Below are 144,179 nucleotides of genomic sequence, written 5' to 3'. Positions count from 1 at the left end.
TTGCAAAGATTGTATACTTGAAAAAATGACATCTATCTCGTTTCCAAATAGAACCTTTGTTTCCACAAAACCCTTTGAATTAGTGCACTTGGATGTATGGGGTCCTTCTCCAGTCATATCTAAAGATGGTTACTCATATTATGTTACTTTTTTTATGACTTTACTAGATATGTGTAGATTTATTTTCTTAACTTTAAATCAAAAGTTCTCTTTCTTTAAAGAATTTTACATCAAAGTTAAAAATCAATGTCAAAGCAATATATCTACTCTTAGATCCGATTCGGGTGGTGAATATCTATCCAATGAATTTCAAAACTATTTAAAACAAAATGAGATTTGCCATCAAAGATCTTGTCCTAAGACACCTCAGCAAAATGGACTAGCGGAAAGGAAATATAGACACATAAAAGAAACCACTAGAACTCTACTTATTTCAAAAAATATTTTCAAATTTTTTTGGGCCGAAGCCGTTTTAACCTTCACTTATTTAATAAATAGAATGTCTTCTTCCATTTTAAAAAATGTTTCTCCTTATGAGAAATTACTCAAGATAACACTTGATTTCAATCGTTTACGTATTTTTGGTTGCAAACATTTTGTGCTTTTACACAAAAGAGACGAGTTATCCCTAAAGCTATTGAATGTGTTTTCATCCGGTATGGTGAAAATAAAAAAAGACATAGATGCTTTGATTTCAAAAATAATAAAATTTACATTTCTAAAGATGTGACATTCTTCGAAGATGAAAATGGTTTTGAAGAGAATAATAAGAAAGAGAAAATAGACTATATGTTTTTATATGATCTCTCTCCAAAAAAAGATATGCATGACAATGATGATTCTTGGAGTCATCATGAAAATATAGATGATAACGTTTTTTAAGATCCCAATATTGGGACATCACCAGGTAGTGATGACATCATTAGTAGTTCTAATAAAAATATTCATGTTTATACCCATCGTGAGAAAAACAATCGTGCTAGTGTCTTAGAAAAAATTTCTCGTTATAGTAAACCTATAGAAGAAACTTCCCTCAAAAGGTCTAGTAGAGTGCCTATTCCACCAAATAGGTTTGTCTCTTATGATTCGTTATCTCCTAATTATAGGACTTGCCTAATAGCATTACGCACTTACCATGAGCCCTCACATTATAATGAAGTTAAAAATGTTCCTCATTCGATTGAAGCTACGAACATAGAACTAGATGCTCTTAGGAAAGCAAAAACTTGGAAAATAGTTTTGTTACCTTTGAACAAAAAAACCATTAGATATAGATGGGTCTTTAAGGTCAAAACCAAGAATGATGAAACTCTAAAAAGATATAAAGCTAGGTTAGTAACTAAGAGATACTCCTAAGAATACAGAAACTTTTTCACCCGTAGCTAGAATGATTAGTGTTACGACTCTAATAGTTGTTGCCTTAACTAAAAAATAGTCTATATATCAATTAGATGTTAAAAATGTCTTTCTTAATGGAGAATTAAATGAAGAAGTTTATATGGATCCTCCGTCGGGATTTGTTATTGAAAAAGGAAAATCACTTAAACTTTTAAAAGCCTTTTATGGTCTTAAATAGGCTCCTAAGGCCTGGTATGATAGATTCAGTAATGTTATGATTAATTTGGGTTTTCATTCTTGTTATACTGACACTGCTTTTTTTGTCAAAAGTACAGGTACCGGCATTGTTATAAAGATGAGACATTTCTCGAAGATCCCCCACTTTATAGACAGTTAATTGGGTCTCTCACTTATTTGTCTATCACCAGACCAAATATAACACATGTAGTTCACTCTGCTAGTCAATTTCAACATGCTGCAACTATTGTGCACATGAGTGTTGTTCTAAGGATCATCAGATATGTCAAGAACACCATAACTAAAGGGCGTTTTGTATCCTCGTCCTATCTTCTAATGAAGCTGAATAGAGAGCTATGACAACTATGGAACTTGTATGGCTAAGAAATCTTCTCAAAGATATGGGTATCGACAGCTCTAAACCATCAAAAATGTGTTGTGACAACAAAAGTATAATTTATATCACCAGCAACCACACTTTTTGAGTGCACCAAGCACATCTAAATGGACTGTCATTATGTTCGTGATAAATTATTGAGATGAACTATTGAATTGCCTTTCGTCACCTCTGAAAGTGCCCCCAACGTGTCGAGAAGTTAAACCTGCTCCCAAGGTTTTATAGTCCATGCTACATCCTACATGTGTCTAGTAGGCAATGTTTTAACCCCTAAGGGTCACCTAGGAATTTATGACCAAATCTCAAGGTACACACCTCCAACAATGCCCTAAACTATGCCCCACCTAGTAGAGTTTCTTATCATGCTATGTGTTGTTATCCTATGCACATTATTCTTTCAACTTTCATTTCTTAAAGTTAATGCCTGATACAATCATCAATGTATGTCCACTAACTACTTTTAACGCGTATTCACATGTCATATACTTAAGGATAACGACCCACTACAAAGTCCACTTATTAAATCACGACACTTGCAATGCCCCTCCCAAGGCATAAGCGTAACATTCTCGGAATAACTTATATCCTGAAACTCGGAAACTCTAAACTCATATCTAAAAATCATACATCAATCTTTTACATGTGGTAATGTCATGATTATCTCCACACAGGATACATTCATAATTTAAATCATCATAAATCAAGAAATATTATCTTGTAAAGTCTTTTTAAGTATATACCCTTAATAAAGAACCATGCCTCATTTGTCTTTCTGAATTTGGCAATGTTGGCACATATCTTAATGTTTACATCATTCATAAACCATGCTAAGATTTTAGCATGATTGTTTTTCCAATCCTCCACTTCATTTGATGATCATAAATTGCTTTGGTTCGATCTTCTCCTTCAAGAGCCTTTTCTACGCCCCCTTCAAATTTGGTGAGCTTTAATAGAGGTTCGGGAGTGGTGCCCATCACGTACCCCCAAAGTTTCTTCCCTTTGAAATGATTGTCCATTGCGGAGGACCACATCATATAGTTAGTTATGTTGAGCTTAAAGGAGAGTTCAACCTTTGATTCATGCTCCATGACGAAAAAGAGGAGAACGAAAGAGAGAATGGTAGAGAAAGAGAAAAAATGATCACAAACACTCCAACCACGAGGAACATGTTCCGAGTTCCAAGAACCCAAGAAGCTCTGACACCATGTAATGAAACAAGCAAAAATACAAAATATAATGTGCTTAAGTGTAAAAATGTCTTCAAAGAGACAATTGTGCACAAAGGCACTAAGACTTCAATATGTAATGTGTGCACAAAGGCATAAAATGAGAACTGGAAACAAGTGTGCACAAAGGCACAACACATAAATGAGAACACAAATGCTCAAAGGCATACAAAATAAAAAGAATCTTTATTGAAATGAATAGGAGCTTTTGCTAAAAAGCTTGAACAATACAAAGGGGTTCACCCCTATATATAATACACAAGGAGCAAAGGAGGGGCTCCAAAATAGTCATTGGAGGGGTCCCAACGTTTATTTGTAGGGTCCCTTAAAAATGAAAAAGAAAGAAATAAAAAATAAATAAATAAATAAATAAATTACAAACATATTAAAAAAGATGAATATGTGCAAAAGAAAGTGAAAAGACAAAATTACCCTTATCGGGTATTATAAAAGCAATACACTTCTTTAATATATACATATATATATATAGATACATATTTTAATACTCCTCCTCAAGCTTACGGTGCAATGATCGAAAGTTTGCCAAGGAGAAAATGAAAGCGCGGTGAACACAACGCCTTACTGAAAAAATCAGCTAGTTGATATTCTGATGTCACGTAAGGCAAATCAATGACACAGTCCATCTCGATATGCTTTGTGCGCTCATGAAAAGTGTGATTCTTTACAATATATATAGCACTCTTGTTGTCGCAGTATAGCTTTGTAGGCCCTTGAACACTAGCCCCCATATCTTTCAGTAACTGCCGAATCCAAACAATTTCCATGGTGGTGGTTGTCATGGCTCGATACTCAGCCTCCGTGGAAGATAACAACACTTTTTGTTGTTTTTTGCATCTCCACGAAACCAAAGATTCTCCTAAAAAGACACAAAAACCAGTGGTGGAGTGACGGTTATTTGGGTCACCTCCTCAATCAGAGTCAGTGTAAGCAATTAAATTTAACTCATAAGATGAGGATAGAAATACTCCCTTATTTATGGATCCCTTCACATATTTGATTATTCGAAGCACAACACCCATATAAACTGTTGTAGGTGCATGTTGGAATTGACTTGCGACATGCACTACATGGGAGATATCTGGCCTGGTAATACTAAGAGACATTAATGAACCAACAAGTTGCCTGTAAGGAGTAGGATTTTCTAGAGGAATCTCATCATCAATCGTCATTTTTGTTCCTACTACTTCAGGAGTATCACAAGTTTTGTCATCTGAAACGCCTGACCTGTCAATGATCTCACAAGCAAGTTTAGTTTGTGACAAAAAATACCTCCTGTGAAAATAGGCAACTTCAATGCCCAAAAAATATTTCAGAAATCCTAAGTCTGACATTTCAATTTTTTTGGTTAGAGTAGATTTGATACTTTTAATCACTATTCCATCATCCCCCGTGATTAACATATCATCAATATATAATAACAAAATTACAATACTTGCATCAGAGTTCTTGACAAATAGAGCAGTATGAGTGTAACATGAAACAAAACCATTTTCTACCATTACACTGGTAAATCGATCATATCAAGCCTTAGGGGCTTGCTTCATTCCATAGAGAGCTTTTTGAAGACGAAGAACTTTACCTTTAGGCACATTCATACCCGGATGAGCATTCATATAAACTTCTTCATGCAAATCTTTATTTAAAAAGATATTTTTAATGTCTATTTGATATATCTTCCATTTTTTAATAGATGCAATTGTGATTAGGCACCTAACAGTAACCATTCGTGCAACCGGGGCAAAGGTTTCATCGTAATCAATACCATATTCTTTACTATACCCCTTGGCAACAAGACGAGATTTATATCTCTCAAGAGACCCGTCACTTTTGGTTTTAACTTTGAAAACCCACCTACATCCTATGGTTTTCTTTCCTTTGGACAAATCTTGGAATTCTCAAGTTTTGGCTTTCCTAAGGGCTCTAAGTTCATTATCCATTGCCTCCCTCCACTCTATCATTTTATTGGTTTCTTCAAAAAAATTAGGTTCTATATAAGAATGAATACTAAGGCATGCTCGATATTTAGGTGAGAAGGATTCATAAGAAATAAATCTAGAAGGATTTTTTCTAATTCTCTTGATTCTACGAGAGTTATTTAAAGAGGAAGATTCACTGTATTTTTCAATTGCACTTTTAAAGTTATTTTTATCTCTATATATATAAGTAATAGGCTCACTAGATGTTCTTTTCTCTATGGGAGGATCAGCAGGTTGATAAGAAGGATGGTTGTCTTCATCTATATTTTCTTTTTCACTGAACTTATTGAATTCATCATCTCTAGATAGTAACTCAAACAAGAAAGAGTAATTCATATTCTCTTTATGAGATTCATCTTTCTCAAAACCACTAACGTTTTCTAAGAAAGTTGCAATCCTAGAAACATATAGTTTGTCGTTCTTAACATCATAGCATCTAAATCCTTTTTGAGTTTTGGAATATCCAAGAAAAGCTTAATTGGTAAGAGTTTATCATTTTTATCGGTAAGAACAAAACATTTACATCCAAAAATTCTTAACCTATTATAGTCGGGTTCCTTTTGGTATAAAATTTCAAAAGGTGAAGTTTTGTTTAGATTTTTTGAAGGCGATTTATAAAATAAACGGATGTAAGAGCTGCCACGACCCAAATACGTTTTAGAATGTTTTGAGAAATGAGTAAAGTTCTAGCTATTTCAATAATATGCCTATGTTTTCTTTCGACTAAAACCGTTTTGTTGTTGTGTTTTTGGACAAGATCTTTAATGAACTATTCCATGATTTTCAAGATAGTTTTTAAAATCATTTGAAAGATACACTCCTCCGGAATCGGTTCTAAAGGTTTTTAAATTACCATTAAATTGATTTTTTATCATCATATGATATGTCTTAAACGATGCAAAGACTTCATGCTTATATTTAAGGAAGTATATCCAACAAAATCTTGAATAATCATCAACAAAAATAACATAGTAAGCAAATCCTCCCTTAGATACCACAGGTGCCGGTCCCCGTACATCCAAGTGCACAAGTTCAAAAGGTTTGTTTGTAAATATAGATCTTTGTTCAAAAAACAAGCTTCTTTAATAATGCAATCATTACAATTGAAATTACTTTTACAGAGATCCTTAACAAAATGCAAATAAGAAAGCTTGATGACATTGGGATGTCCAAGTCTTTTATGCCAAACATTTATATCTTTATATTGGGCAATATTACAAAAAAAATGTTTTGAAATTTATAGAAACTCCATATAGTAGAGATCTCCTTTTCTAGAGCCTTCCCCAATCAACTTCCCGGACCGACGATCCTATACCCAACATTTATTTGATGAGAACTTAACATCACATCCATGGTCCGAGAGTTGAGAAACCGAAAGCAAGTTTAAATTCAATTGTGGTATAAATCTAACTTTTGGAATAAAGAAATCTTGTTTTTCAAAATTTTTAACTCCTTTGATTTCAAGAAAAGCAACATTCGCGGTTAAAACAAATGATGGAAAAATATTTTTTGAATATTTGTAAAATGCATAAAAATTTGGAGTCATGTGGAAAGAGGCACCTGAATCTAAGAGCCAAAAGATCTTACCGGGAGGAGAAGACATAGCGGCACCGGAGATGGATCCTTTGAGGAAGGGTTGAAGAGCCTCTACGATTTGACTTAAGGACAATACCCCATTATTGGAATGGATTCTCTTCTCTTTGTGGTTGAAATGTAGTAGACATAGCTACCTTCTTCTTCCACTTAGAACAAACCAGATTAATGTGTCCCGGTTCTTTACAAAAGTAACAAATGATTTTTCCATACTCCTTTCCTTGATTCCATCTTTTACTTTGTCCTCCTCTTTGATTTTGATCTTTGTTGAAATGAGGAGGCTTATATGACTTTAAATTGCTTCCGGGTCTAGAAACGGCATAAGCACCTTCATTTTCATCTTTGTTTGAAGGTATGGCAAGAACACTTGGGTTTAATTTACTCATTCTCAATTGAGTCTCCTCTCCACTTATGGTAAAAACATCTTCGAGAGGAGGAGAAGTAAAAAAGGATAGGAGAGAAGACCTTATTTGTTCAAATTCGAGCCTAAGCCCATTCAAAAAATTAAAGAATTGGTCTTCTTCTAATTGTTTATGGCAAAGCTCAATGGCTTCTCCACTCAGCTTAGATTCGAGCATAGCAAGCTGATCCCAAATGGAAGACAATTTGGCGAAATACCCTCTAATGGTCATTTCGCCTTATTGGAGAGTCAAGACTCTCTTTTGAAGATAATACTTGTGAGATAAATCTAATGAGGTATACATCCTCTCAAGATACTCCCCACACTTAGAGACGCTTTTTTGAATTTTAAAATATTTGCATTGATCCTTGTCTCAACCGAAGAAAAAATTCATGATAGAATTTTGTAGTTTTTCATCTCCCACTATTCATGTTTTTTGCTATATTCCTCAAGTGCTTTTGTTCTTTCTTCTCCATCAAGAATTTTTATTTCTCATTTTTCAACCATCGTAATCTTTGGCTCCGGTTCCGGTGTCGAACCTTGAATATGACCCCAAAGTCCCTTACCTTCGATGTGTGCTTTCATATTTTCGGCTCAAACATGATAGTTTGACCCATTGAGCTTAAAGCCAAGATAAAAGTGAGAATCTTTTTCCGCCATGGAGGAGTTTATGAGAGAGCAAAAAACTTCAAAAAAAATAGGCGCTTACAACAAAGGGTCTTTTAAGCTCACTTTAAGAGATGTATTGCACTTAAAAGTGAATTGCAAGAGCTCTCCACCCCAAGAAGGAAAAATTGAGAAAGTGCACACTTTTCAAAGCAACCACCAGAGTATGGCAAAACACGAGCCATTCTTTTATCGACCTTGCTCTGATACCATGTAAAAAATGTCTTCAAAGAGACAATTGTGCACAAAGGCACTAAGACTTCTATATGTAATGTGTGCACAAAGGCACAAAATGAGAACTTGAAACAAGTGCACACAAAGGCACAACACATAAATGAGAACACAAATACTCAAAGGCATACAAAAAAAAAATCTTTATTGAAATGAATAGGAGCTTTTGCCAAAAAGCGTAAACAATACAAAGGGGGCTCACCCCTATATATATAATACAAAAGGAGTAGAGGGGGCTCCAAAATAATCGTTGGAGCCCCTCCAAAGGAGTCCCAACGTCTATTTGTGGGGCCCCTCAAAAATGAAAAAGAAATAAATAAAAAAAGAAAAGAAAAGAAAAAAATTAAATTACAAACATATTCAAAAAGATGAATATGCTCAAAAAAGTGAAAAGACAAAATTACCCTTATCGAGTATTACAAAAGGAATAAACTTCTTATTTATATATATATATATATGCATATATATAGATACATATGCATATATAAAGGAATATATATGCATATGTATCTTATATACATATATATATATATATAGAGAGAGAGAGAGAGAGACATATTTTAACACTTAAGCATAAATACAAGTCCACTAACGGACAATACAAAAGGCAAAGCCAATACACAAGCACCAAAGTGCGTATAAAGGCTACAAAATGCCAAACAAGAGAGTAATATAAAAAAATAAATATGTTATTCACTTAACAAATGCTTAGAAAGCATAAACATTTACAAAGGGGAAAACCCTTATTTATAACCACAAAAGAGATAGAAAGGGTGCAGCCCAAATAGTCGCTAGGCTAGCCTCTAACGGTCATAAATATGACCATTGAGAGCAGCCCAACGACTAGTTGTGCTGCCCCAACTGTAACGCCCCAAAATTTTGAACTTGCGAACCTTTCAGAAAACAAGCAAGAGACTAGAAGAAAATCTCTTTCCTTCAGAGTTTATTTATAAAATCAGCGGAAGACTATTCTTTTGTTAAAATAAAAAAGGCAAGCTGACAACTTTGAGCACGTTAGCTAAAAGAACAAAAACTCACAATCCATGTTACTTGCAAAATACTTGGAAAAACCACTTTCATTAAAAGAAGTTCCCAAATAGTACAAAATTCGAATATCCTAAGGAATATCCATTACAAAACCCAAAAACGTCCAGGACGCGAGCTAAGAGCAAGAAGAAGAAGTCTTAAAGCCATCTTGCAATCGCGCCATCGCCCGTGGTGTACCTAATCATCACCTTTACCCATAGAATAGGTTAATTTCGCGAAAAACTAGTAGGTGCACAAGAAAAACTACAGGAAACTGAATTAAGTACATTTAAGTCAGTATACTAACAGTTTAAAGCTTATATGCAGTTAAACAGGTAAGCAGTTCAAAGCAAGTAAGCAGCGCAACTGTCAAACGCAGCATGACGATTCATTTGATCATAAGCTGTGAACTACCACGCAACAAGCTTGTTCTCGTTCCTTGAACAGGGTCTCTGCATCATTATCAGGGCGTCGTTTGTCGCTCTCATAATTTCTAATAAACTCTTTGTCCTGAACAACCTTAATTTATTCTCATCTCTCAAGGCCTTACGCGGCCAACTGTCACCCGTTATGACTCACTTAAGGCGTCATACTTTCTCAGAAAAACCCACTCTTCCATAGAAGGTCCAAAACATGATCTAAAATCAATAAAGATCTGATTCTCACATCTGAATCCTGCATGTAATCATGCTAAAACAGAAAGCCAAAACTATAGATTCATGAATGGCTATCCCAAACAATCTCAGAAGATCGTCACAGCTTACCATAACTTTTTATGGTAATAAAAAACACAAGTTCCACGTCGGATCGCTTGGTCCGGAAAATATACAAACCTCACAAGGAATTACCGCCCTATATGGTATACCTGGTCATGAACCATACACTTCCTCACAGGAGTTCACCGTCTTTGCGGCTACCCGCTCGTGGACAATGTACATCCTCACAAAGAATCTACCACGCTAGTCGGGTCACCTGGTCTTGAAAATGTATAACCTCACAAGGAATTACCACCCTAGATGGTATACCTGGTCTTCAACAAATGTCATATCCAATAAAAGTTATTGCGATACACGCATCAACACAAATGACTGCTCTCAGGGTCGATAGCCACTATTATAATTAATAAGATCCACGCCGGATCACCTGGTCTGGGAAATGTACAACCTCATAAGGAATTACTGCCTTAGATGGTATACCTGGTCTTGGACCATACACTTCTTTATTGGAGTTCACTGTATTTGCGGCTACCCATTCGTGGACAGTGTACATCCTCACAGAGAATCTACCACTCTAGTCGGTTACCTGGTCTTGATCATACACGCCCTCGCAGATAATCCTTTGGAGATCAGGTTCTCAACAGATGTCATACTCAGTGATACATGCATCAATACAATCGACTGCTCCGAACAATTGACCGCTCTTGGGGTCAGTAGCCACCAATCTGGGCACAAGCATGTATACCAGCAATATGCATCGAATCACTTCACATGGTAAAATAAAATCACAAGATCACACATTCCTCCAATAAGGTTCCATGAACCATGAACATTTATCGCATACTTTCAACATTTCTTATCATGTGGCATTTCAATCACATCATACAGAAGCATATAATACTACGCATCGTATCATTGCCACCAGGAATATTACATTCCTCAAATAAGACCTCGAAGCATGCATAAACAAAGCATGAGTTTTATACACATGAGAACACGCAGATTACATAATATGAATTGACTAAACATCAACATATGTAACTTCTACGTAGTTCGCTAAATTCACAGGATTCAAGTTATATGTGCAAATATTCAAATCATTGCATCATCATATGCATTCACAATTCTTATCTCAAAGCACATCGCATTCGACCTTTCTAGCGCGTAATTCACACACATATCTTCAAGACATTTTAATCAAATTCAAGATACTTATCAATCATGTTATACGAGTATGCTATATTCACTTAGGCAATCATGTTATACGGATATGCTATATTCACTTAGGCAATCATAACGCAATTCTCTGCAATAAAACTATGTAGGCGTAATGTATTATTCACCTAAATAGTCTAAACTAATCAGAGACACCGAAGTCATACGTAATTTCATTTATAAGCTTTTACTTGACGAAAATACGTATCCAAAACACACAAAAGTCTTATGACCCATCAACCAGTGTTAACAGACTTATGTTTCGATATTACTGGACTGCAGACAAAATGTAGAAACAACTGAGACTAGTTCGGGCATCTTTTATTGTCAATTTTGTGTGTTTTATATTATTAATTCTATCATTCTGACAGAGAAAGGTAAAATGGTCATTTCAATCATTGTTATAAATAAAATGTCATTAAAATATTCAATTTAATCGTTTTAATGAGTTGCAAGCCTAATTAAGCATTTTTGGAGGTGTTGCGAACGTAACGGGACATGTTTTAATGATTCTTGGAATGATTTAGTAAAAATGGCATTTTAGTCATAAAATTTATTTCGGAAATGTTTTAATGGAATAAAGTAATCATTAAAATAAAAAAAAAATGTCTAAAATAGGATTATTAGCCACCAAATAATTTCATCCTAGTGATTAGTTAGTTTTATTTTAACCATTGCATTATAAAAAAAATAGTTTTAACTTACAAACATTTTTTTTCTTTTTTTCGCATTTTTCTTTTAGTTACTCGGATCGGACCCGATAACACCTCCCGTAAAACCCTAAAACCCTGCTTAACCCTTTTCTCCCCCTTTCACTTTTTGCAACCGCCCTCCCCAAGTCTTCTTCTCCTCCTTCCTTCCCCGTTTGCAGACCGGTCGGAGCCGCGTCGTCGCCCACCCCCCAGTCGACCACTCTGTGTCGCCGCCGTGACCACCACCGCCTCCTCTGTCCCCTCTTCTCCTCCTTTCCTCCATCCTCGTTCGGAAGCCATACAGAGCTGAGTGTTGTCACCGTGAACCCCATCTCCTCCGCCTGATCAACCTCGTGGCTGAGAGATCCTCGCTCATCTGCAGACCGTCGGAGCAGTGTCGTCGCCGACTGACGCCCTCTTTCTCACCTTCCTTTTCTTCTTCCCTTTCTTTTCCTCTTTTTCCCCTGTTTGTGCAGGACCAGTGGCGAGTGACCTTTCACCACGCTAGGCCGCCATCGCCGGAGGAAAGTCCCTCACCGAAAACCATCTACGAGCTATTGTCACCCATGGACCTAGCTGAGCTCCAGATTTCGCCCGTTAACGAGCTACTCCCTGCGCCTCCACCGCCTACGCTGGATTTTTTAGGTGAGACGCTATGCCTTATTCAAAGATCTCTTTTCTTTTCCTCCTCCATCCAGCAATGCACATCGTGGATGATCGATTTTTGATGTTGGGGTTCGGTTTTCCCCTTTTGCGCAGAACCCGGGCCACCGTAGGTGGCGGGACCTTTGTCTTTGTCGGAAAAACGACCCCCAACCGTGAGGGGGTTCACCAATAGGGATTCGCATGTGGTTCCTTCTGTTATTACTGTTTTTCCTTTTTGCATGACTCGATCGAGGTTTCGCATAGCGCAAATGCCAAACCAACCGATCGGGATTGGCTTTCTTATCGCCCTTTTCACTGTTTTATGCCTAAATTCGTGAATGCATGATCCGTTTGCTGAGTTTTCTTTTTTTTTATGATAAGCTGATTATCTTCATGCTTCGCTGAGTAGCCTACGCACCCAATTCCCGGCATAGGGAATCATGCAGGGCTGCCATGGCACTGCAACATGTATATTTGTATTTTAGCAACAATATTGTGTTGGTTTTTCTGTTGCGGATTGTATTTCCAAAGGAATACAAAAACCCCTTCGAAACCGAGTGTCTCAGTTTTTGTGCCATCACAAGGGGCGATGCTTTGAACTGCGTGCAGTCGTGGGATTTACTCCACAACTGACCAGTTTTGTATGGGCTTGTGAACGCACTACTTTTTTATTTTTCGGAATCGGGTTACCAATTCGCGTTTTGTTTTTCATCGCTTATGTGCGAGAGCGAGGTTCAATAAGGTGTTAAGTGTGCAGCTGTAGCACTCTCTCTTTGTGAGAGGGACAAGTAGATAGTGTCGTGTAGCACTTGCACTGGACTTTCAGGACCCCGAGTTTCGTTTTACCTTTCGTCGCATCGAAAAGATAGGATTCCTAAATTAAAGTTTTAGAATATTATTCATATTGTATGATAGAAATCTAAGAGTTAGTTTGCACGTACACTAAATTCATAGCAGAGTCACATTGCTAGCAAATGTTAGAAATGTATGGTATTGTCTGTATATTTGTGCATAGCTGAGCAAAATGCGCGATACTTAATGCTAAGTATCGTGTGCGGCTAAAAATGCCATGCAAAAAGAAATAAGAAAAAAAATACAAATACAAACGCATGCAAATCGGGTAACTACCCATGGTAAATAGTGGTGCAAACGCACCACAGGTTAATTACCACCTTGAATGCAATACTCTCCTTCTCACATACTCACTTAGTTGTGGATATCTAGGATTGTTGACAATTATAGTTCGGAGACCATGCTAGACATGATTGTAGTTAGCGGGATATTGGAGTGTGTTTGCTGCAAGTACATGTTGGACAATGTATGCAAGTATGATGTGATGTATTTTGCGTATGAAAAAGTAAAATTATCTATGCATGCATAATAGCTCATGTGAGTGTATCTTTTGTTAAGCATGTTGAGATTAAATCATGTTGGAATCGAATCATACATGTAAGCATGTATAATTGAATCATGACATGATGGGGTCATGCATGAAAGTGAATACAAATCTGTTATATTATGAATATGCATTAGAGCATGTAAATTTGAATTATGCAAATGGCATAGATTTTGATATCATGCATGAGAGCATGTAAGTTTAAGTTATGCACGTGGCATAGACTTTTGAATTCATGCATGAGGGCATGAGAGGATTATCTTGTGAAAATATAATGTTTGGCTCTAACCTATGACTTAATAATAAAGATAACCTCGGACCATGGGTCCATTTGAGGCGCCAGCAAGGCTGGTCTCTCTGAAATGGCTGGATCCGTTTCGATCTCGTGTCCTCTCGGGAGAGAGAAGGGCAGTACAAGCCTCGTGGGACATGTATTTCAAGGGCTGAAGGCGCCTCTTGTTCCCGTTTCACGGAGGTTAGGGGATCGATCTACCAATGAGTCCTAGATGGTAGTACCACAGCTCTGCAGAGTTAGGGATGCATGCTCGATTTTTTCGTTGACGATTTTGGTTTGGCGTAGGCCAAGACCTGAGACCATGGGTCCGTTCTCCCAACCGCTGCACTGCAAGGTTGAATCGCTTGGGAAAGACCCAGTTAAGCCATAGGAGGGCAATAAAAAATATATAAAATAATGAATATTCCTATGGTTGTTTCTGGATGTCTATACCCTCTTTTGTACCAGATGGGTTTGAATAACAAGATAAACAATTAATTAGATTTTTAGGATAACTGCTTTCATATGCATAATCATATATTGTGAACATGTAGAGAGACTTTTAAGTTTGCATAATTATGGCATATGAATTTTGTTGCATGTGAATGAAAAAGACATGTTTATGCTTGGTCATATGATTTGACCTTTTGTTACAAGTCAAGGGCTTGGTTGATGCACATGAGGTGCTTGTGTGTGAGGTACACAAAAAGGGCCAAGATAGGACCAGTTATATTATTATATTTGAATTGCAAAGTGCATAAATATTCTGATAAATGACATGTGAATATTAATTTGAAATAATGCAGGACTTAGTCATAAGTTGGATATGAGTATGTTTCTTTTGAGCATAAAGAAAGTGAATGACGACATTACATGATATATTGCACTTTTACTTCACTTTGGAATATGCTATAAATTATTACTTTCATTCATTTATGCAAATGATTATCATGTATATGAATGAATATGAAATTGAATGTCATGCAATGAATGATGGTTTATGTGATTGAATATCATGTTCTTATTATGACGTGGATTCCCTTGACTCTCATTTCTAAAATTATGGGAAGTATATTTGATTGCATCTTTTCAACTTGAATTGCATTCTTCAAGCTTAGTTTTTGTTTTCTACGAGCATGTGGTTAATACCCTACAATATTTACAGATAACCTCGTGGAGGATTGAAGCGAAGCGCAGGTTGTTGTGTGGCTGAAGGCTCCACTCTTAACTAGTACGATTCCTGAAGGAATCAGGCAAAAGTTTGAGTTGGTTAAAAACTTGTGTAAATTTTACTTTTTGTCTGAATCCTTACATTTAAAAAAGTGTAATATTTTGGAATGAAAACATTTTTAAATTTTGTCATTTCATTCATATTATGTTCTTATATATGGTTTAGAACTTTAAATTTTTACGTAACTCCTCAATTATATTAAATCTGGATACATTTTGTCTTCCACATTTATTTTTTTCACATGTGAGAAGCCCTTAGAGCTATGTCATATGGGTGCGGGTGCGGGTGCGGGTGCGGGTATGGGTGCGGGTGTGGGTATGGGTATGGGTATGGGTATGGGTATGGGTATGGGTATGGGTATGGGTATGGGTATGGGTACAGGTGCGAGTGTAGAGCAATTTCAAAAATTTTGGACACAGGGACATGGCTATATATATGTATATATATATGTATATATATATTTTTTTAAATATATATATAACAATAATAAGACTCGGTCAAAGTTGTGCCCATTAGGAGACACGGCTATATGTATAACAATAATAAGACTCGACTATATATATATATTAAATATATAAAAAGATCTTATTTGTTGTTTGCATAATTAGAATTAACATAGTTAAGATGTTAGACATAATAGTTTTTTTTAGGCCATTGAGTAGCATAACTCTTCTTAATTTTTAGTGTCGTCTTTAATGTTATTAGGTTAGACTAAATTAGGTCAGACTTAGGTCCATATATTTTTTTAGTAAGTCGCATATTAGGTTAGAGTATAGACTCTTTCTGCAATTCATTGATAGTGTGTTGACTTTTGATTAGGGTTAAGTTCTCAAAAACTGTGTAGCTTTTTTTTTTACCCCGGTGCGTTGACCGAGTCCGACATTTGGTTGACCGTGTTCGCCCCGTGTTCGAAGCCGCACCCATGTCAGGGCGTGTCCATGCGGGTGCGTCGACCTTATAGCCGAGTCCGCGTGACTCAGCCTTAGAGTAATAGTCTCAATCAAGTTGTGTCTATGAATGATTTCGTATTGGATCTGATACTGGGAGGCTAATATACACTCGCGCTTGCGCTCATGCGGGTCGTCTAGTATTTGGAATGGTTGAAATATGACCATAGATGAACTTGTTGGCATATTACTTTTGAGAGCCACGTGAATTGCTTATATAACTAAAAGTTTTAAATTTTTCTCAAAAATTGGGGTTTAGGAAAGCTTAAAAAATTTGGATTTTTTAGGAATGTTACTCATATCAAAGCATGGGTAAGAGTCACCTCAAGTCCCGAGCAAGACCGCCTTCGCAGATGGCTTGAGCAGGGCGATTTAACGACCTCATGGACACTCTGACCACTGTGGTTGGGGTGGTACAAAGGCAGTCGACAGCCATGTATTTAAGAAGGCTCAGAAAGAAACTTCTTTGTAAATGTTCAGCATAGAAGATGGTCACGTTGCCCTCGTCAAGTTGTACCATCATCTCTCTAACAATGGTAAATCCTGATTCTAGAATAACCTTCTTGATTATATCAGTATAGTTGTGAAATAGACCATCAGGCTTTATTATTGCCAATGACCTTTCCATTTCTGAACTTGAAGCACATAAACATCTGGAGCACACAATATTTGAAAGGAGATGATAATCATTCTCTAAATCATAAAATCATTATAGCAAGGCAGCTAAATAAATAAATAAACTTCAAGAGTAAAACTAGAGATCACTGGGTGTTCAGGTAACAGAAATAACCTTCTTCAGTATTTTTCTCAGGAAAGAAGAAACAAATATGAAAAATATGTGCACTCCCAAACTTTTAACTCAGTTACATCATTGCCTCAATTCATGCTTCCGAGAATCAGTGACTATTAGAAATTTCCAATTTTGTGTAGAACATTTGCAATTTGTTGCACCTACTGATTTCTCATTTCTTGAAAATATGGCGATGCATGACTATTTTCAGCCTGATCTCTGAAGGTTTTGTTGTTTCTTGGCTACAGGCGATTGAAAGTTCGGATCAGTTTATTTGCAATCTGCTCCAAATGTTTATTAGCTAAGGATTTATCATCTCACTGATTTTCCAGCAATGATCTGGGCATAAGTGTTCATTTCAGCTGAAGTTTGTTGCAGTTTGTCCCATCTCAGTGTTCTTGGCTAACTAAAAAAAATTATGTTCAATCTACTTAATATTTCTGGAAACGAGAGCATTTTATTCCTTGACTCAATACTTAGCAGTCTAGCGACTCTCAAATCTGTAACTTGCTTTAGTCTTTTTATGAGGTTGACAGTTGACTTCACCTATGTCCCTCCAATTAAAGTGCTATCCTGCTGATCTAGACCACCTTATGTTTTTGTGTGTTTCTGAAACATTCTAAGAAATAACAATTTATCCTTTTCATTTGATTATTCCTCCAGAATCGTCATCTGATTCTTGTCCTTTTTCTGTGGGTCTCCCTCCATCTTACAGTGCACCACGGTTATAGATACTCTAAATATAAATAGCAGCAAGACTTATCCCTCGGGGACGTAAGCTGGATATTGTAGGCAACAATGAAATGAGCACAAGATAATTCTTCTACTACTATTTTTCATGCTTTCAATCGAGAGGTGCTCGAATGCCACCACCAAGCCTTTTGCGGCTGTTGAAGAATATATGAGATGCACCGAACCCTACGTAGAGAGAGAGAGAGAGAGAGAGAGACGGCTGTTTAGAAAAGGAGAACTCGTATCTTAGATTAGGGCTAATCTCTATATTAAATAGAGAGAGTCCAAAGAAAGAAATTACACTCAAGTCCCTCATTAACATTAAAATTCAAATAACCTCTAGTTTAGAAAAACTTTTAACTAAAAACCTCTCAAAACTCCCCCTCAAGCTGGAGCATAGATATCAATCATGCTCAGCTTGTCACAACATTTTGAGAAATTTGGTCTAGCAAGAGGCTTTGTAAACATATATGCAACTTGGTCTTCCGACTTTAGATATTTGGTAGTGATATGACCAGCTTGAACCATATCTCTAAAATAGTGGCAATCAACCTCAATATGCTTTGTTCTCTCATGAAAGATAGGATTGTTAGCTATATACGTGGCAGCCTTGTTATCACACATCATGGTCATAGAAGAGGAAACCTTCACCTGAAGATCATGAAGAACAGTACGAACCCACATCAATTCAGCAGTTGTTTGGGCCATAGCCCGATATTCTGATTCTGCACTCAACCTAGAAACCACATTTTGTTTCTTACTTCTCCAAGAAATCAAGTTGTCTCTCAGAAACACACAGAATCCTATGGTAGATTTTCTATCCACTACAGATCCTGCATAGTCAGCATCAGAATAGGCCACTATCTCCAGAGTTCCACCTTTCTTAAACAATAACCCCTTTCCAGGAGAAGATTTTAGATATCTGAGAATCATTATAGCTGCATTCCAGTGTACCTCAGTTGGTTTGTCCATAAACTGGCTAACTTTGCTTACTGCTAAAGCAATATCCGGCCTGGTCACAGTTACATACAGTAGCTTCCCTACTAGGGAGCGATAGCTTTTGCTATCAACCGGTTTTGACCCTTCTTCAAACAACAGAACTTTATGATCCATGGGAATATTTGTTGGTTTAGCTCCCAACATTCCTGTTTCCTTTAATAAGTCAAGAACATACTTCCGTTGAGACAAAACCATCCCTTCACGGCTCCTAGCAACTTCTATACCCAGAAAATATCTAAGTGAACCAAGATCTTTTGTAACAAAGTGTTTTTGAAGATGAGCCTTTGTGGCTTCAATTTCTTTCACATTGTCTCCTGTAAGAATGATGCCATCCACATATACCACCATAACAACTATGCCTGAGTTAGTTTTCTTGATAAATAGTGTATGATCTGCCGCTGACCTGTTGAAGCCAAAGCGTGACATCACTTCAAACAGCTTTTAAAACAATGCACGCGGACTTTGTTTCAAGCCATAAATCACCTTTCTCAATCTACACACCTTCTTCTGACACTCCCCCTTAACCTCGAATCCTGGAGGTTGTTGCATGTAGACTGTCTCAGATAGATCTGTAATGAAATATGCGGAAAAACAAAGAGTGCGATAAGCACTTACAATACCCACTAATGAACAAACAAAAGAAGTAACACCCAAACCCACAAGAGACAACACAACATAAAAATATAAATGTCTCTTATTGAAAAAGAGAGAGAGCTCTCAAGAGTGAAAAATACAAGAGGGGTTCACCCCTATTTATACACTAAAGAAGGAGAGGAGGGATGGCTTTATGGCTTAAAAAGGAGAGCCACCTAGGGGCTCCCCATGGAGTCGTTGGGAGCCCCCAACGGTCACAAATGTGACTGTTGGGGGCCCCATCGACTCCATGGTGCGGCCCCTTTTTAGTGAGCAAAAAATACAAAAAATAAAAAATAAAAAATAAAAAAAAGAAATTACAAAAAATAAATGAAAAGAAACAAGTACCCCTATCGGGTACTTGTGAAATGACTAAAATACCCCTATTAGGTATTTTAGACAATACACACATATATATATATATATAAACATATATATATATATATATATATATATATATATATATATATATATATGAATTACATGTATTTTAACACCCTCCCTCAAGCTTTACGGGGATATAACCGAAAGCTTGTTAAGGAGAAACAAAAAACGAGGAGCAGCAAGGGCCTTAGTGAAGAAGTCCGCCAACTGGTACTCAGATGTGATGTAAGGTAGTGTTATGGTTCCTCTTAGGTATTCATCACGTACGTAATGGCAGTCCATCTCAATATGCTTAGTACGCTCATGGAAGGTGTGATTGCTTGCAATATAAATTGCGCTTTTGTTGTCACAACACATCTTCGAAGGGGTAGAGATGACAATGCCCATATCACTGAGGAGACTTCTTAGCCATACAAGTTCCATGGTTGTAGTGGCCATAGCACGATATTCCGCTTCCGTTGAGGACAAGGATACTTTGTGCTGCTTCTTGTATCTCCAAGAAATCATAGAATCACCTAAGAAAACACAAAATCCCGTAGTTGAGACTCGGTCATTGGGATTTCCTCCCCAATCAGCATCAGTATAAGCAATTAAATCAAGTGATGAGGAGGAGGAAAGAAAAACTCCCTTAGTTATGGTGTTTTTGATATATCTGATGATCCTTAAGACTGCACTCATATGCACGGTTGTAGGTGCATGTTGAAACTGACTGACAGAGTGGACGGCATGAGTTATGTTTGGTCGAGTGATGGATAAGTAGGTTAGAGACCCAACAAGTTGCCGGTAGGGAGTAGGATCCTCGAGAGGTGTTCCATCTTCCAACCTTAATTTTGCATTGATGACTTCAGGGTTTTTTGTCTTCTTATCATCGGAGATACCAGATTTGGAATAAATGTCAGTAGCAAATTTCATCTGAGAGAGAATGTACCCTCGAGGAGAGTACGCCACTTCAATCCCTAAAAATATCTTAAGAAACCAAGGTCAGACATGTCAAAATGTTCTTTTAAAACTTTCTTAATATCATAAATTCCTTGCTCATCACTTCCAGTGATGATCATATCATCAACATAAAGTAGTAAAATAACTACTAAAGACACTGCACTTTTCACAAACAAAGCAGTGTCAGTATAACATGAACGAAAATTCAAACTTATCATTACATTACTAAATCTATCATGCCAAGCCTTTGGGGCTTGTTTCAAACCATATAATGCCTTTTTAAGTTTGAGAATTTTATCTTTACCAATACATACTCCTGGTGGGGGATCCATGTAAACTTCTTCATTTAATTCACCATTTAGGAATGCATTCTTAACATCTAGTTGATAGATAGGCCATTTTTTGACTGACGCCACGGCGATAAGAGTCCTAACGCTGGTCATCCTAGCTACGGGTGCAAAAGTTTCTTCATAATCTATACTGTATTCCTGAGCATATCCTTTTGCTACTAATCGAGCTTTATAGCGTTCTAATGAACCATCACTTTTAGTTTTAATTTTGAAGACCCATCTACATCCAATCGATCTCTTTCCAGTAGGTAATGAAGTTATTTCCCAAGTTTTTGCCTTTTCAAGGGCACTAAGCTCTAAGTTCATGGCTTCAATCCATTGGGGAATGTTTTTTACTTCATTATAATGTGAAGGTTCATGAAATGAGTGTAACGCAATTAGACACGCTCGATATCTTGGAGTTAGAGACTCATAGGAAACAAACCTATTAGGAGGATTGGAGATTCGGTCGGATCTTCTTAAAGAGATTTCTTCTATGTTGAACCCTTGAGAGTATTTTTCTAAGGCGCTCATTTGAGCTTGTTGACCACGCCTAACATAGGTTTGGATAGGTCTATCACTTTCATTTTCAACATTGTTAAGAGGAATATCCTCTAGGTCATTCAACGACTCATTAGAGATTTCCTCTTCTTGAGGAGTCTCATCTTCTTGGGAGAGAAGATCAAATAAGAAAGCATATTCACTTTCATCAATATCTTTAGTTTTCATAAAACCATTTTCATTTTCCAAAAAGGTTACATCTTTGGATACATTTGTTATTTTTCAAGTCAAAACATCTAAAACCCTTTTGATTTTCTCCATATCCTAAGAAAACGCATTCAATAGCTTTAGGAGATAATTTGTCTCTTTTATGTGTAAGGACAAAACATTTACACCCAAAAATTCTTAATTTATTGAAATCGGGTGTTCTTTCAAATAGTTTTTCATATGAAGATGTATTTTGTAAGGATAAAGATATCATTCTATTTATCAAGTACGTTGAGGTTAAGGCGGCTTCGGCCCAAAAACTCTTTGGAATTTCCTTGAAATGAGGAGAGTCCTAGTGGTTTCCATGATGTGTCTATGATTTCTTTCGGCTAAACCATTTTGTTGAGGAGTCCTAGGACACGATATTTGATGACAAATTCCATTTATTTCTAAATACTTTTGAAATTCATTTGATAGATATTCTCCACCCAAATCGGATCTAAGAGTAGAGATATTACTTGAAAATTGATTTTTGACTATCATATGAAATTTCTTGAAAAAGTCAAAGACTTCGGATTTTAAATTGAGAAAGTAGATCCACACATACCTAGTGTAGTCATCAATGAAAGTAACGTAATAGGAGTATCCTCCTTTAGACATGACCGGGGAAGGACCCCAAACGTCCGAATGGACTAACTCAAAAGGTCTTTTGGACACAAAAGTTCGATTTGGAAAAGGAGTGAATTTCATTTTGCCAAAAATACAACTCTTGCAAACAAGGACGAAACTGAGTGTACTCCCCCAATGAGCAAGGTGGACCTCAAGGATTTTATCAAGCAGAGGCCAGCCCATGTGTGATCTGTGATTTGGGAGGGTTTCCCCTGAATTATTAAAAAAACAAAGTTAAATCTTGCCCAAATATGAGCACACTTGTCAAGATATGCACCAATTATTTTGACCTGGCAGTTACTTTGACAAAATAAATAAATTTCGACAACCCACTGCCACCACATGCTTTGCAGTAAAGCTTTCTCCCGAAATTGGCTTCTAATGTTTGTCCATTTAGAAACTGCCCTCGAGTTTTCTGAAATTGGCACCATCAAAGTTGGAGAATTTTATCTTTACCAATACATACTCCTGGTGGGGGATCCATGTAAACTTCTTCATTTAATTCACCATTTAGGAATGCATTCTTAACATCTAGTTGATAGATAGGCCATTTTTTGACTGACGCCACGGCGATAAGAGTCCTAACGCTGGTCATCCTAGCTACGGGTGCAAAAGTTTCTTCATAATCTATACTGTATTCCTGAGCATATCCTTTTGCTACTAATCGAGCTTTATAGCGTTCTAATGAACCATCACTTTTAGTTTTAATTTTGAAGACCCATCTACATCCAATCGATCTCTTTCCAGTAGGTAATGAAGTTATTTCCCAAGTTTTTGCCTTTTCAAGGGCACTAAGCTCTAAGTTCATGGCTTCAATCCATTGGGGAATGTTTTTTACTTCATTATAATGTGAAGGTTCATGAAATGAGTGTAACGCAATTAGACACGCTCGATATCTTGGAGTTAGAGACTCATAGGAAACAAACCTATTAGGAGGATTGGAGATTCGGTCGGATCTTCTTAAAGAGATTTCTTCTATGTTGAACCCTTGAGAGTATTTTTCTAAGGCGCTCATTTGAGCTTGTTGACCACGCCTAACATAGGTTTGGATAGGTCTATCACTTTCATTTTCAACATTGTTAAGAGGAATATCCTCTAGGTCATTCAACGACTCATTAGAGATTTCCTCTTCTTGAGGAGTCTCATCTTCTTGGGAGAGAAGATCAAATAAGAAAGCATATTCACTTTCATCAATATCTTTAGTTTTCATAAAACCATTTTCATTTTCCAAAAAGGTTACATCTTTGGATACATTTGTTATTTTTCAAGTCAAAACATCTAAAACCCTTTTGATTTTCTCCATATCCTAAGAAAACGCATTCAATAGCTTTAGGAGATAATTTGTCTCTTTTATGTGTAAGGACAAAACATTTACACCCAAAAATTCTTAATTTATTGAAATCGGGTGTTCTTTCAAATAGTTTTTCATATGAAGATGTATTTTGTAAGGATAAAGATATCATTCTATTTATCAAGTACGTTGAGGTTAAGGCGGCTTCGGCCCAAAAACTCTTTGGAATTTCCTTGAAATGAGGAGAGTCCTAGTGGTTTCCATGATGTGTCTATGATTTCTTTCGGCTAAACCATTTTGTTGAGGAGTCCTAGGACACGATATTTGATGACAAATTCCATTTATTTCTAAATACTTTTGAAATTCATTTGATAGATATTCTCCACCCAAATCGGATCTAAGAGTAGAGATATTACTTGAAAATTGATTTTTGACTATCATATGAAATTTCTTGAAAAAGTCAAAGACTTCGGATTTTAAATTGAGAAAGTAGATCCACACATACCTAGTGTAGTCATCAATGAAAGTAACGTAATAGGAGTATCCTCCTTTAGACATGACCGGGGAAGGACCCCAAACGTCCGAATGGACTAACTCAAAAGGTCTTTTGGACACAAAAGTTCGATTTGGAAAAGGAGTGAATTTCATTTTGCCAAAAATACAACTCTTGCAAACAAGGACGAAACTGAGTGTACTCCCCCAATGAGCAAGGTGGACCTCAAGGATTTTATCAAGCAGAGGCCAGCCCATGTGTGATCTGTGATTTGGGAGGGTTTCCCCTGAATTATTAAAAAAACAAAGTTAAATCTTGCCCAAATATGAGCACACTTGTCAAGATATGCACCAATTATTTTGACCTGGCAGTTACTTTGACAAAATAAATAAATTTCGACAACCCACTGCCACCACATGCTTTGCAGTAAAGCTTTCTCCCGAAATTGGCTTCTAATGTTTGTCCATTTAGAAACTGCCCTCGAGTTTTCTGAAATTGGCACCATCAAAGTTGGAGAATTTTATCTTTACCAATACATACTCCTGGTGGGGGATCCATGTAAACTTCTTCATTTAATTCACCATTTAGGAATGCATTCTTAACATCTAGTTGATAGATAGGCCATTTTTTGACTGACGCCACGGCGATAAGAGTCCTAACGCTGGTCATCCTAGCTACGGGTGCAAAAGTTTCTTCATAATCTATACTGTATTCCTGAGCATATCCTTTTGCTACTAATCGAGCTTTATAGCGTTCTAATGAACCATCACTTTTAGTTTTAATTTTGAAGACCCATCTACATCCAATCGATCTCTTTCCAGTAGGTAATGAAGTTATTTCCCAAGTTTTTGCCTTTTCAAGGGCACTAAGCTCTAAGTTCATGGCTTCAATCCATTGGGGAATGTTTTTTACTTCATTATAATGTGAAGGTTCATGAAATGAGTGTAACGCAATTAGACACGCTCGATATCTTGGAGTTAGAGACTCATAGGAAACAAACCTATTAGGAGGATTGGAGATTCGGTCGGATCTTCTTAAAGAGATTTCTTCTATGTTGAACCCTTGAGAGTATTTTTCTAAGGCGCTCATTTGAGCTTGTTGACCACGCCTAACATAGGTTTGGATAGGTCTATCACTTTCATTTTCAACATTGTTAAGAGGAATATCCTCTAGGTCATTCAACGACTCATTAGAGATTTCCTCTTCTTGAGGAGTCTCATCTTCTTGGGAGAGAAGATCAAATAAGAAAGCATATTCACTTTCATCAATATCTTTAGTTTTCATAAAACCATTTTCATTTTCCAAAAAGGTTACATCTTTGGATACATTTGTTATTTTTCAAGTCAAAACATCTAAAACCCTTTTGATTTTCTCCATATCCTAAGAAAACGCATTCAATAGCTTTAGGAGATAATTTGTCTCTTTTATGTGTAAGGACAAAACATTTACACCCAAAAATTCTTAATTTATTGAAATCGGGTGTTCTTTCAAATAGTTTTTCATATGAAGATGTATTTTGTAAGGATAAAGATATCATTCTATTTATCAAGTACGTTGAGGTTAAGGCGGCTTCGGCCCAAAAACTCTTTGGAATTTCCTTGAAATGAGGAGAGTCCTAGTGGTTTCCATGATGTGTCTATGATTTCTTTCGGCTAAACCATTTTGTTGAGGAGTCCTAGGACACGATCTTTGATGACAAATTCCATTTATTTCTAAATACTTTTGAAATTCATTTGATAGATATTCTCCACCCAAATCGGATCTAAGAGTAGAGATATTACTTGAAAATTGATTTTTGACTATCATATGAAATTTCTTGAAAAAGTCAAAGACTTCGGATTTTAAATTGAGAAAGTAGATCCACACATACCTAGTGTAGTCATCAATGAAAGTAACGTAATAGGAGTATCCTCCTTTAGACATGACCGGGGAAGGACCCCAAACGTCCGAATGGACTAACTCAAAAGGTCTTTTGGACACAAAAGTTCGATTTGGAAAAGGAGTGAATTTCATTTTGCCAAAAATACAACTCTTGCAAACAAAATGTTTCTTATTACAAAATTTATTTCCAAATGGAAAGAAGTACATTTTTGAGAAACTTGGATGTCCAAGTCTTTGATGCCAAATTTCAATATTTTTATCTTGGACATGGTTACAAAAAGAGTTAGTGGGAAGTTTCAAGTTGCTCATGTAATAGAGATCTCCCCTCCTATGGCCTTGCCCAATCTGCTTCCCGGACCAGAGATCCTGTATAGAGCAATCCTTAGTTGAGAAGGAGATTTTACATCCATGATCACATATTTGAGCAACAGAGAGGAGATTTAAATTAAGTTGAGGTACCACTCTCACGTTTGGCACAAAGAAATTTTTGGAAAAATTTAAAGTTCCAAAACTTTTTACTTCTAAAGATGTACCATCGACAGTTGAAACATAGGAGTTTTTAGAGTTATTACACAAGTCGGAAAGCTCATTTTCAAGAGGGGTCATATGAAAAGAAGCTCCAGAATCAAGGATCCAAGAGGACATACCTGGAGGAGAGGACGAAGCTATGGCGGCACCCGAGGTTGATGGTATCTTGAGTAGAGTTTGTAGTGCTTCCGATAGTTGAGCAAGAGAAAAAGATTCCTTCCCTTTGATAGTTTCCTCCTTTTGAGTAGCTTCTTCAATGGAGGCAACCTTATTTTTAGGTGCTTCATTCAATTTGGGGCAATTAGGTCTTATATGACCCGGTTCTTGGCAATGATGGCAAATGGCTTTTCTATAGTTGCCATTATAATTATTTTGCCTTCCAAAGTGTGGAGGCTTATAGGCTTTCACATGGTTGCCGGGTTTTGATACGGCCAACACGTCATATCCTCCTTTAATCATGTCAAGACGAGTTTCTTCTGGACATATTTCGGCTATGACATCTTCCAAGGGAAGAGGCTTAGATCTATGAAGAAGGGAAGATCTAACTTGTTCATATTCGGGCCTAAGCCCATGTAAAAATTGGAAAAAGTGTTCTTTTTCCATTTGTTCTCTCCTTAGTTCCACATCCACACTAGAGACCCACTTTGGTTCTAGTAAAGATAGCTCATCCCATAAGGGTCCAAGAGTGCTATAGTAATCCCTTACACTCATTTCTCCTTGCTTGATAGTCCGGATTTTTTCTTGAAGAAAGAATTGACGAACAAAGTCTTTTTGAGTAAACATACCTTTCATAAAGAACCATGCTTCATTAGCCATCCGAAACTTAACAATGTTGGCGCAAATCTTGAGCTCCACATTGTTCATGAACCAAGCAAGAATCTTCGCATGCTTACTTTCCCAATCTTCCACTTTAGATTGATGATCTTCAATGGCCTTCATGCGTGCATTTCCTTCGAAAGCTTTCTCTTGATCACCATCCATCTTAGTGAGTTGGAGTTGTGGTTCCGAAATGGTGCCCATAACGTATCCCCAAAGTTTTTTTCCTTTGAGGTTGTTCTCCATGGCGGCGGCCCACATCATGTAGTTGGAGCCATTGAGCTTGAAGGAGAGATCAATCTTTTGTTCTCCTTCCATTTAATTACTCACAATAGAACAAACGAAGAGAGATACAAAAAAAACAATAATATAACTACTCAACTAGCTATATTAAGAAGAAGAGCATACACAAGGGTTTGATACCATGTAATGAAATATGCGGAAAAACAAAGAGTGTGATAAGCACTTACAATACCCACTAATGAACAAACAAAAGAGGTAACACCCAAACCCACAAAAGACAACACAACATAAAAATATAAATGTCTCTTATTGAAAAAGAGAGAGAGCTCTCAAGAGTGAAAAATACAAGAGGGGTTCACCCCTATTTATACACTAAAGAAGGAGAGGAGGGATGGCCTTATGGCCTAAAAAGGAGAGCCACCTAGGGGCTCCCCATGGAGTCGTTGGGAGCCCCCAACGGTCACAAATGTGATCGTTGGGGGCCCCATCGACTCCATGGTGCGGCCCCTTTTTAGTGAGCAAAAAATACAAAAAATAAAAAATAAAAAAAGAATTTACAAAAAATAAATGAAAAGAAACAAGTACCCCTATCGGGTACTTGTGAAATGACTAAAATACCCCTATTGGGTATTTTAGACAATACATATATATATAAACATATATATATATATATATATATGAATTACATGTATTTTAACAAGATCCCCATATAAAAATGCATTTTTCACATCTAATTGACATAAGCTCCAACCATGATGAACAGATACTGAGAGAACAAGACGGATGGTGCCCATCCGTGCAACAGGAGAAAAGGTTTCAAAGAAATGAATACCATATGTCTGAGTATATCCTTTTGCTACTAATCTGGCCTTGTACCTTTCAATAGAACCATCTAATTTGTACTTTATTGTATATACCCATTTGCATCCAACAATGTCAGCATCTACTGGGAAATCAACAAGATCCCATGTATGCTGAGACACTAAAGCATCCATTTCTTCTTGCATAGCCAGCTTCTAGCGGTTATCTAGCTCTGTCTGTTTATAGTTCAGAGGAATCATTTCAGCAGATAAGGCTGAAATAAAAGTCTTCATCTGATTTCCAATTCTGACATCGGAGACAAAATGAGATATGGGATATAAGGTACATTGTCGTGTCCCCTTGCGTAGAGCAATAGGCCTGTTATCATCATCATGAAGATCGCGATTGTCAGTAGTACTTACCTCAGGAGAAGAAGAGGATGGAGGCACTGGCGGAGGTGGAGCTCTACGCACATATACCAATGGAGGATTATTAAATCGTGAAGAGGATGAAGTTTGGTTCGGTAATGAAGGCACTGATTCCAAAGGAAAAGGAGGTATAGGTAATGGAAAGGAGTCAGCTGGATCAACCTGCAGCGGGGAACTGGTACTAGAGAAATATGGAGTGGATTCCAAGAAAGATACATCCGCACTGACATACTCTCGGCGAGAAATAGGATCATAACATCGATATCCCTTTTGATTTTTTGGATAACCTATAAATATGCATTTTGTAGCTTGAGCAGATAATTTATCACGGTCAGGGCCAAGTTTGTGAACAAAACAAACACATCCAAATATTTTTGGTGAGAAAGAGAAGAGTGGGGCATTAGGTTTCAGGATATGTAATGGAATTTGATCACCCACAGAAGATGAAGGCATGCGGTTGATCAGATAACAAGCAGTGGTAATCGCATCACCCCAGTATAACGCAGGAACATTGGATTGAATCATAATGGTCCAGGCAACATCAAGCAGGTGTCGATGTTTTCGCTCAGCCACCCCATTTTGTTGAGATGAATAGGCACAAGAAGTTTGGGGTTGGATGCCATGATCTTGGTAAAATTATAACAGAACTTTTGATTTAAACTCAAGAGCATTATCAGTGCGAACAATCTTGACAATAGAATCAAACTGAGTTTTTATTTCAAGAATTAAGGATTTGATAATACTTGGAACTTCATGTAACGCCCCAAAAATCCAGGACTTGTAACTTTTAGAATAGTTTAGAAAGCTTTGAAATCATACAATAATCAGAGTTTAAATAGTACTTCAGCGGAAAATGATATTTTTAAAAAATCCAAGTCAATGGACCTTGAGCGCATTACAGCGTAAACTTTCCTTTGCCGAATTCCGCACAACTATTGAAATCAAATGATTTTGAAATGCAATTTCAATAATGGAGAATTTGTTTGTTGAAACCGAGAAGAAGTTTACTAAAACAGCTTTAGTAACTCAAGGTTTAATAAAAAGAGAAATTTTGGAATACCCTTTATACCAAATTTACCAATATGTTCTTAGGAGCGAAACGTCAGGGAAAGAGCTCTATCTTGATCTCATCACGCCATCGTGTCATCGCAGACTGTATTACCTATCCAAAACCTGCCCATAAAATGGGTCAGTTTCACTAAAAACTGGTAGGTGCACAGACAGGAGAATATAGAACATAATTAAGCAGAATAATTTAATATGTCAAGTAGACAGGCAATTAAATAGCAATTTGCTTTCAGCAGAGTCATAGAGCAAACTATCATGAGCACAATGCTAAAATTATTACAAACATTTTACTGGCACAAGTAGGCTAACTACTACAAGCAAAGAACTGTATAAGAAATTTAACTAGCAAAATACAATATTTCATCAACCACACACACAATTCCATAAGTATTGAACCGGTGGTACACCATAACTTTCATACGCGTATAACTCAACAAATTGTGTAATCGAATTTAAATTATGTTTCGATATTAACTGGCCAAGTGGGTACGCACAAGACACGACTCTAGAAACAGCCTAGACTGATCTGGGGGTTTATTATGCTATGTATTTTATGATAACCCGGATAGCTGACTGAGTCCGCACCTAAGGGGACGGTCGGTGACCAAGAGAGAAATCCCCAAAGCAGCATAAACAATGGATGCATCCCAAACATAGAGAGCTACCACCTAGGATAATTATGGTAGTCCCATTCCCCTAACTCCGATGACTGGGGAAGCCGAGTCTTTTGCTCGTAACTGCCATTAATGGTCTGTCCATCGAAGTTTTGTACCTTCCTGTCCTCTCTCCTGACAGGAGTCAGTGATTCGAATGAGTACATCAGAGGTAGTTAACTGAAGACTCATTCTACATAATCTAGTCTTTCGACCAACTCGAGTATCTTGCCGGTAAAGGCGAAAACATCACTTATTTAGGTGATCACAACATTTTGTTATTTGCACTCATCGAGGTTGCCACAACCTACTCATCCAATCATCGCAACGTAAGAAGATGTACTTGTCAAAAAGTACGGTCGTACTTGTCAAGAGTACGACTACGATGAAAGGGAAATGGTTCCACAAAAGAAACCCCAACAGATATTATCTGCAAAAAGAATTAATACAACACAACCTGGCAAGATAAGTCTTGAATTCACTTCAACAACATTTTTCATATTTCATGATGCAAGGTCATCTCGGATCTCTCGTCCGATCAACAAAGTACTTAACATGTTGTGCATGTCTAAAAGTACGTTATACTGAACCAGGGAGGTGTGTGGGCTTCTCAAAAGGAACACCCAACACACAACTTCATAACGATCCAAAGAATAAAGGAGTGCTCATTTGACACGATTCATCCTTAAAAGCCATAATGCCACATTAAGTCATTCACGCAAGGCACAATACTATCAATCTTGCATCCAAAATTTATCTTAGTATCGATATGTGACACTAGATTGATAAATAAAGAATGGGTCCTTCAACAGAACCCCACTCATTCATATGCTCATGCCCCTGATCGGGGTTATTCGAATTGGGTCGCAACTCGAATCGAGGTTATAAAATATTTCTCCCAAGTGTGCGGACTTGGGAGGACTCAAATGCAACTTCGAAATCCTGTGAGGATTAAAACTTAACTTTGCAAAAGCTGTGCCATTTGAAGAGCACTGGGTTCGCAGGAGGAAACCCTCTTTTAAAGAACTGCAATGCACAAGTACAACTTCTAGTGTTTTGAAAACAACTGAATCAGGATAGGCACAAGACTTCATTTATGTAAGTACATATTTACCATAAATGTGAGCATATGCAGGTTATAACATGACGACAAGCAACTCTCAACTTGCGATGCCGCACATCAAGCGAAAAACACATAAGTAACACACGAGGTGCCAAACCATACATTGACCACTTAGATAGGCAAACACATAAGGTCATAAGTAATACATGAGACATGAAGTCGTACCTCACTCAAAGGAAATATGCAGGCAGAAATGTATACAAGCAAACAAGGGCATATGTATTTCAAAAAGTGCGAAACCACCTTCAACACATAAGCAAATACGCAAATTAATACTCGAAGAGTAAAATCGTACCTCGACTCATAAACATGTAGACAAGAATAATACGCCACGCAAAAGCAATATAAATCTAAGTACAACTAGCATGGACATCTTAATTATTTCAACTTAATTAGATCTATTGCCCCTTGTGCGACTTTACCCTACCTCAGAATGTTGTGTAGCTGCGTACGCCTACGCGTGAGGATAATACGAGGGTCGGGCCGCAGAGCACGAACGGGACCTGTTGCGTAAGCTGCAAGAGTGTGAAATATTCAATTATGCTAATATAATTAATGGTGCGACGGGGGCAAGGGTAGAATTAAGCGACAGGGATGAGCCACTGCCGAAAAACAACAATGCAGCAGGGGTGTGCCCCTGTTGGCCGAAAACAGAACAGTGACAGGGGGGGGCGAGCCCCTGCCTGCCGACAACAGCGGGGCGGCAGGGGGCCAGCCCCTGCCGACAGCAATGAAGCAGCAGGGGTTGAGCCCCTGCCGATAGCCACGAAGCGGCAGGGGGCTGAGCCCCTGCCGATAGCCATGAGCCGGCAGGGGGCTGAGCCCCTGCCGATAGCACGAGACGGCAAGGGGCCAACCCCTGCCGACAGCAACGAAGCAGCAGGGGCTGAGCCCCTGCCAACCAACATTGAAGCGGCAAGGGGGGGGGGGGGGGGGCAGCCCCTGCCGAAAGCACAAGACGGCAGGGGGCCAGCCCCTGCCGACAACAACGAAGCGGCAGGGGCTGAGCCCCTGCCAACAACATTGAAGCGGCAGGGGCTCAGCCCCTGCCGATAGCCAAGAGCCGACAGGGGCTAGCCCCTGCCAACAGCCAAGAGACGGCAGGGGCTAGCCCCTGCCGACCGCAACAAGGAGGCAGGGGCCAGCCCCTGTCGACAGTCGAGAGGCGGCAGGGGGCCAACCCCTGCCGACTAAGAGAGGGAGAGAGACCGGGACGGGGGTGACAGGGGGCAACCGACCTCCCGTCGATCACCCTATCACCCACAGGAGAGAGGGGGGTGTCGCAGGGGCCATAGGGCCCCTGTCGGCACTCTTGCGAACCCCAGCGGGAGAAGGGAACGACAGGGGCCCCGTAGGCCACCTGTCGGGGCCCCCGATGGGCACAGGGGGCGGTGGGAGACCGCGACAGGGGCTGTGAGCCGCCTGTCGGCCTCCCGGCGATGTGACAGAGAGGGGCGAAGAGGGAGGAGAAGAGGGCGGTGAAAAGGCATACCTTCGAGGTCGCCGGCGGTGGTCGCAGCGGCGGCGACGATCGGACCAGCAGGAGGAGGCGTCGGCAGGCAGACGAGGGAAGAGGGCGCGAGGGGGAGGAGGCGTCGGTCGGGGTTGCCGGCGAGGTTGTCGCCTGTAGGGAACGAGAAGGGGGGCGGGGCATCGATCCTCCCCTCCCGCAATGCTCTTAAAGAGCTCGGGGAGGGGCGACAAATGGGGAAACCCCGATGGGTTTCCCTTATCGGGTCGAAGGCGCGGTGGGGTGTGGCGCACAGGAGAAAGACCTCCTGGGTCGGGTTATGAAACCCTAATGATGACGGGCACGGGTCGGGTCCGGACCCGACCCGGCCCGGGTCTGATTCTTTTTTTTTTTTTTTTAAACGCGGGTTTTACACTTCATATCGTTCTTTTATTAAAAACACCCATGAAAACTTAGAGAAATCATCAACAATAACAAGATAATATCGACACTGAGTCCTAGTAGGAATCTTACTAGGACCCCATACATCTGCATGAAGAAGTTCAAAAACTTTATGACTAGACTGACTCTGACTCGAAGGAAACGAACTTCGATGATGCTTGCCCAACTGACATGCTTCACACTGAAATGATGTAGTGGACGGAATTTGAGGAAAGACAGAACGAAGCTTTGACAATGAAGGACGACCAAAACGATGATGCCACTAAACAGGACTGGATGAGTGTTCCACTGCAGCATGAACATTACCCACTGGATGATGTAGGTAGTAGACTCCATTTTCTTCATAGCCTCCACCAATCTTCTTCCCCGTCAGCAAATCCTGAAAATGACAACCAAGCGGATCAAATATTACTCTACAGTTTTGTTCTTTTGTACGGCAACTAACAGAAAGTAAACTTTGAGGAAAGTGTGGAGCATGAAGAACATTTTTCAACTGTAACGAGAAGGATATGAAAATATTTCCCTGACCAACAACTGGGGAGGAGCTCCCATCAGCTAATGAGACTCCTCGATGAACAGTAATATCCTTTAGATCTGAAAAAACAAGTGAATTTCCACACAAGTGTCTGGATGCACCAGAGTCAATAATCCACTTACTGTCAGTTGGATGAAGATGATTTCCTGTTGAGTAGGCAACACCAGCTACAGGAGGAGTGGAACTCAAAGGGCAAAGAGCTATCAGCTCATCATATTCAGCACGACTGAGGGTAATACTGTCACTTGCAGAGATATTATCATGTACATTTGTTGCCTCGAGAATAGTAACATTTGCTTTAGGAGCATATGACTTTGAAGAAGAAGAGGTTGGCCGACCATGTTTATCCCAGCAACGATCTTCTAAATGTCCAGATATTCCACAGAATGTACATTGAAGCTTTCCTCTGCCTCCCATACCTCGTCAACGACCTCGTCCTCTGATATTATGAATATTTCCACGCCCATAACCAGAGGAGACAACTAGAGAAGATGACTGGGTCACAGGCTGAGATTGTGGAAGAGAGATCGCAAGTCTACTCAGGCGATTGTATGCATTAGCAAGAGTAGGTACATCTGATCCAGTCAACATTTGGACTTTTGCAACACATTTCGAATCACATTTCGCAAATCTCCAATATGTTCAATTTTGGAATCACATTTCGAAGTTTCACCCATACTGAATTTTTTTAATTCTATTTCAACTGAAAAAAAAAATCAGATTTACCCACTTGAACAGCAGGTTTTATAATCCCAGCAGCCACACCAGAGATAAAGTCTTGACAGGCTTCAAGCAACACATAAAATAGCGTGTGTTACAATCACGCATCAGCCAGAAACGACGACCAGCAGCTATACTCAACACAGAATCCCACGACAGTCATAAAAACTTTCACATAAACAGGATATTTTTCAACACAGCAGAGAATCACGCTTGCTGCTTCTACGACAGAATGATAGTCATAAAAAAAAACTTCCACACAAACAGGATAATTTTCAACACAGCAGAAAATCACGCCTGCTGCTTCCACGACATGAACACAACTGATACTAACATGCTTCTTTCACAGCATAAAAAAAAATCACGACACAGCAGGGAATCACGACTGCTGAAATCTTATTAACAGGTGTTGTAAATCACGACAGCAGCTGCTCCCAGACAAATAAAGCACGATAGCCACAAAAGGAATCTCATTTCTTCAGGGGACACGATAAAAAATCACGGCAGCAGCACATCTAGAGCTCGATCACAAATAGCAACACATGAAAAGAGATTTTCGCTGCTCCCACACCCAAAAATCACGGCAGTTGTTTCAAGGAAGAATGGTGGAACTCAAGGGCTCAAGGGTTACGGCTGCCAGACCTGAAGACACACACCCACGATGTCTCTTAGATCTGATGACAGATCTGGGTCATGAGCATAGTCAGACACCAGATCTGTTATCAGATCTTACGAGAAAAAAATAATACACACCTGGTTCCAATATTTTTCTCGTTGGTGTAGATCGATTGCAGATTGATCACGATCGATCACGCTCCCGAGATCAGTGGCTCTGATACCATGTTGAAGAATATATGAGATGCACCGAACCCTAGGTAGAGAGAGAGAGAGAGACGGTTGTTTAGAAAAGAAGAACTCGTATCTTAGATTAGGGCTAATCTCTATATTAAATAGAGAGAGTCCAAAGAAAGAAATTACACTCAAGTCCCTCATTAACATTAAAATTCAAATAACCTCTAGTTTAGAAAAACTTTTAACTAAAAACCTCTCAACAACGGCTACTCATCTACTCTGCAAATAAGTTTACTTCTGACTTGGCAGCAAGGTCAAGCATTTTTAAGTGATAAATTTGTTCATAGTCGATACAGTCGAGTAAACTCATTAATAGTTGATACAATCAAGTAGTCGAACACTAAGATATGCATATGAGAAAGCCTGCCTCTTTAAACCCTACTAAATACAAAACAGGGAAACTACTGGCTGCACTTGATTGTGGACGTACCTGATCCAATAAATATATGTAATGACTAATGAGCTGTGGTTTTATTACCGGAGCTTGATGGTCAGGCTTAGTGCCTCCCATTGGCTTAGAGGGTCAGACCGCCATCCAGTCTAATTTTCAATCAAGCCTGAAGGGCCCCTTGCTGGTCCTATGACATAATCCCGGGATCGTATTTACGAAAGAAAATCTACCAAACTACAGCTATTGCTAAACTTAACTAAAAATATCTAATTTTATCTAGAAAAGCAGGAAAATAACAGAAAATTAGGCTATGGCTTACGTCATCCTAACAATCTCCCATTTGCCTTGCTTCGGCCCAATGAAGATGGGGTAACCCCATCCCCGTGTAGATGAGACCAAGTACAGATGATGATGGCGACGATGGTGGTGGAGTTTTTTTATGACGATGACGACAAAGATGATAAGTTCAAAATAATCACTCTATCTTTATAGACATATTGAGCTCTCCTGGTTAAAGTTTAACTATTTCTTCCACAATGATTTCAACGAATTGGGTCATATCCCTAAACCTTCAAACGGCAAAAAAATAAATAAATAAATAAATAAAACAATTGTTAACATAACTTCATCATTCAGCGAAACAAATTCTTTGAATTTCCTCAATTAAAATCCAATAAACAGGAATTCACGAAAACATGAACACAATAATCTTTGCTGAAACAAGCGAATTGATACCCACGAAAGAAACCCATAAACCCTAGACCTTCTTGCACAAAAGTAAAAAGAGGTGCCCACATAACCTTTCGGATCAGTGGAAGTAATAAAAAAAGATATCATGAATTAGATCGATAAGAAACTTCAGCCTCGCGATACGAAGATGGTGGTAAGTTATTTTGATCCCCACATTTCGCATTTCGGGTTCCACGATCATAGATGAATCTAGGAGGGAGAGAGTACCTCAGAGCGAGGATGGTGAGGGAGAGAGAGAGATGAAGAAAAGGATCACCGAAATTATTGTCATTTCCTTCGCCATTGTTCGTTGCTTCTCGTGTTAGAGAGAGAGAGCGGGCATTCCCCCACCTTATTTCGTTCGAGTTAATTTACGAAAAGCATCCCAAATTATTAGATATTTCGAGAAAGCCACTAAACATTTCAGTTATTATCGTTAGCCGCCTGGTATTAAAAGTTACGTTTCAAAGACAAGTGGGCTCCTAAAATCAGCTACTTGAGCTTTGTTTAATAAAAAGGAAAACAAAAAGAATTGGAAAGCCCTCATTGTTGATTTGTTTTACAAAATATCACAAGATGACATAAGATTATTTATCTAACAAAAAAGGGCAAGAATGTTATTTTCATAGGTCAGGCTAGTATTTGAAATGCATTCAGATAAAATAAGTGATTAATGTAGTAAGTTATTAACTAATTGTTGGGTAGTCGTTTTGTAACACTCCCTTCTGGGACCTTGAGAGTCTGAATTCGGTTGGTATTACTTTTCAAAAGAAAAGCATACAAAGTTCACACAGATAAAATATGGTTAAAATTTTTTTTGAATTCTTTTACCAATAACTCACTTTGTCCATTATTTATAACATGAGAAAATAACAAGTACATAAATGTTCAATGACAAGAAAATAAAAAATATCAAGAACTTTGTTGAAGTAGAAGTAGTCGGTCATGTCCTACCTGTGTTGGTATGCTTAGAACCTATAATTGTAATTATACAGGGGTGAGTTTACAACCTAGTAAAAAATATTATAAGCCAATAAGAACTTTAACTTACAACTATAGTGAGCTATAAGCTCTAATGTAAGTTTAGTTTTCAACACACCACACAAGTTTGTATGCTTTAATTATCTCTTGTTTGACTCTTTTAAACACTCACTCAAACCAAATTAAAATACTAGGTTGGTTATACCAGTTATAGTCAGTTATGGGCGTAGCAACCCGCGTAGAACACTCTAATTGTACATGTTAGCCAGACAATGAACCATAGACTTTCAGTGATGTCCAGACTACCAAGCATTGCAATGAAACAAAAAAGGACCCCATCAGTAACTAGCCGGAAGGTCAGGCTCAATCTCAATCTCGACATATTTTATGCTACATCCTAACTATGATTGTAAAAACAAGTAAAAAAAATATTAAAAGAGATCGGACCCGGGTCGGGTCCAGACCCGACCCGGATCCAACCCGTGTCAGCCCCTCGAAAATCCTTTTCAGAGGGGCTAGCAGCCCGCAGAGGGAGGGGGACCTCCGGCGACACAGGGGGGCGGGCCCTGTGTGCGCCCCCTCCCTATTAAAAGACGAGAGGGGAGGGGGGAAGGCTTACGAGCCTCCCCCGACCTCCCGACTCTCTCTCTCATCTCTCTCCCCTCTGCTCTCTCTTCCCCCGACGTCCCGACTCTCTCTCTCTCATCTCTCGTCTCTCTCCCCTCTGCTTACCTTTTCGGCAAGGGGCCTTCGGCCCCTGCCCCCCCTCCTCCTGTTCACCTTCCGGCAGAAGCCATCGGCCCCTGCCCCTCTTTTTAGTCCCGCAGGGGCCAATGGCCCCTGCCCCCCCTTTTTTCTCTCCACGAACGACAGGGGCCATTGGCCCCTGCCTCCTCTTAGATAACCGCAGGGGGGGCTTTGGCCCCTGCGCTCCCCTCCTCGTTTCATTGGCAGGGGCCTTCGGCCCCTGCCCCTTTTTCTTTTAAACCTCGCATGAGTCGAAGGCTCCTGCCCCTCCATTTTTTTAAAAAAAAAAATCCAGCAAGGGCCTCCTAAGGCCCTTGCCCTTTTCCTTTCTTTTTGAGACCCAGCAGGGGCCGATGGCCCCTGCCCCTCTCTAACCGACACGAGCCTCTGGCCCCTACCCCTTTTCCTGTCAAGCAAAGCTCAGCAGGGACCATTTGGCCCCTGCCTCATCTTTCGAGGGCTGCAGGTGTGCATTTGGCCCCTGCGACCCCGTCTCTCTCTCATTTTGCCTTCCGACAGGCCAACAGAAGGGGGTGGGAATCCCCCCTTCCTTTCGAGGTTGGAGAAGCCGAGTCCCCTCTCTACCTTTGCTCGTTTATGCCTTCTAAAATCACATATTTTTGCAGTTTACGCGACGGAGCCCGTTCGCGCCCCACGAACTAAACTAACAATCACCTACGTTCGTAGACGACTCCATTCTCACAATACCCCAAGGTAGGAGAAGTTGCTCAAGGACTTAAATAATTAAATCAAACTTAAATAATTAATGATCGAAAGGACTTAATGATATATTTATATACTTATACATATATAAGTACACTTTTAAATCAAGGACGCGGTTTCGCGATCCTTGTCCTTTGCTTTCGCATTTCCTTTTTCAGTTTGTCACCGCGCTTTGCGCCTAGGCTTTTACTTTCGTATTTACTGCTTATTGTCTTTTAATTCAAGGACGCGGTTTCGCGATCCTTGTCCTTTGCTTGCGCACTTCCTGTTTCTGTTGCCATCGCGCTTTGCGCCCAGGCTTTTGCTTTCGTATTTACTACTTACTGTCTTTTAATTCAAGGACGCGGTTTCGCGATCCTTGTCCCCTGCTTTCGCAGTTCCTGTTTGCCGTCGCGCTTCGCGCCCAGACACTTCCTTTTCGCATTATTGTCTTTCGTTTTTACCTTGCCATAGACTCAATGTATTCGGGAGGAATACCTATTCCTCTTTCTACCTGATATGTTTTGGGAAAACCATTGATCTGGGGCAAGATCAAGTTGTTGGGTGATGGGTTCATTTGTGAAGCCCATTTACAAAAACCAGTGTCGTGACTTACATAGCACTCAGACACTGCGTCATCGGATGTCAGATTCGAGAAAATCACATGCCATATGTTGGCAAGTTGTGTGTCGTTTCGAAAGATTTGAAATGTTAAAATAGCTTTTAAAAACATTATATCTTTTCGAAACACACTCCCGAGGCTCCTATTAAGGACCTGTATCCCTTTCCTTGTAAGTACACTTCTTGAACATGCGAGGCATGTTAGTACTACGACGATTGGATGAGAGAGTCTTATGACCTCGATTGATGCTTAGTGCACATTGTTGAAAACACATATAAAAAAATGGGATCGCCTTCATAGGCAAGATGCTCGTTTCGGTCTAATGGACCAGAGCATGAAAAATGAGGCAACTGCTAAGAAACCCCGTCGCGCTCAATTCAGCTTGGCTTCGTCAAGAGAGAGGACGAAGGGTACCAACTCCGATGGACAGACTATTTATGGCTTTTTAAAAGGGCAAAAGACCCATTTTTCCCAGTCATCGGAGGTTAGGGGGAGGGCTAGGGGCTACATAAGTTAGCCTAACACTTCTGCAGAAGTTGGATGCATCCCTATCAGGCCTTGGGGACTTACTCTCTCGACCATCGATCGTCTCCATAGGAATAGGATTCAGTCAGACAACCGAGGTATATTAAAATACTTAACATAATGAACACTCGGCTTGGACTCGACTGTTTCGACTCACATGCCATGTATGTACCCGCATGGCCGGTTATCAAGTAATAACTAAATTGAGCATGCACACCCTTTTTTTCAGTTTGTTGTACTTAGCTTAATCCTCCAGTCTATTTGCTTAGTTTGCTCGTTACTACCTGCTGCATAAATTATCTATGCCTAATTTAGTTCTTTCTGTCTTTGTACTCTCCTGCTAGTTTTTCACAAAACTAACCCATTTCATGGGTACAGGTGATGATTAGGTGCATCAGGCGATGACGCGACTGCGAGATGATTTAAGGATCCACTGTTTCTGCTCGTAGTTCTTCTCCTGGACATTTTGGTTTTTGATACGGTTTTCCCTTGAGGAAACCCAAATTTTGTACAAACTTGATACTTTCTTTAAATAGAAGAAATGGTTTCCTAAGTATTATTGCAGATTGTCCATGGTAAATCTTTGTTTTCTCGCTAACGTGCCCAAGGTTGTCAAACCTGTCCTTTTTCTTTTAAAAGAAATCGTTTCCGCTGAATTTAGAAATAAACTCTGTAAAGAAAAGGAATTTTCCAACTATTTCAAGGAATTTATAAGGTTCAAAATTTTGGGGCGTTACAATGATGGTTTTCAATCATCCATGGTCGTCTAGAGTCTTAAACACTGTGTGAATATAACCCTAAGTCATATCTTAAATTCATCACATTGAATCATATTTTCAAGCTCAAGTTTCACTCGTTCTCTCATGAGTGATATCGTGAAATAATCATGACAGATCTCACTCTTAATCTCATAATGACAATAAGGTTCATACTAAGTACGCAATAATATAGAGTATCTACATCATTAAATCACCGGCGACCCACTATCCATGGTGGTTGCACACTAGCAGCGAATCAGGTAGCCTTTTCCACAGTTCATCACTTTCGGGATTTAAGGAGTTATGTATTTAATTTCAATAAAAAGATTCACATGACATTAATAGAATAAAGGGACTCAAGTCTAATCACAATCTCTTCATGATGCATGTTATTTGTAATTTATAACACAGATATGCTAGCACAAAATAGTCTTTTTCTAATATACATGATATATCACGACTAACATATATATGTAATTATCTCATAATTTTATGCATGATCATTTTATGCATATCATGTTCACAATCAATAGCTATCTCTTTAATTATGTTAATTCATAACATTATAATAACATGCACCGCAATATGGTTTATTCACAACTAAAATTACTTATAATATCTCTTACATCGAATACGAATGATGTACTCTAGTAGAAATCGAGTCTTAAAATGCTCTAATAGTAGGATCTGATCATCACACAAGCATGTTCATATTAATATACAACTTTTTAAATTTTAACAAAATTACCAAAATAACCCTCATGAGCTGACTCGTCAGACCTCAATTTTTATGGCTCAATTTGACCAAAACCATAAGGTATAGAGATTTTTCTCTATGATACGAGTCCAATGCACCAAACCTCACTTAATTCTGAGTTCAGAGTGCAAAGTTATGCCCATTTTACTTAAACGGATTGTGGGTACACAAGGGTACTTTGGTCATTTCAATAATTATTCTCAAAATTCAAAAAATAATCACAAACTGGATCCAGATCTATTTTTGATCTAGATCCAAAACTGTCAAACTGAATCCAGACCTATTTCTAATCTGGATTCATAACTAGTCCATCCAGTTATGAGTTGGATCTGGATCTGGATCTAGAACTGTCAAACTCAATCCAAACCTAGTTCTTATCTGAATCCAATACTGATCCAAACCAGATCCAATTTCATTTAGATCAGTCCAAACTGACTGGATCAGATTAGATCCAGATTCAGTCTCATCCAGATCATACCGGATCCAAACTGAGAATCGAGACCCAGTCAGAGTCGACTCGGTAAAGTTCACACCCAGACTGGTTCGGTCTGAATCTGTTTGGTCCAAACCGGTTTAGTTTGACTACGGTCTGGAATAGTTTGGTTCAGTTTGAACCGGTTTGGTCCAGACCGGTTCAGTCAGAGTTGACTCGATCTGAACCGGTTTGACCCAAAACCCTTTTTTTTAACTTACTTGGTTCAGTTTGGGTCACACCTAAACTGACCCGGTCTTAACATATATATATATATATATATATATATATATATATATAAAATGAAAGGTGGGGTCAGCATCCACATTTGGCCCTCGTCCTTGCTCTCTATTGCAGAGGGGCTTGCCATTGGAGCCGACCCTCTCTCTCTCTCTCTCTCTCTCTCTCTCCTTTGACAACCTTGTTTTTTCCTTCTTCTTTTTTATATAACTCTCCAGCAGCCATGGTTGTTTCTCCTCTACTCGATCGTAAAAAGAAAGAAGGAGAAGAAGAATAAGTACTTTACCTGCATCACCTACCGAAGTTCGGTAAGTCTCCCATTCTCTATAACTTTCTTATTTTTTTTTTTTTTTGCACTCAAGCTTGACCAATGGTGGGGAAGGCATACTGCGAAGGTTTTTATAGCCCTCACAGTGGGTGGGGATAAACCTCACCCCCAACAAAATCGTCATGATGGTTTTACAATTCTACCCCCCTTAAAAGAAGATTCGTCATGAATCTTACCTGAAAAGAATTATAAAAAATTTAAACGGATGTTTGATTTGCGCTCTCATGTGACCTCATTTTTGTTATGATGACCTCATCTAACTAATACTAGCGGTATCTCTTTGTTTCATAATTTATGCATTTTCGCATCCAAGATTTATATGGGTTTTTCACTCATGCTCAAATTATTCTAGATTTTCAATATTGACTCGACTACATCCAATATGTGAAAGAGATCAAACACATACTTTCGCAATATAGAGACATGAAATACGTTGTGAATTCTAGACAAGGAAGATAACAAAGCCAATCAGTACGCTATCTGATCAACTCTCGCGAGTATCTCAAAGGTTTCAATATATCTTAGACTCAATTTTTCTCTTCGACTAAAGCGCATCACTCTCTTAAAGAGAGATATTTTTAAAATACATGATCACCTTGATTAAATTATAATTCGCGGCGTCTTTGGTTCACATAACTTTTCTGTTGACTTTGCGCTACCAGAAACCACTCTCAAATAAATCTCACTTGATCTGTCATACACCGCACCAAATCAGAACCTAACAATCTTCTTTCTTCGACCTCATCCCAACATAAGGGTGTTCGACACCGTCGACCGTACAGTGCCTCAAATGGAGCTATACCTTTGCTTGCCTGAAAGCTATTATTGTAGGCAAATTACATTAGAGGTAGGATGACATTTCACGAGTCACTATACTCTAAGGTACATGCTCACAACATGTCTTTTAGGGTCTGAATGATTCACTTTGATTGTCTGTCTGAAGGTAAAATATTGTGTTCATTTTAAATTGTATTCCCATTGTCTTTTGAAAACTCTGTCAGAATCACGATGTAAACTTGGAGTCTCTATATGAAATAATCGAACCAGGTACTCCATGAAGTCTGACTATCTCTCTAATGAAAAGTTGGGCCCACTGGTCAATAAGTATGAGTTGTCTTATAGGCCAAGAAGTGAGCTAACTTAGTTAGCCTATCTACAATCATCCATACTGAATCTATCATATTCTTGGTCTTTGAAAGTCCTGAGACGAAGTCTATAGTAACCTCTGCCCATTTTCATTCAGGTATGAAAAGTGGTTATAGTAGTCCTCCTGATCTCACTTGTTGGCACATCAAACACTTGCTTACAAACTCAACAATATCTCTCCTCATTCAGCTACATCAAAATGTATCCTTAAGATCTCGATACATTTTGATACTACCAAGGTGTATGGCATATCTAGAGTGGTGTGCCTCATCCAACAGCTGATTCCTGAGTTGATCGTCCTTAGAAATGCACACTCTATGAAGAAATCTGAGAAGTCCCTGATCATCAACCTTAAAGTCTGACTACTCACTTTCCATTTTTTTTAAATTTGGGTAAACTCCGAATCCAATAGTTGTTTTTTCTTAATTTGCTCCCACAATTTTGACCTTAACATGGTTTGTACAAACAATAACTGACTTGGTAAGCTTCGAGTTCTGCTTTCTGATGCGCGATTAAAGAAAATAAATCCTAATCTGCGAGTCTAGCCAATGCTCTTAACTTTCTGCTAAAAGCGTCAACGACTATATTCGCCTTTATCAGGTGATATTTCAGTTCGAAGTCATAATCTTTTAAAAATTCAAGTCATCTCCCCTGCCTTAAGTTAAAGTCTCTCTGCGAAAATAAGTATTTAAGGCTTTGATGGTCAGTAAAAACTTTAAACTATTCACCGTATAGGTAGTCCCTCCATATCTTAAGGGCGAATACCACCGCTGCTAGCTCCAAGTCATGCGTCAAATAGTTGACTTCATGTGTTTTAAGTTGACAAGATGCACAAGCTATCACCTTACCATGCTGCATCAAAACGCAATCCAATCCCTTATGAGAAGCATCACTGTAAATAGTGAAGCATCCAAATCTAGATGGTAAGACCAAAACAGGAGCAGTGGTAAAACATTTATTTATCTCCTGAAAACTTTGTTCATACTTGTCATTTCACTTGAGCTTTATATTTTTTTTAGGGAGTTTTGTCATTGGAGCCGTCATCATGGAGAATCCTTTCACAAATCATTGGTAGTACCCAACCAATCTCAAGAAACTATGAATCTCTATAGGATTCTTGGGTTTAGCCCAATTGGAGACTACTTCAATCTTCGCAGGGTCTATCATAATTCGCTATTTGGATACAATATAACTATGGAAAGACACTTGTTCCAACCAAAACACACACTTAAAGAATTTTGCGTAGAGCTGATGTTCTCTTAGTGTATGCACAACAATCTTCAAGTGTTCCTCATGTTGCTCCTTCATGGTGAACATTTTTAAAAGTAAGCCCTTTCACATTATCCTGCTTATTATGCTTATTCCAATAACTTTACTTCTTCACATAGACAAGGATAAGGGTACGAGACACTAGGTAGACATGTTTGGTATGGCATGCAAGTTTTGTAAAATTAGGACACAGGAGTAGGATTGATTGTATACATACTAGTGTGTCTATATAATTATGTGCATTAAAAATTCATAATCTAAAGCAACAAAGCATGAATATAGTGCAAATTCTTGAACAACAATTTTAAATCATTATTGATTAGAGACATTAAAGAATAATGTCCAAGTTGAAAGTGAAATTCAGTGTAATCAATAACAAACTTAAAAGAACAAATATAAGTAAATACAAAATAAAAAATCAAGATCCTGAAAAGAAATAGATAGAGCTAAGGCATGGGTAGACTGTGTCCAACACAAGTTTAACCGTGTCCATTTCAAACATATCTTGATAAATGCAGCATGAAGTTTAACAGTCGAATTAGCTTTTCACAGATGGCTATAGCTGCTGTTGCACACATTTTTGTTTTCTCTGCCGAACTGTATCGGTTCTTGCCAGTCCCTCAGCATGGGAAGTTAGACCGAGGCTTTGCTCGTGATGGATGAAGATGACACAAAAGAACCAGCAGTTATTGAGCAAACAGAGACTTAGGTTGAGGCTGCTGGAACAAGCGTGACTGAGAGTGCTCAGGATGTTGTTATTGTGGGTGGTGCGCATGTGAGCTCTCTCTGTATATACACACAATAATGAGCAGTTCCTGAACAGTTTATGTCCTAAACACTTCTAAAAAACATAGTTTCATGTGTTGAATTTTGTCTAATCCTAACCTGTAGATGTGTTCATCATTGCTTATTCAATAAAAACTATGATTTGGATCGAATCCATTTACCCAGTTTATTCATCAAGTTTTAATGCAATATCTGTTGATTTTTCAATTGCTCAAAAAACAAAACTAAACATAAAAAATGCCTAATCTAATGCATATTTTCTAATAAGCTAGCTAGAGAGCTAGAATACATCTCTAAGTTTGAATTAAGCAAAAACTTGAAACTTTGTCCTTTGAAGCCATTTAAAACAGTATATGGGAGATAAAAACTGTTTAGGAACTATTCATCTCTCTCTCTCTTTGTGCATGCATGAAGAACTGGTTGATGCAACGTAATTATAATGCATAACGCGAATGCATATTAACACCCATCTTCATGGTTGCCATGCATAGGAATTTGTCTGTGATGAGATGTCATTGTTTATTACAGGTTGTGAAGGATGTGGTGCTGACCATCAGTCAAGCAATGGAGCCTGTGGAGAAGGGTGTTACCAAGATACAGGAAACCTTCCGGCACATCTCTTTAGGTTCCGACAAAGATGAGGAACCAAAGCTGGAGGTTGATGAAGGTGTGGCCGAAAACATCACAGAAGATGGGAACTACATTGTGAGATCTGAAGAACGTTCAAGAACTAAATCTGCTGCTGATGACCAGGAGGCTTTGAAAATGTTCTGGAAGAATACAAAAATCTGCTGATGATGAAGAGGTATTCGTGGTTAAGAGTTGATTATACGACCAACTTCAAGCTCATTATGCATTATTAATGTAGAAATGCTTCAGAGGTACGGTCTAAGGTTATATCCTTTATTTGGTTATCGGAAATTAGCAAAGGCATCCTAGTTGAAGTAAGATGTTATTGTGTGCTTCTGAATCTCAAGTCCGTGGCCTTCTAGATGATGAAGCACGTCAACAGAAATTCCATGCTCTATTATCACTGCACCTGTAATAAGTCTCTCTTCTCTTAAGTGATCTTATCATCAAACCTACATTAAGCTTTTTGAGGGCACGGTACTTGACATCCAGTCCAGTTAGTACGCTGGTCCAGGGAGCATATAGTGGCCATTGTAAACCTTCATACTGTCAGAAATGTGATGCCCAGCGGTGCAGTTCTGTCTTGGCCAGTTGCAAGTTTGATAAGTTTTGTAGAACTGCCTTAACCCGTTTCTGTGAGGAATTTTGATGCCTATTTGCCGTATTTAACAAGATAGATGTTTGAAATGCACCTTTTAGTACTTAACCTAAATGGGTAATCATATGAATATTAATGTAATTACAACATGGAGAATGTTTTAGTTTACAGAATACCCATTGACCTGTCTTGCAACTTACACGATGCACAAAAGTACAACTCATTGACCTGTCAACGATGGGAGAGGCTTCTTATATATACAACACCAATCACAAATTGGGAAATGGGGAATCGGAAGCTCTCTTGTGGTAGGTTGTCACTCATAACTCAACACAGATCTGAGCACAAACTTATGCAGCCAAAGCATGCAAATGCAGCGCAGCACTGAGTAAATGCTATAGTGCAATCATCCATTGATCGTTTGAATGTACTTCCAACATCTGGACCGCAGCATGAGCAATTGCAGTCTCCAAGCACACTGAGGTTGCAACAATACAGTCCCTTGTCCGTGCTGTCTTTTAGTCCATGCCCTTCCTTGGACGTGACTGGGGTGTTGTTTTCAGTTGCAATGACATTGCCAAAGCCAACATGCAGGCCATGCACTAGGCAGGGATTGCCACCCTTGGTTTTAAGCAATTTCATCTTCTTCTCCTGTTGCATATGGGAAGTAACACCATGGGCACATTCCAATGATATGTTAAGAAAATCATGTAAGAAGTGCAGGAAAATAATTTTGTAGGAAAAGCGCACTAAAAATGTAAATTCCTTCATTATTCCTAAGGTTGTTTTGATCTTTCGAAAGGGTCTCTTACTTGCAGTCCAGATGTTACTGAGGTTTTCTTCTCACTTGTCTGTAACAATACCATCTGCGTGAATTCACAAGGGATGCTGCTTTGCATGCTAATTCTAGCAACCTGCAATATACAATGAGATTTGATGTAGTGAGTGTACAGATGTATTTAATTCTTCAAACATGGCTTACAAGAATAACACACTATTTGTTTTTAAGAAGAATGAAAACCCTCACCGAGAACCGGGTCACTTAATGGGCCCGCCTCCCTGTGAGGCAAAACTCCCGGCTGAGGACACCACCACCCAGCCTTACATGCCCCAACCATGTTGTCTTTTCAACAAATTCTGCACAAATTAGGACTCTAATCTGGTTATATGCTTTGTGCAGTGTGTGAACCTAACAACTTCATTCGGAGAAAGACAATTCCATTTTGGTTTAGGTCTCAAGGTAGGGTGACATGGACTGTGATGTTCCAAATGACTCAAATTGAATCAATGGTCACACCTTGCGGTTGGACCAATCTTGTTTTCTTGTGCCTGGGAATGATGATTCTGAATGGAAGACAATCCCAAATTAGATGATGCAGTGCACCTAAATCAGTCATGCTTACATCTTTTTAAGTGAATCTCTCTCATTTTCCCTAAGGCAATGACAGTTGTAACTAACCTGGTCCACCAATTGGCTGCTTCCAGAAAGCCATGCTTGAGTTGTTAGCATATCTATCTGTTGTTTTGCTGTAACCTGACAAGATATCAAGCCACTAAGAGTACATACTAGGAAATAAGGAAAAAGAAAAACCTGGTACTGAAGTAACTATTAAGTTCTATATATCTCTTTTTCTTTCCATAACAAGTTCTATATATCTCTTATGGAAGTAAATTTTCATGAAACTGATTTCTTATAGCAGCAACATCATGTCATCAATAGAAACAACACTTGTGGAAAAGGATGTAAAAAAATGGTAAACAATGGTCAAACAAAGATTTTGGGTGCTTGAACAATAAAAATGCTGTGCCTTAATGATTAATGCATTTAAGAAAAATCTTTATAAGGGGTGTTGAAGTATTTCTAAGCATTCAAGCATGCCTAGTAGTGCACCTTCTTCATGATATAATGAAAGTATCTAAAATGCCAAGATCGAGTTTGCTAACAAAATTTAAATGGTGCCCACAAGGGCTTCACTCATCTGGAAGGGGTGACTCATGAATGTCACCAAGCTAACAGGATGTCATGAGTTTGAAATCCACAGAGACGCGTCCTTTTCTGTGAGGACAAAGCTGGGTGAATTCTTGGTAGGCAAGGGAGACTTGGGATTTTACACTAATGAACTTGGTAAGTGAGGCGGTTTTTCCCCAGTTGTCAAAAAAAAAGGGTATAGTCCCAGTCCATCGAAATTGACATTTTGAAATTTGAAGGTATTTCATGATCATGCAACACCTGGAGAAACGCAAAATTTGAATTTGGCAGCTTACTTTGTCAAGAAGCCCCTTTGTTTTATTCACGTTCAAGTCAATCATCAACTCTCTCCCATCAGCCAGTAGGCCAGTAACTTCATGAGTATTTGGAAAGCTTCCACTGCATCTTCCTGATATGATAAGTGGGGACCCAAATGAAACATCTGGAAAAGGCATCGAGTACGCCTAGTCAAGAAACAAAGGTGAAAGGTATCCGTGAGTTCAATCAGAATGATAAAAAAACATGAGCATGAAACATATTAGGCATAAACTTAACACGATTCATGCTGGAACCCACTTATCTGTCTTAGAAAGACTCAACAGCAACAAATTGATATCTAAACAAAACTGTCCTTTATGCAACATGTAGAATTGAAGACTCCAATAAACATGAATGCATGTTCATTGAAGGTAGAGGATGTTAAATTGTATATACATATAATATATATATGTGTGTCTATATGTATACATACTTATGTATGTATACGTATATACATATGTATATATATGTATTGTATATATATTTGTATCTTGTAAACATTTTTATTCTTTTTGTTTCGTCAACCTAGAATTCACTAGGTTTGACTAGCCGTTAGAGCTAGTTCAACGGCTACAAATATAGCCATTGGAGTCCACCGACTATATTGGCCTCTCTGTTTGTATAAAGGGGGTGAACCCCCACATTCGTAAGCAATGCTTCTTGCATGTTTGTGAGCACAATAAAATATTATTTTTATATTTGAGCTATTTTTGTGTGTGCTCCCTTTATGGGATTTGTGAGTGTGCCCATAGAGACCACTTTAGTGATTGTCCATTTTGTTTTTTGGTGGACTTTTGCTTGTGATTAAAGGTTCTTTGGTTCTTTACATGGTATCAAAGTATGGTGGTGCTTACTCATTAGTGATTCACATTCAAGTGTTCGTGTGATCGTGTATTGCTCTCTGGAAGACTGACTTGGTTCTTTGGTTCGGGTGCTCGTTGATCCTACTCAAAGTTCGTGGTGTGGTGCTTGTGCACTCGCTCTTTCTACATCTATCTCTCTTCTCTCTCTATCTTTCTTCCCTTTGTAAGAATGAATGGGAAAGAAAGTGTCACCATCATACCCATTAAACGTAATGATACAAACTATGTAATGTGGCCTTCAATTATGAAGCACCATATTTGGGGAATAGGGTTGTGTGGATTAGTGGATGGATTCGACCTGGAGCCTAAACTATTTATCACTAAAGTGGAGAACGAGAAAAAAGTTCATCTTTCAGATGGTGAAAGAACTAAGGCTATAGTCAACTATGAGAAAAAATAGAAAGAGTGGAAAATGGGACATGCTAAGTTTATGTCTTGGCTCATTAATAATATCGATATCAAAAAATGCTCTAGTCTTGCGAGATTTGAGCATGCTAATATGGCTTAAGAATATCTCAAAAATATGTATTCCCTTAAAGATATTGCACATGTGTGCAACTTGCAAGACAAAGTTCAAACTATGACCCAAGATGACAAAAGCATTAAGGAGTATTACAATGAGTTATCCAAACTTTGCGAAGAGTTGACTCTTCAGAAACCAAAGTGACATAGTCCCAAAGATATTGAGCTCTGCAAAAAACAAGTTGATGCAAGACATTTCTATCAATTTATAAATGGTTTGAGATCCGAATTTGAGACCAGCAAATTGGCTATCCTTCATAGAGATTTTTTTTTCTCTATTATTGATAATATCGATGAGCTAAGTATAGAGGATAATAGGTTAAAAAGGCGTACCTCAAAAAATGAAGATGATTCGGTTCTAGCCATTTCTAGGTTAGGAAATTACACCCGCACATGCAATCCACCTCACCTCGGGAGACAAGGCAATGAGTATGATAATAAGAGAAAAATCATGTCACTATTGCCATGAACCGAGAGACATCGAGCCTCTATGTCACAAACTGAGAGAAGAGAAAAATGTGGGTTCAGTTGGACTACCTCAAGAGACCAAGGACGTTGAAGAGGTCTATGTCCCTGTTACAATTGGTGAAAGCTCTTCAACCTTTTATTAAAGGTTCATCTTCTTCAACCGGAGTTGCGGTTTAATCCAATTCCACTCCTGGTAAGTCTCGTTGGCTTCTTGATTCTGGTGCATCTTTTCACATGACTCCAAATCATGATATTTTATTTGAATATCATACCAACTCAAGTGTGTCAAATATTTCCATTGTCGATTGTACTTCTCTTAAAATCAAAAGAGTAGGAAGTTTTGAGAAAAATCTTTCAAACACAAAAAGTTTTTTTATTCAAAAAATTAGATACATTCCCAAATTAAATTTAAATCTTCTATTTGTTTCACAAATATTCGTCTATGGTTGTAATATCTCCTCAGATGTTGGGTGCATGATCGCCAGTCATGGAAGTTGATTGGGCAAGGCCATAGAGAATGATGTCTCTATTATATGTATTTTTTGGCGATACCCAAAGATATTTTTTGTTGTAATGTCCAAAAATTAGGTTTAGATTTGTGGCATAGAAGATTAAGACATCTAAATGTATCCAAAATTCAATATTTTTCAAATTAATTTTTTTTTTGTAATATTAATGACTTTACTTGTGATGATTTTATTCTTAGAAAAATTAAGAGATTACCATTTAATGATAAAACTTTTATTTTATCTAGACCACTTGAGTTAGTTCATTAGAATGTTTGGGGTCCAACACCAATTATATCAAAAGGTGGATATGCATATTATGTGATATTTGTGGATGACTTAACTAGATATACTTTGATTTACTTAAACATAAATATGAAGTCTTCTTACATTTTAAAAACTTTTATAACTTAGTTAAAAATAGATTTAATAACGATATTTTCATATTTCGTATATTGTAAAAACTTCAAGAACTTTGCTTGTTGCTAGTATGTTCCTAAGGTTTTTTTGGCAGAAGTAATTTTGATTGTTGTTTCTTATAAACAAAATGTCATCCTCATCTTTACAAAATATCTCCCCGATTGAAAAACTCTTTAAACTCACTACCAAATATTCTAGATTAAGAGTTTTTTGTTGCAAATGCTTTGTTTTAACCGATAAAAATGATAAATTTTCACCTAGAGCTATCTCTTGTGCATTCTTTGGTTATAGTGACAACAAAAAAGAATATAAGTGTTATGATTCTAAGAATGAAAAATTATATATTTCAAGAAATGTAACCTCTTTGAAAAAGGAAAATTTAATGATTGTGATTGTGAGTATGATCTTGAGAATGTTAATGAATCAAGGGATATAGTATCTCTTGAAGAATAATTCCATGATGATCAAACTTGTGTGGCAATATTCTAGACGTGAGGATAAAAAACCTCCATGCACACTTGAAAAGTTTTCTAAATTTGAAAGTGAAGATGAACTGCAAAATATGAGATCATTTAGAAAATCAAAACCTCCATTGAAATTTGTATCCTATGACTCATTTTCTTCAAAATACCAAGTATGCATAGCCTTGATTCATTCTTATATAGAACCTTTATCTTATGCTTAAGCCAAAGAAAAATTTGAATCGGTTAAATCCATGAAAGTAAAATTAGAAGCATTAAAAAAGACTAAAACTTGGACTCTTCAAAAAACCTCCCCACAAGGAAAGAAACTCATAGGTTGTAGGTAGGCATACAAGGTAAAAACTAAGATTGATAGGACTCTTTAGAAATATAAAGCTAGATTAGTTGTCAAAGGGTATTCACAAGAATACAACATGGATTACAAAGAAACTTTTGTCCCTGTTGCCCACATGACCACTATTAGAACCCTCATAGTAGTTGCTTTACTTAAAAATTGGTTAATATATCAAATGAATGTTAAAAATGCTTTTCTTAATGAAAATCTTATGAAAGAAGTGTACATTAAGGCACCCCCAGGTATGAACATTCCTCAAGGGAAGACTCTTCACCTATAAAAAACACTGTATGGTTTGAAACAAGCACCAAAAACTTGGTATGATAGACTTAGTAGAGTTATGCTTGATATTGGTTTTAGATCTTGTTTGACTGACACTGCTTTGTTTGTTAAGAAATCTGATGCAGGTACAAATATTTTTGTCTTCTATGTTGACATGATTATCACTGGAGGGGACAAATAAAGAGTTGAAAATATTAAAAAGATTCTTAAAATTAATTTTGAAATGACTGATTTGGGTTTTATAAGATACTTTCTAGGGATAGAAGTTGCTTATTCCTCTAGAGGATATTTATTATTTTAATCTAAATTGATATTATTCTCAAGTTTGGAATCATGGATGATAAGATGATTAATAGTCCCAAAGTTATAAATGTCAAAAAAAAAATGATGATGGAGAGCCTCTTGACGACCCAACACCTTATCAAAAACTTATTGAAGATCTCTCTTAACGCATGTTCGCACAACTAGTCAATTTCAACATACTCTCACGTCTGTTCACATGGGAGTTGTTTGCGTATCATTAGATATCTTACAAATTCTATTTCTAGAGGTTTGTTTATGTTTTCTTTGTTTGCATTAGACTTTATTGCTTATCCTGATGCAAATTGGGGAGGTGACCCAACAATAGGCACTCAACCACGGTTTTTTGTGTTTTCTAAGATGAATTTCTAATCTCGTGGTGGTACAAAAAACAATAGAATGTTCTATTTCTTCAACGTAAGCCAAATACTAGGTCATGACCACTACTACAATGGAGGTAATATGACTGAGAAGACTGTTGGCTGATATGGAAGTTTAAATACAAAGAGCTTCAAAGATGTATTGTGACAATAAGAGTGCTATCTACATCACCAACAATCATACGTTTCATGAGAGAACAAAGCACATCGAAATAGATTGTCAATATGTACGAGAGGAATATCTTTAAGGCAATATTGATCTGCCTTATATCACATGTGTACCAATTGGCAGACTTCTTCACCAAACCTCTCTCTGCTCTTAGATTTCACTTTCTTCCTAGCAAACTTTCGATTATTTTACCATAAGTTTGAAGGGGAGTGTTAAATTGTGTATATATATATTTTATATCTTATAAACATTTTTTGTTTTTTTTTTATTTTTATTCTTTTTGTTTAGTCAACCTAGAGTTGACTACGTTTGACTAGTCGTTGGAGCTAGTCCAATGGCTACAAATATAGACGTTGGACTAGCTCCAACAACAATATTGGCCTCTCTTGTTTGCATATAAAGGGGGTGAATCCCCTCATTTGTAAGCAATTCTTGTTGCATGTTTATGAGAACAATAAAATATTATTTTTATATTTGAGCCTTCTTTGTGGGATTTGTGAGTGTGTCCATAGAGACAGCTTTAGTGCTTGTCCATTTTGGTTTTTGGTAGACTTTTGCTTGTGATCGAAAGCTCTTTGGTTCTTTACAGAGGATGTTTCTTTAACACAAAAACTATTAGTTGAAAAATAGTGTTCTGAAAAATGACAAGACAATGAGTTACAAAACTTGAGATGGAAATCTAGTGAAACTTGTGAACAAAGGAAATCACCAGGAAGGCATCTCTAACACATAAAATGAATATTTTGTTTCTTGAAGAAAATTCACAATATTTCACTAAAAAAGGCAATAGACTTATGCAAAGCACAGAGTAATCAGATTTTAACCACCATATCAGACAGTCATCAAGAGTAGATGAAAAAATCACATGAACTGCAAGAAGCAATCCATTTTTGGGAAGAACACTATTCTAGGGGCTGAAAGTACAGGTGATGCAAATGACTTTGCTCTCAGCTGTACAGTAACACAAAAGGTTATTGAGTTATACTGATGCCTTTCATTACTTGGCAAAAAAATTGCTGCTGGCTTTAGGACAATACCAAAACCCACAAACAGTTACAGGCTACAGCAAGTGGAATCTGGTGAATAACAAAGATGTATTTAGTGCATTTTGAAAAATGTGCTGCTTTTAGTTGGACAGTTCATGGTAATATTTGGACTTTTTATGATACACCCTGGATTATTTTGATCGTTCTCCATGAACATAATGGAATTGACAGAAGAAACTGGATAAATAGCAGATATAACAAAAGAACAGAGAAGGAACATACCTCCAGTCCATCTAGGTAGTTGAGAGTGTTGATGGTGATGTCAGTGAGCAAAGGAGAGGAGGCCACATCAAAAAATCTCTCCATTTGCAAGTTGATAGTATCTAGGCATAATAAGAAAGGCACAATCAAAACTCTGAAATCCAATAAGAGAGTTTTCAATATGAAATTTTTTTTGCAATACATTGATTGAGAAAAACATTAAGAATATAGATTGGCTACCCAGGGATTGGAGTACAAATATAAGAATTATAATTTAGAAATACTTAGTAGGAAGCCAAAAACAAAAGAACATGTAATCATTAAACACACACACACACACATTCTCTCTCTCACATATAATGTACATGCTGTGGATATGGAGTCCATTTCATCGCAAATAGGGAAGAGGTGGTATTTTGGTACTCCAAGCTACAGGTGCAATATGTGGAGATTTAATACTCAATGTGGTTTGAGAAGCCACACTTAAGGTACACTGTTAACATAAGACTGAATTTTTGCAATGGACATTTCTATCCATTGTCAGTGTTCCATGCCCTTTGTCATGAAATGGCACGGATCCCAATGCACTCCACAATGAACTCCAAGAATCAAAATATAATACATTTGCACAAAAAAACATAAGAACTAAAATGAAACACATGGAATGTTAATGAATAACATCATTAATAAAGAACATTAAAAAAATACAAAAGAAAAATACATTTAATCCTCACTACAATACACTCCAAACACACAAAACCCTGCACTCTCTCAAGTTACAATGCACACACTCACCCCAATTTATACAGAAGAAAGAGAGGAGAGAAGGTCCTCTCAAGTAAGAGAGAGGGACCTCCCAATGGCCATAATTCTAGCCGTTTGGAGCAAGTCAATTGTTTGACTTGGTCCCAATAATATATATATATATATATATATATATATATATATATACACACACAAAGGATACATTAATCTTAACACCCCCCCTCAAACTTACAGTGACTTAAGTTTGTAATTACAAAAGATGTCTTCATTTGGCTTATCGAGTTCTTTCATTTGATGCTTCTTTAAAGGGTGCTCAATCATATGGTCCATTAGAGAGAGGATCTTCAATATCATCAATTCTTGAAAACTTATAAATAGAGCTAACAAAACATCCCAACTATACACATATATTTCAAAAGATAACTATGTATATTATGGAGAGAAGATGGCAGCACACCAAAAATATTTAATAAGCCAATTTAATGTAAGGTAGAAAAAATTATTAATTTTTCAGAACACAATAGTCATTGAGAGTCTTACTTCAATCGATAATTTTTAAGAAATCATAGTTCTTAATTCATAAGAGAACATAATTGCATATAAAAGGAAAGAAATGCATGTACAAAATATTTCAAAGATAAGCTCATAAATCATTAATTACTTTAAGAAAACATGCATTGTTCAAAATCAATACACATATATTTATCGTGAAAAACATATGAATGCATAAAAAGCATGAAATATGGATTTTTCAAACAAACATCAATAACATCATAAAATCCCATAAAGGAGAGTAAATTTTCGAGTAGATAGATTTTCTTTTGAGAACAAAATATTTTTATGAAGCGGAAGATATAAAGATTCGAATCATTCAATAAAAGATCAAGACAAGACAAGCATGACTGAACATGAATTAATCAACTATTTCATTTCTAGAAACAATGTTAACCATACAACTAATGTATATGAATGAACCATGCAATAGTTTAGAATCAACGAGAAAGTCACTTATGGACTAATTTTAAGAAAATCTTTCAAGAGATAACAACTTACAACAAGTATGAAGAGATTTAAAATCTCACAAATATCAGAAAACATTTAGACCAAGAAATCTCATAATGGAGATACACACCAACAACTCATAAGGAGAGTCACAGGTAAAAAATAAGAAATATTCCATTAACATATGCTTAGAAAAGCATTAATTAGATTTATGCAAATCACACAAGACAATCAATCATGGAATAAATTTAAAATATCCTTGATCATGCAATTAAAGTGTATTTAATGCAAGATGCATAAAAATATTTCAATAACCATTTCCCATATAAAAGCAAATGAGTTTAGACAATTTACAAAGAGATTTAAAAAACACAATGAATGATATTGGCAAATCAAGCAAGACAATCAATCACGGAATAAATTTAAAATATCCTTGATCATGCAATTAAAGTGTATTTAATGCAAGATGCATGAAAATATTTTAATAACCATTTCCCATATAAAAGCAAATGAGTTTAGAAAATTTACAAAGAGATTTAAAAATCACAATGAATGATATTGGCAAATCTTAACACTAGTTCGATCACCATCCTCAAAAATCAAGTATATTAGCTACTAGAACAAGAGCATAACTACAATGCCACTAAAGGGCTAAAAATCACACAAAGTGTGAATAAATATTTGTCTACATATAATGACACTCAAAACAAGTGTATCAACGACTAGAACAAGATCATAACCACAATGCTACTAATGGGCTAAAAACATACAAAATTGTGAATAAATATCTCTTGTCTATATATAATGACACTCAAAAAAATTATATCAACGACTAGAACAAGAGCATAATCACAATGTCACTAATGGGCTAAACCAGAGTTACCGAAAGCACTAATAGGTTAGGGGAAGCAAGCTTCCCCGAAATGCCCTTCAAAAGTGCGAAACGCGGTGCTTCCGAAATGTGCAGGGAAGTGCATGATTCAATTAGGAAGCGCATATCCTTTTAAAGGGAAACACGCTTTGAGCGAGCGAGTTATTTAAAAAAAATTAAAATCGATGGACAATTTTTCCCTTTTTTTAAACTTTTTTTTACCAAAAAAATTAAAAGAAAAAAGTTTGTTAATGAGGGAAAAATGGGAATTTTTGAAAAACCGTGAATAAAAAAAAATCGAGAGGGCCAATTGCTAGGGTTTTTCTTTTTCACCCATAAGGCTGTCCTCTGACTCCCTCTTGAAAAAGGTGAAAAGGATCTGAGACCCAGGACCCGACCCGAGTCGACCCGATCCATGTAATGTAAAGATTGTGTACAAAGTATACGTTTACTCTTAATCGGGTCTGGATACACCAGACCCGGATCCATATCTATGTAAAGTTATAAATGTATTCTTTTAGGTCACGATTTCATACAGAAATCGTGACAGCCGCAGACCCATTCTTGCATTTCGTCTCTTCGTCTCTCTCTCTCTCTCCCTCTCTCTCTCTCTCTCTTTCTCAATGCAGGTACGGGTGGTGGATTTCTAACATGGTATCAGAGCAGTGTTGAAGCCTGGCCTGAGATCGCATTCTCGTCTGCGTGCGTTTTCTTCCTCCTTTCCTACGTGTTCTTCAGTTCCGGTAAGATCGATAACGTCTCCTTCTTCTCTTCCGTCAACATCTCCTCTTTTCTTCCTTGTTCTTTAAGATCTGATTCTCTCTGTAATCAAAGTGGACTTTCAGTTGGATTTGCCGACGTGAAGAAATGCATACCAGTTTTCCCTCCCTCAATCTGAATATTTTATTTGCTGAAGTTAATACTTGTGCTATTTTTGTTTGCATAAAATTCTTCTCTCGTTCTTCCCTCTTCTGAATTTTTTCTGTGTATCCTGTTCACGTGAATCCAGACCGTGAAAAACGAGGGGTTGTATTTCACGTGAATTGTTGAAATCGATTCACGTGAAACATCAGACCAATCGTGTGCCTTATTTCATTTTCTGTTTGACATTGCCTGCTTGTCTCCCTTTACTGTTGTCATCTGCTTGATCTCCCTTTGTCTAATCCCTTTCACGCATCCATTTCTACATATTCAAATATATATTTGCCGTGTAGTTTTTTTATTGCTACTCGTTTGAAAATATATCTAACGTGGAAAAGTTCTTTTAATATCAGTTTTCTGGAGAGCATAGAAAAAGGTTCAGTCTCTCTATTCTTATTCTCTGAATCTGCCAGCCGCAAAAAAAAAAAGGTCGAGCATTTCGTGAACACTCTTGCTGAAATCCACTCTATGGATCCCTATTCCCTTCAATCAAATATTTCTTCAAGTTTTCTCAACCAACTCATTTATGAAAAGTTGAATACTTCAAACTTCTTGATTTGGAAGAGACAAATCATTCCCTTTATAAGGAGCCAAGGTCTCTTAGGTCACTTGGATGGAACCATCCCTGTTCCACCAGAATTTGTTTAGAGAGAAGAGAAAGATGATCAAGGTGCGAGTTCGATCGTATATGTCAAAAATATAGAATTTCTCAATTGGGAAAGGAAAGATCAATCTGTTGTTGCATACATCACCTCAACCCTGTCTCAAGAGGTCCTTGTTGCCATTCCCGACAATTGTACAACATTGCAACTCTGGGAGCGACTGGTCTAGACGTATTCACGGGTTTCACAAGCCAGGATGGTTTTTCTAAAAAGGGAATTTCAGGTGCTAAGAAAAGATTCCATGACCATCATGGAATATTTGAATAAGATGAAGACCATCACAGATCAGCTTGCAGTTATAGGATGTGTCGTTAGTGACAATGACATGGTGCAACAAACTCTGAGCGGATTGGGATCTGACTACAATATGATAGTCACTTCACTATTGTGCCTTCCTGTTCTTCCTACCTTTGATGAGCTACAAGCCAAATTGATCCAGTACGAAATGACTCTGAAGGGATTCTTTGAAGAAACTCACATTCACCCAAATTCTCAAGAAGTTTTTGCCACAGGAGTGACTTATGGTAGAGGACGGGGACAAGGAGGACAAGGGCGAAGTGGACACGGAGGGCGTGGTCTGCTTCCCACTCTAAACATGTTAGCTCATGCGCAGGGATCAAGATCCATCCCTACTTGCTTCCTTTGTAAAAAAAGGGGGCATATCAAGGCAAATTGCTGACATAATCCAGAGAATAAAGGAAAGGGTCCACAAACGGAAACCAAAAGAAAGTTCACAAATACCAGAGACAGTGGAGAGATTAAAGATCTGTTGATATCTGCCTTATCAGAGTTGAAATTAAGGCAGAGCGATGAAGGCACTTGGCTTGTTGACTCAGGGGCAACAACTCATATGACAGGTGATGCAGGTAAAATTTCTAACCCTATTGCTTATTTTGGAAAAAGTAAGATTGTCACTGGAGATGGATCCCACCATCTTGTTTCTCATGTTGGAAAAACTATCATCCCCATGCCATATTCCACTCTTACTCTTTCTGACGTTCTTCATGCTCCTGACATCAAGAAAAATATTGTCTCTGTTTCCAAACTTATTGATGATAATAATGCTTCAGTTGAATTCACTCCCTTGTCTGTGCAGGTCAAGGACCTACACACGAGGGAAACATTCGCTGAAGGAAAGAGACGAGGCAATGTGTATGTCTTTGAAGAAGCTCCATGTCATGTTGTTCGCCCTGTTCATCTGAATTCGAAGCCTTCATTAGAGTCATGTTCATCCTCTTATGCTAATGTTTTTAGTATTTCTGAATGTAATAAGCCATTTTTGTAGCATAGTCGATTAGGACATTATGGGAGTCATTTTATTAAAAAACCTGTCTCTAATAATCTTATTCCAAAAGAAAGTCTCAATGGGAATGAGAGCAGTCATAAGTGTTCCAGTTGTCTTTCATGCAAGAGTCATGTATTGCCTTTCCATTTCATTAATAAGAGAGCTTCAAAACCTTTTGAGATAATTTGTTCTGATGTATGGGGACCCGCCCCAATTGCCTTTGGATCCGGGAGCAGATACTATCTAATCTTTGTTGATAACTATTCTCGATACACTTGAATATATTTCATAAAAAATAAGTCAGAAGTCTTCTCTTTGTTTCAAAGTTTTCTTTCCTTGGTCAAAAACCAATTTTCTGAGTCCATTCAATTTTTTCAATGTGATGGAGTTGGGGAATTCTCATCCCGTGATTTTATTTCCTTTCTCCAAAATAACAGAATAGGAAGAAGGGTGTTCTACCCTGACACCCCTCAAAAAAATGGGATTGCTGAACGAAAACATAGGCATATCGTTGAAAGTGCCATGAGCATGCTTCATGACAGTAATCTTCCCATCAACCTATGGACAAAAGTTTTCCATTCTGCCGTACATGTGATAAAGACTACCTATGGTTGTTCTGGAAAATAAGTCTCCTTATCACTGTCTTTTTGGAGCTCATCCTAGTTATCATGATCTGCGTGTTTTTGGATGTGTTTGTTATGTGCATATTGATCAGTCCCTGAGAAACAAGTTTCAAGACAAGACCAAGAAGTGTAGGTTTGTGGGATATGCAGATGACTATAAAGGATATAGATGTTATGATCTCATCAACAAACGCATCAGAACCTCAAGAAATGTTGTCTTTGATGAACAAAATTTTGATCGCGAAGCTGACGCAACGAACATGTCAACTGAAGTTTACTATCCTTGGCTGAGTTCAGAACTTTTTGCTAGCCCCAATGAAGTGTGTTCCTCAGATTGTGTGCAACAAAAAGAGATGTTTGAGAACACTGGGATGTTGGGATCACATAATACAGAGGAAGTACCAGGTAGATACAAAGGCATTGTCTATTCCAGACAGAGACCGATAGCATCAAGTCATTCAGATCATGTCTCAGTCACCAATCCAACTCCTCATACTCTTGAGGTCAGAAAATCAAACCGCATACGACATCCTATTGACAGGTGGGTCAGCTATAAAAAATTTTCCTTGGATCTTCAACTCTTTTTAACTGCCCTCAATAAGGAAGATGAGCCCATTATGTAGTATCAGGCAGTCACTTCTACCAAATGGGTAGAAGCAATGAATGATGAAATGCAAGCCTTGCATGAATGTGGAACCTGGGAAGTTGTTCCCAGACCACCTGACAAAAATGTTGTCGGATGTAAATGGGTCTATAAAATAAAGTACAAGCTAGATGAAACCATTGAACGATATAAGGCAAGGCTTGTGGCAAAAGGATTCACTCAAGAAGCAGGGCAAGACTATGATGAGACCTTTAGTCCGGTTGTAAGAATGGGAACAATTCGAATTATTATTTCTCTGGCTGTTGAACATGAATGGAAGTTGAGTCAGCTTGATGTGAAAAATGCATTCTTGCATGGAGATTTGAAGGAGGAAGTATACATGGAGCAACCTCCTGGATATCAAGAACAAAATTGTAAAACCCATGTGTGCAGGTTAAACAGGGCTATCTATGGTCTGAAGCAAGCATCTCGCTCTTGGTTTGATAGCTTCTCGCTAGAGATTTAGAAACATGGATTTTCACATTCCATGCTAGACCACTCATTATTTATTTTTAAAAATCAGGCTGTGACCACTCTATTATTAATTTATATCGATGATATTATCATCACAGGAAACTTTGCAGCCCACATTAAAGAAGTCAAAGACTTACTAGGTTAGAGGATCAAAATGAAAGATCTTGGAGTTCTATGTTGTTTTCTTGGCGTAGAAGTTAATAACCAGGCTCATGGCTTGACACTCACTCAGCATAAGTACACCGTAGACGTTCTCAGCAAGGCAGGCATGAAAGGCTGCAAACCTCTAGGAACTCCGAGTGCGCTTCATCAGAAACTTAGCGCTGACGATGGAGATTTGTGTGATGACCCCACCAAGTATCGAAGCATAATAGTTATGTTACAGTACCTCACATTCACTAGACCTGACATCGTTTATTCAATCAATCATCTCAATTTATGCATGCGCCACGTACTGGACATATGGAAGCCGTCAAGAGAAACATTAGATATCTGAAAGGGACTATTGGGGATGGATTGATATATTCACCACAGTCATATGGCAAAGATGAGCACGAACTTACTGTATATTGTGATGCTGACTGGGCAGAAGATCCTGACAAACGAAGATCTATATCAGGATATTGTGCCTTCATTGGAAGAAATTTAGTCTCTTGGAGCAATAGAAAACAAAAGGCTATCGCTAGATCAAGCACTGAGGCTGAATATAGATCCATGGCTGTTGCTGCTGCCGAAGTCACATGGATCAAGCATCTACTAACTGAAGTAGGAGAAAAGATCTCCCACACTACCTTGCTATGTGACAACCAAAGTGCTATCAACATGTCATTCAATCCCGTACATCACAGTCGTGCTAAGCACATTGAGATTGACCAACACTTTGTGAGACAGAAGGTTGAAGAAAAAGAGATTGAGCATGAATTCATCAGTACTGAAAGGCAAGTTGCAGACATATTTACCAAGGGTTAACCAAGGATCGTTTTTGGATGCTTAAAGGCAAGTTGTTCATGGTCCAAAACCATGATCAACTTGAGGGGGGGTGAAAAAGGTGAAAAGGATCCGAGACCCGGGACCCGACCCGAGTCGACCCGATCCATGTAATGTAAAGATTGTGTACAGAGTATACGTTTACTCTTAATCGGGCCTGGATACACCAGACCCGGATCCATATCTATGTAAAGTAAAGTTATAAATGTATTCTTTTAGGTCACGATTTCATACAGAAATCGTGACAGCCGCAGACCCATTCTTGCATTTCGTCTCTTCGTCTCTCTCTCTCTCTCTCTCTCTTTCTCAATGCAGGTACGGGTGGTGGATTTCTAACACCTCTCTCTCTCTCTCAAGTTTTTGCTTTTCGGCCACTGATCGACGACCTCCATCGACCGACGATGAGGATGTTTAGTTACGTCCCATTTTCCTTTCTCTCTGACTCTCCTCTCGCTCTCTCTATCTCTTCTCTCACTCGCTCTCTCACGATCCCGAGAGCTCACTGTCTCGCTACTCGCACGATCCCTCTCCTCTTGCTCTCTCTATCTCTCCATCTCTTCTCTCACTCACTCTCACGCTCTCTCGCACGATCCCAAGAGCTCACTGTCTAGCTACTCGCAGAATCCCTCTCCTCTCGCTCTCTCTATCGCTCCCATCTCTTCTCTCACGCTCTCTCGCACGATCCCAAGAGCTCACTGTCTCGCTGCTTGCACGATCCCTCTCCTCTTGCTCTCTCTATCTCTCCATCTCTTCTCTCACTCAGTTCACTTCATTGTTCAAAGGATACGGATGAAGCAATAGGCAGATTTTTTAGGGATTCAGTTGGGGATATGAAATCCAGGATTGCTTGGCATTTTCTACCTCCTTTTTTTATAGAAAGTTTCTTTTTCTTTGCCATTTCCCTTTGTTATCTGGATTTTTACACGTTCTTTCTTACTTTTACTTTTCAATTTGTGGGCTGGTCTGGTCGTGCTTGATTGCTTGGAGAAGCTCACATATTCAACCTTTTTCATCTATGCAGTTATAAAATTACACAATTCCATGCATAATACTTTTGATTTTGAAGGTATTATCTTTTATTATGCAGTTATAAAATCACACAATTTCAGAGAACATTAAATCCTGTGTTTCAGTACCAATTCTTGGGGATGTGTTAGATTAGTTAATTCAGTTGGGCTGGGTCTGCATCATTGCCTGCAATTTCACGATTACTATTGGATTCTGCCGAGAATTATGTTTTGTTCCCTGTTTCAGGCTATTTTGTCATTGCTGCATTTAGTTGGAGTGATGCAGTATGCAGACACTGGCTAGAGGGAATGATAGGTTGATCGGGTTCTCCTTTTCCTTTTCTGTGCGAATACAGAGATAGTGGCTTGCTCTGTTTTAATAAAAAATTAGTGATGATTCTTTCTTTTATTTTTCCTGTAAAATGTCAAGGCAACAATGTGAATATGGTATACCATACTTTTCAACTACCAATGAAATGTCATGCATCCTTTAAGACAGGGAACATTCTATTAATGATATATAATTGAATGAATAAAGAACAAATATGGCCTTCTCTCATTTTTTTTAGAGTAAAGTCAAAAGAATTAAATTGCATAAAAGACTGTCCAAAGAACAGGGGAATAAAGTCCAACCTCCACTGTCAAAACATTATGTGAACCAAACTATGAAAGATAGTTTGCGTGTTTTCCTTTTACGCTGTTTGTTTTCCATTTATAGAAATTGCCAAAAATTCTTTGAGATAGTATACAGGGAAAGAATGACAATGGTAGAAGATTAGGAGCCAAATAAAAACTATGGAATGCACGTGCAGTGCATATATATGCAGGGTTCCCTTTTACAACATGATTCGTTGTATAAATTTTTCTAGCCAACAACAATTTGAAAGATTATTAACAATCATCTGCGTAAATAATCTCATTGATGGCACGTATTTCCAATTCTTTCTCACAAGTTTGTTGCTTTTAAATAATGGTCATCGCAGCATTCTCCAGAGTGTTTTTTTTGTAGCTTGCATTAATGCAAAATATTTATTTTTTTGTTTTAGTAATTGGTAGATTATGAGAGTATTGATTTGTTTTCTTCACTCCCCATCCTTTGTTGTTAGTAATAACTGCTTTAGACTGATGCATATACTTTTATGATGCAGGTATATTTGCTTGTTCTTTGCTTCACTAATGACCGTCACAAACTACGATCTCGACAATTATGATGATGAGGATGATTGTTTTTGCAATTTGGAGCATGAATCGTTTAGTGTTGTTGGGAATGACAATGCCAGAAAGGGTAAGGAGTCATATCAGTTTAAGGAAAAAAAATTTATTTTGATGAGGAAGATGAAGAAAAATATAACTTAGATGAGTACTATGAAGATGACCCAGAAGCAAAACCACTTAGCATGCATAAAACAACAGTGCTATAGCATCATGTATTGAAACAAAAAAAAGATTGGGCAAGAAAACAAAGGTGAAACTTAGGTTTTTATGTGCAGGGACTGCAAAAATATTTATCATGGATCATATACTCGAGTTTTTGCACATCTCATGGGAGCTCCAAAGGGATAAAGTGTTGAGATTGTTTTTTGTCCTATAGTTACAAAAAATGCAGAGTTGACAAAAAAAATTAAGAGGCAAGTTCGACGAGTGAAAGTTTCATCAAGCGCATTTGAGTTGAAAAGATCAAAAATTGATAAACTGAAGCCTAGTAGTATGAGTACATCTTCTTTTGCCTCTAGTGGAAGCTGAAACACAATTGATATTCGCGATACCTTTAAAAAGGTAGAAAGAGACGATGTAGATAATAAAATTATTAGGTTTTTTTTTGCAAATAGCATACCTTTTTCAATGTGCTTCGATCCCCGTATTAGAAAGAGATGATATCAGCAGTTAGTAAAGTGCATGTATATAAACCGCCATCTAATGAAAAAGCTTGAACAACGTTGCTGGACAGTGGGAAAAAGTGTGTTTACAGGGAGTTGAGTGAATTTCGAGAAAAGTTTGAAGAGTTTGGAGTTTTTATTGTCTCAGATGATTAGACAAATATATAGAACAAACACCTGATAAATATACTTGTATCAAAATGTTTTGGCTCGATGTTCTTATATGCGAGCAACTTTTCTAATGTGCAACAGTCGGCTGTAAATATTGCCGAGTTTTTAAAGACTGAATTTAAAATTGTGGGGCCTTCTAATGTAGTGCAAGTGATTATAGACAATGCAACAAATTGCAAGTTAGCTGGTGAAGAATTGAAACAAACGTATAAGTATATTTTCGGGTCACCTTGTGTTGTACACACCTTTAATTTGATCTTCAAAGATTTGGTACATAAGTTTCATTTATTGGGAGAGACACATTTGCAAAGTAAAGAAATTATGAAATATATCACCAATCATTCGAAAGCATTAGCAATCTTTAGAAATAATAAAAAATTGGAGCTAATAAAGAATACAAAAACAAGGTTTGCTTCACATTATACTGCTCTGAAGCGCTTGTTTGATGTGAGGGAGAGCTTGAGGCTTAGAGTCATATCAAATAGATGGAGTGAAGCAATCTTGCACCGATGAGAATATGAAAATGAGGGTTGTTACGACAAAAACAACTGTTCTTGATGAAGAACACTGGGATTATGTTCGTTTAGCATTAATGATTACAAAACCCATCTACAAGATCAAATTTTGTGACCAGGAAAGCCCTATAATTGGTGAAGTGTATGAAAGCATGGACAACATGTTGGGAGAAATCAAAGACAATCTAAAAGAACAACCAGATTTGTATGAAAAGATTCATAGGATTGTCTCAAATAGATAGGATAGAATGAATGTACCCCTCCATAGTCTAGCCCACATGCTTACTCCAAAATATTACGAGTCAGAATATCTCAATACCAGGAGGGGTCAAACGAGTTTTTTTTGGTAAAAAATTTATTTTATCTATTTAATAAAGTTTAAAGTTTAAACTCTAATGATTTAATTATTTAATTTTTTTATTTTTATTTTCTTGTTATAGTTAAATATTTTTTTTCTACAGAAAAAGACAATGATATTTTAGATGGTGCAATGCTCATGCTTGAAGTCATATCTGCTGGAAATAAAGAACTCTCTACACTTTATAAGTCACAACTTGTGGCTTTTGCATTAAGAAGTAAAAGATTTAGTCGGAATGCAACAAGAATAGATGCATTAAATCTTATAATGATGATCCTTAATTTGTAGTGATGCACCCGAGTTGAGAGCATTAGCCATTAAGGTTCTATCTCAATCTATTAGCACATCTTCTGCAGAAAGAGTATGGAGCACCTATAACTATATTCATAATGTTAAAAGAAATAGGTTCAATGAAGATCGTGATGATACCTTGGTATATATTCATTCGAATCTTCGATTGATTGACAAGTATAATTAAAGTGTTTTATACTTTTGTTTTGATATATTGTAAAATATTTATCTATCATTGATTATTTGTTAGCATTCATATTTTGTATTCTTGTTATAAAAATGTGCAACAATCGCTATAAAGAAGGACCTAGTCGAAAATGGGATATCAATCCAAAACTACCTATTGTAGAAGAAAATATATTGAGATTAAAAGACATGCGTTGGAGAGATTTGGATGATAGTGCACAATAATCAAGCACTATTTCCAAATCCAAAAGCAAAGATGTACAGTCAAGAGCTCCATTGCCTTCGATAATCATACATACAAATGAGGTTGAAGAGGATACAAATCAATTCAACAAAGCTAATAAAACTAGTGCAAATATACAAGAGCGACCATCAGTCCCCGAGGCCGGATTGATCATTTTTTAGCATGATACCTAGGCAAGGTATGCGTTATGCATCATGTGTTTTTTATTTTTACTTTATTCTATATATGTATTTTTCATATTTTAGATTAAGGTTTTTAAATATTTTAATTTTTTAATATATTCATTATAGGAAATGAAAGAAAGAATAGAAGGCATGGTCGTAGAGGGCAAGGAGGACGTAATGATGTAGGAAGTTCTTCTCGATCTATTGCTGACCCGAAAGGGAAGAGAAAGATGACAAATTATTGATTGTTGACAATGAAATGAACTCTTGAATTCTTAATTATTCTTTTAATGATGTAGTTGGAATAGTCCAACTTAGAAACTTTTATGTTGCTTTGGCCGTTTGACAATGACTTTTTTTTGTCATGGTCTTGTAATATTTTGTTGGTTTGATTTCAGTGATATATACTTTTGTTTTGAAGCTTGCATGATGAACTGAAGTAGTGATTATGTTAATTTTAAAGTTTAGAACTTTATAGTTTATACTTCAATTAAACTTTGAAATGCATGAAATTAAATTATGTTTTTATTTTTTTAGTGCTTGAATGTGTAATTTGTTTTGTGCACCTAAAAATTTAACTATATCTCCATGTAATCTTTGCGCTTATTGATTTCTCATTTTCTATGTTGCAGAGATCACAAGATTCACAACATCAAATAACAAGTCATTTGATTCTTTTATTGAAAAATGTACGCTTCTTAATCAAATTTACTAGTTTTCTTAATGCATTATTTATGTTATGTGTGTACCCTTAGGAGCGGACTCAGTCAGTCACCCGAGGTATCATAAAACACATAGCATAATAAACCCCTGGGATGGTCTCGACTGTTTCTACGTTTCGTGTTATGTGCGTACTCACGTGGCCAGCTAACAATAAGAACAAAATATAACTTGCTCACACTACAATTGAATGCGTACTATAGTTAGTTGTTTTGGACAAGAATAATGCGACATTTTGCCCTTTTTCAGGGCAAACCAGACAAAGTGCCCATCCACGAGTACCAATTTCGCTCTCTTCGACAAGATGCAAAATTGGGTATCGATGTTCGGATCTCGAGAAAATATCGCCCTACAGGGGATTCTGGACTTCTCGAGATTACAGACTTGTTTGGACTTACTCGTTTCATGTTGAGGGTGCCTTTAAGCAACCCTTTGTCTACCATCGTAGTTACAACTTTTTGACAGTGACGCAGGTTGTACTACAATGAGTAGCACGGAAGGTTGATGAACCTCATGGTATGCAATGAGCACAATTGATTAAAGTTCACATAATGGTTACTATGCGCCTTCACAGGCAAAATGCTCATATGGGTCTAATGGACCAGAGCATGTAGAACGAGGCGGTGGTTAAAGAACCTCTGTCGTGCTCGTTCAACATGGTTCGTCAAGAGAGAGGACGGATGGTACAAAACTCCGATGGACAGGTCGTTAACGACCACCCTACGAGCAAAAGACTCGACTTACCCAATCATCAGAGTTAGGGAAAATGGGCTACAAAAGGTAGCTTACAGTTTGATGAATCCATGGGCCACTCACACGCCTTTGGGGATTTACTCTCTTGGCCACTGACCGTTCCCTTAGGAGCGGACTCCGTTAGTCACCTGGGGTATCATAAAACACATAATATAATAAACCCCCAAGATGGTCTCGGTTGTTTCTATGTTTTGTGTCATGTGCATACCCACATAGGCAACTAATGATCAGAACTAAAAATAACTTGCACACTTCAGTTAGTTGTACACTTTTGATGGTTTGACTATTACTGTACTCGGTCACTTTCTATATTTAGTGACTTGCCTATGGAAATGAAGAATTTATTGGTAATTGCATGCATTGTGAGCTCTGCTATGAATGCTTATCTTACTCCGTTACTCTACTTGACTGCGTGGTTGAGTTAGTTACTCTCTACCATGAGAATTAGTTGGATTGCTATAATTGCTTATTCTGCTTGTCTTAGCACATTATTCTTCACTGATTTCAGATTTAGCTACTTGCTTTATTTGAGTTTTGCTTGCAATACTCGACATTATGTATGGTTAGCTCTGCTAGTTTTGCTTGTCCTGTTTAGTTTAATAATTATCTTGCTTATTGCAGTATTTGTTCATTCTTGCATTTTGCCCCCTACTGGTTTTTCGCGAAAGTGACTCATTTCATGGGCAAGTGATGTACAGTTAAATACAGGTAGCGATGACACGGTGATGTGATGATCAAGATGATGCTCTTTCCTTGACGTTTCGCTCTTGAGGACATTTTGGTAAAATTGGTATAAGAATATCTTTGAAAGACTCTTTTTAATTAAACTGTATTATAAAACCCCCTTTATTTTTTTTTTAATAAATATAATGAGTTACAAATCTGTTGTACAAATCCACAAATTGCATTTTGAAACCATTTGCTTTCAATAGTTGTACAGAATTCGAAAAGAAAAGTTTGCACTGTAATGCGCCCAAGGTGCATTGACTTGCTATTTTAAACATCATTTTTTTGCTGAATTACTATTTAAAAACTCTAATAAATGAAGGATTTCAAACGCTCTCTAAATTCTTCTAAAAGTTTCAAGTCCTGGATTTTGGGGCGTTACAAAAACACCCAATAAGAAGCAAAGAATAGATATTTTGTACCTTAACCCACTTAGTGAAAAAATGGTAGAAATGCACTCATGATAAAATCACAAAAGCTCTCTCTCTTGCGCACGAATCGGCCCCTGAATCGATCTCACAAAACTTAGGGTGCATGGGTTCCCATCTAACAGATATAGAGAACTCGGTCCTCAAGAGGCCTTTTAAATCCAAAATGAAAAAAAGACAACTTTCAGCCTTTTTTAGGTGCGCCGACACTGTATCGTATGATACAGTACGATATATGGGTGTATCGTATGATACACTCGATATAGATACAATACATACTCGTATTGCGATATGAATGTGTAGTGTATCGCGATACGAGTGTGTATCGTATCGCAAAACACAAAAGTAATGATATGTATCGTACTGTATCGTATGATAGTACAACCATGCCATCATCAATCTTCATTTTGATATTGACAAGTGTCAACCATATTATCAACTGATATACCAGACTTGTCAACAATATCTAAAGCAAACTTAGATTAAGTCAGCAAATAACCTTTAGATGAATAAGCATTAAGCAACTTGTATACCAAGAAAATATTTAAAAAACCCCAAATCAGTCATTTTAAAATATGTTTTGAGAAGTTTTTTAATGTGTTCAACTCCCTGTTTGTCACTTCATTTAATGATCATGTCGTCCACGTAGAGTAGAAGGATAATAATACCTGCATCAGAAATCTTAACAAACAACATTGTGCTAATCAAACAAGATTGAAATCCAACATCAAGCATAACTTGACTAAACATGTCATACCAAGCCTTTGACGCTTGTTTAAGGCCATACATGGCCTTATCTAAATGAAGAACCTTTTCTTTAGAAATGATTACAGGTTCAATATAGACTTCTTCAACCAATTTTCTATTAAGAAATGCATTCTTGACATCCATTTGATATATATGCCATCTCTTTACATAGGCAAAGGTTAGTAAGTTCCTAGTTGTGGTCATTCTAGCAACTGATGCAAAGGTTTTCTTTATAATTTATTCCATTATCGTTACAATATCTTTTAGCAACTAATCTGGCTTTGTACCTTTTAAGAATTTCATCACTCTTGGTTTTTACCTTATATACCCATCGATAACCTATAGGTTTCTTTCCTGGAGGAATATCTTGGACAATCCAAGTATTTGCCTTTTCTAAGGCATCTAATTCTACCCTCATAACCTCTACCCATTCAGAATGTTCCTTTGATTCAACATAGTTGGAGGGTTTTATATAGGAATGTATTAATGTAATGTAGGCTTGATACTTAGGTGAAAAAAACTCATAAGACACAAAATTTTTAGGGGGTTTTGATACTCTAGATGACCTTCTAGTTTGTATTTTTACATAGTTTTTATCATTGGTATATTTTTCAAGAGCACATGGATGTTCAGAATTATTACACCTGGAGTATTGGATACAACCTTGATCTTTATGAGATTGTTCTTCACTCATCTCATTTTCACATGATACTTCTTCACTTACTATATCATTTCTAACTTCCTGATCTTCATCAAGATCAATATCACAGTCACCAACCTTTGGAATTAGATCCAACATAAAAGAATACTTAGTCATTTCCTTGATCCTTTTAATTTCAAAAAAACTTTCTTTTTCTAAAAAAGACATTCCTTAAAACATACAACTTTTTATTTTTAAATTCGAAACATCTATAGCATTTCTGATTATTTGCATACCCTAAAAAGACATAAGGAATAGCACGAGAAGAGAGTTTATCATTTTTATTGGTAAAAACAAAACATTTACATCCAAAAACTCTCAATCTAGAGTAATCTGGAACTTGTTTGAAAAGTTTTTAATAGGAGAAATATTTTTCAAAGAAGACGACATTCTGTTAATAAGATAAACCACAATTAATGTGGCTTAACCCAAAATTCTTTAGGTACTTGGTTTGTAATAAGCAAAGTTCTTATTGTTTCTATAATATGCTTATGCTTTCTTTCAGCTAAACCATTTTTTTAAGGGATGTAACGACAAGATTTTTTTATGTGTGATACCATTTAAATATAGGTAGTCTTTAAATTCTTTAGTTAAAATTTGTCCCCCTAAATCAATGCAAAAAATGAAAATATCATTCTTGAATTTGTTTTTGACCAAATTATGAAATATTTGAAAATGTGAAAAAATTTCAGATTTGTGTTTAAGGAAATAAATCCAAGTGTCTCGTAAAATCATCTACAATAATTACATAATACACAAAATCACCCTTAGATATAATAGGCGTTGGGCCCCAAACGTTCGAATATATTAACTCAAGTGGTCAGAAAAAACAAAGGTTCTTCTTTGAAATGATAATCTCTTTATTTTGCCAATAATAAAATTTTCACATGTAAAATTTTCATAATTACAAAATTTTCCATCTTTAAAAAATATTGAATCTTGGATATACTAAGATGACCCAGTCTTTTATGTCATAAATCCAAATATGATTTCTGAACATTGCAACAAAATATATTTTTGGGTATTTCCAAAAAATCCATATAGTGCATGCCTCATTCTCTATGGCCTTCTCCAATCAGCTTCCTTGACTGGCGATCCTGCACTCGACAACCACGAGAGGAGAATGAAACATTACACCCATGGTCAGATAATTGAGAAATAGATAAAAAAAATTAATTTAATTTAGGAATATATCTAATTTTTGGAATAGAAAATCTTTTTTAATTTTGAGAAAGGTTTTCAATATTTTCTATTCCTTTTATCTCAAGAGATGTTTCATTGGTAGTAAAAACATTTGATCCACTCGAGTTATAACATTCAGATAACATATCACTATTTGGTATCATATGAAAAGAGGCACCCGAGTCAAGAAGCCAAAGAGATTTACCGGGATCGAAGAAGCTGAAGGAATAAACTGTGGTTAGAGTTGATGAGGATGCGTCTTTGAGTAGATGTTGAAGAGCCTCCACTAGTTGTGTCAAGGACATGTTTCTAACGGATGAATCTTATGTGATTTTTACATTACTTGACTCTTGTGGAGGTCCAACAGAGGCAACCTTCTTCTCATAAGGTTTCTTCAATTTAGGACAATATGTTTTCAAATGTCTCGGTTAACGACAATAGCAACAAATAACTTTCTCTCTCATACTCATTGCCTCGCTTTCCATAATGTTCATCATTTGGCCTCCTATCATATGGTGGTTTGTAGGTACGAACATAGTTTTTCGGTCTAGATATGGCTAGAACCGAGTCATCATCACTCTTAGAGATTCAATTTTTAAGCCTATTATCTTTCATACTTAATTCTTCTATAGTGTCATCTATTGAGAAAACTTTTCCTCGATAAAGAAGAGCAGAATTTGTGGATTCAAAATCCGATCTTAAACCATTAATGAATTGGTAAAAATGCTCCGCATTTATTTGATTTTAGTGGAGCTCTACATCTTTGAAACAATGTCACTTTGGTTCAAGAAGAGTCAACTCTTCCCATAGTTCAAATAATCCATTATAGTATTCTCTAATACTCTTATCCCCTTGGGTCATATTTTGTATTTTGTCTTGCAAATTGTACACGTGAAATATCTTTAAGAGAATACATTCTCTTGAGATAGTCTCATGCATTGTTTGCATGTTCGAATCTAGCAAGACTAGAACACTTCTTAATGTCAACACTACTAATAAGCCAAGACATAATCTTGGCATGTCCATTCTCCATTCCTTTCATTTTTTCTCATGCGTGGCCATTGCCTTATTTTTCTCAACCTCGGTAAGAGGCACTTTTTTCTCACCTTCTACTTTAGTAAGGACTAGCTTGGCTTCCAGATCGATCCAATCCACTAGTCCCATAACCCTTTTCATCATTTGAGGTGCTTCATAACTGAAGCCCATGTTACATAGTTTGAATCATTGAGCTTGATGGGTTTTATGGTGACATTTTCATTGTCATCTATTTTTACAAAGGCAAAGAAAAAGAATAGAGAGAAAGAAGAGGAGAAGGAACAAGAGCTCACAAGCACTCCACCACCAAGCAAACGCCACTGATCGATCACTTAAAACAGTCACGATCTTACTCGCAATTGAATAGGGATTGCAAGAGAGCTTCAACACTTTCAAACTTGGAGTGGCACACTTCCCAATGTATCAAAAACAATTTCAGCTTGATCACCAAGCTCTGAAACCATGTTAGAAAATGAAAGTCTCCGACGATGTTCACCAAGCTCCAAAGTGGACACAAAAGAACCACCACAAAGCCCACCCAAAAAAATACTAAAAAGAACACACAAAGAACCACAAATGGGTTCACTCACAAACACCCACTAAAGGGGCAAGCACAAGAGATAAAAATAATATTTTATTGTCTTGAATACATGCAAGAAGCATACATTAGAAAGGGGAGCCATCCCTTATTTATACACAGCCACAGTCTCAATAGAGACATTGGGTCTTCTCCCACCGTCTCTTATTTTAAAATCTAACTAGTCAACTTTGTTGACTAGTTGGCTTTTGACGAAAAAATACTAACAGCAATTAGTATTTACATTTTTATTAGGGACTTCTATACCTAATTATAAACAATGAAGTATCATCTTACAAGCTCAAGCACTACAATGGCCTATTTTTCCGAGGCATCTCAGAAGGACAAGTGAACACCTTTGAAACATGATAATGTCTTCAGTAAAAAATAACCAAATGAAGATACATGATTGTTTCAAACATGGAAGAATAAGATAAAGAAGGAAAACAGATGAGCACCCAGAAGAATACAATCAGCTACCTTCAAGGGTTATAATTAAAAATTACCCAGGGATTCTGGTAAATAAGTGCTAGTAATTTGTTCATAAAATCAGTTGTAAATCAAACTAGTTAAGATGTTTGTAGTATTGGACCTTTTTAAACAAAATTATTTCAATGCCTTTATTTCCTTACAGTTTGCAATTGCATTAAATATGACAAGGTCATGAATATAAAAGAAAACAACTTCAAGAAAGGCACCAGCAATCCCAAACCTGTTCTATAAGAAGAATCATAATGTCCCCTGCTGATTAGCGCTAACATTCTCAAGAAGTAGTGGTTACAATATAGTCCTGGTGGGAAATGTAAGATTTTGTCAGTGAGTTCAGCAGAACATTTAAAAAAGCAACTTACCAAATGAAAGTAACATGAATTTAATGCAGTATTTGGTCAGTGATCAGAGTAGAAAACTTAAAAAAGCACCTATCAGATTAAAGAAAAATAAAATAAATTTGTATATAATAGAATTTCTTGTGGCTTTCAAATTTTGATTTCTATAATCAATTTATGGTCAGTAACAAGGATAAAAAGAAGGAAATTGCTCTACATAACTTTACAATGATTTTCTATTTCTCCCAAATGATCATAGGAAGCAAAACAAGAGAATTGGTATCACCAAAAGTAACAATCCATTTGCACAATATGGCTTACATTTTGCAGATTTCAGCAATGTATTGAAAAATGGCACACAGACCTTGGACTTTGGCAGGGAGGAATTTCGGATGGAACTAGAGAATAGGCCACCTAATCTTCTTATGAATATCAGTTTCACATCCTATATTTTACATTATATTGCAGGGCAGACACCATTCTTGGTACCATCCTCTCAACATACAGTATCTCCATTTGCTGAGAACTACATTATTGAGATAGCATACAAGAGATGTGCAAGATTAGCAGGTGATATGATTTAAACAATCATCAAAAGAGCTTACACAGAAATATCTCTTAGTATTTAGGGGTGGGAGAGGGGAGGTGCTACAAATAAGCCCAGACCACCACGGAAGCATCAAAAGAAAAACAACTTTAGAGATAATAATTTACTTTTTGTTATACATTAAACCACAAATTATTTAAGAATTAACGAGTTACTATCGTGACCCATATCTTTATTTAATCACTGCACTTATAAGAAGTATCAAAATAGTTTGCATGAAAATGATTGATTACCAAGCAAGTGAATATGTCTGAATCACCATCATTCATTCAAAAATCTAATTCTGATTGTATCACATAGGATCTATAATAAATTAGTATCCGGTTCTACTAGTAACTAAAAATGACAAGTGCAGTCCTGCCAGTTCAATCAAATCAGCATCAGTCCAGGTGATGGTAGATACATATTATGCTTGAGTTAAACACTGCAGCTCTATTAGTGTAGAATGTGCTGTCAAGGTACTTTTTCTCAAACTATTATCATAAAAAAAAACGAGAAGAGGTCAGTTTTGTGCTCAGTATGGGCAGTTATAAGCACAGCACACAACACAAACTATGTATTTGATTGGAAAATAATCACATGATCGCCAGTATTTTGAGTCATGGGTCTCTAAAACCCAAAGACCCTGGTATGCTTGGTAGGTTCATTTCAACTAAATAGGACATTGAACACTTATAACAGTGGGTCACCAGTAAAGCGTTATAGCTACACGAGAAAACCTGGCATTGGACAGAGTCGACAGACCTATTTATTGATGAAAAGGTAGCTTTTATAGAATCACAGCAAATAAAAACTTGGAATGAAGCAATATGTCATGGTCAAAAAGCTACAATCTCAAAGCCAAATAACTGGACTTGAGGCATTGTAAATATTAGATAGGCCACGATATGACATCCAATGGGTCCAGTCTATACAAAAGTCACTGGAGAAGGAGTTTGAGTCCCATGTTTTGTAGCATTCACATAGTCCATGTGAGTTTGTGGAAACTGGGGCTTCCAACAGGACGCAAATAACCCCTTAGAAACTCCAACCAACAAAAAAGGAAAATGGAAGAACTTAAGCAAGAAATAGTGAATCCACAATATTTGCAAATGAAGACAGAACTTCTATTATTACCATTCTTTTTTTTCTCTGTTACAAGAAAAAAACCTCATAGTAGTGATGAATCTAGAAAGTGTTTGCAAGAGAGCTCGACAAACAGTAATCAAAATGATATATCCTAATTCTTTACCTACACCAAATGTTGAAATACGAGGTGAGCTTAATCCCATGCTTTTTATATGGTTTTGCAGAACATGGCAAATGTTCTTTTCATCCTTGACAGATCCATCAGTTATGAGAAATATATGATGGACACGAGCTGGGGACTTGGAGAACATCTTTATAGCCTGCAGAAGCTCACATATAAAGAAAAAACAATTATTACTGTTAGTAAGATCAATGTTTTAGAATAATCAAGTTGAAAAGATTTCAGAACATATAGAACATCAAGATAGAACCAACAATTCAAGTTGATACATGTGCGTTGAAGATGTTTCAGAAAAAGAATAAAGCCAAAAGGAGGTGGTACCTCATTTAGAGGAAGAAGAATGTTCGTCCCACCAGTGGCTAGACACTTCTCATCTAGCCATTGATTGGCTGCTTCTATCTTTTTCTCCGTTGCAGGCTCTAAAGATGATGAAAATAAGCAAATGCCTTCATTGAAACTTATAATGCTAAAGGAGTCTATAGATTTAAGTTTCAAAAGTGCTGCTGATAAAGCACGCTTAGCCTCTTCAAGTGGAATTCCATGCATGCTTTCACTTGTATCAATAAGAAAGACGACCTCTTTGATGAAAACCTATAGCAAATTCATAATAGTAAGAGTGCAAACAAGCATAGGCGAAACATGGAAACTACAATTACAAGCAATGCACAATAATCTATCCAACCGGTGGTTAGAGGTCATCAAGCAATGAATCCAACTGTTAGTTTCTAATGTAAAATCCATTCCCATTACAGCAGACCAACTAACTGAAGATAACGAAACTTCAGAGTTCTTCTTTGAATAAAGATGATATGCATAATAATCTAATCATCCAAAGATATATGGTATGGATGCTAGGTTCATTGATCATAAAGCCCAGCTATTGCTTTGAACATTAATGCATGCAAAATTGACATGATAGTAGATAAGAAATTTTAAAGGAGACAATGTTAACCATGAAATGAGCTGGTCATGTAATTAATATTGAACATACTATTTTTTCACTTGGAGAGATGAATATATTCATTGTTTTAGGGTAGATCTGTAATTAGCTTTAGATACCTAAAGCATTCTAAAAGATTAATGCTTAACCACCTATGTCACAGAGGCATTTCGGTCAATTCCCACCTATGTCACAGTGGCACTTAGAGGCTCTGTCATGGATGACAAGTCAGATATGCTATGACATGCTGACACATACATTGTTTTAATGTTTTTAATAAAGATTTCATTTTTATATGTCAAAATAACAGAAATAGTTTTTTTATTAGTCAAAAATTTAAAAAAACCATGACGTTGTGTCCTATTTTTCAAAAAGATCTTGAGGCAGGTTGTATCCATATCTTTGTGACATAGGTTCCAACTGAAGTTCTTGGTCAGACAAAGGTTTTACATAAATGCAGTAGATACATCCTGACAGTCCTAAATACAAATGCAGACATCCCATTCTTGAATAAGGCCTGGTGTGGGCGCTGGCAATGATGTCTTGCCATTAACATGAAAAGAGGTTTGCATATTGTCATTGGGGTGACCGACATCAAATATTTCTGATATTAATCTATGCAATAGTCACCAAGTCTCTGTGGCTAATGAAAGTGTGACCATAGAGAGAGGAAAGCAATTAGTTGCATGATGCATCCACCATTTTGTGACAAAGGTAGCACCAAAGTTGATAAGTATGCACCTTCTCTACAAGATCAAAGATTGACCTCCTGAGGAATGGACATGTACTTGAAATCACCATTTTCAAAGTTGAGTATATACTAGGAAAATGGTTTCTTCTTAAAGAAACCTTCAGCACAAAGAAAGAGATGCCTTGACAATTAGTGGACCTCAGTCCATGCAGAAACATCAACCATGCAATGCTTCTCACTTTCTTTTCAAATAAGAAGTGCACCTTCAAAAAACCCCAGAATACCCATTGCTCCCCTATGCATTCATCCTAGTACATTAAGTTTTCATGTCATTCTCGTCTAAATCTCACACCATCAAATGCTCATCCTTTTCAACTGTGATACACTCTTGGCAAAGTGACAAATTTCCAACCTATCAGAATCCTCTTGCTTCTCCCATGACAGACATCCTCATAACTCGACCTATCCCTCACATCGCAACACCTCCAAAACTGTATATAGAGTCCCCTCATATCCTGACATGATGCCCTACCTTTGCTTCTTGTCCCCCTCAGTGACTTATAAAGCCCCTAGCATGCACTGATGGTTTGTGGATCACAGCTGGTTTTCTGGCTGCAATTTGACACAAAATACATACACCATATTCCAATCTTTTGTGTCAACACAAGAACTTTGGATGATGGAGCTATTCATTTTCATGATAGAATGATTGGTAGAGTTACGTTAGAAGTAGCTAGGGGTGGCAAAACCTGACACGACCCGCCAACCCGACCCGCCAACCCGCCTCTTAGGCGGGTTCGGGTTTGGAAAAAACGAACCCGTTTAATAAACGGGTCAACCCGCCTAACCCGGATGACCCGTTTAATAAACGGGTTAGGCAGGTGGATCAACCCGCCAACCCGACCCGCGAACCTGAGAACCCGTTTACCCGATCCAACCCATTTATTAAATGGGTTGGCGGGTCGTGTCGGGTTACCCGTTTATTAAACGGGCCGGGTTTGTGTTTGCCACAGCCGACCCGTTTAATAAACGGGTCGGGTTCGGGTTGAGGTATGCTGACCCGCCAACCCGTCGGGTCGACCCGCCAACCCGTCGGGTCGACCCGCCAACCCGACACGATTGCCACCCCTAGAAGTAGCATGTAATATGTTTGTTTTTTATATTAATATTGAAGGCAATTATCCCAAAGCTTCACAGAGTATGAGGCAAAAGGTTACATACTGAGTTGGTGAACCCAAGCTATGAAATGATCCCACATATTTCCCTTATCCTACAACCTTGCTTTTATGTCCTTCTGTTGTCCAATACTATTATATCCCTGAGCCTACTATGCTGATCAAACTACTTAGGACGAGTTTGGGAGCTTGGCGTCAGGGATAGCTTATGGAAAAGTGAAATCCCTTAATTCCTGCCATTCCTCTAGCTTTTGGGTGCAAATACAAATGATGCAACTGCCTCCTCAACTCCTCAAAATGTCTTATTAACACAATTTCTCAATTCTGACCTCAGATACCAGTTCCCAGAGAGAGCCTCATTGGAAGTCTTTTTAACTTTAGGGTTTTAATGGATCGGTTTATCCATTTGCTCCCAAGTATTCTGATTTATTTAAGCAGGATAGGTACATACTTTCTTTACAAAAGGGTAATATCTCCTGTTCTTGCCAATTCACTTCCAAGAAGGTAATGATGATCTCCCAACTCCCTGAGATTACATAGATGATGGTTATTATCCTTCGACCTTTGAATTTCATCTTAGTCAGTTTCAAGAACTGTTATATCATCAACATATATGATTAAGATGCACTACTTTCCCCTTTCCACAAAGAGAGCATCATCAGTGGAAGTTCTCACATAATCTCACTCTGATTGCATCAGTAACTCTTCAAATCATGTTTGTAGTGATTGTTTCTAATCTATTGGATTTTCATGCATACTCTACACCCAAATAATGTAGGCACATGCCTTATAAGAGGCCAGGAATAACAAGACCAAATATAGTGGAGCTTTACCACAGGAAAAGTTTGAGCTCTGTAGGCATTTATGTTACCCTAAGCCACAAATCCAGCTTTATTTCAATTCCACCAAACAGCATGCCCACATGATGCATTTTAGAAAACCAGGCGAATGCTGAGAAACTTCACACCACACACACACACACACACACACACACACACACACAGTTCTCCAGATTCAATGTTAGGAAAACAAAACGATGAAGGCTTTTGAATTTTGTACATTAATTTGTTAAGTTATTTGTTGTTATTTGATTTTTGAATTATTCTTTTGTTGGTTATTGACTGTTATACATACACATATACAATATATATATATATACATATGTTTTTTATTTTTATACATATATAACCAATACATTCCAATACCCACATTTTTTTAAATTGCCATTTTGTATGCTCTGAACCTGAACCCTGCCTTACCGATGTTACTTAGATGGCAATTTTATTCCCCTCCTAAAAGGGGCGTTGGATAAAACTTGCCCACAAATTTCTAGATTAATCCACTTAAATCAAATGACAATTGACAATTAGGTTCCTTCAGTTATCAATTGTCCATATTTTCCAAGAGAATATATATTCAGCATGAATTATATAACAAAACTCATAAGACCATCAAGTACCTGCCTATGCGGATTGCTCCCAGGAAAAATGAAAAGGCAGAACATATCTCGCTTATCAAAGTCATCTGCAGGAGGAGATTCAACAAGCAAACCACAGAACATGTCATCTGAAGAAACCTGCAATTTAAAAATTAAACCAGAAAAAGTTATTTGAGCATTTATACATCTATGTGCAGCCTAAAATTCAAAATGCAAAGATGAGTATGGCTTTGACCCCTTTTCCATAAGATTATAGCACTGCTGATAAGGATAAGCATATATCATGAGATTGGACTTGTTTATTCAAGAGTGTAATCCATTTTCTATATCTCCAGTTTCTTGCTTACATTAGTAATAAAGAAATAAGCAAAGATCGAGAGAAAAAGTGGCCTACCGAAATTCTTGACATGATAACCATTTGTCACAAGAAGATAAACATACAGACTTTATGATCGCCTGAAGCTAATTCTCGTGGACCTGATAAGAGTACTGTTATATATATATACTAATTTTTATTGGCTTGTAATAGGTGATGCCTCTAGGGGTATTTTGGTCTTTTCCTCATGTAATAGGTCCTGTCTTCTAGGGACAGTTTTGACTTTTTTTATATTTTCTTTATTTTTATTTATCCTTTCATCTAAGCCTAGGGGCTCTATGACCTTTTGACCAGAGTCGTTGGGAGCTCCCTTGGCTCCCTTTTGTTGTATATAAAGGGACTCCTTGTCCCTGTTCCTTTAATGATTTTCTTAAGCATTTCATAAATAAATATTTATTTTTTACTTGTGCTCTCTCTCACTTGGTGAGTGATTTGTGTGTGCCTTGTGGCTTTTTGTATTTTCCCATTAGTGGCTTTTGTGTTTGTGCACACTTTGTACTCTTGTAGCCCTTAAGTGACATTTCCCTTGTCCACACTTTAATTTTATTGCATGGTATCAGAGCCCTGCCCTCTGGTAATTGAACCTTTGGGCCTTATTGATCATGGTGCTCGTGTTAATGGTGATCGTGCTCTTCAACATTCTTTCACTCTTCTTCTTTCCTTTTCCCTCTTCTCTTCGCCATGGCCAAAAAGGACTCAAGGATTGATCTTTCATTCAAATTGAATTGAACAAATTATATGAAGTGGGCGTCCACTATGAAAAATCACCTCAAAGGAAAGAAACTTTTGGGTTATGTTAATGGCACGGTTCCTGAGCCACAACTTAAACTTACCAAAAAGGAAGGAGATCAAAAGAAGGCTCTAAATGAAAAAGAAAAAGAAAGAGTCATCTAAGAATATCAAACCAAGGTGGAGGATTGGGAAAGTGAGCATGCCAAAATATTAGCATGGTTTATAAGGAGTGTTGAGCTCAAAATTTATGCCAACCTAGAAAAGCAAACAAGGTTTGGTTTTTTATGAAAGACATACACACAAAGGGATCATGCTAAGTAATATTTCTTGCAAGAGAAGGAGAGATTCACTAAGTAAGCCGATATGAATGTTCACGATTACTATAGTACTTTGTCTCCATTGTGGATGAACTTTCCCTTCTTGAACCTCAATGGGAAGGAGGGGCTATTGAGTTGAGGCAACGCCAAATTGAAAATAAACACTTCTTTCAATTCCTTCATGGGCTCCACCCAAAATTTGAACAAGTTTGTGGTTCCTTACTTCATAGAACTTCTCTACCTCCTCTAAATGAAGCACTTGCCGAACTATGTCAAGAAGATACCTGCCTCTCCATGACCAAGGAGGTTGATGAAGTACATGCGGTTTCAAGACTGGGGGGTGGGGGAGGGGGGGAATCTAAAAACATACAAGCCTCCTCGTTTTGGGAGACCTAACTATAGAGGAAGAAAGAAAATCATGTCACTTTTGTAATGAACTGAGACATATCAAACCTGATTGTCTTAAGCTCAAAAGAAAGGAAGCCACCGTTGGAGAAAAGACAACAAAATCAAGTGAAGAGCATAAGGAGGGGATATTAAAGAATTCATTGCTCAATTGACGGAGGTTCTCCAACATTTTATGAAATCCAACTCCTCTACCCCATCCGCGTCCGGAGCCACAATTTTTTCTTCAACTCCTCCCGGTATGTCTTCTTGGATACTTGACTCGGGTGCTTTTTTTCACACGACTCTGAATGCATCTCTTCTATCTGATCAATGCACCAACTCTTATAACTCTTGTTTTTAGTACCGATGGTACATTTTTGGAAGTCAAGGGAATTGGAAACTTAAAAAAAGTTTTGAACAACTCAAATGAATTTTGTGTTCCCAAAATTAGAATGATTCCAAAATAAAATTTAAACTTATTTTTAGTTTATCAAAATTTCAACTATGGTTGTAAAGTCTCTTTTTCACCTACGGATTGCTTTGTGTAAGATCTCAAGTCTGGAAAGCTGATTGGGCAAGGCCATAGGAGAGAAGACCTCTACAATATGGACCTTTTGTCTCTTTCATCCAAGTCTTTTTGTAATCATGTTCAAAACAAAGATGCAACTACTTGGCACAAAAACTTGGCCATCCTAGTGCCTCAAAATTGTATCTTTTCCCCTTTTTTGAGACTTTTTGTAATGGAAAAGAATTCATTTGCAATTATTGCATTCTTGAAAAAATGCATACTTCCCATTTTCCTAGTAGAAATTTTGTCTCTAAGAGACCTTTCGAGTTGGTGTATTCAGATCTATGGAGATCGATGTCGGTCATGTCAAAAGGAGGATATTCCTATTATATTATTTTTATTGATGATTTCGCTATATATGCATGGGTATACTTCCTTCGGTTTAAATCACAATTTTTCTCTTTTTTTAAAGAATTTCACATGCTTATCAAAAATCAATTTGAAACCAATATTTCTACTTTTCGATCAGATTTGGGTGGAGAATATGTCAAATGAATTTCAAAGTTATTTGAAACAAAATGAAATTATTCATCAAAGATTTTGTCCAAAACCCCCACAACAAAACGGTCATGCAAAGAGGATGCCTTTCAAGGATGTTCCAAAAATGCCTTTCTCTACTAATTTTCAAGGATGCTCCAAAAAAATTTTGGGCCGAAGTCGTACTTACCGCTATATATCCAACCAATAGGATGCCTTTCTCTTCTCTTAAAAATGTTTCACCCAAGGTTGTAAGTATTGTATCGTTACCCGTATCGATCGGGCCCAAAGTAACATCGTATTGTATCATATCATATCATAAATTTTTAATAAAAAAAATCAAAAAATAGTAAAATTTCTGAAAAAAATCATATCACATGAAACACTGATGAATTTAACAAAATACAAACATAAAACCACATATGAAGCATTTATGTCTCCATGAGCTGCTATGAATGGCATGCATGTCTCATAAGAAAATTGTAAATTGTGAAATAATAAACAACACTAAGCTAACAAGTCATAAGATCCATAGCAGTGCATGTTTACATAAACAAAAACAAATTACCCAAGTGTTTCTCAATGCTTAAAAATTTTACGTAACCATTTTTTTTAGGTTCAAACAAAAATGAAGACTTCTTTTTCTTGCAAGAAATCAAGCCCTAAATCACTCTCAAGTTCTTTAGGAGCAAACAAAAACTCACCTCAAGGAGTCTTCTTATATATTTCAAAAAAAAAAATTTGGTGCAATATAAAATGCACTAATTGTGTATTGTAAGATATACCTTGTATCGGGGTGTATCGTACGATACACCTGATAGGGTATGATACACATCTATATCTCGATACGGGTGCATATCGTATCAATTAGGCCCAAAGTAACGATACGTATTGTACCATACCGTATCATATCGTACGGTATGATACTTACAACATTGGTTTCATATTTTGATTTCTTCTTTAAATATCAGCAGATTTCAAAGGATTAAAGGTTTTTGGTTGCAAATGCTTTGTCCTCTTTCAAGGAAATGAGAAGCTTTCACCAAAAGCCATAGAATGTGTTTTTATTGAATATGGAGAAAATAAAAAAGGATATAGTTGTTATGATTTCAAAAATAATAAACTATATATTTCAAGAAATGTGACCTTTTAGGAATATCAAAATGGATTTAATCAAAGTTATCCTAAGAAGGAAATTCACTACTCTTTCTATTTGACCTATTACCTAGGAAAAATACTGAAGCATCTAGTACAAATGATTGTGATATTATTGAATGTATGGATGAGGAAAATCCTCTTGATATTAATGGGGATAATTCTATTAATGAAACCTCTAATGAAATTCGTACTTAAACTCGGTGTCAAGGAGAAAGTCAACCATGTGCCTTTAAAAAATACTCACAAGGTCAATCATTAGAAGAACCTATTGTAGAACCCCTACTTAGAAAGACTCAGAGGATCTCTAGGCCTCCTAATAAATTTGTGGCCTAAGAATCCTTTTCCCCAAGATATAGGACTTGTCTTATAACCATTCATGCCTATTGTTAAGATTAGTCGAATGCTTAAGGTGGTTCTTTGCATTTTATAAAAATAATGGACCTTAGTGTAATTTTTCTTTTAAGGCTAATCACTACTTAAATAGGCGATTAGACCTAATTGTGAAGTAAGTGAATCGACCCTCTCTCTCTCTCTCTCTCTCTCTCTCTCTCTCTCTCTCTCTCTCTCTCTCTCTCTCTCTCTCTCGCGCGCGCGCGCGCGCGCACATTCTTCCACTGCCCAGGTATACCACTCTACATGGTATCAGAGCCAACGCTTCTGGAAACGTGACCTCTCGATCTTCTTCAATCCTTACGTGAAGAAAATTGTACAATTGTGGATCGGGAGATCACTTGCAGAAGGATCGGGTAAGGTACGTGTGAATCTGAAGATCGCATGAAGGGAGATCACACGCTGACGATCGGGTAAGCCTTAGTTGATTGGTTTTATTTTGGTACAGATCTGATAACAGATCTGTAGTCTGACCAACGTCATGACTCAGATCTGTAATCAGATCTACAAATCGTTGCAAAGTCCACTCAGATCTACAATGGATGTTTAGTCAACCCGATCTGGTGAGTGTGGATATGCACACTACGTTGATGTCGTGGAGTGGGAGACAGGGATTAAGTCAGATCGTGTTTGATAAGGATGGAATGACAGCAAAAACAACCTCTATTTTGTCACTGATCTGTGTAAAATCTGACACAAATTTGAAGGGTGTCGTCGTAGTCTATTAAAGCAGTTTTTTTGTGTAAAGTCTGTCACAGATCTGAAGGTTGAATCTGTAGTTTTTTTTTAACACAAATCAGTTTATTATAGTGAAATCTGACACAGATCTAAAGGGTGTCGTCGTCGTATATTGAAGCAAATATTTTTCTTTGTGTTGTTGATCTGTGTAAAGTCCTAACACAGATCTGAAGGTTGTCATTATCAACCATTGAAGCAGTTTTTTTTGTTGATCTCCGTATAGTCTGTCACAGATCTAAAGGTTGAATCTGCATTTTTTTTTTGGAACACAGATCAGTTTATTATTGTTTGTCTGACACAAATCTGGGTGTCGTGTTGCGAAAACCATCCTCGTTCATCAGTGTATCGTGGTTTAAATATTATGGGTGAAGCTTCCAAATCTGATTACAAGCATGAGACTATTGGGGAATACAAGTCCTTTGCCAATCCTTTCTCATATGGTTCATCGGTTAAATTGAATGAAACAAAGTATGCTAGGTGGTCCAGGATGTTTATGATGTCGGTGTCTGGACATCGTAGAAAACACATTTTATTGGAATCTGAGTCAAATGATAAAAGCGGAAAGTATACTACTTGGGAAGAAGATAATGACATTGTGATGTCATGGATCATGAATAGTATTGAGCCACATATTGCAGATGACCTAATCTATTATAATACATCTAAACAAATGTAGGATAATCTTCGAGATACATATTCTCAAGAAACGAATGTGAGTCGTATTCTCCAAGTTGAACAGGAGATCTATAATTTACAGCAGGGTGATCAAACCTTGTCCCAGTACTATGCATCTGTTAAGGCTGCTTTTGAGAGACTCAATGCTCATAGACCTCTGTGTTGCTCAATCCAGAAGGATCATCAAGAACAAACTACGGTTGCTCGGTTCCTCACATGCCTATCATCAGAATTCACAGTTGCTAAAGTCCAAATGTTGACCGGATCTGATGTTCCTACCCTCGCTGATGCATACAATCGGTTGAGCAGACTTGCCATCTCTCTTCCACAATCTCAACCTGCATCTCAGTCATATGCTTTGGTTGTTCCATCTAGTTATGGATGAGGAAATCTTATGAATGTTAGAGGTAGAGGTCGTGGAAGAGGTATAGGAGGTAGAGGTAAACTCCAATGTACCTATTATGGGAAATCAGGACATTTAGAAGATCGGTGCTGGGATAAACATGGACAGCCTGCAGTCTCTCCGTTGAAGCAAAATGCTCCAAAAGCTAATGCTACAAAACTGGAGGTGGAGCATGAAACCAATTCTCCTAGTGAATCTATTACTCTCAGTCGTGCAGAATATGAAGAGTTGGTCTCTAATCGTCCTTCAAGTTCTTCTCCTGTAGCTGGTGTGGTCTACTCTTCCGGAGTCCATCGTTCTTCCAATGATAGTAAGTGGATTATTGACTCTGGTGCTTCCAGACATCTTTGTGGAAACTCTCAAAAATTTTCAGATCTAAAAGTTATTACTGCACATCAGGGCGTTTCATTAGCTAATGGGAGTTCCTCCCCGGTTATCGGTCAGGGAAATGTTTCTATATCCTCTTCCTTGCATTTGAAAAATACCCTTCATGCTCCTTTTCCTCAAAGTTTACTCTCAGTGAGTTGTCTTACAAAAGAGCTAAATTGTAGGGTGATATTTGATCCTGTGTGCTGTCATTTTCAGGATATGCTGACAGGGAAGAAGATGGGTGGAGGCTATGAAGAAAATGGAGTCTACTACCTACATCACCGTGTGGTAAACAGCTATGCTGCAGTTGATTCTTCTTCGAGTCCTATTCAGTGGCATCGTCGTCTTGGACATCCTTTATTGTCAAAGCTTCATCGTGTCATTCCTCAGATTCTGTCTACTACATTATTCCAATGTGAAGCATGTCAGTTGGGCAAGCATCATCGGAGTTCGTTCCCTTCTAGTTAGAGTCAGTCCAGTAATAAGGTCTTTGAACTTCTTCATGTTGATGTATGGGGTCCTAGTAAGATTCCTACCACGACTCAGTGTCGTTATTATTTAGTCATTGTCGATGATTTCTCTAAGTTGTCTTGAGTGTTCTTAATAAAAGAAAGATCTGAAGTTCCAGATATTCTAAAATCTTTGATCATTGAAATAAAAACTTAGTTTGATTCAGTTGTCAAGATTATTCGCACTGACAATGCTCTTGAATTTAAAACCAAAGCTCTATTGCAATTTTATTGGGATCATGGACTATGTCACAGGGACTCGGCAAAACAGATGCCGCACCCGCGTCGACGCGACGCGACGCGGGTGCGCGTGCGACTGCGGCACCGGGTGCGATCAACATGACCCTGGGTGCGGTCAACGCACCCAGGGTCATTTTTGTCCACTATTTGGGCGTAAAAAAAAATCCTCGATGAAAAGGAGGATTAGGGCAAAAAAAAATTTTACCCTAATCTCTCCTCTCTCTCCCCCTGAGCTCGAGCTCTCTCACATCGCCGCCCAGGCTCCTCCTCTCGGCTCCTCCTCTCCTTTCGCAGGTATGTACCCTCTCTCACTCTCTTCTTGGGTCGGCAAGGGAGGGGCCGAGCACCCCCCCCCCCCCCTCTCGGTCTCTTGTTGGTTCGGCAGGAGAGGGGCTGAGCCCCCCCCCTGCTCCCTCGTTTTTCAGCACAGGAGGGGTCGAGCCCCTCTCCCATCTGGCTCTTTTTTTGGGTCGACAGGTGAGGGGCCGAGCACCTCCCCTATCTGTTTTTTTTTTTGGGTCGACAGGGGAGGGGCCGAGCCCCTCCCCCATCTATTTTTTTTTGGGGGTCGACAGGGGAGGGGCCGAGCCCCTCCCCCATCTGTTTTTTTTTTTTGGTCAACAGAGGAGGGGTCGAGCCCCTCCCCCATCTGTTTTTTTTTGGGTCGATTTTTTTTTTTGGGGTCGACAGAGCCGAGCCCCTCCCCCATCTGTTTTATTTTTTGGGTCGATCTGTTTTTTTTTTTTGGTCGACAGGGGAGGGACCGAGCCCCTCCCCTATCTGTTTTTTTTGGGGGGTCGACAGGGGAGGGGCCGAGCCCCTCTCCCATCTGTTTTTTTTTTTTTTTGGTCGATAGGGGAGGGGCCGAGCCCCTCCCCCATATGGCTTTTTTTTTGGGTCGACAGGGGAGGGGCCGAGCCCCTCCCTCCTCTGGCTCTCTTTTTGGGTCGGCAGGATAGGGGCTGAGCCCCCCCCTGCTCCCTTTGTTTTCAGCAGGGGAGGGGCCGAGCCCCCCTCGCTCTCGCTCTCTTGTTGGGTTGGCAGGGGAGGGGCAGAGCCCCCCCCTTCTCCCTGTGTTTTCGAATTGATTTGAAAATTTTAATGTACTTTTTTTTGTGTTTTCAGGATAAAAATGACGGATAAAAGGAAAGGACTTGCATCATCCTCATCCCAACATGTGAGTTCTGCTGCTAGTTTTGTTGATAGTTGCAGTGGGATTGATGATGTGGGGCCATTATGGGTATATGTAGATAAACTTGCAAAAACTGGAAAAGGAGGTGGTGGAAACAAGAGATTTCGATGCAAGCTCTGCGAAAAAGATTTTGTTGGGTCTTACACAAGAGTGAAGGCTCATTTGTTGAAGATACCAGGACATAGCATTTCAGCTTACAGAAAAGTTGATGAGGCAATGCGAAGACAATACAAGAAAATACAAGAAGAATATGAGAAGAGAAAGGCAATGGCCGATTCTTCTGCAGTCAGTGTGTCATTTGTAAGTCACCAAGAAGATGCTGAAAAAAAAAGAAAAGTCAATGTAGGAGGTAGAGGAACGATACAAGCAACATTCAATACATATGGAAGAGAAGAATTAGATAGAAAAGTTAGGAGGTATTTTTATTCTGGTTCACTCCCATTTAATGCGGCTAGAAATCCTTATTGGAAGGATTTAGTAACATCCTTGGCAAATTGTAATTTTAGTGGTTATGTGCCTCCAATTCAGAAAAAATATGAACCACACTTCTTGCAGAAGAGAGGGCAAATGTGGAGAGGTTGCTAGAGATTAAAAAATATTCATGGGAGCAAAATGGAGTTTCTATTGTGTCTGATGGATGGACAGATATTCAAAGGCGTCCATTAATCAATTTCATTGCTTGTTCGCTTAGTGGCCCAATATTCTTAAAAGCAGTTGATGCATCTGGAGAATATAAAAATGCAGAGTATTTGAAGGGATTGTTTATAGAAGTGATAAAAGAAGTGGGTGATCAGAAAGTGGTACAAATCATTACAGACAACGCTCCAGTTTGTAAAAGTGCAGCGTTGAGTTTGGAGAGTGAGTACCCTCATATTTTTTGGACTCCCTGTGTAGCACACAGCTTAAATCTAGGCCTAAAGAGCATCTGCAACCCCAAAAAAGAAAAAAATTCACAAGCATATGCTTTATGTTCATGAATTGAAGATTTAAAAAGAAATGTCAAAAGCATTAGGAATTTTGTTGTTAACCACCATCATGCTAATGCTATATTTAATAGGCATTCTGATTTGAAATTTTTAAAGGTCGCTGAAACACGTTTTATGTTCATCATTGTGATGATGAAGATGATTAAAAGAGTGAAGAATGCTTTGATTAACATGGTAACTGATAAAAATTGAATATTTTATTGTGCTGATGATGATATGAAGGCTCAAGAAATTAATAAATTCATTCTTGATGATGAGTTTTGGGACAGAGTGGTATACTTCCTTCAATTTACGCAACCTATTTGGAAAATGTTAAGAGAAGTTGATAAGGATGAGTCCATGCTTCACAGAGTTTATGAAATGTGGGATAATATGATTGAAAAAATACAAGCTATAGTTTTCATGCATGAAGAAAAAAATCCTGCATTGGATGATTCAGATTTTTTTAATCATATTCATTCAATTTTAGTCGGAAGATGGGATAAGAGCAACACTCTTTTGCATTACATGGCACATTCTCTTAATCCAAAATATTATGCAAATAAGTGGCGGGCTGGTGGTATTGGTCGTGTCCCTCCAAATTTAGACCCAGAGCTATCAAGACATAAAAATATGTGTATGACAAGACTTTTTCCAGAAGCATATCTTCTACATCAAGTCACACAAGAGTTTTGAAAATTTTCATCTTCGAGATTATATAGACCGACATTATTCGCGAGAGAAGAAGATAATATAGATCCTATCACATGGTGGTCAACATTTGGATCAGAAACACCTCTTCTGCAACGTCTTGCATTAAGATTGCTATCGCAACCTGCTAGTTCATCTTGTTGTGAAAGAAATTGGAGCACATATTCTCAAATCCACAACATGAAAAGAAACAAACTCACCAGCAAGCGTGCAGAGGATTTAGTATATGTTCATTCAAATCTTCGATTACTTTCGTGAAGCAATGATGAATACAGGTACTAATTTGCTCTCTTAATTATTTGATTATTTCTTGTTTTCATTTAAATATACTTGTATTGTATTTATCATTTTCAAATTGGGCTTATAACGCAGACAAGGAACATCCAAATTTTGAGATGTAAACCCAGAAGAGTGTGACTTTGAGGGAGAACATGAATTCAACGTAACAAACATGGATTTAACTGAGCCCAGTATTCCTTCTAATGATGCATTTGATGATGAAGAAGAAAATTATTAACATTCATTACTTCATCAGGATATACTTTAGTATGTAATTTAGTTCTTTTATACAATACTTATTTGATTGATATTTAGGTTGATTTATGTAATTGCTTTACTTATTTGATTGATAATTTGATATTTAGGTTGATATATTGCATGCATGATGAATCATATTATGAGTTTATGACAATGTTTATTGTTAAATGTTAAACTGTTAAAACTTCAAAATTATACATATATATATATAATTTTTCTTTACATTTTTGCCCCTACCGCACCCCCGCACCCGGGTTTTTTGGAAGTGTCGCATCCCCGCACCCGCACCCGCACCCATGTGACATAGATCATGGAATTCAACCTCAAACCTCCTGTGCCTATACTTCTCAACAAAATGGGGTAGCTGAACGAAAACATAGGCATCTTCTTGACATAGCACAGACTCTTATGATCCAATCAAATGTTCATGCCTCATATTGGGGTGATGCAGTTACTACGGCTTGTTATTTGATCAACCGTATGCCTTCATCGTCTGTGGAAGACCAAATTCCTTTACAAATTCTATATCCTAGTGCACCCCTATTTCCTCTTTTGCCTAAGGTATTCGGGTGTGTTTGCTTTGTGTACAAACTTGGACATGATCGTGATAAGTTAGCACCTCAGGCCATTAAATGTATATTTATAGGCTATCCAAAAAACCAAAAGGAGTATCGATGTTATGATCCAATCTCTCGTCGGGAATATGTCAGTGCGGATGTATCCTTCTTGGAGTCTATTCCATACTATTCTAGTACTGGTACTCGGCTGCAAGCTGATCAAAATGATTCTTTTCCACTTCCTATTCCTCCTTTTCCTTTGGAATCAACGCCTTCTTTTTCGCATACAACTCCACCTACTTCACGGTTTCACAATCCTCCATTGGTGTATGTACGTAGACCTCCATCTTCTCTGGTGCTTCCATCTTCTTCTTCCCCTGAGATAAGTACTCCTGATAGCAACGATATTCTTGCTGATGATGATGATAGGCCTATTGCTCTACGGAAGGGGACACGACAATGTACATTTCACCCTATTTCTAAGTTTGTGTCCGATGCTAGACTCGGCAATCAGATGAAAGCTTTTATTTCAGCCTTATCAGCTGAAACTATTCCAATGAGTCATAATAAGGCAGTCCTCGACAACCGATGGAAGCAGGCTATGCAAGATGAAATTGATGTTTTACTATCTCAACAGACATGGGACCTCATTGATTCTCCAAGAGATGTGGACATTGTTGGATGCAAATGAGTATATACTATTAAGTATAATTCAGATGGTTCAATTGAGAGGTATAAAGCCAAATTAGTAGCAAAAGGATATACTCAGACATATGGGGTTGATTTCTTTGAGACCTTTTCTCCTGTTGCACGAATGGGCACCATTCGTCTTGTTCTATCTGTAGTTGTTCACCGTGGATGGAGTATGTGCCAACTCGATGTGAAAAATGCATTCTTGTATGGAGATTTGTCTGAGACAGTTTACATGCAGCAACCTCCTGCGTTCGAGGTTGAGGGGGAGTGTCAGAAGGTGTGTAGATTAAGAAAGGCGATATATGGTCTAAAGCAGAGTCCTCGAGCTTGGTTTCAAAAGTTGTTTGAGGTGATGTCAAAGTTTGGTTTTAATAGATCAGCGTCAGATCACACATTATTTATTAAGAAAACTAACTCAGGAATAGTTGTTATGGTGGTATATGTGGATGACATCATCCTTACAGGAGATAACATGACTAATATTGCAGCTACAAAGGCCCATCTTCAAAAACATTTTGTTACTAAAGACCTTGGGTCACTTAGATATTTTCTTGGCATAGAAGTGGCCAGGGGCAGTGAGTGTGTGGTTCTGTCACAACGAAAGTATGTTCTTGATTTACTAAAAGAAATAGGAATGTTGGGAGCTAAACCAGCAAATATCCCTATGGAGAGCAAAATTCATTTGTTGGATGAGGGGTCAAAACCTGTTGACAGAAAGAGCTACCGCTCATTGGTAGGAAAGTTATTGTATGTGACAATTACTAGACCCGACATCGCTCTGGTTGTAAGCAAGGTTAGTCAATTCATGGACAAACCGACTGAGGTACATTGGAATGCTATAATGATGATACTTAGGTACTTAAAATCCTCTCCTGGAAAAGGGTTGTTATTCAAGAAAGGAAGCACTCTGGAGGTAATCGTTTATTCTGATGCTGATTATGCCGGGTCTGTAGAGGATAGAAAATCTACCACAGGATTCTGTGTTTTTGTAGGAGGTAACTTAGTTTCCTGGAGAAGCAAGAAGCAAACTGTGGTTGTTAGGTCAAGTGTTGAATCAGAATATAGAGCTATGGCTCAAACCGTCGCTAAATTAATGTGGGTTCGATTAGTGTTGACTGGTCTTCAAGTGAAGGTCCTATCTCCTATGGTGATGATGTGTGATAACAAGGCAGCCACTTATATAGCAAATAATCCAGTTTTTTATGAGAGGACAAAACATATTGAAGTTGACTGCCACTACATACGAGATATGGTTCAAGCTGAACATATCTCTACTAAGCATGTAATCTCTGAAGATCAAGTTGCAGATATTTTTACAAAGCCTCTTGCCAGGCCCAGCTTCTCAAAATGTTGTGGCAAGCTGAGCATGATTGATATCTATGCTCCATCTTGAGCATGATTGATATCTATGCTCCATCTTGAGGGGGAGTGTTAAGATTAGTCGAATGCTTAAGGTGGTTCTTTGCATTTTATAAAAATAATGGACCTTAGTATAATTTTTCTTTTAAGGCTAATCACTACTTAAATAGGTGATTAGACCTAATTGTGAAGTAAGTGAATCGACCCTTTCTCTCTCTCATTTTTTCCCTCTCTCTCTCTCGCTCGCACATTCTTCCACTGCCCAGGTATACCACTCTACACCTATCATGAACCTTTAAACTACAATGAGGCTAAGCAAACTCCCCATTTGATAGATGCTATGAGATTGGAATTAGAGGCTCTTCATAGAGCCAACACTTGAAAATTTGTAAACCTACCCATAGGAAAAAAGGCTATAGGATGTAGATGAGTTTTTAAAGTAAAAAACAAGAGTGATGGTTCCTTAGAGAGGTATAAAGCTAGGTTGGCTACTAAGCGATACTCACAAGAATATGTGATTGACTATAAAGAAACTTTTTCATCCGTTGCTAGGATATCTAGTGTTAGGACCCTAATTGCTTTAGCATCTATTAAACAATGACTCATTTATCAGTTAGATGTCAAAAACACATTTTTTAATGGTGATCTTTGTGAAGAAGTTTATATGGATTATTCACCCGGGTTTAACATTGAAAATGGTAAAGCTCTCAAAGTTAAAAAGGCTTTGTATGTTCTTAAACAAACCTCAAAGGCCTAGTATGATTGATTCAGTAGAGTTATTATTGATAGTGGTTTTATCTCATGTTATATTGACTTTGCTCCTTTTGTTAGAAATGTAGGAAACAATATAATTATCTCATTGTCTATGTCACATGGGTGCGGGTGCGGATGCGGGGGTGCGGCAAAAAAAAAAAAATATATATATATATATATATATATATATATATATATATATATAATTTTTAAGTTTTAGCAGTTAACAACAGTAACACTAATGAAATAAAAAACAATTATCATAATATCACCAAATCAATTCATCAACATGCATGCAATAAATCAAATTAGCAATCTACAATTTTATTCTACATCATAAAAACCAACACCATAATTATAAAAACAATCAAATAAGGCAGAAAAGAAGTAAATTATATAGTATACTAACAAAAGAAGCAAAAAATGCATAATTACATACCAAAAGTATATCGTACACAACGTATATGACGATGAGGTAATGGATCTTAATAATTTTCTGCTTCATCATCAAATGCATCATAAGAAAGAAGACTGGGCTCAGATAAATCCATGTTTGTAATGTTGAAATCATGCTCTCCCTCTAAGTCACACTCTTCTTGGTTTACATCTCAAAATTTGGATGATCATTGTCTGTATTACAAACCTAATTTGAAAATGTTAAATATAAGTATATTTAAATGAAAAAACTAAGAAATAGTCAAATAACTAAGAGAGCAAATTGGTACCTGTATTCATCATTGGTTCGTAAAATTAGTTGGAGATTTCAATGACACATACTAAATCCTCTGCATGCTTGCTGGTGAGTTTGTTTCTTTTCATGTTGTGAATTTGAGAATATGTACGCCAATTTCTTTCACAACAGGATGAACTAGCACGCTGGGATAACAATCTCAATGCAAGACATTGGAGAAGAGGTGTTTTTGATCTAAATGTTGACCACCATGTAATAGGATCTATATTATTCTCCTCTCTCGCGAGTAATGTTTGTCCATATAATCTCGAAAATGAAAATTTTCCAAACTCGTGTGTGACTTGATTTGGAATATGTGATTCTTGATAAAGTCTTGTCATACACATATTGCTCTGCCTTGATTGCTCTGGGTTTAAATTTGGAAAGACACGACCAATATCACTTTTCTGTCACTTTTTTGCATAATATTTTGGATTAAGAGAATGTGTCATGCAATGCAAAAGTGTGTTACTCCTATCCCATCTTCTGACTAAAACTGAATGAATATGGTTAAAAAATTCTGAATCATATAATGCAGGATTTTTTCCTTCATGCGTGAAAACTACAACTTGCATTTTTTTAATCATATTATCTCACATTTCATAAACTTTGTAAAGCAAGGGCTCATCCTTATCAACTTCACTCAACATTTCTCAAATAGATTGCGTAAATTGAAGAAAATATACGACTTTGTCCCAAAACTCTTCATCAACAATGAATTTCTTAATTTCTTGAGCCCTGACACCATCCTCAACATGATAGAATGTCCAATTCTCATAAGTCATCATGCTAACCGAAGCATTCTTCACTTAATCCCCTTGACCATCACAATGATGGACGCAAAACGTGTTTCAGCGACCAACAATTTCAGGTCAGAATACCTATTAAGAATAGCATTAGCATGATGATGGTTGACAACAAAATTCCTAATGTGTTTGATATTTTTTTCTAATTCCTCAATCCATGAACATAGAATATATGCTGATGAATTTTCTTCTTCTTTGGAATTGCAAATGCTCTTAAGGGCCAGATTCATGTTGTGTGCTACACAGAGAGTCCAAAAATTATAAGGATACTCACTTTACAAACTCAATGTTGTAATTTTACAAACTGAAGTGTTGTCTGTGGTGATTTGCACTACTTTCTGATCACTCACTTCTTTTATTACTTCTATAAATAACTCCTTCAAATAGTCAGCATTTTTATATTGCCCAAATGCATCAACTGCTTTCAAGAATACTGGGTCACTAAGCGAAGAAGCAATGAAATTAATTAATAAACGTCTTTGAATATATGTCCACCTATCAGAAACAATGAAAACTCCATTTTGTTTCCATAAATATTTTTTAATTTGTAACAATCTCTCAACATTTGTCCGCTCTTTTGCAAGAAGTGTAGTTCGTAGTTTTTCTGAGTTTAGAGGCACATAGCCACTCAAATTACAATTTGCCAAAGAAATAACTAAATCCTTCTAATAAGGATTTTTAGTTGCATTAAATGAAAGTGAACTAGAATAAAAATATCTTTCTACTTTTTTATCCATCTCGTTCCTTTCATATGTATTAAATAATGTTTGTATCGTTTTTCTTCCTCTACCTCCTACAGTCACTTTTCTTTTCTTTTTTAGCATCTTCTTGGTGGCTTAAAAATGAAACACTAATTACACAAGAATCACTCATTGTCTTCCTCTTCTCATATTCTTCTTGTATTTTCTTGTATTTTCTTGTATTGTTTTCGCATTGCCTCATCAACTCTTTTGTATCCTGAAATGCCATGTTCTGGTATCTTCAACAAATGAGCTTTAACTCTTGTGTAAGACCCAACAAAAGCTCTTTCACAGAGCTTGCATCGAAATCTTTTGTTTTCACCCCCACCTCCTCCAGTTTTTGCAAGTTTATCTACATGTACCCATAGTGACCCCTCATCATCACTCCCACTACAACTATCAGCAACACTAGCAGCATAACTCACATGTGGGGATGAAGATGACGCAAGTCCTTTCCCTTTATCCATCATTTTTTGTCCTGAAAACAAAAAAAAATTTATATTAAAATCAGTTATGCACACAATCAAGATTTATAATATTTAGTGCAAGGTCAATAACATATACAATAAGTTCTAAAAACTATAGTCTATACTCTATAGTAGTAGTATGTATAAATAAATACCGAAAGGTACGAGAAAAAATATATAACAATAACATTAATCATTAATGCTCATCTCATTTCCCATACACTTATTGTTTATGTTTAGCTAGATGAGCCTATTTAAGACTCTAAACAAGCACTTTACGAGCCAAACCACGAGATGCTCATCTCATTTCCCAGTTCTTGTTGGGGTTTAGTGGTCAAAGTTGTTTGTTTCAACACTTCAATGAGGATAGCCCCATAAACAAATGATCCTTGATCGGCCGTTGACGTGGACTTGGTTTGATCTTGAGTTGCGACAAAGTCTGTAAGATCTGTGTGATCTTTTGCTGCTTGGCCAATCTGGTATAGGCAAGTCCAACCAAGGATCACTTTGGTCAAGTCAGCACAGACCGTGTGGGTCACTTGCATTGAGTTGGAACGAGTCTCAGTGGCTAGGTTTCAAATACATAGAAAGCCCAATCATTTTTTAGCTGAGAACAGTAGGAAGAAACCACTATTGTTGCATTGAGTCTCATGGATAACGAGTCTCAATTGCATTGAGTCTTTTTTTTATTTACAAGGAGAAACCACTCTCAGGATCAGAGACCTCGCCGCACAGGGTTTGCCTGCCATACTTATAGTTGTTATCCTTAAAAGTTTGTGGGCTTACCCCTTGCCCCCATGGTGAGACCTAGGCTGGAACGAAGGGGTTAGCACCTTCTCCCCAAGTTGGCTACCACTCAGGCTGGCTGTGAGAGAAGAGATAGAGATGGAGCGAGAGACAGAGATAGAGGGAGAAGAGAGATGGAGAGATAGAGTGAGAGTAAGTGAGAGATGAAAAGAGCGAGAGAAGAGAGAGCGATAGTGAGAGAGACAGAGAGATTGAGAGTGAGAAACAGAGAGAAGAGAGACAGAGCGAGTGAGAGAGAGTACCTGAGGAGGAGAGGTACAGCGGAGAGGTCGGCGGCGGCGTCGGGGTCGGGAAGAGAGGAAGGGAGGATTAGGGCAAAAAAAATTGCCCTAATCCTCTTCTCCGCAGCCCATTTCATCAGGCGTATTTTTTTAAGGTCCAAAAATTAGACAGAAATGACCTTGGGTGTGTTGACTGCACTGGGTGCCGCACTCACGTCGCGTCAACGCGGGTGCGGCACCTGGTTGGCTGAATCCCTGTGACTTAGCTTATTGTTATATGTCTTAAACAAAATTTTGATATGCATGACCTTGGTTTTCTAAAATACTTTTTAGGTATCGAAGTTGCTTTAAATAAAAATTGCATCAGATATAATTGCTAGATCCGATCTGATTGATGAAAAGGAACCAAATACTCCAAAAGTGATCAATGCAAAGATGAGGGCCAATGATGAGACTCCATTAGAGGATCCTACTCCTTATCATCAGTTGATTTGATCTCTTACACATTTATATGTCACTAGGCCTGATATAGCACATGTGGTTCACAGTAAAAGTCAATTTCAGCATGCTCCTACTTCAGTTCATAAGGCAGCAGTCATGAGAATTATCAGATACTTAAAGAGCACAATGACCAAAGGGATTTTTTTGACCTCTTCTTCTTCCTCTCTTAATTTAATTGCTTATATTGATTCTGATTGGGGAGGGAACCCTAATGATCGTATTTCTACTATAAGATATTGTGTATTTCTTGGTGAGTCACTTATATCATGGAGATGGAAGAAGCGCAAAAAGTATCATTGTCCTCTACTGAAACTGAATACAAGGTGATGACAACTACCACTACTGAGATTGTTTAATTAAGAAGTCTGCTCAAAGATATTGGTGTCATCATCTCCACTCCATCTATTGCGACAACAAGAGTAGCAACCACACCTTCCATGAATGAAAAAAACACAGAGAGATGGACTGCCATTATGTTCGGGAAGAAATTCTTAAGGGCACTAGTGAACTCCCTTATATCACATCAGAGTATCAACTTGCAGATTTTTCCACCAAAGCCTTCTATCCCTTCGCTTTTCTTTCCTCCTTAGCAAACTTTCGGTGATCTCACCGTTAGTTTGAGGGGGTGTTAAATACATATATATACTGCTTTTTTTGCTTATAATAGGTAATTAATCTAGGGGCATTTTAGTCTTTTCTTTCTCATGTAATAGTTATTGTCTTCTAGGGACAATTTTGACTTTTTCTATATTTTCTTTATTTTAATTTTATTTGTCCTTTCATCTAATCCTAGGGTCTCTATGGTCTTTTGACCATAGAGTCGTTGGGAGCTCCCAACGACTCTATTGGGAGCTCCCTTGGCTCCCCTTTGTTGTATATAAAGGGACTCCTTGTCCCTATTCCTTTAATGCTTTTCTTAAATATATTTATTTATTTTTTACTTGTGCTCTCACTCACTTGGTAAGTGTTTTGTGTATGCCTTGTGACTTTTTGTATTTGCCCATTAGTGACTTTTGTGTTTGTGCACGCTTTGTACTCTTGTAGCCCTTAGTGGCATTTCCCTTGTGCACACTTTAATTTCAATACAAGTGTAACATCGTGTGCTTTCCTTCATGTTAAATTCTAAGATTTCAGAAAATTTGGCTAAGTGTTTTTAAAATCCTTGATTTTAGGTGGAGTCGGCTGAGTCTGGGCTTAGCCCAGGACCTATTGACAAGACCTAAATGAGCTAATTAAGATTTGGTAAACCTTTTTATTTTTTACCTTTAAAATCGAGCAAAATTTGGGTCAAATTCAAGTGAAACTCGAAGGCAAAATTCAGGTAATATATTATTAGATGTGTCTCAAAATTCTGAAAACACTGATATTGTTTTTCTGAATTCGAGCTACGGTTATCCTGAAAATCACATTTTTCCAAAAATGACCCACCTTGATGTGACTAGTTTTGGATTGGATCCAATCTGATCTGATCCATTTGATCCAAGTTGATATGGATCTGGACCCAATCCAAGACTCATGTTAATTAGGATCTGATCCAATTTATGATCCATATGGATATTGGATTTGGATCTAGATCCAAAATCCAAATTCAACAAATTTAAAGTTTGAAATTCAATATAAAAGTTTAATTGAGTTAAAATCCATGTTAAGAAGACTCCCAGAGGGGTGAGATACCCTCTGGAACTTTTGGGGAATTTATTATTTAATAAATAATTAATTAATAATTAATTAAATATAAAATTTAATTAATTCCAAAATTTTATTTTTGATATGGCAAAGTTCTACATTTGTGGAACTCTACCTAAAATATAGGGATTCTAGAGGGGGCGTCACCCTCTAGAAGAGCCCAAATGTAGTTAAAAGTAAAAATAATAAAGTCATTGATTTGTTAAAAAAGTGGAAAAGAGGTTAGAGAATCTCCAAGCCAAATGGGGAACCCTAGAGGGGCGTCACCCTCTAGAGGAGCCTAATCCTTATTTAAGACTAAAATAAAATAGAGGGACTAAATAAAGAGAGAGAGAGAGGAAAAATCGTGGGAGAGGAGAGAGAAAGAAAAAAGGGAAGGAAAGAAGGAAGAACAAGAAGGAGAAGGATATCCTTCTGTTTTGGGCACCCGACAAATTTTTTTCCTTTTTTCCGTTCCAAATCGAAGGTACAAGTTTCTCTCTTGATTCGAACGAGGGAAAACGGTCTAAATCCAGTTTATGTGAGGTTTTAGTGAAAAAAAGGGAAAAATCTAAATTAGAATACATTATATATATATATATGATGTTGAACCGACCATTTATTTCCTTTTTGGCATGTACTCGATTTCTGATTTCGTGCTTATAGCCGAATCCATCCTGCATGCTAATTTTTTTGCATATTTCTTAGTTCTGCATATTTTAAAAACCCAAAAAAAAAATCTGATCTGCCCACTATTCATGTGGACAGATCTGTCCCACTGTGCATGTGAACAGATCTGCAGACTTTCATAGGTGCACAGATCTGGTCCAAATCTATGAATTTTTGTGTGCCTTATCCTTCTGGGAGTCTTTTTTAACTTTAAATAACCTCAATTTAAATATAACAAGTGAATTTAAAGCTGAATTTTCATTGTGTATGGGTTTTGGATCTGGATTTGGATCAAAGATCTAAATCCATATCCATAATCCAATTGAGTTCTGGGCTTAATCAATTCCAGATTAATATGGGTCCTGGATAGAGTCTAGATCCATATTAATTTGGATCATAAGCATTGGATCCAGTTTGATCCAAAACTGGACCCGGCCCGTCGAGGCGATTTTTTTTGAAAAAATGCGATTTTTTTTTTGAAAAAATGCGATTTTTTTTTTAAAAAATGCGATTTTTTTTTGAAAAAATGCGATTTTCGGGCCAACCGTAGCCCAAATTTAGAAAAGTCAAATATCGTTACGCTCATAATTTTAAGACGCATCCAATGATACATAACTCGAATTTCGCTTCTGAATTTCATCCAAAAATAACATGAATATCGCTTGAATTTAAAGGTTGAAAATACAACTTTTTCTCACGTTTTAGGTGGCTCGTTTAGGCCTTGTCAATGAGACCTAGGCCAAACCTAGACTTAAAAACATCAGCCTAAAATCGAAAATCTATTGATTTTTCCTCTATGCTTAGCCAAATTTTTTAAAAATCTCAAAATAACTAAGTGTGAAAATGCACGATATTCCAGTATGCTTTCTGAAAGTTTGATATGGATCAGATTTGTTTTGCCCATGCATATGTATTTACACATGTAGATCGGGATAGGCTTACAGGCTGTCACTTTATTTTTTTCTTTGGACAGATCTGCAGCTATGATACATACACAGTTTCAGTTCAGATGTATGCATATGCATATCTGAACCGATCTGCCTATTCACACTAGGGCCAGGTGTGTATCGATGTGTATTTAGCTGACTGTCCAGCATGTTGATTCTTTTTTTGACTATTGGTACGACTGTGCACCAGCCTTATGTTTCTTTTTCCTAGCATATTGTTTCCTTTTTTAGTGCTGGCATAAACATGCAACAACCAGGTAATTTCCAGCATGTTATTTCTTTGTGAAATCATGCATCAGCAGAGTATATCTCCAGCATGTTATTCTTCTATATATATATATATATATATATATATGCATTAAACATGTGATTTATCCGGTTTTTTGTTGGGCTATTATAGGGCAGACCAATGCTGCACATTTAGGTGCAGCATTGTCCGCTGTCCACTGCCATTGGCTGCATGTTTATGAATGAGAAACATGCTGCCAACAACATGATAATGCTGTCCTTTGCATGGTGGCAGCATAGTTATGGCTCGATGGTTATGTTCTATATCTCGAGCATGCACAAATTGGCAGAAGTGTTATTAGCTATGTATATTCATGAAAATGAATATTATGTTGGCATAGATATGCATATCATGAACACGAAATACTAAAGTTATTTGAATGTTGCGTTAACATGATCATGTGCATGTTTGGATGTTATGTATGAGATGAATCATAAAAGAAAAATGCAAGTTGCAAGCAATTGTTCATATGTATATGCAATTTAATTTATATGTACATTCTTGTTGTGTGTGAATGAATATGCATTGTGGACATGTTTCAATAGTTGTGTGTGTGGATGTTTACTGAAAATTTTGCTTAAGATGCATTAGTGGTCAAATGTGAACCACTCTAGGCCATGTGAGCCAAGAGCGTGTGTGGCTCCAAGATTAGTGTTATGCATTACAAAATTCACTTTTGAAATTATTGACTTTCAAAATTAATTGCATTGTTAAAATTGTGGCGGTTCAGGTCCAGTGTTGTGTTTTGCATGTTGATTTGCAAAACTATTCTTTTGGTAAAGAATTTCGACTTTTGCTAAAAAGATAAAAGAGACATACAATGTAATTAATGTTTTTCCTCTTGGATGTCTCTTTCACAGTGTGGGAATCCTTGATGACGGTTTTGGATAAATTGTGAGGATACTAAAACTCCATGTGCGTTTGTGCCCCTGAACCTGATAGGGTGGTTTACTTCTCGACCACAGTTTTAGGGAGTTTTCAACCACTTTGCCTAGGGGTGGTATTATAAATACAACTATTATTACTGGTATACCAAGAAAGTGGCATCGGTGGATGTTGATTTTCCTGGTGTCCCGATATTATATATTGATTTTTAATGTTTCGATGAATGGTGTCGATTCCTAATATCGGTCGAGGGTCAAGTGTAGAACCAAATAATAAAATAAAAATTGTGTGTAAGCTACCACCGAGAACCTAACTTGGAATTCGAAAATTGTTGTGCCCGTTTTGAGTATCCGCGGGTCTAATAAAAAGTGAAACTAAACTTCTGTGCATTTAATAGGGACGAGCATGTAAAAAAGAACTCTGATAATAGCTTAATAATTTATTCATGCATGTGCAGTAGAATCATGCATATTTATTGTTCTGCATTAGTTCATGCATTCTTACTTGTTTCTGTTTCATATGAGAAATTGTTATTACATGATAACTTCTTTCAAATGCTTGAATAGTAAATAGTTTATGAGTTTGTAGTGGTTATATTTCCTCTGAATACTTGCATAAATTTGATTTATGTTTTTTTTTTGCTTATTTAGATTTTTAGAGAAATTCGTACAAAGAATCTTTGATTCTTACCAAGTACTTTGAATGTTTTTCAAAAGACCCGAAGCACAGTGATGATGATGGTTGCATCAGAGAGCCTATGAAATCGTGACTTTTGTTATTATTAGACAGTGTGGCTCTAAGATTTTATGCTTTACTTTAATTTTGTTCTCAGACTTTGATTATTGATTAATAAAGTTAGTTGTTTTGATTGTTTTGTTCAATGTAAAGATCCCTTGTGGTTTGAAATTTGTTAAGTCTTTGAGGCCCCGGATCCTTGGGTTTTAGTTTTTGCATTTGTTTAAAAAAATTAACTTTTCAACGGGGATGAGTTGGGGTTGTTACAACAAGTACTTCTTTCATTCTTCTTATAAATGAAAAGAAGGATTAATTCTTGACTAACAGTATAAATATTGATCTGATCCTGCTTTGGAAGCTGAGATGTCTCATATCAGATTACATTACTTAGAGTGAATGAAGATGCAATGAAACAAATAAGTCCAGCTAAGTCAAATCAATGTGAATTTCCTCAAACTGATTCAAAGAAAAACAATTGGACTGATTTCAAAAGGAAACTGAGATCTCAATTGTATAGGTCCAATCACCAGTGCACTTGAATCAGCCATGCTGGACCAATTTTTCTAGTTTTGGTAACTTGCCCTTGAACTCTCGTGCATAGAAGCAGGAAGTTGTGCTGTGTTAAAAAATTGTTGTCTATATACCATGTCTTACTAGCAGAAAGCTTCTCTGATGTTTAAATTTTCATGTTAGAAAAGAGTTCAGATGCATTTGAAAAGCATGAACTGACAGCTGCAGTGCAGGGAGCAAGAGCATGGAAGATGAAAAACAGAAGGTTGAAAAAGAGTCCAGAGAGCATGCACTGATCTCTCTCTCTCTCTCTCTCTCTCTCTCTCTCTCTCTCTCTCTCTCTCTCTCTCTCTCTCTCTCTCTCTCTCTCACACACACACACACACACAAAGACACATACAAAATTCTACAATGCCATGTGAGTGATCATCTTCAAGAAGAATACAGAAATCTCATAAGCTTATAGCACAATAGCACATATTTACCTTTTCAGAAAAGATTCCCCAGCCTTGATCTAATCTATATTTTCAAGCATGTAAGGTTAGATCAAGGTATTGTCAGCTTGCACACCAAGAAACACATTGGAACTCTATTTTATTGACTATCTCAACAAGATGAAGGTAACGGATATATATGGGTGGTCGAGTTTGAGGATGCCAAAGTGCTCTATTTTCTAGTGGGTCTTGCAGCTGATTACAATGTGTTTCGCATTGACATTGTGGTTAAACTGCATTTTCCATTCCTTAACAATTCAACGCCCCTTTGCACAGGCTCAGGTTCTGCAGCACAGGTAAACAACATTCATGACAAGTGAGGTCTAATATAACCACTCCATGGCTCTTGCAAGGGGAAGTTACTATTAATTAATTTACAAGGGGAATTTATTCCACAAAATCCAAAATAAAGAAGTATTTCTAAACCCTTTCGGATAAAACATACATATTATAACTGTCATTGGGTCATAAGACTCGTTTATTATGAAAACTATCATGTGCCACTTGGCAGTACCAAAGAAAACAAATACTATCAATTCTCAGACGAAATTCTATGTCAAAGTCACAATATAGTACCATAGAACACCATATTATAAGAAAGTAGTTCGTGATATTTCTGCTAATGATTCTTACCATATATGAAAAACTAAAATCAGAACTTGACCACCTATCAACTTCTGCTTCATATGAAAAATGCAATTTGCCCATCTGGTGCCCTATTTTCTGAAAGATGCAAAAACTTGGTAAGAACATAGTTAACAGAAAAAACCCCAAGAGAGATATGCTTAATATTGAATTACAGAAATTTATTGCTACCATAGGGTAGCATCAGTCCATAAGCAAATAGAGATGTTACCTTCAAGGGATGGCTAAGTGTTTTGCAAATAAGTTCTTTTTCTGTGCCAGATTCCACATTCAAATGTATCTTCTCCCTTTTCAGTAGCTTTCCAAATGGAATTACGTATTCTGGAAAGGTAAAAGGTATGTTTATGCAGAACTGGCTGTCAGAATATGGTACATGCTGAAACCACCTGATCTTAAGTGAAAGTATAGCCCCTCCTAGAACCTTATCAAAAGAAAACTGAAATAAGCATATGGATTTCTAACATGTTATGAATATGAAGTAATGACTTGATGTCATGTATAATAGATTCTTCAAAGCAAAAATGAAGTGTTCATAGGGCAAAATATGTTTGGAATAACAACAACAACAACAACTACGCCTTCATCCCAAAACAATTGGGGTCAGCGATATGAACCAAAAAAGAAATTCATTTCGGGTCTTCCACATGAATCCTTTTCCTCCAATCATTTCTATCCAATGCCATGTCCTCGGTGAGGTTCAAAGCATTCATATCCTTTCCTATCATCTTCATCCAAGTCTTCCTAGGCCTACCCCGACCTCTTTTAACTAATATATTTTCCCATTTCTCCAACCTTCTAACCGGAGCATCATTAGGCATTCGCCGAATATGTCCAAACCACCATAAACGATTCTCTCGCATCTTATTTTCAATGGGTGCAACATCTACCTTCTTACGTATCTCCTCGTTCTGAATCTTATCTTTTATTGTATTTCCACACATCCATCTAAGCATCCGCATCTCAGCTACACTCATTTTTTGAATATGATGTCTTTTGGCAGCCCAACATTCCGTACCATATAGTAAAGCGGGTCTAATAGTCGTCCTATAAAACTTTCCCTTCAACCGCAATGGCATTCTACGATCGCACAGCACTCCAGTTGCACTTTTCCATTTCATCCACCCAACCTTTATCCTATGACTTACATCTCCATCAATTTCTCCATACTTTTGAATGATGGATCCCAAATATTTGAAATAATCATTTACCGGTATTTCTTGCTCACCAAACTTCACTACACTCCCATCACTACTTCGTTGCTTGCTAAACCGACATTCCATATATTCAGTCTTACTCTTACTCAACTTAAAACCTCTAGCTTCCAATGTCTGTCTCCATAATTCTAACTTAGCATTAACCCCAGCTGTAGACTCATCAATCAAAACAATATCATCAGCAAACAACATACACCACGGTACATTTTCTTGAATTGATCTCGTAAGCTCATCCATCACTATCGCAAATAGGAAAGGGCTTAAAGCAGATCCTTGATGTAACCCAACCGTTATCGGAAAATTGGTTGTCACCCCTCCACAAGTGCGGACATTGGTTACTACTCCTTCATACATATCTTTAATTATACTAATGTACTTGAGAGAAACACCTTTCTTCATCGTTGTCCACCAGAGAACGTCCCTAGGTACTCTATCGTATGCCTTCTCTAAATCAATAAAAACCATATGCAAATCTTTGTTCCTATCCCTATATCTTTCAATAAGTTGTCTAAGAAGATGTATAGCTTCCATAGTTGATCTTCCAGGCATAAAACCAAATTGATTCTCCGATATCATGACAACCTTCCTAAAAATATGTTTGGAATCTGAAAAAAAAAAATCAAGTTCAAGTTTCCAGAGACTAATTAAGATCATTCATTATGAGATGAAATCAAAGAGCACATAACAAACACCTACAAATACAGAACAGGCAAAAAGCCAACTTTGCAATTCAGATTCCAACAAAGGTGCCAAAATACTGCTAAGAATGTTCCTTTGAAAACTAGGGAAGTTGATGCATTAACTACTCCACAATACTTAAGTTTCCACTAGATGGCAACATATTCTAAAGAACTGAAGCAGTCTTAAGCTTTAATAATCAGGATATGATATCGTCACAGGTAATACTGTTGATGAAAAACTGCCATGCCTCAATCTTCGAAAAAAATGAGAGGAACATACTTCACATTAAAGGCATGTCCATTGCTTGTTACAAAGGCTTACTCTAGGTTACATGTAGGTCTTTTTGGGTAAGTATTGCAAAATGATTCTGCATGCTAAACAATGAATAGTAGCAAAAATTTAGAAGTCATCGGACAGTTATTTCTCATGATAATCATTGAGTATGTAAGAGTCATGAAAATTTAGGTGTTCTAAAGACCCTTTTGAGTGCATTATGATATGTGGGCTTCAACTCCCTTGATGTCTTTATCCATCTTTTGGCATTATGTGATTTTCGTGGTTGATTTTAGTAGATATACTTGGTTCTTCTTTTTAAAAACTAAAGACCAAGTATTTGTTACTTTTCATCATTATAAAGCATATGTTGAAATATATTGAGATAGATTGTCACTTTACTAGGAGAACCTATGAAGATGGAGTTATCTCTCTTGAGCACATGAGCTTTAAGGATCAGATTGCAGACGTGTTTACTAAGAGTCTTGCTCCTTTACATTTTAACTCATTTCTATCCAAACTTGGGATGATTCATCTTACATCATCTCAAGTTTGAGGGGTAGTGTTGATACTTCTGTATCATATGTATGACCATCTTGTGTGCTACCCTTTTATTGTATATATGCATACATTTCATTCTTTCTAGGGGTATTCTTGTACATTTTCAGTTAATGTAAAGTCAACAGTTTGTCTTGTAGTGAGGCAGAAGAAGTCCCCCATATATTGTCGTAACTCTCTCATTTTAGAAGTAATGAAGTTTCTCTTAGAGTGCCTTCTATCTTCTTCTCTTTGTGCTTCTTCTTTCATGCTTGATATGTATAAAAGCAAATGTGTCATTTAGTACATATAAGTATATAAGGAATCTAGGCATCCCCCATTGATGTTGAGGGATGAACTTTGACTGCCGTTGTCTTTTTTCTTCTTCTTCTTTCTCGTTATTTCTTATCTTCTGTGGGCAAGGCACAAATTCTAAGGGCAGATTCACATGGGTGTTTTCTAGGTGCTGCATGTTGTGAGATTCTTTGGGCCTTGGATAATAATACTAGTGGCACAACTACATATACCTATTTATGTGTAGTCTGCAAATTTCAAAATTTAGCCTCTTGATATGTCTGGGTTAACTTGGAGTATTTATTTGACAGCCATATATGTGCATAGATCATGCACAAGTTAAACCATAAAGAGAGAATAATGATAGCTATTATGATTTTATAAAGGTATATGAAGACTTATAAGAATATATGTCCAGAAGTGCACTACATGGGTATGCCCTTGAGCAGAAGAGATCACGCAAAATAGCTCTTTTGCAATCTTTTTCCCTAAGAAAAAGCTCTTTTGCAATCTTATCATGGATAATGAGAGTTTTTCAAGATTAACATAAAAATCCTTGAATTTTAGCACCTATCAATCATTTTTAGGAAATGAGAATCGATAGACTTGACATTCAGCATTTTGCAACAATCAACCAAACATACCAAGATCATGAATTTAAATGGATATAATTGGTACCATATCTTAAAGCTACAATATCCTGATGAAACAAAGATGGATACAATGCCATTTGATTTAAAAAGGAATACAATCAAACCTGAGGTATTGTTAAGGCAAATATTTGATGTCGAACAAACTTCATGTCTTCATATTTTGCTATCCTTTCCATATCCAATTTTGCCTCTTCAACGAAAGTAAGTTCGGTACAGTATGATTTACCAGAAACATCCACCTCAGCACCTAGAATTGAACTCTGTAAAGTAGATATTGTTTTACTCGGGAATAATGAACAGGCACAAACATGGCACATATAAATGAACTCATCGCAAGGGAATTTTCAATTGGAAACAAATGAACAGCAATGGCAATTCATATACATGAGAGTAATATATGGATTACTACTATAAATACAAGTAGTAATCTACTAAAATGTAAAGCTACAAGTCAAAAGAACTATTGCAGCATAAAATTTTCAATGATTCTCTATTTCTCTCCTATGAAAATGTATCTTAATATTTGATCGAGAGAATAACTATGAAAATATAGGTTTTATTAGAATTGTAAAGATGTTAAAGTAGCAAGATATTCTTAGTTTACTAGTCAAAGTGTTATCCTTTTCTTTTGCAAAGGATGAAGTCCACAGGATATTAGTAAAGTAACATTTATTACAGTATCTATATTTGTTTCAATAAGATCGTTCTTCTTTCTTATGATCCAAGTCACTTGAATCAGTATTAGATAAGCATATCTGATCATATCGTCATTATTTTTTGAAATCTGAACCATTTGAGCCATTCAATTTGAAGATATATGTATCATATAAACTTACGACAATCCTGTCAGTGACAGCTATATGAACTGAAGTATGGTCAACAAAGATAAAACGTTCAGTGGATAACACATGTTCAAGGGCAACCTATTTCTGTTCTTAACCTGGATGCTGAAGAATGAAATCCCAAACTCTCTGTGACAAGGTTAATACAGAATGCCATACATACCTGTGACAATGATGATGCTTTTGGATGCTGGTATATATATATATATATATATATATATATATATATATATATATATATATATATATATATATATATGCATTCATTCAAATCAAACTTAATTGAGATAATCACTTTCAAAGTTTCAAACATTTTACTTGAACCTATCCAAACACTGAAAGGCTAATTTCCATTTAGAAGTGCCTTTCCAATACCATGGAAAACATAGAACAATGCACTCAGTTTTTATCACTATTGAAGCTGCCAGCCACTAGCAAATAAGAGATTTGTTAAACAAACTTGCGCAGGGTTATTATCACTAGTGAAGCTGCCAGCTACTTTAGCAAATAAAAGATTTGTTAAAAAGACTAAGCTGGAGACAGGTTAGATTCTAAGCCCAACCCTAACAATAGTGAGAATCTTCTTTATGTTTGTCATTCCTTCTTATTCATGTTCATGACAAAGAGAAAAGAACATCGCTCCAAAACAGAACTTTCAAAGCTGGCCTTTCCAGCCAAGAATAGGCGAGGGTATTCTCAACATAGGCCTTGAGAAGCCTAAATATTCCACAGAGTAAAAGCATCTCAAGGTATTTCAGGATAAGTGGGGACAACCACATACCAAAAGCCCATGTTCAAAAAAATCAATTCACATGCTGATCTGTTAACAAGGGTATTACTGTACTGTAATATATGTAACAAACATGTATTATTTTATTTTGTTACCGATGGCACTTACTAGTAGCAATTTTGTAATATTTTAGGAATTGTGGGGTGCCATTTAAAGGTGCATACTTTTATTTTATTCTTCTCTCTTTTATGTATCAGCTCATACAATGCCTAATCCTAATTAGTGCTGTTAGTATAAATAAAAGTAGAATGGTGTTGGTCCCTCACCTAACAAGAAACCTCGAGGTCACGGCTGCTAGCCTGCTATTCCTCTTTGGTTTTATTCCTATTACAGGCCATAGAGGCCGGATTTACATGCTGATTTTCCTTTGTCCTTTTTGTATCTTTACTCTTGTTTTTTTCTCTTAAATCTTTTTTTAAATTTTCTGTCCTTTTTACTTTCTTCTTTTCTTCTCTTTCTTTTCTTTCCTTCATTCCCTCTTCTTTTAATCTCTCTCTCTCTCTCTCTTTGTTTTTCCTCCCTTTTTTCCTGCCTCTCAGTTTGCTAATAGCATTGTTGAGGTTAGCCAAAAGTCTGGCTGAAGATAGCAGACTGATGGCAGCCTGTTCTCAAAGATATCTCTATTTCTTATTTTACTGGTATCAATCTACCAATATTCCTCTTCCAAACTTGTCAAGTTGACTCGTTCCAACTTTTTTGTTTGCTATCACGGCTCTCTATTTTCAGTATCTCGAACTTGTGAATCACATAGATAGATCTCCAACACCATATAAATTCATTAGGAAGCTGTTTAAGGTGGACGAACTAATACTATTCTCATTCGTAATTCAGTATATGAAGATTTGATGGCAAATAACCAAGGTTTGGATCTAAGTCACACAGACTCGGCTAGGGAGGTGCCGCACCCGAGTCGACACGCCCTGACACGGGTGTGGCTTCGGACTCGGCTTGGACTCGGTCAACGCCTAGTCGGACTCGGTCAACGAGTCGAGGCCGAGTCTGTCCACATTTTGGACTCGATCAACTTTGACCGAGTCCAAAAATGTCCATTTGTCCCTAAAAAAATGAATTTTTTTTATATTTTTTATTTAAAAAAATATATAAAAAGAGTCACTGTGCACAATGCTATGCACAGTTGCTGTGCACAGTCGTTGTGCACAGTCACAGTGCTATGCACAGTGGACTGTGCTGCAGTCACAGACTATGACTGTGCACAGTCACAGACTGTGTTGTGTCTGTGCACTTTTTAAAAAATAATATATATATATATATAGCCGAGTCCCCGTGTCCAAAAATTTTAAAATTGCGCCGCACTCGTGTCGCACCCGCACCCATGTGACATAGGTTTGGATGGATTGATTTGACATTGTTGAAAGGTCTTGACTCCAACTATTGATATATTATATCATCGATGTTGAATTACGGAGAATATTGCACAACTCATATGCACAGGTATCTCATGCTAATCTTTGGTACATTTTTTCCCAATAAAACCTTGGAAATTACTTGAGTAATTGTGGGGAGGATAACTAGTCTGTAGGTGATACCTGGTCAAAATTAAGCCCATATACAATCAATTAGCCTTAATAACAAAACTTTCAACGAGAAAAGTCTTTGAGTTGTAATCCAATTACTCGTATGATCACTTTTTTTAGACATTTCTGCATCTTAAGAATGTTATCCTTGATGGTGATCATCACAAGGCAGTATATATAGAATCTTTCCCAAGTCCTGTTTCTCGAAATTGACCCATCATGAGAAGGAAGAATTATATGGACTCAAACAGAACCTCTGTGCCTAGTTTGACTTCAGTTTTCTAGGTTGAATTTGTTTCTTGCTACTCAAATTTTTTAGTGAGCCCTTCCTCCGCTAGGGTTCCTTTGACTATAATAATCAATATGCAGGATCACTGTATGATATTAACTGACCCTATCTCATGCTTAAGTTAGTAGCAGCACATTCGGTCAAGAGGATTGATCTGGAAACACATTTTAGGTGTGAGAGTAGAATATTATATTAAGTTATTATCCATTATCTCATATCTCATACAGAACTCTGCTTCTATGCTCATTTCTGTCCTTGCATTTTAATAATAAGGGAGTCGAATACATGAATAGGTGAGGGTTGACTAAGCAGACCAGATTCACCAAGCTTGCACCATGCAACGTCTATTTGACCCTTGACAGGGCACACACTGTGTAGGGAAACTATATAGGACATTTCCTGAGGATGGGAATCCGCTAGTAACAACAATCTGAGAGAATATTTTGATGAAAAAATATATTACTTAACCCTTCAGCCTCCCGAATTTAATGAGAGGTGAGATAAATTTCCACAGGCAAGATGCCCAAGTTCAAACTTTTAAAAAGGAGAAGACAGACAGGGCTAACCATCAACCAACAGATGCTTCAATAAACTAGGTCCTCATGATGCCTGTTCAACCTTCACATAGCAGCTGATTGGCACTGAATCTTTAGATGTTTAGGCATGCCTCTGTCTACATAGGATTAATCTGTGCATGGAGGGGTCTATTCAGGAAATCAAGGCTCAGAGAGACAACTTCTGACAGAAATATACACAAATAGTAAGTTGACTAATGGAAAACTTCAATAATTAGTCTACTCCGACCAAAAATATATGATACAGTAAGTCTCTTCAATGATAAGATCATCATGAAAATGAGGAAATCTACTGCAACTATTCATCCTAAGAATTAGCCCATTTCTGATTGACAAGGGAAGAAATGGAACAACTTAAAGCTTTGGATAAAGCAATTCTCAAACAAGAAATTATACAGAATCAGGAGATTGGCATGTGAAACAAACTTGCTAGTAGACAAAGACATCATAAAAAGTGTTAAGATTGACAGTATCGAGGACAAAAGACAAGTTTTCAACTGTTTCTTCAAGTTCCCTTTCATCCTTTTAGTCCACCTACTTTGTGAAGATTCTTTTCTTCATTTCATTCACAGCATGACTAAACTTAGTTGATAGTTCCGACTAATTTGGATGGTCATTTTCTGTAGTTTCTCCCTCTCCACGAATGTCATCCTAATAAATGGTGGTCTTCATGTATAGTCATTCATCTACAGCTTTTGTCCTCTATGCAAAAGACAAATTTAGTTATCATCTAAAGGTCCGACCACCCCTTATTTCCTATCTCGACTTTCCAGTGATACAGAGGACTGCATATACAACAAACTCTGGATGATACTGAGGCTCTGCAACCTGCAATCGACAATTGCTCTTTGTAGACCTCGTTATGTTATAATTTATGGGACCCAGCAAAGCCAAAGAAAGTTCATCCCCAGGCTGTATTGGGCCAGTTGATGGATTCAAACAGACAAAATGTGCAGGATGCATATGTAATGATGTAAACAATGTAATGAGCTTTCTTTTGTATTATTTCTTTTAATAATTTTGCAGTATAGCTTGAACAACCTCACAATAGCGACAGGTAATAAAGGAGACAGCCGAAACTGCTGGGAAGACCGCCCCACCGATGTAGGTGGCCCTCGTTTCTTATCTTGTTGGCGTTGTGTTTTATATTTTTTCTTACAAGGAGAAAAACAAAAAGAGTGGATGAATTGATGAACAGAAATCCTGGAGTCTTCTGTCATTGGTCCTAGAGAATCAAAGACCGGCATGAGACCGAACAAGACTTACAAGACACAATAATGCATGATTCAGAAAAATCATCATTTATGATGACTCAGAGTAACCGCTTTGAGAAAAAAAAAAGCTGCTACAGTGACTCGGCTAGACTCGACTCGCCCAAGTCCGACTCACCAGTCCTGCCTCTTTTTGGCAATCTTGTTTTGTGGAGAGGTGGGCAACCATTCCATCACTAAACTCATCGAAACAGATATAACCCCTTGAAGCAGTTTCTGTTTGGAACTGCTGAGTCTCATCCCAGGCCGATTCTCAAATGAGAGAAGAAGGATCTTACTAATAAACGGCGACATAGCTTAAACACAAAATAGCGGATCGCAACAATATCTCATATTTCATGTATTAATAAACCAATAAACATTAAAAAAGGAACCCATATAATGCACATGAAAGTAACTGTAGCGTCGTAGCTCACCACTGCGGTCGCCCGCGTGGCCAGCGTGGTGGTTGTGAGGGTGCTGAGATTAAAGCACTGAATCAAACTGTACTGACGTAAATGGTGTGTCTGTAGCTTTCAATGGTGGGTCGTGAGACAGGGTGGTCATGGAGCCCCCACCCAGGGTTTTCCTTAAAAAAATTGTAGCGTAGCTCATGTTACGGCATTCGCCGCATTTTTAAAGCGATTTCTGATTCGTGCCCCGAAAAGCAAGTTTTTAGATGGGTCTGGAGCGAAAATAACAACGCTAGCAAGGTTGCAACTAAGAAAAGAACCAGCTTTTAACCCGTTATTTCAGAAAGCACAGCCACTTCGACGACGAAGTGTATGCAACCCATTTGTCCAGAGAAGTAGGATAAATAAAAAAGGTTGCCCTCCAGCGTACAATTTCCCATCTTCTCCTACTTTTCTGAATAACCGCACCCCCTTATCCAGAAAATAGGATGAATCAGGTGCCAAAGAGTTACATTTCTGCATAATCGGTGCATTCAGGGACTGGGATTTCCCTCGAATTCTGATATCTGAACGAGAATCCCGAGTCAATTTGTAAATCCTCTGGATTAGTTCGATCATATCTGCATTTTTTCAACAATTTCCCGAAATTGCCTGAATTCAGGTTCTAGATTCCGGAAAAAATGCATTTACCAATTCATCCTAAGCGTCCGGTTGTTTGGTAGGAGCAGATAGTGCACGTCACCTTGTGTTGGGACGTTGCAGGTTCAAAACCCAATGGTAAAGTTTTATAACTGGTAGGGGTCTGCCCAACCCCAGCTTGCCTTTCAAAAAAAAACTCATACTACTTTTCTGGATAACTGGTGCATTCAAACATTGTGCCTGGATAGTTCGATATCTAGATTTTTGCTAACAATATCACGAAAATTCTGAATTCTGGATTCCATGTTGGATTCTGGTATGGATCCAGTGTGACCAAATGGGTCTCACATGGAATCCAATGACCCACTTAGTGGGTCATTGAGATATGTACCACCAGGATCATGGTGGGGTCCACTACACATTGGATTCTCAGCATGTTTGGGAATCTAATGAGACAGTTAGGCTGGATAACGGCTACCCAAGGGAGGTTAAATACTCCATCCCCCTGAGGATCAAGGATCCCCCCTGATGCAGGCCGTCAATCATTTCCCTAAATCCTCCTTCTCCTCGAGTCTTCCCTTGCACACCCCGATTCTAACACCTTCAATGGTATCAGAGCTAGGTTGCCGGTGTGCACAGGAGCAGGAGGGGCTCTTCCGACAATGTTGTCTAAGGAAAGCAACTGTAGAGAGTCAATCCAGTAGATCGATAGAGCCATGCGCCTCCAATGAGAGGTAGCGATGGGATCTAATCCATCTGAGCAGCAACTTAGGGTGGATCGAGTCCTCGTCGACAGGTCGTCTCGCCAGATGAGTCTTGACAGTCGTCTGAGCCCAATGGCCCTACTACTAGCGGTAAAGGGTTTGCAGAGGATAAAGAAAAAATGGGGCAAAGCAAAAAAAACTTGCAACAGCGACGGTGTCAATACTAGAGGAGACCCCCTGCAGCCACCTGAGTTTAACGATAAAAAAAAGGAACCGACCCGGAGACCAAGCGGATAGGAAAATTGAGGAATCGGATCGCGAAAACCGGTCCTTCAACGAGTCGAACTCGACCGAGGAGAACGCGAGGACTCGAAAGCCGGAGAGAGCCGACGATGCCGAAGCCAGGGCAACAGATCTGACCGTCGACCGACCGTTGGATGAGAGAATGGCTGGAGTTTCGACGTCTCCATCTGAGCCGTACAACGGCAACACCGAGACGATCGCGAAGGAGAGCAACGAGGGGCTAAGCTCTGTCAACCTCTCAAAGAAGAGGCGGGCGAACAGCAGTAGAGGCGACACTGCCGTAGGGTGGAGGATATCCCCCAGGAGACCGAGAGGTTGTCAGATCTTCTGGCGAGGGCAACGGTCGTCGCCCTCATCTCTCGTGTTTTCCCTTTCGTAAAAGGGGGAAACCCTAAGAGTTTCCCCTTTTACGAAAAGGGTAACCCAATAAAAAAAATAGGAAAATGTGAAAAGCTGAGGCAATCGACGAACCTGCAGCGCACCACCTCCGTGATGAGGGTTTGGATGACAATCTCATCCATCCCGCCAGAAAGGATCCTGAAATCCAGATCTTTCGCGTGATGGGGTTGCAGATGACGAGCGAGCAATAGGACTCTGGCATGATGAATCCTCTGTTGGTCGACAGTTGCCGAAATCCATGGCAGTGGTTGTTCTGGAGCCGAACGCCTCCTTGTTGCCAGTGTAAGAGGTAGCGATGCCAGATCTTCCGACGAAAGCAGCGGCGACGGTGGTGGTTGTGATCCCTGTCGGTCTCTGGCAGCAGGCTGCTGAAGTCTGAGGCAGAGGGAAAAAACCCATTTATGTCAAAAGGTCAACGATTGAGGGGTGGTGGAGATCCCCTGTCGGGCAGTTGTGTTGAAACCACCGAGTGGCGGTTACGGAGTGCCTGAGGCCCACAAGTTGGACGATTGTCGGATACCATGGTCGGCGGTTGCCGAATCTTCCGATCAAGCTTTATCTCCTTCGAGCTCTCGCCAAAAATCTCGGCTGTGGTGCCGGCCGCAGAGTAACCTGCGGAAAAAAAATGGAAAACAAGGGTTAGGGTTTCTCAAAAACTCGAGAACCCTTTATCTCGTTTTTTTATTTTTCACATTCAGTCAATATTTTTATATGATATTACTTTTTGATACCTCTATTATTTTTTAATAGAGGCTCCAACTTTTAAAAAATCCAAAAACATACATGTCTTCTTGTTGATATCAGAGACAGGGTCGTGTTTTCTGGTCTGTTCAAAACAACCCCAAAGTTTTTTGAAATTACATAAAAGCACCTACAATTTTCTGTTTAACTCAGAAAATTATGATTTGGTGTTCTGGATTATTGATTTTACCCAGAAATGTTTCTAACTTTTCTGATTTTGCAGAAAAGTGATTCTGGTTAGCGGAATACCTCAGACAGGTTTGAATCTGGATTGGGTCAAGCTATTCAGGTAGCTTCTTACATATCTTGGTTGGATACGGTAAAACTTTCTAGACCCAGTTATTATTTGGTTTATATCTCTACTCAGATATTTTTTTATTCGAAAATATTGTATTTGCATATGGCTTTATTATATGCATTAATATTTTGTTCATGTTAATATCTGGATCCAGTATGATTGATCCAATTTTTAGATCAAATTTAATTGAAAGATCTATTAAATATAATTGTTTGGGTTAAGATTGGATCTGATCGGTATTAGATCAGATGTTTGGATCTAGTAAGGTGATATAGATGTAGTTGGATCCAATAAAGCAATATTGGATGGATCTAGATACTTTAAATTTATTGGGTATAGATCCAGTTGAATTTGTTTTGGATCCAAACATTGTTATTGGATATTGTTGAACTTGAACGGATTTAGTGTTAGGTTCGAATGCCCAGATATGGGATATGGATCTAAATTTGATTCATGTTTTGAATATATACTATATGGATCTAAGTTTTTGTGATGGATATGGATCCAGTTTTGTATTTATGGGATATGGATCCAGTTTTGTATTTAGATCCGAATGAGGGTTATAACCGGATATAAGATATAGATCCAGTTTTATGATTAGATTCGGATAAGTGTTATGCCCGGACATAGCTATGGATCCATAATTGATCTAGAGACAAATTTATATATATTTTGTATGGATCTAGATTTGATCCATGTTGAATCTAGATAGTATCAGGCCAAAGATTTGGATCTAATAATGATATATATTTTTATATGGATTCGGGATTTACACGGTTAGACCCAGATAAGTGGAATACTAGATGTGTAATATGGATCCATTGGCATTTGAAATATATGGATTTGGATTATGATCAAATCTTGTAAAATCCATGGTTTTAGTTAAACTTATATGGAGATCCATTTTAATATGGATCGTGTTGGACTTGATAGATAACATCTCAAGTCGGATTTAGATATGGAATCTTGCAAATCCAATAAAATTGGATATATATATGTGTGTGTGTGTGGATCCGGTAATGGATTTGAACTTAAATGTTCAAACTTGTGATTTGATTAAAGCCTGGTAATTGGCTTATCATATTTTGGCATATCCAAATGATAGTGAAATAACTCTCATTGGATATGGATCTGTTGCATATCCAAATTGGATTTGGATATAGATTCATGATGGAAAACAACCTAGTTTGCGAATAACCTCATGATAGGGATATATCATGAAGGAAAAATTCAACTAGAGTATGTAAAACCACATGATATCATGGTTTAATGCAAATATTGCTTAAATGCAATGCATGGAAAAAGTGAGAGCAGAATTATAATTTTTGCACATGCATGTGAGGATATTTATCTGTAATAATGATAAATAATAATAATGCTCCCTATGGTATAAATACATGAAAGGATATTTTTCATGTTTTAAAGTCTCTCAATGAAATGTTAAATGGTGTTGGTCAGTAACATTAGTGACTATTTGGATCCGGATATACTGATCTGAAATGATCAGGTTGTGATCAATATGTGATAATGCACATGAAAAGTGGAAGTATTTGCTATGTTTGACAAATCATGAATTTATGTTTTTCATAGTACTCCACTAGTGTGCATGCCTATGATAAGGTCATGGAAGAGCAAAAGAACCCCATGACTATGTGAGACCTACATTATAATACATTCATGAACTGCATGACTTAATATGCAGTAAATAATGAATACTTGAAAGTTATGATATGATGGAAAAACAACCTAGTTTGTAAATAACCTCATGATAGGGATATATCATGAAGAAAAAGTTCAACTAACATATATAAACCTCATAATATCATGAGTGCAATACATAATGCACTGGTTATGATAAATATGAGAGTATACCCCATATGGTCAAATGGGAGATGTTAGATCCTGGTATGGATTCAGTGTGACCAAATGGGTCTCACATGAAATTCAATGACCCACTTAATGGGTCATTGAGATATGTATCACCAAAATCATGGTGGGTCCACTACACATTGGATGTGATAGTTAGGCTGGATAACGGCTACCCATGGGAGGTTAAATACCAGGACAATCCTAAGAGGATCAAGGATCCCCTTGATGCAGGCCGTCAATCACTTCCCTAAATCCTCCTTCTCCTCGAATCTTCCTTTGCACACCCCTATTCTAACACCTTCGTTCCAATGAAGTTCTGGGAGGGGAAATCTCGTGATAAAATTAAAACTTTTTGTTTTTAAAGAAAATATCGGTACTGATAGCAACATAGATAAGATACAAATAAAATGAAAGATAATGCAACAAATAAAAAACTCAAAAGCTAGTTTTTAACGAGAAAATATCAGGTCCACACACGAATTACTTGAAAATAAGATATTTTGAAAATCACGATATTTCAAAATCTCGGAGATATTTTTATGATAGTTTCGAAGTCAATGAAAGCAAAAGCCCAAGCCCGTACCTTATCCCTAGTCGGAACAACGAGGCTGCAATCGCACTTCCGGTTGCTCGCGACGCAGTGAACCCTAAACGAGCCGCGGAACTCCACGATCGCGGAGCCAAGGATACAGTTCACGTCGAGCTCTGCGCCGTTCATCTGGATCGGGATCAGCGCCGGGGGATCCAACCGGCCGTAGACGTGCGGCTGGTAACTCGTCAGGTCGGGGTTGTCGACGATTGACGGGTCAGTGATCACGGCGTAGACCGTCGGGGCCGTCGGAAAATGTCTCATCCCGGCCGGATCTGCCTCCTCCGAACGGATCGGTGTCATCTCGGCCGATCGTTCATTGCGGCCGTAATACAGCCGCTTTGTGAGCGCCAGCCCGTCCTCCACCGCCCTCTCGAAGTCGTCCATTTCTCGGACGTCCGTCCAACGGAAACCGAGGACTCGCTGAAGCTAATTTTCGGCGGATGAGAACAATAACTCGCCAGAAAAGTTGGTGAGTGTCAAATTTCCGGTATACGAAAAGCAGTTGATAGCCGATGAGCCGCCGGAAAGCTACGGCCTCTCAAGTTTCCGTCCGACGGGAATCCCAATAATCCCCGAAGAAACAGAGAAAAGGTGAACTTTCGTACCGAGGGGAGAGTTCGCGAAATATGGAATCTCCGGCCGAATGGAAGCCGAATAATTTGCCTGATATTTGGGGAAAACGCCAATTTTCAGCCGAAAAGTCACCGGAAAAGCTACGAAAGTCGAGTTTCAGGCGGATAGAAAAATAAAGAATATCTGGAAAAACTTAAAGAAAACGAGAATTTTCCTCTGGAAGGGAATCTGAAGAGGTGCCGGGCAGCCGGAGAGTAGCTGGAGACCTTTTCAGGGAAAGGAAGGATCCGAAACTGAAACTGGAAGAAGAATGTCTGACTGACGCTGGAATAATAATCGCTGAGAGGGTTTCGTCTGAACCGTCCGATCATTAGACCGTAGGTATGCCAGGTCTTGATGCTGGGTGTGATGGTTATAAATCCAAAAAATAAGCCTATATGTCCATTTCGACATGTCATCTGCATGTTTTTTAATTTTCTCTGTTCACCTTTACTGGGCTTTTGAATGATGATAACCTTTATCGTTATCGTAAGAATAGAAAACGTATTTAGCAACTGGGTTCCGCTTGTCTGGTAGGAGAAGCGTCACCTTGTGTCTTTTAAAAAAATTAAATAGCAAACATTTTTATTTTATTTTATTTTATAAATTTTTAATTTGTTTATTACTAATATAAGTTTAAATTTTAAATGACTTTTCTGAAGCAACTTATGATATGATATAACACATTTGTATCTTAGACCCTTTCAATATGCATTATGCTTGACTTAATTAAAACTAGATTATCAACTTAATTTACTGTAGACATTCGTTTATCGTTATTGATTTCGCTTTATTTGCATTAGTATGTGATCATTGAGCCCACAACCCAAGCTCATGACTTGGCTCATGAACTCATTCATGATCGGTTCTTATAGTTGACGAGTGAGCCGAGCCATGAGCAACTTGTTTAGCTTAAGCAATTCGAATCTAAACACAAGGTATTCTGCTCGACTGGATTAGTGGGAGAGCTAGTATAGATAAAAATATATATTTATGTATAATATATATTTTAAGTGTAATAAATATGGGTTAATTAATATTAGATATTAATGAAGATACAAAACTAATGAGTAAAAATTACACTTTTCTTCAAAAAAAAATATTTTTTTAGATCAAGTGATCTACATGGTTTGTCTAGTAAGAAACTTATTTTTAATCATGTGATTATGATATGTAATTAAGTTTTTAAAGGGGTCCAAAAAATCAATGGACCACAATGTGCCAAAATTTTATAACTCAAAGGATCACATTTTTACATAGAAAAGCAGGATCCAAAGCTTGATCCCTAACAAACAAACCATATTGAGCAAATCTACATGGTTAGATTGAGTCGATACAACTTGCACATATGATTTATAGTTCATTAGTTTTGTACTTTCATTAGTAACCAATATTAACCCTATATATAGGGTTAATCCAACATTAAATTAGTTGTGTTAAATATTGGGTGTATTCAACTTTATTTAAATAATTAAAATAACCTTAAAAATAATAATATTTACAATATGTGGTTACTTATTTGGGCATTATAAGTCTTTTACACTTGGAGGGAATTTAAAAGTCAAATGTTTTTTTTTTAAAATGTAACTTTATGAATATATCAAAATTACCTTTTTGACCTAAAAAAGTAATAATATATTTTTAAAAATACTATTATTTTAAGGATATTTTAATAGAGTTGAATCCATATAGTGTTAAATACAACTAGTTTAATGTTAGATTAACATATATGGGCAGAAGTATCATCGAATGCTAAAAAATTGAATGAGAGTTGGATGCACCAATGTGCTCCACGTGTGTAAAAAAAAAACCTTTAGAAGTAGTTTTAGACTGCCGCTAAATGGTCTGAGAAAAAAAGATTTGACGGTGAAGACACTTAATAAATCTCAGTTTTCTTCATAACGTGCATGCGTCGTTCATCAAGCGTGCACATTTGATGAACTCTTTGTGAGTTAGATCTCTCTCTCTCTCTCTCTCTCTCTCTCTCTCTCTCTCTATCTATATATATATATATATATATATATATGAAAACCTACCCACTAAAAAACATGTTAAACATACCCAATAAAAAAAATGATATTTTTTTTTTAAATTGATTGTACAACATAGTTGAAAAACTCATTGGGTCAACCCGATAACTTGACCTAGATCGCTCAATCACTAGGTAAAAAATGAGTACAAACCCATTTTGAACAAAACATGACCGAGTCACCAAGTTGACCCAGTCGAGTCACGGGGCGAGTCAGTCGAGTCATATATATATATATATATATATATATATATATATATATATATATATATATATATATATATATATATATATATATATATATATATATATATATTATGTAAAACATAATATAAATATTATGTATATTTTATATAAAAATATGATTATACATATATTAATAAAATTCTACATTAAATACATTATAAAAATATCATATAATATATTATATATAATATATTGATAAAATAATATAATATAATATATATATGTATATTTATATATTTTATATAAAATATAAAGTTAGTATGATCGGGCCGAGTCACGGGTCATTCAAGGACAAGCCAAGTGATGAGTCAACGAGTTTTAAAACCATGTTGTACATATGTGTTCAGCATGATTGATTTACTATAAATCGGCACTTGGATCATGAATTTTGAATAGAAAAAATGGTATTTGAAGCCTCAAAATTTATAAAAATTGTACGATGTTGATTTTTGAAACTTATAAAAACCTATCCATGCATCTTAATCAAATGCTTCAATAACTAATTCCTATAAAAACAAGCATATATATCACATTTGTATGGTTGGAATTTTGAAAAGAAAACAAAAAATCCAATAAAACTTGTCATAGGTAGGTTTGACATGTTTTTTAGCGGGTAGGTTTTCATTCCTCTATATATGTATACACAAAAAAAATACATGCATAACAAATATAAACATAAAAGTAAGCTTTCTTAAGTGTCTTATGTTTTGAAAATAGTATACATGGTCCCTGGATTCTAATTCCAATGGGGGCAAAACAAGGGGTATAAATGGATCAGATTCCTTCGGACCTTTTTTTTGGATATGGATCTTAAATTATAATAGAAGTTTCAAATTTATGTGGTTGGGTTTTTTGGGATTCAGATTTGGATCAATATTTTGTTTGATCTATACTTGAATTCAATCCAAATCCCGTCCATTTATAATTGTTGCATGAGAAATGCTTGTTCTAACCTTTTCTTACCTGAGATTGGATCACTATCACCATACGGACCTGGAGTTTTTGCACCAATGAGCTCGCTGAGTGAGATGGTTTTTATCGGATTGTCCGGAAAAAAAAATCGGTACATATGGTAAACTTGGTTTATACGTGTATGATAGTATCGGAGCTGAAAATATATGGGGATATCGTTTAAAGGATTTGGACCTACCTAGGCGGCCCAATAACTAGATCAGACAAAAGTGCATCAGGATACAAGTCCAACTTTGTGCCAGATCCAGTCAGAGACCACACCTTTTCACCATCTGTCTTTTTTTTTTAAAGGCAAGCTGGGGTTAGGCAGGCCCTACCAGTTACTATTCAATCATACCACTGGGGTTTGAACCAGCAACGTCCCAACAACGAGGAGACATGCACTGATAGCTCCTATCAACCACGTGGAGCCCCCATTTCACACAAAATTTGCAAGAAAAGACAGTTTTGGTATGATTAGAGCCGATTTAGGTATAGCACAGCTGGGTTCCAACTTCCAACAGACCCATTTACACGTTGATCTGGATATGGGTAAGTCAGAAAACTTCATATCCGACTCCAAAATTTCAAATGGGATGTTGGCTAAAAACCAAGGTTACGAAAATGAAAAACTAAAACAGGAAACGTCTTGGGAAACAAAAAATGGGAAATGAGTATTTTCAAGCACATGTGAAAGGAGAAATGAAAAACTATTTGGGAAATCAACTGGAAAACACATGGGAAACAAACCGAAAAACAACTAGGAAAAACAAAGAAAACATTTCAGAAAAAATAATATAATAAATTAATAAAGTAAATGTTGTCTTTCTTTAAAACAGAACTAGAATGTGAAATATGTATACATACAGTAGACACCATGGATGAAACGATGTGTAGGTGCTCGGCGTTCTCCTCAACTTATTGATGCCCATGATGAGCCCAGACCATCATGTCGATGGTGAGCAGGACCCGAAACTCAAAAAAAGAAAAAAGAGGACACCCCTTGGTTGTTCTCATCATGCAACCAAACCCCTTATTATAGGCTTTTAAGAGAGGCATGCAGTGGGAGGAGTGAGCAGATACAACTACTAGTGGTAATTTTGCGTGGGAAGTTACAATAACTGACCTATAACTCTCATGAATCATGCTTCACCTCATGATGTACCCATGTCAAATTGGATCACATCAGGTTAGATCTTATTCATATTTCAACATTCTCTCACTTGACCCATTGACATGAAAAAATACTACATTAAGGTTTTGTTGTTATCTTGATTCATTTTTCATTAGGGTTCACATGTTATCATTTATCATAAGAATGAATCATATGAATCATGGAAATGAGCACTTCTTTATAAAATATCATATTTTCATGTATTACAATATAATTCATTTTCAGTGTTTTAGCTTGTTAAGATTACCTTTATGAATAGGTTGCTCTCTAACCTATTTTATTGGTTTTTTTAATATTTTTATTATGTTATTTTCTCTAATCAAATGAGATATCTTTTATACATAATCAACAATACACAAAGTCATAGAGAATGAATTTAGCTTTACAAATGTGATCACATATAATATAATGTATAATAAAATAGACTCATCCTCTTTATACGTTGAGAATATAATCTCGGTGCTAGCCTTTTAGTAAGGAAAACCGTAGTCATTTCTTTCGTATCGATTGTATCAATACATACTAAATGATTCTCAATTTTTTTTAACAATAAAGTATTTTAACTACATGTGTCGATACAAGGTTGAGCTCTTTTTGTTATTCAAAAAGGACATGACAACTTCATTATCACATAAGATCTTTAGTGATCTCCCAATAGAGTTCACTATACCAAGATCCATAATGAAACTTATAATTCATATGGCCTGAGATTAAAATCTCATATAAAATCAATAATTTTTGCCCTAATAGATTTTAAAAATTCCTTCACTATCCTGCAGTGAGAGATGACACCTCGAATATTTCTAGCCACTCGCGATTACAAAAGAATATGCTAAGATTATTCGAACACTTTCACTTCTCATAGACATCCTTTTAAGTGCTCTCACTTTTCATAGACAGCCTTTAGAGCGACTGTTCTATTCTCCGTATGAGTGAAAGATTAATCGCCCTATATGAGATTCATATTGAAAAGGTAAATGTGAGACCCTTTATTATTTATCTTTTTTGAGACAAGCATAATTAAGCCATTATCGTTCTACTTTGATAAAAACGAAAATACTCATAGTTGTTTCGTCTGCTCAATTCACAAGGAATTGACTTCAATTGGTAAAACTAGCAGATCATGTAACTAGAGTTAATTCAGCACCGTACCTTTGGGTACAAACATGCTTCATGGGTTGGTATATATATCTACTATTGCACCCTGTGGGAATTTAAAACACAATGACCTACTTTTGGATAGAATCATTATTTCAAAAAGGTATACACAATCATAATACCGAATCTTAATACGGTCTTGAGAATACTCAATCAATACAACTCAAATCAATTTGGTGATTGCATGAGTCAGTTGATCGAGATCTTTTATCATAAACATATTCGTATTATGGAATATGTTTATGCATACATAATAATACATGTATATTCATGACAAAACATACATTATATCGTAAAAAATACAAGTTCATGCTTCAACTTATATGCATAAATAAATTTTGATAAAAATATATCACAAATATCATGATTTTAGTCATAATTCATGCTTAAATATTATGTATAACTTAAATAACATCAAGTGCATGAAAAAAGTCATGCTTTCATAATAATAAATATTTATAAATCATAAAAATTAATAAAAATATGCTCTTTTGGGTAAAACCTAGGGTCCTCATGCTGGAACCGGTCTAAAAGTACACCGAACCCGTCTGAAATAGCCCTGAATCAGTTTTAGAACTTAATAACCGATCCAAAATATGAACAAAAGCTTATAAAACCCTAAAACCGAATGAGAAAATCTTTATTCTTTCATTGATTCATGAAAACAAGGTCTCTACATTCTGAAACCGGTGAAAAACTGATAGGAACTGGTCCAAAATGGTTCTGAACCGGTTCTAAAATGCATCATACCAGTCACAGAACTGATTCAGGTGTCAATAGTGTATGAGCCCCTTTTTTTGATCTGATCCGATCTAAGCCGGATCTAGAACCAATTCTAATAGATCCCAGGTTGGATCCCCTGGTCTGGATCCGAACTCATAATGATTGGGTCCCGGGTTGGATCCCATAATCCAAACCCGATCCAAATCCAGATCCGAGACAAATCTAGATCCTTAAACTGTCTAGATCTGGATCGAGTTCAAACATGAACCGATGTAGGTCCAAACCACGACCTGATCCATCCCGGTTTGACCCAGAACCTTAAATGGGTCTGGCTCATATCTGGATCCACCTCCCTGGACTAGGACTCGTCTGGTCTGAGCCAGATCCATAATCTCAAATGGTCCTGAGTTGGATTCAGTTCATCAAGTATGAGTCCAACCCGATCCGGACACGACATGCAATGGATCTGGTTCATCTGGATCAGACCCAAACCCAGAACCACAAAGGGTTCGAGTCAAATCAAGTTCACCGGGTACGTGTTTGACCCGCTTCAGACCCGATACTTAATTGATCTAGATCCGGATTAGGTCCTTACTGAGATGGGTGGAGACCCGATCCATAACTTATCCGAGTTTGGATCGGGTCGCCCCGATCTTAGATCCAATTCTCGATCTATCTGTAGTTGACGAGTCCTCCCCAATGGCGTCGGCGAAAGGTAAGGGGGTTTAATGATACATATATAGAAAGGGTTGTCGGGGCTACAGTTGCCACTGGTGGCCGACCAAAGTAGCCAACAACGACGGTCAATGAATGGCGACCAGTTGCAGACTTCCACCGCCGTCCACCAACAGTTGCAATGGCTGGAAACCATCAAAATAAACCCCCCCTCTATTTTCCCCCTTTTCCTTCGGTGCCTCTAGACGGTTGCGCTCTGTGCTGTCGATGACGAACCAACATAGATCATCAGCTCAGGTCTAGACCTGTCGATGGCGCGGTCCATCCCGGCGTGGATGGATGAACCGTTGGACCTGCAAACCATGAGGTGGGCGTGGGTCGCCATGCCCCACTGTCAGCTCGCGTACCCAACAGGATCGAATTTACCATCTGTGATCCCACCACGGTCTATGCTGTGTGCGTGACCATCGCGGTCCCACGACGATACCAACTTCGCTGGCTGCAGCATAAATGAGGGTTTATAGTCGTTGCTACATGGCACCGATGACAGTTGTTCAATGCCGATGTCTATCTGCAGAAACAGAAACCTGTCGGCGTCCCACTACCGGTGATGTCATGGTCTCCTCTTTCTGCTAACTAATTTATTTATTTGCAGAGTGGTTCACCCATTGGCGTCGCTATATATCGTCTCTTGATGTCGTCGGCAATGAGATCCCAACACCGGTGACGGATTTTCGGTGTAAGGTGGGTCTGGAGGGGGTTTACCCCTACCACCTAAAACCAAAACCGCGGCAACAAGATACCAGCGAGTGCTGCAAGAACGCAAGCACACCACATGCACAATGGACTACGTTAAATGGGCCCATAACCCAATGTAGAAATTTCATCAGAACGAAAATAAAAAATAAGAATGCATCTAAGAAGGTTATATGTCCCCCCGAACAGGGCAGTTAGCTACATCTCATGTTCGGGGGTCCCAAAGAGCACCACGTATGTAAGCATGTGCGTCTCGTATCCTCATGTTTGTCAGCATTAATTGGCGTTGGAGTTTGATGTGATTGCAAAGACTTAAGTACCCTCTCCTCCATTGGTGCAAAAAAAGATGACGATTCTTGAAAATGAGTGGTTGTAAAGACTTAAGTGCCCCGAAGATGATTATTTAAGACCCAATCTCTACACTGCACGATTATCCGAGAAAGAAATCTCCTCTGGAGGAGGCCATGAACATCAACCCTTTCACTCACTCTCTCCCTTCTATTTCTGCTTCTGTGCACATCCAGCAAAAGATCCTACATTGCTCCATCAAGCACCGACTCACTTGCACATTGACTGTTGTGGAGCCTGATTCAGAGTTTTTACCCTTACAAGAGGTGGGTTTGAGAACTCATCCCAGCGTGGGTAGCATCATTCAACTAAATGAGTTGTAGATCCTGATTCAGAGTTGTTACCCTTACAGAAGAGGGGTCTGGGGGCTCCTCCCAGCGTGGGTAGCATCATTCAACTTAAAGAGTTGTGGAGTCTGATTTAGAGTTTTTACCCTTACAGAAAGGAGGGTCTGAGGATTCCTCCTAGCGTGGGTAACATCATTCAACTTGAAGAGTTGTGGAGTCTGATTCAGAGTTTTTACCCTTACAGAAAGGGGGTCTGAGGGCTCCTCCCAGCGTGGGTAGCATCATTCAACTTGATGAGTTGTGGAGCTTGATTTAGAGTTTTTGCCCTTATAGGAAGAGGGTTTGGGGGCTCCTCCCAACGTGGATAACATCATTCAACTTGATTCGTTATGGAGCCTGATTTAAAGTTTTTGCCCTTACAGGAGAAGGGTTTGGGGGCTCCTCCCAGCGTGAGTAGCATCGTTCAACTTGATTCGTTGTGGAGCTTGATTTAGAGTTTTTGCCCTTACAGGAGGGGGGTCCGGGGGCTCCCCCCGGTACGGGTTTCGAGTGTCGTGGTCAAAAAATGCACAGGGTATCGTGGTGAGAAAGACATATGTTTGTTCCAAGCAAGGTTGGAAGAAATCAATGGAAAATCCAACAGGGAGCATGCCCGGGATTCTCACCGGGGGGGGGGGGGAGGCCCCGGACCCCCCTCCTATAAGGGCAAAAACTCTAAATCAGGCTCCACAACGAATCAAGTTGAATGATGCTACCCACGCTGGGAGGAGCTCTCAGACCCCCCTTCTGTAAGAGTAAAAACTCTGAATCAGACTCCACAACTCTTCAAGTTGAACGATGCTACAGTCAGTGTGCAGGTCAGTCGGTGTTTGATGGAGTAATGTAGGATCGCCTGTTGGATGCACACAAAAGTAGAGAGAGAAGGGAGAGAGAGTGAGAGGGTTGATGTTCATGGCCTTCTCCAGGGAGAACTCTTTGCCTCCCTTGATTTCTTTTCTAGAGAGAGAGAGGGGTTTTTATAGTGTTTTACGGAGAAAGAAGAAGAAGACTTTGAAGAGTCAACATCATCCTCGACTTTTTGGATGGAGGACATGTTTGTCCTTTTTTTGAATGGAGAAAGAAGAAGAAGACTTTGAAGAGTCAACATCATTCTCGACTTTCTGGATGGAGGACATGTTTGTCCTTTTTTTGAACTGATTGTTTTTTCTTTTTTGAATGAAGGGCATTTTTGTCATTTTCTCAAACCATCACTTTATGAGAAGAATAACAAGAAAGGGTACTTAAGTCTTTGCAATAACACCAGAGTCTGATGCAAAGTTATGTCAACATACACGGGAATACAAGCCCCATGTGCTTGTATACGTGGTGCTCATTCAAAGCCCCGAACACAGATGTGGGATTCAGTGAATCATCAGGGGGGGGGAACATACACCACCCTCTCCTTTCTTATAGGCCTCTAAGAGAGGCTTGTAGTTGGAGGAGTGGGTGGATACCACTACTAGTGGGCATGGGCAGTTACAATAATCGTACTGTGGCTCTCATGAGTCATGCTCCACCCCCATAATGTAATCATGTCAAATCATATCACATCAAGTTAGATTCGATCCATATTCCAACAGTAAAAAGTAAAAAATATGTATTAAAAAAAAAACACATGGAAAACATGATGAAAACTATATGGAAAACAATTTCCTATAGTGTGGGAAACACATTTCCCAAAGTGAGAAAAGTGTTTCTAATGGCATGGGAAATGTGTTTCCTATAATATTTTGGTGTTTCTCAAACATTTCAGAAATAGAGTGTTTTCCTGTTTTAGAAACGGTGTATCACAGAATGTGTTTCTCACTCTCTTATAGTGCTTTATGTAACCCTGCTAAAAATATGCAAGCAAAAAACAATCAAAGTTGTGATCCCCTGCAAGAAAGTGGAAAAAGATGATCCTAACTCTAGACACTAGATTATATGATGGATGAGCTCGACCATGATTTTGAATAAGACGAAGAACTACATGGACAACTCAAAGTATATATCAGGGCCTACAATGGGGAATAGTTTCTCTTTTATGTTTTCTTTGTTTTGTTTGCCTCTTCTGTTGGTAGGGCCCATATGAGCTTAGTACCAAATATAGGTTCAAATTCTCTTTTTTATTAAATAAATTAAGGGGTTTGGGAGTAGGGGTGTCAAACGCCCCTGGTTTACCCGGACCCAACCTGAACCAAATTCTATAGGGTCTGGGTATGGTGATAAATAAGAAGATCATATTAAGTCTCGAGTCCAAACCACAAGGTCCGAGTAATACATGGACCCGGGTATAGTTTGTGAAATTTTATACCCGACCTGAGTTTCGATTAACACCAGCAATTCTTTAATGTAAAAATGATAAAACAAATATGATTTTACATGGTATGGTTCGGGTCTGGTTCATGCCATTCTTATCGAGTCTGAGTATAGTTTTTCTTATAGTGGACCCGATTAGACCTGAGTCTAAACCTGATACCATACCCAAAAATTGGGTCCAAGTCTGGTTCCACCTGGGTCCAAACTAAGCCCGACCCGTTGACACCCATGTTGGGAGTAATGTTGTTAAAATTGGCCTGAATCGGCTGATTGAGATAGAATCGACCCAAAAACAATTCAAAAAAGACGGATTCAATTCACTTTTTTAAAGGGGTTACTTTTTTTAAATATTTTTTAATGACACATGGCATTTGATGGTAAAAAGTTGATTGATTCAGTTTCGATTCAATTTTTTTTTTAAGAAACTGATTCACCTAGTGAACTGGATTTTAAGAGCATTGGGAGTTATGGGTCAGTTCGAGCTGATCCAAATCTTCATCGATCTAAAATGGTTCAGTCTGAGAAGGAAATGACTGATATCATGAACCATACCCATATCCGGACCCAATTGGAGGGCTGCATTACTCAACAATTTTTACAATTTTTTTTGTCATTATTGATACAAATTGGCACATGACACCACCCAGGTGGTATCCTATGTGGTAAGTGGGGTCATGTGTCAAGCTGAAGGCCCACAATAGAATCCCTGTGCCACATGGGGTGGTTGTTGTTCTGGTAGGGGTCCGCTTAGCCCTAGCCTACCTTTCAAAAAAAAAGAAAAGAATGGCACATGACACATACTCTAATCTTTTTAGCTTTGGAAACAACCCAGTTTACCATGATTTAGTCATAAATCTCATTATCAAGATTATCTCGGCAAATGAAAATCACACAATAAATAAATAAATAACTTTTTTTCTCATGAAACTAAAAATATAAAAAAGTGGTCACTAGAAACATGAGAACTATTCTGCAAAGTGAGCATTTCCAACACTTTTTTTCTTTGCAAATCCAACCAAGTAGATGTATTCGGCAAGGTGAATTTGCTTGTAATCAACTGTTGGATCGTGTATTTTCAATAAAAAATATGGTTTTTGGATACTTAAATATTTATAAAGATTATGAGTCATTGATTTTAAAGCCTTAATCAATCTTGTTTATGCATCATAATTGGATTATTCAAGAGCTGGTCCTTATAAAACCAAGCATGTAAGTCACATCTTTATGGCTAGATTTAAGAAAAGAACAAAAAAACCATAAAAATCTCGATTCACACAATAGTTCTCATATTCTAGTGACTCTAAAAAAGTGTATACAAATATAAAATATATAAATCTAAATATGCATTAATAATGCAATAATATTGTGAGAAAGCATTAATATGGAGCATGCACTCGCTTGGTATGACCCGTTTCCAAACAGGAATAGATCGGAGAAGATCTGAGGTTGGGGCTTAGTGATGTAACTCGAATTAGCTAATCGGTTGGATCTACATGATCCAAGTGCCATAAGGGTTCAAGTCTACTTAATGTTATTTTTTATACCGGACATGGGTCTAACGCCAGTTCATGAACTGAATTTGAATTTAATTTAATTATATAATCCCCATTTAGGGTTCACACATTCCCTTAAAACAAAAACTCAGTAAAACAATCAGAACCCGGGCCACCACATCATAACCTTCTCTCTCTCAAGCAAGCTGGTTCCACCATAACTATGCCTCAATATTTAAAAAAAGATTTTTCAAAACAAGGTAAGAACCACAATTATCATACGGGGCCCTCTCAAAATTCAACAATAAGAAAATTAGCATAAATAAAATCGAACATAAGTTTAAGAGGGCTCAACGAACATATTACATTTAGAACAAGCTTTCAGTATAATCAGTTCAAATAAAATAACCAACAATCTTATGCTAAATGGACATTTAGGGATGCATGAATAACTTTTTAAGTTCAGTTATCAGTATTTTTTTTTACGCATATCCCTACTTAATGCACACAATTTAATTCTTACTTAAAACATGTCATTTTTTTAGGTTCAAAATAGTTCTCAGTGGTATCCTAATATACAATTTGTATTTTATTTACTGGGTTCTACACATGTTTCTCGACCGATGTTAAAAATCATCATTATTAATCAGAATATTAAGAATCATCACACAATACTGGGATAATAAAGAAATCAATATTTATTGATATCACTTTCTCGGTATACTAATAACTGCAACTGAGTCTAACAATACCATCCCCAGGAAAAGTGACAGGAGTTTCCTACAACAGTGGCTGGGAACAAAACCACACATCAGGTTCTTGAAAAATTAATGAACACAATGTTTAATATTCTTACGGTCCCCCATGACCGTCATCCGCGGTTCTCACATTTTTATAGGGCCACCAAATAAGCAACTTATTACAGTGTTTGGTCTCTTTTACTATTCTTAATCAATTAAAAATTCTTTATACAAGAACAACAATACAAATAGTCATGTAATAACATATTTGAACCCTTATCCCGTCAAATTTAACAATGTAATTAATTCAAAAGCAACACCAAAATAGTTTTGCAATGCATTTACAATTTATTATTACGTGAACAACGCATGCTCTTGGCCTCCAAGGGGCCATCTGTGGTTTATATATAACCACTATATAAATTAAATAGCATTGCAAATCTTACAGTAACAACAATCATCCATAAACAAATACAATTTAATGTCCACATCTCACAATACATGGTACCAAAGCATATTCATGGCTAGTGAACAAATAAAAACTTTATAAAACACAATCAAATTTATCATGTTGGCCTAGAATTCAAACTTTTGAGATCGACCAATTTTAGCACTCATTAGGTTCAAATTCAAATAAATATCCTTGAGTGGCTAGATTTCATAGTTTCAAAAGAAAATAGATTTTTGTAATAAAAAAATTTCAAATTTTCAAACAACTTTTCAAATCTAATTATAATCCATTTAACAAAATAATTTACTCAATTTTAATGAAGCAAATGCCATACATAAAATCAATCTCATATATGTGAAGCCACAATTACCATAAGACAAACAAAACACTTAAATCGGATTTGAAACATAATTGAATTTGTGCATGCAACTTGTACTAAAACAGAAAATTAAACATGGTATGCCGAACCAATGATTAGATAAAGAATCAGATGACCAAAAATTTCATAATGCAATATATATATATATATATATATATATATATATATATATATATATATATATATATATATATATATATATATATATGCTAAAAAAACTGCAGATGTATATAACAAACAAAATACATGCTGACACAGATTCAGTAAAAATTGCAGGTACATATTGATTGATTTCAACTGCATCTCATACATGCATTTCTGGCAGCGATCTAGGTTCAAATCATGACAAAAAAAGAATATACATATATATATATATATATATATATATATATATATATATATATATATACTAAAACCATCAGACCCAACTGAATAAAAAAATTTGTCATTTACAACTCAGACACAAGGTTTCTATATATAAAAATTTCAAGATACACGTTCAACTGAACCAATACAGGAGATGATCCAAATCAAAATAGTTGATCAACAATCAAGAACTCAAAGTTTAGTCGATCAAGACATACAGCAACCACGATTTTTCGACAACCAATATTTCAGACTTTTCATATGTCGAAAATAAATATCTTTTTATTAAGAACACCCCCATCTAAAGAAGAACGCATGTTCAGATATTGAATACCAAACCAAAAACAGCTGTAACTAACCATAATCAGCTTAGGTTTTAAACCCCAACCAAGAAAATACGCAGGTTCAAAGAAGCTTCCTAGAAGACCAAAGTACCCTTTTATCCCATTTACACTCTCCACATGGATTATGCATTCTAATAAATATTATCAACAGGACATTGGAAAGTGGTGAAGCTCTTAGAGACCATACATGACCTCAAGGAAAAATTACCAACAGGGCATTGTCAGTGTTTCCAGGAAATGATTGCAGGTTGACAGGAATATGATGAAATAAAATTCACTTTGGAATGGGTTAGTTGAATTGAGCAGATCAAGTTAACCTTATATCACATGGTTTTGGAACAACAATAAAGTATACCTAGAAGCCCAAAATTTTCTCCATCTCCCAAATTTTTCTCAATCGTATCAGGTAAGGAAGAAAAACTTCTTGTGGGTATGAATGTTACTGTATATGAGGGAATCAATAGTGTATATATATATATATATGTATCATTGTGAAATGAAATATGCTAAATGAGGTTTTCAGACCTTTTTTTTTTTATTTTTAATTTCTGACTGTACAGATGTGATCTATGTACTTGATTTTTATAGGAATCATCTCTTAAAGAGTTCGATTCTTACACACGGGTGGGTTTTTATAAGGTTCGAAAAATCAACGGTACATCATTGTACATTTTGTACGCTCCAAATATCATTTATTTTCATCGAAAAACATGTTACAGGTGTGGATTCCTAGTAAATCAACCATGCCCAAAACATTTATGGGGTCGGAACGGCGAAAAGAATACCAAAAAACCCATTTTGCATGTTTCATTTGGCACGGATGTATTATATATAACATTTTTTTCTGTACACAATTATGGTGGTTCCAAGATGCAAGCCTAGATCTATGACAGGATATATTTACTAGTTTCTCTTTTTGCAAATATTAGATAGTAGCTCGTTTTATCATCTGAATTTGTTACCTGGACTTTTTTCATAGAATGTAAACTGACATAGCTTTTATACCGAATAATTTAGTAGACAAGGCTTACATTTCATTTCTACTCTGTCAATGATCACCGCATTTATTTTCTTCTTAGTAAGCTTAGGATGATTTCACCGTTAGTTTTAGAGGGGGGGGGGGGGTTCAATATATTTGTATACATACATATTATGTATATATATACCTTTATAATATATATATTAAGAATGCATTTTATTTTCTTTCTCATGTATTTATTTGTTTTTTATTTTCTTTATTTTTATCTCCTTTATAGGGGTATTCTAGTCATTGTTAGCTAGCCGTTGGGACCAGCCCAATAGCTAGTCCTCTCTCTGTCTCTGTGTTGTATATATATGGGGTAAACCCCCTTGTGTTGCACATGCTTTTCTTAAGCATTTGTGTGTTAGTAAAATAAAAACATGAAGTTACTATACGACCAAAATGCTGTGTTTACTAAAATGCCCCATAATTTATCAAACAATGGACAATATTACAAGTTCTCGAAATTTCTTATTGCTTTTATCCCCCGCAGGTGTGAATTTCTGATTTTCGCATGCCATGATGCTAAAATAATACACCCACAAAACTCGTCAACAGAATCGCATCTGAGGTTGTGAAATCCCAAACAATTTGCAAAACTAGTCATGAGTTTCTCAATGAATGTTGCAAAAATCTTTTCTAGTGCTGTGAAAGTTTGTTTATTGGGACTTTCAGAAAAATTATCTCACTGGTATTGCAAAATTTCCTATGAATAGTATAAAAGCAAAGCTACATTTTCATAGAAACTAGGTTTTTATGGTATCCAACTAGTGAAAAATTATGTCCATTTCTCACGGTCAAGCGATGACGATAAGAAGATCAACGACATTTCATCGATGAAAAATCATCGACGGTGAGAAGATCGGTGAAAAATCATCGATGGTGAGAAGATCGATGATGCTTCCAATAAGGGCATCCTATGGTATGAGTGGGATAGAAAATGAAATCCGCAGTCAACGTTTGATCACGTGGTATGGGCGGGATATACAACATTCTTGAGGCCATCCCGCTCTAACGAACTGTGATAGTTGGATAAATTTTTTTTCTCCCTATCAATACAAAGTCGATGTATCTCACAGTCAACATTCAATTATGTGGTATCAATGGGATACTCTGTTTTTTCCAAATCAAAGATGTAGTGAGAACAAACATTATTGTGAAAGAATGAAATGAATGCAATGTATGAGCAATTTTATTTTATGAAAGAATAGAATGAATGGAATATATGAGTGACTTCATTGTATGAATAAGTTCATTTTGTAAAAAATACAATGAATGCAATGTATGAGCGAGTTTATTTTGTTAAAGTGCATGCTTCATTTTTTAACCCTTTTTTTGCATCTTGATGCCCTATTTTCTCAAACCCCAAATTTCAGCCCCCTTCAGTGATTTTTCTAGTGAATCTCTTGCAAAAGGAATTTCGAGATTTTGCAAGAGAAATGATTTTTGCAATACCGATACGATGCGATTAAGAAATTTTGCAATACCGAAGCCAAGTTTCTTTCTAATTTTAAAAAATAAACTGAAATTCGCATGTACCTTGCAAAATTTCTTTCTGATTTTAAAAAGCTAAACAAGAATTCTCACTAGTAGTATACTATAAAAACCTAGTTTTTGTGAAACCCTAGCTTTGCATTTATACTATTCGTAGAGAATCTCGAAAGAAAAAAGGGATTTCGCAATACCAATGTGATAATTGTTCTAAAACTCTTGCAACACTAGACAAGATTTTTGCAACATTCACTACGAAACTCATGACAAGTTTCACAAATTATTTAAAATTTCGCAACCTCAGATGTGATTTCATTAACGAGTTCCATGGGTGTATTATTTTAGCGTCATGACGTGTGAAAATAAGAAATTTGTACACGCAAAGGGTAAAAGCAAAAAAAAATTAATTAAGAACATGCAATATTGTTCATTCAAAGAATTTGATAAATTATGGGGCATTTTAGGAAACACGTCATTTTGGTCATACAGTACGATCATTTTTTATAGTAAAATTATATATTTTTATATTATGTTCAACCCTTAGTGGCTTGTGCTTGTGAACTCCATTGAGCTCTTGTGTTTTCTCATGATGGCTTGTGTGCTCAACCCATTAGTGACCTTGCGATTGTGCTCGCTCTTCTTTTGATTTCATTACAACAAGTAGGTCTAGAACTGTCTTATCTTCTAAGCTATGCTAAGCAGATTAAAGGAACATATCTCTACGTGTTGGCTTCGTTTAAACTTGAAAATATATTTTATACAGTTTAGTAGGTAAACATGCATTAGATGCGACACCTTTTATGTTATAATGAATTTTTAAAGCAATGAAAAATCAATTGGCTTATACTACAATTAAACTTGACAATAAAATGAATCAGATTTCTTAATTAAAGTGATTTGATCCAAAGTATGATTTTTAGCAAATAAGAAAGGATAAACGTGTCAAAAAGCTAAGACTAAGTAATGTGGACTCGGTGAACACCGATCCACGATCCACGATCCAAACGAATCTTAACATGCGTGGAAGCTTTCACAAAAATGAGTCTAAATAGGACTCAAAAAAATAGGTTTTTCGGGACCTGTGTGCTCTGTTTTGGAAGAGGCAGTCCAAAGAAAAGTTGTGCGCAACTCGCACGCCTTTCCAAGGAATCTAAAATCATTGAATTCGGATCAGAAGTATCCATTCCACGGATTCGGGACTGGGACGGACAGACAAGTCTATGACAGACTTCTGAACTCCATAGATAGTCTGTTCAAAGAGGTTTTTGACCCATCAGACAATAGATTTTGCGAAAACCATCAATTGAAAAAATATAGGTCAGATCTAGACCTTTCCAACGAACTAAGATTTGGATTTTTATGAGTTTTCTATGAGTCTCTATAAATTTTTGAATTTTGGAATTTATATAAGATATTATCAAATGAATTAAATTTCTAACTATTCAACAACAATAAAAAGACTGTTATTTTTGAGACACCTAGATGAGAATTCAGCCACAACTTTGAACACAAAAGTTTTAGAGCTATGTTCTAGATTTCCACATAATCAAACAACTTAATTTTTCATGTAGGGAATCTCAAGATAATTAAAAAACACCGAACACCTCCAAGTGTTTTCTGAACCAAACACGTGACAGTGAAATCCTGTCAGACTGAAAATTTGTCAGCACTTTTCAAGGTTCCAGAAAACTAATTGATGCAATGGCCTCAACTACAAAGTTGTAGATGATCGTCTTAGCTTTCGGAGAAGATAAAGAACGCCAAAAACTGATCAGTATCGAAGTTGATACGATTATTTTTTTGAAGTCATTCTAGACAACTCGAGATTCAGGAATCCGGGTTTTGACATGAAACCGAGTTATGTAAAACCAATAGAACCGAATAATTTGTGAACAATATAATCACTTAATAACATAAATATTTCAAACATTCATTGAAAACATTCAGCAAATAATCCACTACAACTCACAAGCAGCAGTTACAAGCAAATGTAGGATAATGACAATGAAGCAAAAAAAAAAAAAAAAACACAAACACAAACACAAACGAACCAACAAATTTTTTATCCGGATGAAGATGACCATGGGATGTCGCTGGGAAGCAGCCGACACCGAATGGAAGTTCACAAACAGCAAAGAAAACACCCTCTTTGAAGATCAACACTCACGAACCACAAGGCTTACACAACCACGACAAGGTCGATTTCTTAAGATCACCTTCCACACACAAATGATATTTTTTTCTTCTTTCACTCAAGGAGTTTTCCTCTTTACCACCAGCCACACAACAGATTTTATTTTCAAAATGAGAAGCCCCCCCCCCCCCCCCCCCTTGGGCGACCTCCCTTCATTAATAGACTTGGAGCTTGGGGAAGAGCCACATTAAAGAGGAAAATGGCCTTCCCAAGCTTAGCACAACCCACGATTTTGACTTAGGCTATGTTTGGCCAAGGGTCATTAAGTGACCAACAACCATATTGACTTGGACTAGTCAAGGTTAAAATTTGAATGAAGGCCAAGATGGTTCACTCCAAATGGTGCAAACTAGGGCTCCATTGAAATGAATCTTGATCCAGATCCAAAACATGCAATGAACTGGATTCTCCACAAAAGTGCATTAGAAAAATGCAATTATGAAAAATAAAAAAACTACCTGTGTTCCCCATATACCCTCTAGTGCCACAAAAGAATCCTATAGAGCACCAGAACTATCCGAATCTGTAAAATTTGGCTCTTAAAAAAATAAAAATAAAAACAAAGTTAATGTGATTCCGTAACATGAAAAAATGGAATCAAAACATAAAATTACAATCTCTGAGATAGATACAAAATATCTTAGATATTGCAGCCCGATATTAGAAGTGGATTTGGGTACGTAGAGATCCAATTAGAGCCAGATGGTCCTTATCGATTGGATCTACCATGGATCACATCTTAGATTAGATCTTGGGAATTAGATTTGGATCTAATTCATCTTCAAAGCTCGGATCTTCATGATGCTCTTCATCATTCCTTCTGGGTCGAAAGGCTTCGTCCTCGGAGCCTGTTTATGCTCAAGCACAACTCCATAATCTCTACAACAATTCAAAATATAATCAACGCATAAACTATTTAAGGCAATAAAAATAGAATTAAACAAGGCAAGAAATTCTTTAGAGGAATGACAGTAATATTTGATGCAATGCAATTCAATATGCTGAGCAAGATGAAATTCTGAAAAATTAGAGGTAGAACAATGGAATTGAAGCTCAAAAGCATGTAAAACATTATATTTAAAAATCTTACCTTGCATCAATGCTTTGCAGATAGTAACAAATTTTGGGTCAACCACATATATCAATTGACTATTTAACACGTAATTCAATATTGCAATTTTTTCATTAACATTTTGGCAATCATACGACAATTCATTAGCAATACAATATAACAACAATTCATATTTACTATGAGGATTTATTAAGAATATACATAATAAGCACATCACACCAAACTTGATCAAAGTAGGTGTTGCCTATCGAGAAATTGACCAAACAGTACTGGTCAACAAAAACGTCGATGATCTTATGGAGCCACGACATTTGATATGGACGGGGATGAGTTTTACAACTCAAGTTTATCTTGGTCATGGCTTCGATCGATATCACATTTTTACAGCAACCAGAGCCAGTGATAAATCAACATACTTTCCCATTGATGGTACAGGCAGATTCAAATATGTGAGTTCGAAGCCAACGACCATTCACTTCTTGACGCGGGGTTAAACGAACCCTCCTAGAAATGAGTGCTTCACCTCCATTAGGCAACAACACCTCTTCTACATGCTCCTCTTCGGGATCTTCTTCAAAATCCTCAAGATCTTGATCATAAACAAGATTGGATTCGGGATCTAATCTAGAATCGTCCTCAAGATGCGATCCTTTAATGAATAGGGCCTTGCCACGACACTCAGTGGACT

The 144,179-nt window shown here is 37.2% G+C and overlaps 1 protein-coding gene and 1 long non-coding RNA gene across 3 annotated transcripts; one reads left to right on the top strand and one right to left on the bottom strand.

The window, feature by feature from the left end:
• Positions 1–11,820: 11,820 nt before the first annotated feature.
• On the top strand, positions 11,821–15,411 carry LOC149827467 (uncharacterized). Its single transcript, XR_016434903.1, has 2 exons — positions 11,821–12,379; positions 15,215–15,411. It is a non-coding gene; the product is annotated as an uncharacterized LOC149827467 (long non-coding RNA).
• A 32,106-nt stretch (positions 15,412–47,517) lies between these two features.
• LOC149827466 (inter-alpha-trypsin inhibitor heavy chain-like protein) lies at positions 47,518–123,611 on the bottom strand. Of its 2 annotated transcripts, XM_090019383.1 has the most exons (13): positions 122,636–123,611; positions 111,510–111,665; positions 107,965–108,174; positions 107,742–107,831; positions 82,558–82,674; positions 78,614–78,883; positions 78,275–78,431; positions 76,322–76,399; positions 55,717–55,817; positions 49,701–49,868; positions 48,895–48,969; positions 48,248–48,349; positions 47,518–48,086 (listed from the first exon to the last, which is right to left on the bottom strand). In XM_090019383.1, the coding sequence occupies exons 1-13, from the start codon at positions 123,026–123,028 to the stop codon at positions 47,763–47,765; spliced, it is 2,241 nt and encodes a 746-aa protein (XP_089875509.1). In that variant the 5' UTR covers positions 123,029–123,611; the 3' UTR covers positions 47,518–47,762. The 2 variants fall into 2 exon arrangements, with proteins under 2 accessions (XP_089875509.1, XP_089875510.1); XM_090019384.1 differs by lacking the exons at positions 48,895–48,969; positions 49,701–49,868.
• Positions 123,612–144,179: the final 20,568 nt, after the last annotated feature.

This window comes from Nuphar pumila, chromosome 10 (assembly GCF_984573655.1).
Source record: "Nuphar pumila chromosome 10, dmNupPumi1.hap1.1, whole genome shotgun sequence".
NCBI lineage: Eukaryota > Viridiplantae > Streptophyta > Magnoliopsida > Nymphaeales > Nymphaeaceae > Nuphar > Nuphar pumila.
Note: the sequence above shows the minus strand (reverse complement) of the source record. Positions and strands in the feature narration are given on the sequence as shown.

Excerpts from the sequence above, each read along its gene's own strand:
- LOC149827466 (XM_090019383.1), bottom strand. The coding sequence starts at position 123,028 with ATGGACGACTTCGAGAGGGCGGTGGAGGACGGGCTGGCGCTCACAAAG. Across the intron at positions 107,832-107,964 it reads CACTTAGCCATCCCTTGAAG|AAAATAGGGCACCAGATGGG; the intron begins GTAACATCTCTA and ends TGCATCTTTCAG. Across the intron at positions 48,970-49,700 it reads CAAAGGGGCTTCTTGACAAA|GTTACAGCAAAACAACAGAT; the intron begins GTAAGCTGCCAA and ends ATATCTTGTCAG.